Genomic DNA, 116392 nt, shown 5'->3' on the forward strand with positions numbered 1-116392 from the left:
AACGTCTGGGCTCTCAAAGGAGCAGCCTAGTTCTGGCAGGGAGGACAAACAGTCCTAGTCCCAAAGTATTTTTCACCATGTGTGTCCCATATCTGTCACCATCAGAGAGGGACTTTTCTGTCAGTGGAGCTGCCAGGTTTACAGCTGCTGAGGAGTGAGGGCTTTGAATCTGCCAAAAACTCCATCAATTGTTTGCATCAAGATAACCTGGATAACCAGAAATGGAAATAAACAACAGCAAAACAATAACTGAAAACCTCCCCCAAACATTCAAGTAGAGGGAAACTTTATTTTCCCACACTAGATTCCCTTTCATTCCCCCTGTCTGTTTTCCAGCATCATCTTTCCACCCTTAAAAATATCTAATTCAAGAGTAGGGGACAGAGTGGAAGAAATCAGTTCCACTTGGTAAAAGCCTGTGGATCATGCAGTTTTTTCTGCTTTCTGTCTTGCTGTCTCAAATGCAAAGCTTGTAACTTTTCTTCTGCTTTGAGCTCATGCCTCTGCGAGTGTTTGTGGTTACAGCTTCTATTTCTACATTGGCAAATTCTGACCTATTTTTTGTTTGTTTGTTTTGGTTTGGTTTTTTTTGTTTTTTTTTTTTTTTCCCCTGCAAGAAGAAATCTAACCCCAGCAGTGTCTAAAAACTCTTTAGACCTAGACTCTGACCACTGGCATCTGTTCAAGGCCTTTTCCTTGATTTGGGGACCGTGAAGGACAGATTTGCAGCACTCAGCGTCTTCTGGAAGCCTTGCCAGAAAGGAACGGAGCGTGAAAACGTGCCAGCAGCAGGAAAAGAAGCATCGTTGTCAAGCTGCAGCGGTAGCAAAATGCAGGAGGCTGGGCCAGCGGTGAAGACGCCAGATTTCAGCAGGGAGGAGCCAGGGCCAGCGCGGCGCTGGGGCTCGGGCGCTTGGCCTCAGTCGATGCGCTGGGCAGGCGGTGGCCTGCGGATGCGGGAGAGAGATAAATGAGGAGTCATAGCGAAGACGCATTTCCAGCCAAGGGGAAGGAGGAGGCCTCTCCGAAGGGAGCTGACGCTGGGGATTACTGGAGCAGAGAGCAGGGGGAGCCTCGCCGGTCTGGCTTCCACCCCGGGCCAGCGCTAACATCTGGGCACAGCTGTTTCCTGGAGCCCTTTCTACTGCTGCACGTCGGCTTGTTTTGCAGCAATGGAATCGAATGGCACTTTCCTCGCTTGCAACAGTAAGTCTGTAGAAATGTCCTTGCGTTTCAGCTGTCTTACCTTGTCCAAGAGCTTTATTTTTCCTCCTCTCTTCTCCCCCTCCTCTGCCTCCCTATTCTCTCATTTGGAAGTAATGCGGCATTTAGTCGGTGTTACAGAGAGATGACTGATTTTTCTCTGTTAATAGGGTTAGCTGTGTTGGTAGAAAGGGTTTCTTGGCTGGATAAGCGTCTGCAAGTCCAGAAAAGTTGATCCAAATCTCCTCCCCTTTATGGTGAAACTCAGGGTGGGACGGATGCTCAACTGAGTAAACTCTCTGGGCTCTGGTGAAGACAGCAGAGCCAGGATAAATCACCTAGGCTCAAGGTCTGCCCCTAAGACTCTTTAAATGTTAAGTACAAAATTAGTAATATTTCTAAAAAAGAAGAAATCCTCTCTGCCCTTCCAGCAAGTGAGAGTTAAGATTCAACTGGTACCAAGATTGGGAGGCATGTCTGACAGGGTAATGAAATATCCCTTATTCACTTGTCTGACTTATTAATATATTGCTTTGCTACCTCCTCACTGTATTTTACTTACTCTGATGAGCAGAAACAACTCAAGGCTGTAATAGCTACAGATTGAAAAGAGGATATTGTGATCCCATAGAAAATGGGAAAAGTCTACAGTGTTTGTTTTTAGTTCATGAGATAGGTGCTTTCTTACTATCAATGAGCTATAAACAAAAATAAACTAATAGAGCAATAAGTGATTGACCATAAACATAATCAGTTTAGCGTTATCAGAAGAAATGTGAAAAGATTCCCCCAGGCTCAAGAAATCTTCCCTCTTATTTTCCCAGATGCTCGAAATCTGACAGGAAGGTGAAACAGAGGTTAATGTTATACTTTTTGTAGGTATCTCATTCATTATACAACCACTGGGGAAAGAATGCTAAGAAATACATCTGGAACTATTAAAATATTTCCTATTCTGGCCTGTGGGTCATTTTCCAGTGAATATTATTTAGTCTTCTGGGGTTAGGAACCAAGAAGAATTCAGTGGCTGTTTGTTAATCTATTTTCTTGTCTCAAGCAGAAAAATACACAAGTGTTGAATGAGCTGAGCTTTTAAAAAAGTATTTACTGAAATTCTTTGACACATAACACACACAAGTGCCAAAGTCACTCCAAATGCCAGACTACTTAGACAAGAAAAGTTGCTCACATGTTGGTTTGTTAGCAGGATCAGAGTTGTGCTATGTAGTTTGTCAGAAATTTCTCAGATACTATGGTTTATAGATATGTTTTGCTATGGCTGTATGTTGAAACTCAGTTACTTTCTTTCAGTTTCTTTTTTTTCTAACATAGATACAACAACAGCTGTATTTACCATGTCAGAATTAATCACAGGCACATGGTTCAGTCTCAGTAAAATATCTGGCAGTCAATAGGAGACACCTGAGATATCTTCTGGTAGCAGAAGCGGGTATTACTGTAGATGAGAGTTTCTGAAAAGTTTGTATAGTTTTGTTTACTCTGCATTTGGATGGAGATCTGAGTCCTGGGAAGAAAACTGAGTATGTTCCCTTGTCCACAGAGCCAGAGTAGCTGCTGTGATTTAGTGGTCTGTGCCTTTTATTTTGAATGTGTTTAATTCATCTGGATGGGCTTCTTGTGGCTTATTTTATAAAAGGTCATCTACATTTAGTACGCAATGAATCTGCTAGACTCTGTGGGCTATTAATAATCTTTCTCTTGCCTCATGAAGTTAGTTTCTGAACTGGGAGCCCTTGTGTTCGCACAGATTATAGAACAGCTAATTTGTACTATGCCTTATTCTTATACACTGACTTTTCATCCAAGACACTGTGTACATTGTGCAGGGAATGCCACAGCCCCATTATGGGAATGCCCTCTGCTACAGCCCAGGGTGAGAATCAGCAGGGAAGGGTTAGTAAAATCCTACAAAACAGGCCATTTCCTTGTTTCTTTTGTCAGCTAGTCCTGATGGTTAACTTCGAGGTTTAAATTTCCAAATGAATCATCTCCACCTGCCCTTCTTAGCTGGGAGCACTGAGGAGGCTTCTTCTGGGCTTCAGCCTCTGTGGGTGGAGACAATGCTACTCGAGATGAGATGGGATCTGCTCTGAAGTAGCCAGTGACTTTGATCTCCTTTTCTACAAACAAAATGCTCCTAGCACAGCCCATTTGATGCAGGTTGTGCCTGATGTGTTACACGGGTTTTCTGAGCCACAGTGTTTCTAGTAGTGCAGGAGAATTTGCAATACTGATGCTTCTCAGTACGTTAAACATGCAGCTTGTCCCTTTTTCAGACAGAACAAGTAAAATTAATTTGGGATCTTTTTTTATTTTGACACAAAAGCTGCTAAATTTCCGATCTGAGCAATGTCTTTTAGTAAAACTAAAGCCTAGAGTTCGTTTTGAGATTGTTGTCAGTGTGCAAAGCCCCAACATCAGGCCCAAAACCAGATGAGTTGGGGCAAGAAAATGCTTGGGGGAAAATAGTTTTTAATGAGGAAATGAAAGATGAGGAAGAAGGAAATGCAGTCACTTGGAAAACTGCTGCAGGTAGCACAGATGAAAGGATACAGTCAACTACAGGGAAAAGCAAGAGGGAGAGGTGTGTGGGGAAGAGATGGTTTGTGCAAGATCCAGAAACTCAGCTGACTGGATAGGCAGCTCTGGGAGCCAAAGTTGTTGATGATTTGGGAGCAAAGTATAGTTTCATTTGCAGGGAAATCGAAATATATAAACAGATACTTATGAAGGAAAGGTGCAAATACTTGGTGATTTGATCATCCAGATGGGATTCAGCTGGCTAAATGTAGCTATCTGCAAGAAATTTTGGGCTTATAGGAATCTAGATGGGTGAATTGTACCCTGTCTTCTCCTGGCCCCTACAGTGCACTGTATATATCTAAACACTGTGAGACTAACCCTCAGCCCATGTGTCTCCCAGGTCCTTACTGTGGGTGGAGGGTCTCAGTCCCCACTCAGTCAAGCCCACCAGAATGGAAGGCTGCAGACCTTGCTCAAACACAGAGGTTTCTCTTTTTCTTTATGCAGGTAGAGAAGATTTTGCCACAGTTTCTTATAAACTGAGATACTTCCACACCTTAAATGAGCCAGTTTAGACAATGTGTGTGGGGAAATTCTCACACCTCAGGCTGCCCATCTCATGGGTACCTTTTAAAGCCCCGTATTGAGATACAGAATCACAGAATCATCTAGGTTGGAAAAGACCTTGAAGATCATCTAGTCCAATGCCTAACAACCCGTTCTGTAAAGAAATGCTTCCTAATATCCAGTCTAAACCTTCCCTGGAGTAACTTGAGGCCATTCCCTCTTGTCCTATCGCTTGTTACTTGGTTAAAGAGACTCATCCCCAGCTCTCTGCAACCTCCTTTCAGGGAGTTGTAGAGGGCGATGAGGTCTCCCCTCAGCCTCCTCTTCTCCAGACTAAACATCCCCAGTTCCCTCAGCCGCTCCTCGTACGACATGTGCTCCAGACCCTTCACCAGCTTCGTTGCCCTTCTCTGGACACGCTCGAGTAATTCAATGTCCTTTTTGTAGTGAGGGGCCCAAAACTGAACCCAGTAATCGAGGTGCAGCCTCACCAGTGCCGAGTACAGGGGTAAGATCACTTCCCTGTCCCTGCTGGCCACGCTATTTCTGATACAGGCCAGGATGCCATTGGCCTTCTTGGCCACCTGGGCACACTGCTGGCTCACAATAAGTCTCACCGGCTGTTTTTGGCTAAACTGAGAGAGTGCTGAAATTCCAGATATATCACTTAGGGGGGGGAAAAAGGGATTTTTTTCCTTAGTTTTGCGTAATTCAATTGTGCAATTTATTTACTGCACAAATTTTGCCCTGCTACAGAATGGTGAGAGTGACCTACAGTTTGTCTGTGGAAGAAATTTCAGCTCCTGAAGAAAATGTCAAGAAAAGCTGTTAAATGGCCTTTAAAAAATGAAGCTGGGACCCACCTACAATTGACTTTGGCTTTATGAAGAGAACATCTTCATCAGCATGTGCCCAGAAACATGACTTAGGAGTTAGGCAACTAAGCATGAGTGCTCCTGGCTGTTGGTCCTGGTCCTATCCATCAAGTTGATAGCTTTCTTTTCAATTACTTTCTTCCCACTCTTTTCATACCAACTACTTGAAAAGCTGTAATTTACTGCAAGCTAGTGTTTGTTTTAGTGCCTCTCACTCTGCAGCCAAAACTCTGTGTGCACTGTGATGGAGGGACCAGTGGAAGGACCGAACCAAACCTTCAGCCTGGTTTTGAGTTCCTGAGTGCAATGAACTTTAGTTGGGTGTTTTACCTGGATCTCATCAAGAGCACAGAACAGCTTTTGATGGGTCACAGCCAGTGCCATGCATAGATCCAAGTTCCCTTCAAGTGACCCAGACTGGCAGAAAGATTTATGAAGATTTTCACAAATAAAGGTCACAATTTAACTGTCTGTGAAATGTCTGAGCAGGCTGCCTGGCTTCGTCTATACAAACCAGGGCCAGGGCTCTGCACTGTTTAACTGCCAGCACATTCCCCAGCATGCTTTTGGTCCATAGCAAGCTAGAACGTAGCATGATGTGGGTGATGGCATGGGTCTGCAATCTTTCCCGGTAGGCAGTCTGGATACAGCCAGTCTGTTTTGGGAAAAGGTGGCTGGGCTGAGTGGACTTATCAGAGCAGAGCTGGAGAAGGGACCATTTCTCCTCCTGGAGACCTTGCAGAAAAGACCAGACAGCCAAAGGATACAGAGAGAGAATGGGGTTGAGAAATACTGGGCAGGGTGACAGCGCTGATCTCAGTGCACCAGAAACCTGCCCATCATGCAGCTTCTTGCCAGCATACCAGCAGAGGAAGGTTTTAGGCAGTGATTTGAAGGACAGCCACGACATGATACTTGGGGAGAACTCCTCCTATATGAAACTTTAAGGTCACCTTGCCCTGGCTCAGCAGGACCTCTCAAGCACCCTGGAAGGGAAATAGAATGGGCAAGAAAAGCCAATGTAATGAAGAGAAGGAGGTTTGCTGATGCTGCCACGGCCGTTGTGGAGAAGCCCATTCTCAGTGTTACCACAAGGTGGAACTTGGTACATACCACATGCACCGGAGATGCACCCACTGTCAACAGGCACCGGCATCTTTGGCCAGAGATACACCGGTACTTATGGTCTCAGCACCCCCTCCCTGGTCCCCACTCCCCTAGAGGGAACAAGAAGGGGAGCGCTGGTGTAGAGGAACTACTGACATTTTGTTTTGGTGCTGAGAAACTGGCTGTTCTCAAGCTCTGCTGTGCCAACAGCAAGGTCTGGTCCTCAGAGGATCTTAGGCATGACTGGGGAGAATAAAGCTGAGAGCAGTGAGTGGTGTCCTGGAGGTAGCAAGGACAGAGGAAAGAGTAAGATTTCGATGGGTGGGCTGTGAGAAGGCATGAATGAACTTGAAGAATGGACTCCAGAGGGAAAGGCAGGGCATGTGGGAGCCTGCAGATGTGGAAGGAGTCTTGCTGTCCTGTTTTTCTGGTAGGGTCTCAGGTAGAAATCACCTTGCCATTGCTGAGACCACACTGATCCCAGGCACAGGGCTGCTAAAGAGCTGATATAAAAGCCAGGTTGGATATAACCATGGAGTGATGGCAGATGACAAAAGGGGCCTCTGCAGAGACACTTCACAGGTAACATGAGTGATTTGTAAAAGCACTGGAGAAAACAACTAAATCCTCATCACTTGACAGGTTTTCTGCTTTTTCAAACAGCAGCTGCTGCCCAGTGCTGCAGCTGGTTGTGCTTATTTCCAAACAGCCGCTGCACTGACAATGCTCCTCATACTAGGTGTGCAAAAATAATCCTCAAACTTTATTTACTTTAAGGAACTTCAGTTTTTGAATGCTCCATCACCCTAATAAGTGATGAAGGTTGCCATGTTACAACAGACCAGTTGAACTACAGTTTTTCCAAACTCTCATTGATTCTGAGTTCACCTGGGTTGAATGGTCTCATGCCTTCTGAGGACTAGAAATATGTGGGGGCAGACGTTGCAGTTCATTAATGCACAGCAATACTCTGATTGTGCTATTACTCTTATTAAAATAATTCTATTGAATTTCACTGTGAGGGACCCTGGGAGGGAAGATGAAATTACAATGTTTCATCAAAGAATGGCATCATGTAAAATAAACCTAATTTTTTCTTCTTGGTAAAAAACAGAAAGCAAGGCACAACCTTCGGTCTCTTTAGTGGGAAAATCTCCCCTTAATGTGACATTTGTTATTCATTATGTAACTGCCATAGGCATTACTAGTCATAACAGAGTAATTTACATCATGTGCATGATGCAATGGGGAAGTGGTGAGGTCACCCCCAGCACGGGTATTTTCATTCCAGTCCTAAATTATCACAAGTCTGGGCAAATCAGCAGCTGAGTTCTGCCATGTCATTTGTGCCAGCGTGGTGTAAAGAGACTATGATCAGTAGTATTAGGGTTGCACCACTTTTGGTGTTGCCCAAACGTGGTGGTGATGGGAGAACAGGTCCAGCCCCAAAGAACTCAAAACCAACCTCCTTCTTCCTCCATGAATTGGTAATAGAGCTTTCTTAGCTTCTTTGTATAACGATGTGATGGAGATTAATTCATTCTGGAAAATTGTCTGAAGAGCAGCCTGTACATTAATAGTTTTCTCACATAGCTTGTTTCCTACCAGAATCTACAGCTTTTCTATCTCAAGTGCCTGTTTCCTGGATATTAAAGCACTTTGCGAACTTTGGGACCACGTTCTGACATCCTCGTTCACATTGATTTCCATTTGCTCCATGAGTAATCCAGCTGGAATCTATAGGATGATTAGCACAGCCGCAATCCTGGGCATGGGGACATGAACAACTTCACTCATGTGACTAGTGCCATTGATTTTGGTGGGATAGGTCATATGGGTAAAATTGCATGCTTGGGTGTTTGCAGGCTTCGGACCCAGTCAGGTGTTACCTGTGGTGAATAAGGGTTGGAGAATTTGTCCCTAAGCCATTTACAGGATCACTTCCTCCAGTACCGGCGTGTGACGCAGCATCGTGTAACATCAATAAGCAATGCTGTGTAACTCCTGGTGTTACACTTATCCATCAGGCTTCGTCTATGAGACGTGACATTGTCTTTAAATGACCTGAGGACCACAAGACATCCAGGACCATAAGACATCCAGATCTGTTGTTTCCCAAAGCAGAGCATTTCTGGCCCAATGATCTCATGTTAATTTTAAAAGCAAACTGATTTTAACTGCCTTACATATCTGAAGCCCTCACAACAGCGAAACTTGCACATTGCTGTTCTGGAGAAGTATCTAAACTCGGAGAATGCCAATCCTGTGTGCTGTGTGTGTGCAAACTTCAGGGATAAGTACAGTAAAATGTTCTCTGAGGGCCTGGAAAGCTCTGAGCAGTGGAATTAATGAGAAAATGAAGTAGAGGGGCTCTGTGTGCTCCCAAATTGATCCCTGTGGGACTGTGGCTGCTGCTGGACAGGACAGCTGGTGCACAGAAGCAAACTGTCTTGCTAAGGCAAGTACAGGAGATCACTCTCTTCCCCACTCCTTTAATTAGATCAATTCTCTCCAGTACAATGTGAAATATGGGAAGTGCTCAGAGACTGCTAGCTAATAAATATCATCTAGTCATTACATGATGGTGTCCACCTCCTCGCCAGGACAACAAAGATCCCAGCTCCCAGGGGAGTACTATAGAGATTATGGATCTGACATCCAGCCCCTGTTAAGTGCAGGGGGCTCAGAAAAGGCTGGAGGTGTTTCCTCAAACACCTACTAACTGCCTAGCTAACATGTTCAGCAATGTCCCATGCAGAAAATGCCTTTATTCCCCTTTGCTGTCTGTAGTTTGTAGTTGCTATGTATAAATAAGGTGGTATTAGTTGTACTGCTGTTCAAGGCCATGCAATGGCTCTGCCTTGTCTCCAGAGAGTTTCTTATATGTGGCATATGGCAGCGATTAATGACTCCGATCCTGTCCTTGTGCTGGTTCTCTGTGCTTATCTATGAGTGTTGGTAGGGCTTCCTTTAAAATGTGGAGAAAAAGGGGGAAGATGGCTGGATTACCAGACACCAGAAATAGAGAATATATTTCTAAACCCTGTGTTGAATATGATGGGGGGCTGGTGATGGAGAGCCTTCGATTAGGTCTCCAGCAGAAACGGTGACATGTGGTTTGCTGCCAGGTTTCTCAGGCATATGCTGGTTCTGCAGTAAGGGACATTCACCCTAGCTTGACTCCATCTCCCTACAGTATCTTCACCCTTGGCTTGCCTGCCAGGGCAGCGGCTAGCAAAGGCAATGACAAAAAACCCCTAGTCTGTAACAAGGTCTGTAAATTCACCTAGGATGGAACAGCTTAATAAGTACAGCTGCTGTATTTCACCACAGAAGAGGTCATGGCTAGGGAAGAGATGGATGGTAGTCCCAGCCATTGTCAGGATGGTGGGCAGGGGTCATGGGTTTCAGCAAAGGAAATTTATACTGGTCATAATGAACAAATTCTTCACTAAGAACATCTAAGCTCTCGAACAGGGATCTAGATTGGCTGCGGAGTCTCTGTCCTTAGACATATCCAAAACTCACCTGGACAAGGTTGTGAGCAGCCTGATCTACCTTTGAAGGTGACCCCACTGGTCACCTAGCCAGTGATTGAACTAGACAGCTCCACAGGTCCATTCCAACCTGAATTGTTCCCAGTTTCTGTGTAATCAGGGACTTGTTAAACCACCGATGGGGGCTTCGTCTTGTACCAGACTGCGGTATAAATTTGAATTACAAGAATAAACCTAGAGCTATGTAGAAACACAGGGTGACTCACCCACGTCATACAGGAAATCGGTGGCAGAGAAGGCACTCTCCAGGGTCTTAGGAAAACGCTCTTCTCTAGGTGGAAAATGAAGAGCATTAAAACACAGTTTCCGAGCAGTTTTTGGCCTGCGTCTGCCCTGGCTAAAAGGTGTTTTTAGCTTCCTCTTCGCAGCATGTCAGTGGCAAGAGCACGGAGCTCCTCTGCACCGAAGAGAAGGGTGGAGCCAAGCTCCCTCCGATCCAGGCGTTTGTGGGCAGGCTGAGCTGACAAGCCCTGGGCACTGATTAGGAGCCACAGGCAGTATCTGGGAGTCCTCCAGCCCCTGGAAATGATACATAAAAACCCACTGGCATATGGAACAAGTAGGAAAACTTGTTCCTTCTACCTGGGCAGCTGCCGGCAGGCACCTCGGTGTAATTTTGCGTCCAGTGTGTGCTGGTGAGCAAAGCAGGAGGAGAGACTTCCCACGGTCCCACCCCCAGCTGGACTCTGCCCTCCCCTGCCTTCCCCTGCCTGCGCTCTCCCGCTCCCTCCGCTCCCTCCTTGGAGCCCCGTTTGACACCGCGCACGCCGGAGGCTCCTGGATGAGCGGGGATCCCCGCAGGGGTGGCGTGGCCCCCCGTCCTTCCCGACGCCCGACGCCTCTCCGTGAGCGCCACGCTGGATCATGCAGTGCTTCCGAAGGCAGCCCAAGCGCAGCGTGTCCCAGGAAAACATCCTACGGGAGCAGAGCCGTCGAGTGGCCGCGTTAAACGGCATCAGGCTGGGTAAGGGACAAGTTGGCCAGATCCTCGGCACTTCCAGACGCTGGCAGCTGCTTCATTTCTGCCTCTTTTCTCTGTGCAGAGGCAGTGCCCCACCCTAAAGGCAACTCCAAGGTTATTTTTAAACTCCTGAGGTTTCTTTTCCTTTCCTTTGCCTGTAACCACCTGCCAGATGTGTAAACCACTTCGTTTGAGGCATCAAAGAAAGTGGGTCCTCTTTGGCAAAGGGTCGGTTTCCAAATCCCTTGCTGGGCTTTCTGAACTGTCGCTGATTGAGGGTGTTTGGGGAAGGCAGTGCCCTTTTCCTGCCTGATTTTACAACTTCTCCGTGGTATATTGCCAGTTACTGTAAGAGCCCAAGGAACCAGTCAGAAGTCTGCATTCATCAGATGAAAAGAAAGAGGAAACCCAGGGAGTTTCATAAGTTCTGTGTTTGGCTATGAACTCATTGCTGGTTCCTGGTCTCAGGAGAGACAGCCCAAGTGGATGCGAGTCCTGTGATTTCCGTGGCTTACAGAGGGCATGTGGGAATGGAAAATCACCATTTACCCACCTGATTTCTTTGGATTTTATCAGAAAGGGTTTCTGCCCTTTTAAACCGACAAACCTGAGTTCTGTCTGGTCTTAAACCAGGTGGGAGAGGGAGAGCAGGCAGGAGGAGGCTTGTTTTATAGCAGTTGTAATTATCGTGTTTATATCAGATCAGCAGATTTGTGAGTGAGCGATGCAGAAATATGGATTATCACTGTCTTCTATAGACTTCATTCTAACTTAGTGAACTCAAAGCCTGGCTTCTACCATGACAGCTATTGTTTTATTGCGTTTCCTGCTTGCTGTAAACTTGAGATGGCTAATACAAAGGTTAGCATATTTGATATCTTAGTGCCTAAGGCTTCATAGTCCAGTATATTAACTTCATGGTTATTGCAGTGCTGTGTGTGCTTGAGGCGCTCCTACCTTTGCCAAACATTATTTTCGCTCTGAACATTACTGCACACTAAATATATCCTGTGTAGAAAGTGTGTGATTGATATTTTGCGAGGAAGGGGGTCTGACCCTTGAAACGCACTCTGCAATTTTGCATGCCAAGTATGTATTTGGTATTTCACAGAGGATGCTAAGCAAGACACAGTCCTGCCACATGTTTCAGGCAGGATTTGGACATCTATGTCGGTGTGGTTATTGTGCTTCTCATGACTAGTGTTTTATATAGTTGGAAACCAATATCCTCATCCTGCTGCACAGTGTTTTTTAGTTTTTAAATGATGTATGTGTATGATGACTCTGGTTTCTTTCATACAAGTTTCCATTGCTGTGAGATGGAGCTCTGGACTGCAAGCCTCCTCAGCTCCATAGGGTTGTTAGGCAGAATTCCTCAGGAGCTGGTTCAGGCATAAAACCTGAAGTGAGGTTTCTGCTGGGAAAAGGTGTTTTTTTCTGGAAAGCAGTTCAAATGGCCAACGGAGAGTAATGTCCCACTGGCACGTCAGTGATGTGTTTGTGGTTCCTGTATCAGCAGATCAGAGCATCTTCTGCTCCACCTCTGGCCTAAGAAAATGCTGGTGCTTTGTAGACAGGAATAGAGAAGCTAAGTGACTCACCCAAGGTCATTTAAGGAGTCTGTAGCAGCGCTTGGACTGGGCATAAGAGTCAGGGACCAAAACGCTTGCCCTCTTTCCTGGCCAGTTTATCTGTGTGAGCTTGAATGGCTGCTAGACAGGCACAGAAGGTCTGAAGCAGTCTGTGCCCACCCGGTTAAGGGGATGCCCCTCCTTCCCCTGAGTCCACCGTTGGGTGGTTCAGTCAGTACCTGGGGTCACCACTGACAGAAGTCAGCTCTGGGTGACTGCTCTCTATCTGAAAGGCCTCCCACATCAAAGGACTGATGGAGCTGTTAGACATCCATGATTAGCCCTCTCGCCCTTTCCTGGCCAAACCTGCCGTCTCCTAGAGGCAAGCTTGTCTCCATCCCCTTCCTGGCTTCTCTCACTGCCCTCTGACTCACTCTCCCTGCCACCTTTGATCTTTGCCATGCTTTCACCACGCACCGTCCCTTTTCATCTTTCCCTCCTGCGCTTGCAAAGTGCAGTGGCCTCCTTTGCCAAGTCATTTAACGTGGCCTGGTCCTCGGGCACAGTGGCCAAGAATGAGTGGGAGGGCTGCTCCCAACCCATAGTTATACCTTCTGAGGGGAAAGGGGAGTTTTGACCAATGCTAATGCACTGACTGGGCTGTGCCAGTGAGCACGGTGAAGCTGAGCTCCAGCTGGGGTCTGACCTTTGTGGATCAAGCCTGGAGGAGAGGACTCTTCCCTTGACCACTGCCTATGCCCACCCAGGTTTGCCTCTATTACATTGGTGCAGCTCTGGGCTGTCTAGGTAGCATGGCATATTGTGCATGCTGCATGCGGTGTCTGTGTAGTGAAACATGCCCCAGTTAACAGGGATTTCTCATTACACGTTTATGCACATAGGCACCCAAAAGAATTGATGGTTTTCCTTCTTTTCCCCTCATGTCACCCGAGGATGGCATGTCCTCCTCCTAGTCCCATAACGATGCTTTACATGGTTGGGATCCGAAGAAAGAGAAGGAATGAGCCTGGGAGCCAGAACAGGACTGTAGGTGAATAGAGAGAAGGAAGAAGTGGTACTCCTCCAGGAACCTTGAGGAGTACCACAGAGATATTAGTGATGCCTAAGTATTTGCTATCTTCTCTGCACTTGGAAGATATTTGACTCAGAGGGGAGGCCTTAACACCACAACTCAGGAGACCAAGAACCTGTGAAGCTGTTGTGGTATCTGTCCTTCCTCTGGATGGTCTGGCCTCTTGGCAACCCCTGGGTATGCTTGAACCTCAACAAACCCAGGAGGGTGTCCCAGATCCCCTAGCTGTGGTCAATCTTTCGACCCTTCTGTGCTTTGCAGATGGCTTTTTTTCTTCTCCCCATGAGTTTCTTCCTGAAGTTTCTAGAGGAGGAAGCATTCAAATTCTCGTCTTGGGAACCTTCAGACCAGACATGAGCCAAGAGGCCCAGGGATGCTGTAGCATGGGAAGACACTTAATGAGATAGCTAATAGAATGTAGAGGAAAGAGAGGCCACAGCCACCTTTTCAGGATGTCCAGCTCCCACTGTGGCACTTTCAACTCTGGATGCTTCAGCCAGGCTCAGCTCTGGTCATGCTCCTTGGCATCTGCAAAACCAATAAAGCGGTGTGAGCTGCTCACTGAGTAGACAGTGAACACCCCTAATATTTATCTCTGATGGAGATCTCAGGCTTTCTTTGGCAACCTAAAATGCTCTCTTTAGGCCAATGTATCCTAGTTACAAACTGATGGTGCTACTTTTTGCTGCTGTCACCGTGACCCACCCTGGTGCTCTGCAGCACCTGGCACTTCGGTTTCCTGTATGAGTTGTCAGGAGTCTGGGGATTTGGCCACTTGGATGTCATGCTGCGTTTTGTTTTTCAAGCAGACCTGAAGTGATGCTTGGTAATTTATTGCTTTGCCCTGTTTAAAAAACAACAATTCAAGGCAGCTGTGTCTTCCAGGGAAGAACAAACCCAATGTCACAGGGGAATGGCACACTGCAATATAAATGTTATTGCATATATCAGTTAACTTGGATTTCTGCTTTGTGACATCCTGCGTTATGTTTACGTAGCATTGGGAAATTTCCCATGATGTGAGTGTCAGGTGGCTGCAAGTAGCCAAGTGGTTATCTGCATTGTCAAGGTAGATTTAGCAAAAATCCCACTGAGTTGAAGTGTGCTTGGTCAGTACTACAGAGTTAAATGCTGTTTCACCAGCTTTGAACCAGCCCTTCATGCAATGTCAGAGAGATGCAAGGTGCCTATTACAGAAAGCCCAGGATGTGTTTCTCATGTTTCACGCTCTCACCCTCCTCAGCCCACACGCTCCAGATCTGTAATTAATGGTTGGTTTGAGGGACAGATTCTCCAAGGTATTTAGGTATGTGGAAGTCATATACTGCTGAGACATTCAAAACCATGTAGAATGCCAAATCTATGTTTTCAAAGTCTCAGTAGATGCCTGTTGCCCCTTTAGATGTCTGAGTGCCTTCCTGAATCCAGACTAAGATGTGAAATCTGAACGTCCTGGAACCAGAAGTTCTTGTTATTATTACATGGCATTGTGGTGGCCTAGTAGGGTAAGAAAGATAAAGGTCCTCTAGGATACTAGCTGGGCAATGAGGAGAGCATGGTTGCTACCTTATTGCTACTTGTTGATGTGATGCTGCCTGTCACTAAACTTCTCTGTTTATGTCCTAAGCTTCATGATGCTGATCTTCAAAATTCCCATGTGGATAGGAGGGGACTGCTTGCCAGAGAAGGAACAGAGATATCTTTGTGTATTCCTGTTTCCACAAAGGAAACTTGTTGAAGAATAGATTTGAAATCGCTTGAAAGTTCTTGACAGTATTCCAATTACAAGTTATACAACTTTCTTTACTCTGCTTTTACTGCTTTGTTGTTGGTTTTGTTGTAGTTTTTGCATCCTAACATTAGACTATGTTTTCTGGGGAGCAGATATTTTATGTTTGTAAACTGCTAGAGAATTATAGTACAAAAGTCTTTGGACTCAATCTAAGAAATCTACAAGATTCCAGTCTCTTTTGTGAGCATAAAGTGTGAGCATAAAGTGTAGCATGGCAGATTTCTGGGTCTCTCTGCTCTGCTGTCTTCCCCAAACGTGGCTGCACTGCAGTGGTCTGTCTATGTCTGTGATTAGTGTCCTGTGGAAGGGATGACCCTATGAGCATCATTTCTTGAGCTGACTCTTATAACATTACCAGTACTGTTTCTCCACAGGCCTGAAAGATGACAAGGATCTGAAGTTTCTCCTGAAAGGCAGCCAGCTGCTAAAAGTGAAGTCAGGCTCTTGGAGAAAGGAGCGGTTTTATAAGCTCCAGGAAGACTGCAAAACCATATGGCAGGAATCGAAGAAGATGCTGAGGTCTCCGGAGTCACAGATCTGTAAGTAAAGTTTGCTTCATCATAGGCGTGGGGAGCACTGTGGGGCAGAAGTGCTTGGGGTGAAACAGGACCGATATGCTTGCAGCATGGAGGTAGGGCTTGGAGCAATGAGACCAGATCCTTCATACTCCTGTAACACCCAGACTAAGTGATGCTGTCAGCTCCGGAGACACTGGGAGGAATCTGCCGTGTCAGGAATGGCCACATTTCCCAAGTTCATGAGCTACTGCTTAAAATCATTGTGGGGTGGGCCGTACTGGTCTCAGCAGCCCTGCTTGGCTAGTTTCCTCCCCAGAGCAAGAGTTCAGGTTACTCATGTGCCCAAGCCTGAGTGCTTGGTCTGAGACATGGCTTGAGCATCTGCGGTGTGGTATGGTGCACTTGGGCTGTTGTCGTGGGCTCTGCCAGGACACTTCTTTTCTGCCTGTAGCCCTTGGGAAAGCTGGCCTTTAAGCCTCACAAGGGGACCACAGAGATGTGGAGATCCAAAGGCTAGCAGGAGATATCTCTGGGAAGGAAAACCTCATCCTTATCTTGGAAACTCTGCCCTATTGTAAAAAGTCCAGATATGACAGTCACCATTATATGGACACGAGGAAAACCATTCTGTGCCAGCATCACCCAGCTTGGGGCCATAATTGGAACCAAGAACCCAACTGTGCAGTCAAAATGGGATCAGGCAGGGTATACATATGTTTATATCTGTTTATATCTGTTTATATCTGTTTTTTCTTCTCATTTGGTATTTTTCTGACATATCTCCCTATCACTAATCATCACAGTCTTGTAAAGCCAGGTGGTAAATTAATAATGTGGAATATATTTTATGGCATGTTGAAATGTAGAACATGCTGCCCGTGTTATTGACACATTTTTTTTTGGTAACAAACACAATTAATTAAATGAAGGGTGGGTCTTCCAAATTACTTCCCTCCCACAAGCAGTGATAAGATTTTCCGTAGGAGGAGTAAGATAGCAGGTCAAAATACGATTGGTTTATAACCCTGATGGCCACACTCTTCTCACATGACCTTGGGCACCTCATTTAATCTCTTTGTCCATCCTTCTCCACACATTTCCTTTCTCTTCCTCTATCTAGCTGTAAAAGGCTTTGGACTGGGGGCTGTCCCTTACTGTGTGTTTGCATACCCAGCATGGCAGGGTCCTGAGCTCAGCTGGGCTGTTGAGGTACCAGTGCAATAACCCATGAGAACAACAACAAACGCAGAGGCCTTAGTGAATGTTTGCTCCCTAGGAATGCCTGCTCTGTTGAGCTCTGTCCCATATAAAAGCAGAGTCCTTTCCTAGGTAATATCTTGCTATAAAACAAAAAAGAATGTGAGTGGAGAAGAATGACTTTCAGAGCTTTCTTTCCTGTGCTCTGGGCCAGCAGTTTCCAAATTATCAGGGCTGAGATCCAGCAACAGTCCTGACCTCACCTGGTCCTCTGAAGTAAATGGAAGAGGGTCCTTGCGTTGTGGCTCCAGGGATCTTGACGTCTGCTTGGAGAAGTACTGGTCGAAGCCATTGCCTCTGTCGCTGGGGCAGTGGCATGGAGAGCTGGCGCAACTGTAAATTTTTTATATACTGAGCTGCAATAAGAGTCCTGCAGCGGGATCAGATCCTTTGAGCTGGGTGTTGGGCACAGGCTGGGAGTGTGTCTGTGTGGGTGTGGATTTACAACACTCAAGACACACTTTGCTAACTGGGCACAACCAATGTTGCCACACTGCTGGAGATAGAGACAGTGTCACTGCAGGAAGGAGAACTTGCTGTGCCCTAGGAGTGTCTTCAGTGCGAAGTGAAGATGGAGTAATGTTGCCTACTGATTCACAGCCACGTGTATGCTCCATAATGCCTCCATGCATGCACACCTTTCCCCAGAGAAAGATTCTCTTCTTTGTCATCAGGATAGCAGGAAGGGAGACAAGGCAGTTGAGGCAGAGCTTGTTCTTGCTACTCTGAAAAAGCAAGCTCTGGAAGGGCTCTGGCCTGGCTGGCTTTGCACCCATACACCCAGCTGGCTGCAGGAGCATTCCTGGTGGCCGAGTTGACCTACCAAGCATGCCAGGGCAGGCTGTCCTCCACACACTCCTGGGAGCATGTGAAGCTATGTCAGCAGTCATGGTGCAAGCTTTTGGGAGGGTTGGAGGGCCACCTCGGGGCTGCTTTCAACAGGTGCTGTGGATGCATCTGAACCTGGAAGTCAACAAGAGAGATGGGTACTGGACTGACACCTGCCCTGTCCCTAGCCCTGTCCCTAGCCTAACCCCAAGGACATCTGTTTTGCCATTCCTTCTATTCCCAAGTTTTCACAGTGACTGCTGGGTTTGAGTTTCTTTCTTGAGCTTTTAACTTCACCAGGCTGCTCTGGGTTTAGGTATAGAGAGGATTACCCCTGTCCTCTGATGGGCTCTATCACTATGGCTGCCTTCTCCTTTGGTCTAGTGTGCGAAGGTGGTCAAATCAGAGGAAGAGTGCAGGGTCATGATTTGATACTCAACATCAGGGATTTTAAGGCGAGTCTCTCTAGAGGGTCACCCTTCTTGTAACAGACAGTAACTTTGTGCTCCAGTACAAAGCCTTTCTAAAACTGCAGATAAGCTGCCTTTTTGAGGAAGGAAAAAGAATGAGCAGAATGGAAACTGGGAGGTTTTAGCAACAGGTCTAATCTTATCTGCAGCATTGCTAACAGCAAGCAGATGGAGGCACCTCAGAGGAGTGAAGTCTGGGTAGGGTAAGGGTTATGTTTTTGTTTGGACAGTTTCCTGTTATTCCTGTTACTGTTCTTATAATCATGCAGAAAAGCTATTTGTAAACCATTGTGTGGTGGTGTCTAGTAGATAAAACTGGGGACCGCCAAAGTTAGACAGAAGAATCTCAGATGCTTGAGGTTAAAAAAACCCAACATATCAGGGTTGTCACAGGCACAGATGTCATCTGGGTCGGATACATGGGGTACAACCAGTACCTTCCTCTGTTGTCTTTGTTTTAAACAACTGGAAATTTAGATTGGATGCTGTCCTCATAGCTGTATTACCCACAGGGCTTTTTGGGGGATAGGCTGCCATTTCAATATGGTTTCCATGCAGGTAGAACACAATCAATTTTTTCCTTATTATCCAGTATGTTCCATTTAGGCCCAAGCATCTTAAGTGGTCAGTTTTCCAACAAACATGTTATGCTCTATGTGCACTCTCTGGTTGGCTCCAGCAGAAACATAGGAGTGCTGAGCATGAAGGGCTGCACAAAAGCACCTTTAAAAATCCATTTCTCACCATAGCCTGCTACATCCTGTGTCTGAGCTGCATATCAGGCCCATAAAGACCTGCTGCTCTCTGTTATCTGAAATTATCTTATCTTCCTATCATGGGGTTACAGCGTTGGTCGATAAAGGAAGAGCAACTGATGTCACCTACCAGGACTTGTGGAAAGCATATGACACTGTCCCACATGACATCCTTGTCTCTAAATTGGAGAGACATGGATTTGATGGATGGACCACTCTGTGGATGATGAAGTGGCTGAATGGTCTCACTCAAAGAGTTGCAGTCAATGGCTCGATGTCCAAGTGGAGAGCAGTGACAAGTGATGTTCCTTAGGAGTTGGTGTTGGGACTGGCTTTGTTTAACATCTTTGTTGGTGACATGGACAGTGGGATTGAGTGCACCCTCAGCAAGTTTGCTGATGACACCAAGCTGTGTCATGTGGTCGACACGCTGGAGGGAAGGGATGGGCCATCCAGAGGAACCTGGACAGGCTTGAGAGGTGGGCCCGTGCAAATCTCATGAAGTTCAACAAGGCCAAATGCAAAATTCTGCCCATGGATCAGGGCAATCCCAAGCACAAATACAAGCTGGGCTATGAGTGCACTGAGAGCAGCCCTGTGGAGAGGGGCTTGGGGATATTAGTGGATGGAAAACTGACTATGAGCCAGCCATGTGCACTGACAGCCCAGAAAGCCAACCGTATCCTGGGCTGCCTCAATAGAAGTGTGGCCAGCAGGTTGAGGGAGGTGATTCTCCCCGTCTACTCCGCTCTCCTGAGACCCCACCTGCAGTGCTGCGTCCAGCTCTGGGGCCCCCAACATAAGAAGGACATGGACCTGCTCGAGCAGGTCCAGAGGAGGCCACAAAGATGATCAGGGGGCAGGAGCACCTCTGAGGACAGGCTGAGAGAGTTGGAGTTGTTCAGCCTGGAGAAGAGAAGGCTGCGGGGAGACCTTATAGTGGCCTTCCAGCACTTAAAGGGGGCTACAGGAAAGCTGGGGAGGGACTTTATACAAGGGCATGTAGTGATAGGATGAGGGGTAATGGCTTTAAACTGAAAGAGGGTAGATTTAGATTAGATAGAAGGAAGAAATTCTTCACTATGAGGGTGGTGAGACACTGAAACAGGTTGCCCAGTGAGGTTGTGGCTGTCCCCTCCCTGAAAGCGTTCAAGGCCAGGTTGGATGGGGCTTTGAGCAACCTGGTCTAGTGGAAGGTGTCCCTGCCCATGGCAGGGGGGTTGGAACTAGATGATCTTTAAGGTCCCTTCAACCCAAACCAGTCTATGATTCTATGAAATATTTTGTAGAGCCACAGTCAGGGTGGATGCTTCTTTGGCCCATGAGACTTTTACACATGGGACAGCTTTCTCCCTGGGCTGGGAAAACAAGGTTCAATTGGCAGGATTAACAGTTCTGGGGCAAAGAAAAGGTTTGTGCAAGGGAGCTGGTAAAAAGTTCCAGAGCCAGTTCACTCCTGAGTATCACTATGGTGGGAGGGAGGAGAGCCAAAGAGTGCAGAGAAACTTGTGTTGAAAGAGCAGCAACCTGTCAGTAACAGTCTTGTTTAGCTGTGGTCAAATATCAGGTCTCATCTATGTGAAAAAAAGAGCAAAAAGTCATGTGCTGTTTTCAGTGAAATCGATTTTTCAAAGTCTTTTCTTAAACCAGCTGAAATCCCTAGCATGAGCTCACTTAAGCCAGACTCAATCCCTTTAAAAACTCTCTGAACTTGGGGATTTGTAGGGATGGTTGAAAACTTTCCAGTGAAATATCCTTTTGGGTGTTTGGTGGAGAAACAGAATGTTCAAAGCCAGGAGGAAAAGACTGAATGGGTCATTCAGGTTTAGGGGTGCTACAGTGGAGCCCCAGAGAAACTGGTGCTTTGCTACCTCCTGCACCCTTTCTCTGCGGAGGCTCAGGAAGATGACGTTTCCCATGACAGCCATGAGTGAGCTTCACACACTACACCAAGGATGACTCACTGGGGGTGTGTCACTGAGTCACAAACTGTGTAGTCAAGAAAGAAGTTTAGGAGTTTTGGCTGAAATATTTAAATTTCTGACCAACAACTTTACTTAAAAACTACTGTTGTTGGTGTTTTTTTCTGTATTTTGGTTAAAATAATTAGTTTTGGGAGCAGTTTACAGAGGTGAGCTGAATTCAGTTGCACAACTGAATGTTGCAAGTGATGATTGTATTATTATTTAGTCATGAAATGGGTATTTTGATCTAGTGATTAATTATGCTCACTATTAAAAATGCACAGAAATTTTTTCCAGTTCCTCTGACTTCTAACCCAATTATAGGGTAATTTTGCATGGTTTAAACATAGTACAAAAGCTTTATGTTTATAGCCTACTACCAGTGTTCAGCATAAAACTTTTTCCTTCATTTTTGTGTTCCTGTGAAATTTAGGAACACCCTTAAAATGCCATGTGATGAACATACCATGCCATTTTTGTGGAAGTATGAAAAATTTTCTCCATTGAATTAATACCATGAACTTACTTGCAGAAAAACAGAAAGAATAAGATGTGCTTGCTGAAGTCAAGCAGTGAAATCTTTAAATTGTTCCTGATAAGTGCCTAAAGTCAACAGAAACTCTCCACAGCCTATATACACACAGCGGGCAGTTGACTGCACCAACACCTTCCTTCTGGAGCTGGTTAGGCAGTTTCTTTAGGAATCATTGCTTCACAGTCAGACATGTATTTGTCCCTGGAAAAAATATTTGCTGATGTGAATGTGTTATGCAAGGCGGCTGTCAGCTGTGAAAACAAAACCGTCTGTCTGTGGGTCTCATTAGTTTTTATCAAAATCACTCAACCCATAAAACAAGTCATTTCAAATGCAGAGCTGCTTGGTTTTTTTGATTTAAGTTTGAATCAGGCCACTGCATGCATTGCTGGGACAGTTTTCATCACAGGCAGTGTGCTGACAAATATTGACCTTATTCTCCATAGCATATGTTAAATGCAAAGACAGAAGTGTTGAGAGCCTTAGATCCAAATTTAGCAGCACTGTAATGGCAGGAGAAGTTGAAGAACTAGTTGCAGAAATAGTTTGCAGGGTCCTGGTTGTGATGTGTGGAAGGAATGTAAGTAGAGATTACTCTATTTACATCAACACCCCAAGCTGTGATGGGTAGACAGAAAGATTGGATGAAGACCTTCTATTAAAAGGCATTCCCAAACAACCTGTAAAATTACATGTGCATTATATCACTGGTTGTCAGCTGGTGACACACACCAGCAATGAGGGCAGACTGCTGTGCAGCAGATCTCAAATTAAAACAACGTGCTGAGCAAGTCGGTGGAGGGGGAAAGGAGAAGAGAATGGATGAGGAATCAGCAGGTGGGACCTGCAGTAATTCACGTACAGGAAGATGAGAGACCAATGTGGTCAGGGCTAAGAAGGCACAGCACAGTGGGGCTCATGCTAAACCCACCCTTGAATCATCATGTTAAAGCATCCCTTAACGATGAGGGTGATGGATAGCCTTTGGTGTTCCTGGGCCAGGGAGCTGAGAGTGCTCCACCTCCTGCTGATTACGAAGGTCCCAATCCCAACTGCGTTTGTCCATTAGCATCAGCCACCTATGGTGAAACTGAAATCAACTAAACTGTTTTTTCTGGGGTGAAACCAAAGAGAGAAGCAGCATGCAGAGCCAGTTTGCCCCATGTGCTCAGTGTGTTGTGAAATCCATGTAGTCTCGCTGCAGCCATCCTGGCTGGCAGGGCAGTCTGGGGTCAGGTAGCAGCTTTCATCTGTTCTTGACAAGATGCTAAGCCAGCCTGGATGAACTGCAGCTGGTGAAGGTCTGATCTCTCTGCAGACATGCACTATTGTGTGCAAAGACAGTGCAAGCTATTAACAGCTGAGTACATTTCTCATCTGCATTTCCTGACAGTAAACAGAAGTGACTGAAACAATTAGAGCGGGATGGAGTAATTCAATGTGACTGAATGCCACATTGCAGAGATCACTTGTTAATGACAGGGGGATAGGATAAGGAAAGGAAAAGATCTGAGGAGTATTTCCCCCAGACTGAAAAAACTGCCCCCCTCCCCTCATGGGTAACTCAAGGCCAGCTGTTTTGGCAGTGCCTCCAAGTGTCTAGACATTGACCCTCCTCTCCCTCTTTATCAGCAAAGGCACAAGGAAGTAAAAACACCTTTTGGTCCTTCTCCTCCACATGCTCAGTGATTTGCAGGAGATGTGGGTTCAGTTCCTCGTGTAAAGTTCTTGAGAAAATATCTCCTCTCTAAGGGCTGCCTGTCAACAGAAGGAAGGCAAATGGAGATTGCTCTATGCCTCTGTTCCTCCTTTCCCTGTTTTCTTTAGGATTACCAAAGTGTTTTACTGTCCATACTCCCAGCACAGTCCAGACATTTCACCTGAGGAGCATTGACTGGAGAAGAGATGGAGAAGACAGTGACCAGGGCTCATCTCTCAGACAAGTGCTCTGATCATTAGGCACCTTGTCAGGATTGTCCTTCTGGCTCCTCAACACTTGTATTTTTGGCTGCCCAATGGCTTATAGTGCACACATGGGACTCAGATGCACTCCTGACACCTGAAAGCTCTGGGGTTACAGCTTTTAGGATGATGGGGAGGTCGAATTTGTGTCCCTCTCCCTACTGCTTTCTGCAGGAATGGTTCTCGCACAGTGGCCATCTCCTCTCTACATGCACATAGAGCTGAAATCCTTGCACTGTGTTTGAGGGCACCTTGTGGAGGGTGGTCAGGCCAGCCCAGGTCCTGCTGGAGGCAGATGGGGACCCTTTTGTGCAGGGGCCACTTGAAGGAAGAAACTAACTTCTGGGCTATGGGGGAGCTTTTAGGTCAGGCAGAGGCACAAGTCAGTCTCTGCACCTGCTCAGCAAGGTTTTGTGGGTCACTGTTTTGGACTTGGGTACTTGCAGTCTGGCTACAAGCACATCAGTATGAATCAGCTTTTGTTTTCCTTTGAGAGGTGTTCCTTCTGCATGAGGAGATGAGCTTGCAAGTGTAACAGCAAACTCCCTGAAAGCCATGAAGAGAGAAATCCAAATCAGAAGAGACACCCAAATGATACATTTGGTTGCTTGAAAACATCATGGCTGTCAAAGCTGACCTCCTGCATCCTGCAGGCCTGACTCATACCTGCCTGCTAGTGTCATGGGTGAAACAGGAGAAGGGCACTGGGTTGAGAATTAGCAAGGGGGGAGGGGAGCACAAGGGCAGTATCCAGTGATGAAAATTGAAAGGAGGATTAAAAAGAAGGTTCTCAACATCTCCCTGAGACTAGTTCAGACAGGAATAATTTCACTGGTTCCAGGGAACCCTGCTGTATGTCCATGTCAGTGGGGAGCCTTCGGCTGTGGCACAGGCCAAGCAGCATCTGCAGTAGCCAGGAAGGCTGATGAGGATGTAACCTGTTCGACTCGATGTCTGGAGGCCAGGAAGGACTCAAGATTTCTTGTGTTGTGCTTCATGATTTGGGCTTTACACAAACCAGCTCTTCAGCAGGCATAAACACTCAGAAGTAGATGCAAACTTTCCAGATTCTCTTCTGTTTGTGGTTACCTCCCTGCTGTGGTGTGATGGGGAAGGAGCAGGGAGGTTGCAGGGATACATGATTGATGGATATTTTCTGTAAGTGTTCCTCTGCTGTGAAACCTCTCTGTCGCCCACTTATTTCTGATTTCTCCTTACAGATAGCTCATCTGAGCACACAGTTAGTTTGGGACTGCTAATACAGTACACTCGCTGTCTGGGAGCAGCTGATAATGTACTCATGCTGGGTTAAGATTTTCCAGAAAAGAGATAACATTTGCAGATGGCTTGGGCCGACTCCTTTGGCTTCAGCTTTTTTATTGATAGATGAAAGCAGTACACATGACCAAGCTATGGAAAGCTTTAAAAAGTGTACTCCCTTACCCTGCTTTTTCAACAGTTTCTGCATTGATAGTTTCTCTCCTTGTCTCTTGCATAACTACAGTAGACACCAATACTGTTCTTCAGCCTTCCTTGTACCTTTTCTGCACGAGGAACTCTGTGCCCTCTATCATTGTACCTCAAAGAGATCAGGGCAGCCCTTCCAGACGCAGGTTTTCAATCCTTTTTTCCTCCCACACAACTCTCTTTTCCAGTGGATTCACTTTGCCAGGTAATGGTTTCCAAAGAATCCATTCTAAATTTCCAATATTTAACATCAGATTTTCTAGTCTTGGAAACGCTAGGTTGTTGCCAACCCAAAGTTTAGGGATTGATTACACAAGCAGACTAGCTAGCCATTCTGAAGGGACAATAATTCTTATGAGCCAAGCAGTGGTGAGCAGTTGGCAGGTGATGAGGAACAACAGGATGATCCTTCCACTTGCACTGCCATAACCAGAAGAGACCAGGAGTGGAAGAGAATCACCTACTTATGGATGATCTCCATGGCACACGTCTGCATCTGAGATGCTCAGCCTGGACTTCTTTTCTGGTCAAGGGTTTACTTGGATTGAGGGTGTGATTTATCTTACCCTAAAGTTTTTGTCTAAATAGGACAGAACTTTTGTGTTCCAAAACCTTTTTTTTTCTTCCCACTGGCTCTAAAAGAAGCCTAACTTAACTTTAGACTTCTTGACCGAACTGAATCCATCCAAACATGGTAGCATCCTTTATATTAAGGGTGTAGTTCTACCCAAGGCATGGTCACTAGCATTTGCCCAATGTCCTAGTTAACAGGCAAAGTCAACAGCAAGACTCTCCATTAACAACCCAGCTGCAAGGGAATTGCAACCCTTTTCTTTCAAGGATAGTTTTAGTACTCAAAACCTTAAACTTTCACTCTATGTTAAATTGACCAGATAATGTATTTCCATAGCAGCCCATCTCAACCCAACATTTTCCTCCCCTCCCCTCTGACTGATCAACTGGTGGCCTTTACGAAGTGATAATAAAAGACCACACAAAGATAATTGCTCATAATTGTCAGGGAGTAGCTTTGCCAGCTCCAGGAAGGTCCTCATGATATGTACTTGTACAGGAACCAAACCAGCAAAGTGCTGTGGAAGATGTTTGACCACCCTAGCATGTGGTGAGAATTTAAAGCAGATGTTGAGTGTTGGTTTTGGAAAGTTACTGAGTTTCAAAGACTAAAGTTTTGGGTGGTTTTTGTTGGTTTTTTTTGTTTTGTTTTTGTTTTTTTTTGTTTTGTTTTGTTTTTTTTTTGTTTTTGTTTTTTTTTTCCCCAGCAGCTGAGCATTATCATGACTGCGCTGGGAAAAAAGAAAAGGTTTCAAACTCTGATGAGCATCTGATGAATTCTGGATGATGCCAGGTCAGCCATGCTAAAAATGTGCAGGGTGGATACTGAATTGTGTTTTTCTGCAGTGTTGACTTTGAGTCAACTGGGCCCTTTAATGGTGAAATTGCACCAATTTAAATGAAGGAGTGGATAAAATGGATGTTTAAAGGCAAATTTGTCCTATTCAGCTAAACGGTGGGGATGTTTTACACTTAGGTGATGCTTTTCAACAAAGCTCCTTCAAGATAAGCACAAATAAAATCGATCTCACATATCTGTGACACAGGAAATAATTTTTACCTGTAATTTACATTTTGAGGTAGAGGAGAAATTAAGCTTTTTTTTTTTTTTTTTTTCAAATTCCTGTGATTATATCTTATTTTTGGCATGTTTGTTATAGAAGATGGCTGAATATCTCTCAGGTGCGTTGCCTTTTCTATGTGTGCCCTGACATGGTACTTGTAGATGTTTGCAGAATGTTAATGTCTCCCACTCAAGAAAATGCAATGAGACTTTCTCAGTTATGGACTTCAACAGTTTGCAAACATTTTTGCCATTTATTGTTTGTAGGTGCCATCTGTACTTCAGTGTCAAGTTTCTCAGCAGTCAGATTGATTAAGCAGTTTCTGCCCTTTCCTTTCAGTCCTTTGTAGATGTATTAAGTGGCCCATGAAAGACAAAAAGAGGCTGTGCTGCTGCTGGGGCCTTGCCTGTTTTCAGCACAGTTTGAGGGCACCTGCATGCTCTCAGGGGCAAAGTAGGGCTGTCTCCGTTACTTACATTTGTTTAATAACATAGTCTCTTGAATGCACCGCTTTCTGGATTGCCTTGTGTGTGCATTTTGCAAACTTGGTGTGACTTCAGGGCTTATTTCCACCAGCTGAGTGGCAGAGATAGAAATGGGGAAGGATGGTCTTGAAAGCAGTGTTTTGCTTTCTTACAGCAAAGCAGATCAAGTCTACCCTTGACAGAGGTGAGAATGGGTGACATCAAACTGCTCTGAAGCTTTGGGTTTGCCTCCCCAGTTTGCACCAGTGTCACTGAGAAGACTATATGGGACTTTAAATTTTACCTTCTCACTTTTTTGCAAACTAAAGAATGACTACTTTGGTCCCTGGCCTCCTCTTACTGAAGTCACCTCTCATTTTCATATGAGATGATGCTCACAGGGAGACACAGCTCCCTCTCCTCACTCTCAGATGGGGACAGAGATCAAGTCAGGGATGCTCCAAGGACTGGAACCATAATCTTGGCAGTGATTTGTATCTCATAAGCATGATATCACAGTATGGCATCTAGTGCATATTCTGCTTCTTTGTTAAATAAAGAACATGGGGAAAGAGTTTTTCTTTTTAAAATTTCTTGCTCTTTCTGCTCCTTTTGGTTTGAGCTCTCTTTACTACCAAAGTTTGGGGAAGGGGGGAAAAGGAAGGGAATCCTCCAGAGGTTGCAGAAAAATGAGAAGGAGTAATTGCTTAATATCCCTCACCAAGTAGAGATAAGGCTAACTGAACCCCTGCTGACAGCAGGCTCTGCTTTCTTTCCACAGTCTCCATTGAAGATATTCGGGATGTGAGGTCAGGCCATAAAACAGAAGGTATGGAAAAATACGCCAAGGATGTCCCAGAGTATCGCTGCTTTTCCATCATTTTCAAAGACCAGCGGAAAAACCTGGACCTCATTGCGAGTTCAGAGGATGATGCCAACCACTGGATCTCTGGCCTTGGGAAAATCATAGCCCACAGCAACTCCATGAACCAGAAACAGAAACTCCAACAGTATCCTTTGCCTTATAAAGTGATTAATCACAAAGACGCACTTGTCTTTCTCTATGGGTGGAAGTAGTAGACTAACCCCCTTTTTTCCTATTGGCCCTGGGCACGGACTTTTCTCTCGCACTGATTTTGTACCCCGGCAAACTCCCTGGTTTTCAATGCTTTTTTTCCCTGTTTTACAGTGATTATAAGCAAGAGTGGATTCAGGCTTCACATAGCTCCTTAAGCAAAGAATTGCCTCTTTCAGGGAGCTCCAGATAAAACAATCATTATTTTTTGTATTCTTCAGGGGTCGGTTTCACTTGCATTGCAGTAAACTCCAAGACAAGCACTTCTTGGCAAGGCATGAAAAACCCATACTGTTTATCATGTTTCTCAGTAATACAAGGCGAGGGAACTGATTCTCTTCTTCTGACTGCCAAATTTAGTCCAGGGTAGCTCCACTGACTTTTGTGAAATTACTACTTATTTGCCTCAGCATAGGAGGAAGTTTTGCCCTGCAAGATTTTGCAATTGCTCTAGTGACATTGCAGACTTCAGAAAAGAAAAATAGCAGAACAGGTAAGGAGAGTGAATTAGTTGTGAAATTGAGAGTAAGTTATTGGGTGAAATCCTGGCTCTGCTGAATTTGCAAGGAATTTTCCCTGGGGCTGCATTTCGCTCAGTAAGTTGCTTTGCAATCATAGATCTCACATCCATATAAAAAGAGAGAATATCTCTGGGTGCAGTTTTTGATGGATTTTCTGAAGTCCCTGTGTGACTGAGGCCCTGACCGTGGCATATGAACCTGTTGGCCGATTTCACCCTGATTTGACAGAGCAGCAGCAGTCATAAAATACTAAGTTCCTTTAAGCTTCACAAAGATAGGCATCCAGGAATCAGAGAGGAAACCAGACAGTGTACTCAGTGAGAGAAGACTGTGTGAGCTTCATGCCTTTTTCAACATCAAAGCATCTGTGAGAGGAGGGGAGGTGTGAAATCCTCAGCTGGGAAAAATCACAAAGCTGGAGTCTGAGCCTGAGCAGGCACCAGGGACTCTTGCCCTCAGTCAAGACTTCACTCCATGTGCATTCCCTGCTGGGTAATAATGTACTGATGGTGAAGGAGATGGCACCTAAATGCTGAGCTTTCATCAGGCTTTACTCTTCTGCGGATTCTCTGAAGTCTAATAAGCACTTGCACAACCATAGTGCTGTTCGTTTAAAGGAATCGGACTCCATTATTTCTGATGTACATGGGATGCTGTGTTTATCATCTCGTGTACTATGAGTGGTTTTTTGGAAGGTTTTTCAAGCTCTAGGCTATAAGGTCATTCCTCAGCTGCATCAGCAGTCATGTGTTCACAGTGGTAGGGAGCAGTCCCTAGACAAGTTGAAATCTTGAAACTTTGGTGCTGTTGGAAATGTTGCACCCTGGCAGCTTTCTTGTTAAATGTGAAGGCTGCCCCCACCCCACAGTGTGTGGGGAAAATCTGGGCTACAGAAAGTTGTCCCTGGAGTGTGTCAAATTGAATATATTGCTGAAAAACTTCCCCATAAGAAGAGATGAGATTGCTAAGGGGAGAAAAATAACAATGACATTTGGAAGGGAAGAAAGCTGTAAATTTCCAGTGTGGAAAAGTGCCTCTTTGTCTTTGGAAAGCAGAATTAAAGCTAAATAGGGTGGGTAGGCAAGCTGTATTTCTGGAAGAGTAATTACTGTGCAGTGCTAGCTTCCAATCTGGGATTGTCTCAGGCCGTTTAACGTAACCTGGAATTATAGAACAGCATGATTTCTCATTTGAAATTTGATGATGTTTAATTAAAGCCTGGGATTTTAAATTTAGTCTGCCTTCACTGGGTTTGCTTGGCAACGTGGGCTTACTCAGATCTTCCTTAAACCTCAGAAGTGTTCTCCGCATCTGTGAGCACAGAAGGGGAAGAGTCAGTAAATGAGGAGAAGTGATGGGTCCCCTGTTTGTCCCCTATGACTGGAGAATTGCCTTGCAGTGTATCTTTTCCAGCCTCCAAAACCTTGCAAAGAAAGTAAGGAATGAGCAAGATTTTGAAAAAAAGTACTGAAAGCAAAAAACTTGCTAGTTTCAGATGGGGTTTATTCAGTTTTCTAAGATGATGGAGTTGCCTGTGGTAGGAAGGGACTCGATTTAGTGTCTTATGTGTCCTTTCCAGTCCTATATTCCTACAAAGATAAAACTACCACATGCTTGATGAGTACTTCTGATGTTCTTATATATACAGTATTGTATTATGAAGCCTCAGATTCAACCCTGCAACAAGCTGACATAGGTTATTTAGCAAATATTGCAGGTATGTGTGCAGGGAAGACTTTAGACCAGAAAATACAGGGGACTTTTCATTTGAGTAGTGTGGCACCGTCTCCTTCGATTCTGGGATTTATGTATGAGCTTTTCTTCTGGTTGGAAATCACTTACCAGAAGTTTTGCAGCGTTTCTGTTCAGAGTACAGTCATGGGATATCTGCCAAATAGTTTCAGTCATCTCTCTTTGGTTTCTAATAGAAAGCTGGTAACCCTGGAGCTGGCAGTCCTTTAAAAACAAGAGGCAGGAAGCAGGCCCTCTCCACATGTATACGGGAATGGGAACAGCTTTTTCCTAGTCCACCCAGGCCCAAATAGGTACATAAGGTCAAAGGAAGACCCACAACCAGGGCTGCAAAATGTTGTTTCGATCAGATGAGAATCATTTCAGTTGAAGTGCTTAGTTCATGCAGCTCCTCTAAGATCTCTCAAACCTGAAGGCATCCAGATGCATGAGGAGATTGGGTGTTTTGGGCACTGAACACTGCTGTTTGCTGAAACAACAAGCTGAGGTCCTAGTTGTCTGCAGTCTCCTTTTTCTCTCTTTGCTCCTTGCCCTTGCACCGAGAGGGCCCACTATGTGCCTATGCTCTTCATGGGCTCTCTGATTTCCCTCTTACGTTGTTCAGCCTCCCTGGAAGGGATATAACAGGAAAACATCCTCCATTCGCAGTCAGGACCCAGGCATATTCTTTTGCAAATGCATTTACTGCCCACATATTGCCTTCCAGAGTGATGTTAGATATGTGCATGACCTCTGGGTGCTCATGATCAGTGGAAATGACTGCAGACTTTTAAATAAAGGTGCTTTTTGCAGTGGTTAGAGCAGATTGGGCATTTTTAAAGGATTCTTTTAGAATGAGTTTGGAGCAATGCTTCCTATGCAAGACATGGAAGGTTAAATTTGGGGAGATCAAATTGTTACTTTGATCATTTTTCTAATGAAAAATAGGAGATTTTTCTGGATGACCTTCTTATTTAACAGTAAAGCAAAATAGAGAGAGTCAATTCCATGATGCAAAAAGCATGGGGTTTTTTGTTGTTCAAAACTACAAGGTATCTCAACTGTCTAACATTATTTTCCTAAGAGACTGAAAGAACATGGGAGACCCAGTTCAAATTAACTGGCATCACGTTAAGAAGCTTATTTTTTATAGTAATTACTCCAGATCCATAGGTATACTAAAGTTATTACAAACCAAGCTCTTATGAACTATTATCACAGTATGATACAGTAATAGATACTGTGCATTTCACAAGGGGAAGCCAAGACCCACAGAGTTGGGTTTGATTCTGCTTACAACAAAGTTCTTAAGACATATAGGTAGAAATCCATAAATAAATATGGAAGATTAAGATGAGTCAAAATATTAATGCTTCTTTTGGAGGATCTCTGTTCAGTGTTCACCTTGATATACTGAATATTGATCAAACCTGTAACAATGAGTTTACCAAGGTCCACCTTGGAGCTCTTTGCATCCTTCCTCTATCCCTTTTTAACAGTCTGGAGCAGAATGTACTTTCTATCATAAAAGAGAAATCAGTCTGTTTCTGGCTGTGGCCAGAAACTCCTACAGGGTAAAGAGATCTGATCCAGCCTTGGCCAGATGGTGAAAAGCTTCTCCTGGGTCACGATAGCTTGTATTACAGTGCATTTTGCTTCTGCTAAAGCACCATTTTGCTCTTTCAGAGCAGAAGGTGAGGTGATGTAAGCTGTTCAGTGGTAGCATGCTGATTTACAGCAGCTGGAGAGGTGGTTCAGAGTCTTTAGAAGAGATTTCTCCCCCACCATGGGTAGCAAAAGGGTGGTATTTAGGCTAGGCACTGACCTGGAAAGATTTCCTTACATCATCCTGCAGCTGGATTCACACTTGCTTGCGGAAAGCTGATAAAAACAAAGACAACAAAATGAGCTTGAAAGAGCTCAAGAACTTCCTGAAAGAAGTGAACATTGAAGTCGATGATTATCATGCCAAGAAGATTTTCCAGGTAATGAGAGCAAACAGATAAAGTATTTGCTGTTGGCTGAGGTCAAGGTCTCCCACAGCTTTCAGCTTTGGCTGGAGACCTAAGCTAAAGTGAACTAGCATCTTTTCTCATACCAAGGAAGGACTCTCAGTTTTCGGTGCTCAGTAGATTCCCACTAACAACTAAGTTAGGCCAGCACAATGCTTTTCATGAAGGTGTCTTAAAGCCTTTCTTTACCATTGATGCCCAATTTTGCCAGATTCAGAGAAGATGAGATGCAAACATGGATAATGTGAGAAAAAAGGAAAAGCAAAGTTCAAGTGCACTTTGAGTTCCAGGTGTTTCAGGAGTTCTGCATGCCACAACCACATGTCAATGCCTAAGTCTGGCTGAAATTGATTTGGTTACAATTATGAACCAGATTCTCACCTTCTCAGAGAAGGAGGTGCCAAGTGACTGGTGTAAACAAAAAGAAAGTGCAAATTAGGACCACCCACCCCCAGATTCATGATAGATATGTAATATTGCACCCAAGCCTGGACCAGTCTGGTTGATTTAATAGCCCAAGGCATATTTAATCTGGTCAGGAACATACGCTTTTAAATTCTCAAGATTTGACTTGCTGGCTCTGCCTATCAGAAGATAAGAAAGGGATGAAAATTTCTCAGTTGTTAAGCTTTTGGTTTCTCTCTGAAGAAACCTTCCTGCTGAGGTGAGATAAACCATCTGGCTAATTTCCAAACTTCCGTCCCGTCTGAAGCAGGATTTGAATTCATGGGTGGTCAGTTTCAGAAATGCTTTTTCTGATCAGTGGTAAACATGTGGGTGGTTTTGGGCACCAGACAGTAGTGCTGCTCCTTCCTGTATGCAGATAACAGCGAGGGTTGGCAAGATCTCACTAGGGCCTTCCCTCAGAGGAGGTACAAGTTTCCTATCCTTGCTTTACAGAGGTCTTTCTCTCTCTGGTAACTCTACAAGAACTGGGGGAAGCTCATCAGCAGATCTTAAAGAACTTCAGCTTGCAAAATCTTCCAGATGTACTGCCTGCTCTGGCTGGCATATCCTATTCTTTATTCCCTGCTCAGAAAGACCCTGGAAGAATAGCAATAAGGCTGGGATTCCTCTGACTGAGTTAGATGTCTCCAGTGCAGACATCTACAATGGAAGTAGTCACTAACACTTACACTTCCTTTGCAGTCTGTTTAGGTCAAGCCAATAATGGAGACTGGTGTGCGATTCACCTCATCCTAAAGGATACATATGTCACGTGAATCACTCCCTACATCTTCCAACATCAAACATCTGAAAAGACACACTTTTTTTTCAGAGGCGTAAGCTCCCCTTCATTCAATGAACCTCTTTTGCTATTGCAATAGTTACAAGGGAGCTCTAGGAGTGGGAAATTGGAAGTTCCATTCTCTTTTTGCTTAAGGACTCCAAGTAATTATTAAACCTTAATTCATCCCATCTAAATGCAGGCAGATAGTCGAAGTATCCTCATTAGACATGTAATTGTTATAACTTTCCTGTATAGCCACTGGAAAGAGAGGCTCTTTGGAGGTTAATTCATATCTCTTGTGGGCTGAATTGCCTCCAGGAAGAGCCTGTCTTGCTCCTAAAGCAATTACATTTTCAGTTTGCATACTACCTAAACTTAGATGGACTTAGAGACATTACAGCATATTAAAAGGATGATCTTTTCTGTCTTAGTGAGTTTTTCTTCATTTAGTCACAGGAAGGAAGGGCGATCAACGATTCAAGAGAGAGCTACAGGGCACGTTCTCACATTATTCTTGCTTTTCATCACATAACTCTGTGTCTACATCTAGGTTTTAGACACACCTGAGTAAGACATATGCAATGCAACCAGAAACTGAAAAGCTCCTCTAATTGCTCACTTCATTTCAACCTGAATATTCATTCTGGTGCATCAGCAAGGCTCTGACTTTTTCTGGTAGGCCAAGGTTCATTCAGGAACCATTCAAGGTTCATGATCTATACAAGTGAGGTAAAACACAGTATTCTGGGTTGAGATTTTCCTTCTAATTTGTAGCTCTTGTATTCCAAGCAGAAGGAGCTCGCTTTCATACAGTGTATCTGCTCTGTCCTGGAATATGACTATGATGCCAATACTACTGTCCCATTTCCATCACAACCTTTAATGGCCACTAATGAACAAAATTCCCAAGGCACATCAGTTATAATGCCAGTTTCCTAGAAGTAATATGTAATTTTCCCTGTTGTGTCTTAAAAAAAAGAACATCTGTCATTCATGGCATCCCTGCAGTTGGTTTCCCTCTTTATATTCCTTTTTTAGTTGCTAAGCATCATGCTCAGCTTAGACTGTGAGATCTGCCAAAGCCACAGCACAGGATCATACAGACATGGAAGGCAGTAAGGAAAAGACAGTTCCTGGACTGCTCAAACCTAATTTGAAGGTGTCTGTAGTACTGAACATTTCACAGATTGTCCCACCCCTGAGATGAGCCCATAGCTTTTACCCAGCAGAATCTGAAGTCAGGACAAGTTGAACTTTTTGCTATCGGTTCTGTTTGTGAAATGCTGTGCATCATGATCATTTTGTTTGGTTTTATATGTGCAACATAAACTGCTAGTGAAGGACTCCAGTGGAGTATTTGTAGGGGAATAAGTCCCTCATTATCATCTTGCTTGGGGCACTGCCAAAGCCACCGTGGCCATCACTGAGATCATTAGCAGAGTTAGGTTGAGATTAGTATGATGACTGGTTAAACTGAGACATGTATTTTGATCATAAAACTCAGGACAATAGCTCTATCTGTCATAAGAGATCAAAGACCAAAAGCAATTAAATTCCTCTGATTTGACAAGTTACCATCTGTCAGCTAAGTCATAGTAACTGACAGCAAGTTGTCCATCGTGAAGGTGAAATGAAATGCACCACAACCTCCTCTGAGTGGCTTGGAGCACACTTTTCATTCAAAGTTCAGGCCTGAAGAAGAAAGTTTTTAGGCCATGTCCTGCAGGGGTTTTGGTGCCCATGCCAAAAATGAGATTTTTCAGATTTACCTGAAATGTAAGATGTGAGTCAGCTGTGTGAGATGAGGATACTATTGTTAAGGGTCTGTTTGCTTGCTTTAGATATTGAGAGAGAGGAAATCATCACAATAACAAGGCATTAACTAGAAGTGGGTTAATTTCTGAAATTTGCAGGGAAAAACACTTGGAAGTGGTCTAATGCTCCCTGCCATAAGTGATTCCTCTGAGATAGGCTCTTGCTTTCCATTGCAGCGTGTTTTGCTCAACTCATATTTAATGTAGAGGTTTACAGCCCAGAAATGGCTGAAAAACAGTAGTTTACTTCTCCATGAAGAATTCTACTGGGACCAAACAACAAAATTCATATCAGGATTTGCCACAGAAAAATTGTAATTTCTATGAAAAATTGAACCAGGCAATATTTTAAATAAACTGGAAATTATTGTTGGAAAAGTTGTTGTCCTTCATGGAGACACTAACTTGTGTATCTTAAATTCCTAATCTTTGATGGTCAGTCAAGTCCTTGACTGTGGTGCTCTGTCAGAGCTGTTATGTAGTGGAGAAATTAAAACCACAGAGGAACATGGGGGCATGAAGAATTTGAATTACAGCTCATTGAGAAGCTGATATCTGATTTGAAATTGTGTGGACATTTTGTTACTTGGTGGTTTTTGAATGACAATGGAAAAGTTCCAAGTAAAGAGGGATTTTTTAATACTTAAACATGCACATGTTTAGCAGGATGTTTTTATCAGTTTTGATGCCATTTTTGCAACCAGCCCTACAACTAGCCTTGACAGTCTCTTGAGGCCTGAGCTCAAACCCCCTAAGATCAATGGGAAGACCCTTTTCACCTTACTTACTGTTTTTTAGGTCATGGTCTCTATTAATAGTTTAAGGTGTATTGAGTTAATTGTTTCCCTATATTCCCCCACCTCTTGAGATCCAGAAGTACACTTCTCTCGATCCTGGATTTGTACTTAGGTTGTTAGGAGCTGTCCTTTAAACTTATGGTTTGCACAGTACACAGTGCAGTGGAGCTCGAGGCCATCCCTGGTGCTTTTCAGCACACTGATAATATGAATAAATAATAATAATTGTAACTATTATATGACTGTTGGCCTTGTCAATGAGAACCATTGACCAAGTGCTTCTCATTCACTGGCCAGTAACTGTTTCCAATTATTTTGTGTTCTGCGTTGTGTAGCCCTGGTGCAGATTACGGCTGGCATATGCCAGAAGGAAAGAAGGTTTTCACTCCTTCTCCCCTCTACGTTTACAGCACTGTGACAAGTCCAAAACAGAGGCTCTCGAGGATGATGAGATAGAGGAATTTTACAAGATACTGACAGAGAGGAAGGAAATAGACAAGATCTTCCAAAAGTACTCAGATGCAGAAGGGTTCATGTCCTGCCAGAACCTGGTGAGGTTCCTCTATGAGACACAGCAAGAAGAAGATGCTGTTGTTGCTGCCCCTGCCTTAATTCAGAGATATGAGCCCAATGAAAGAGGTAGGTTAGAAACCCTGGCTGGTTTGGTTCAAAATGTTGCTTTCTTGATGAAGTGCTTTCATGTTGCTTTCTTCTGCAGCCATATGTGTCATTTTCTCCTCACAGCTGCTTCTAAAACACCAGTCTTCGAGGGGAACATTAGCAGATCTAGGAGAGGAGAACACAGGAGAGCCTGGGAAATATTTCTCTACAATTTTGGCTTGGGTACACTGAGAAGCTGGAGATGGGTTGATATAGACTTGGCTAAAGGGTGATGAAATTCCTGAGGGGAAAGGCTCTAATGGCTTATTAAAATATCAAGACCTCACGTGGCTTTGCAAGGTGAAGAATGTAGCAATATTTCTGTTCTCCAGAAGCGGGAATGGAGACATATGGTTTTGAATGGGGGCACCTGCAAAGCCATCGGTGATGAGATCTCTGAGTATAGAGGGCCAAGAAGGTGACAGCTGTTTAGGAGAGCAATCACAGAACCGTCTTTCTGCTCAGAAATTAAGTGAATTGTTAGTCTGGAACACCTTGGAGGACATGTTCAGGAAACGAACACAGGATCATAGACTGTTTTTGTACTATCCTGGTATACCTTTAGGAGAGGGACAAAGCTTTGCAGATGTCAGATTTGGGGATTAGACTGAGATCTAGCTCAGTCCCTCAAAATGGGGAGACCCCAATTTTTCCCCAAAATTGTGTTATTTTGCATTTACTCTTTGCAAGTCATGTATTCATTGGATAATCTAGACAGAATTTATCTGGCTATGTTTAGACATCTGACAATTTCTCTGTGTTGGTGTGAAGGAAGCTTAAAGTGCTCAGATGGAAATTTTTGTACTGTAGATCTCTAGAAACAGATGAGGTAAATGTTGTCTTTGACACTTTTAAGGTCTTATCAAAGACAATAATTGTTGTAAACAGCCATGCTCGTGAAAGGGTTTTAAAAGCATTTTCAGGCAGATGAAGCTGTCATCATCATCTGAACAGCATCAGTATCTTTACTATTAGCTGAATGCCTAGGGAGCACGTTTTGCCCCTGAGATCCTCTGGAGAGCAGCAGGCATCGTGGTGAAGATGATGGCACAACCTGGTGGTGTCAGATTTTCAGTATGGGGTTTCTGTCTATCTGGCAGCTAAGAGGGGTAACGCCATGACCAAAGATGGTTTCCTGATGTACCTGCTGTCCGATGATGGGAATATATTCAACTCCTCACACCGTAAAGTTTACCAGGACATGACTCAACCTCTCAGTCATTACTTGGTGTCATCCTCACACAATACCTATCTTATGGAAGACCAGCTCACAGGTCCAAGCAGCACAGAAGCCTATATCAGGTAATGTATGTGTGTGTGTATTTATGTGTGTGTTTATGTGTGTGTGAGAGGTTGACCTTTTTCTTATAGAAGACATAGGGTGCATCTATACTGCTAGATGCAAGGGGACCAAGAAGCAGTCTCCCACCCTGAGACCAGGTAATGTGGTCTGGCCCATGTTCACGTGTTTCTAAACCAGGTTGGCCACGCACAGCTTTTCATAGCACTTTGACCTGGGTCTCTGCTGAGCCCCATGTGGTGTCCACCTGACTGTAAGATGTGTAAATACTACATTTGGGTGTAGCTTAAAATATCTGCAATCATGTGGAGGTTGGATTGCAGCCCTCTAGCATGGTATTTTCAAAGCATGATACTGAGGGGATATGTTGTATTCCCCAGAATATGGCATGAGAGAGTGCAAGGAGTTTACAGGTGCAAATATTTCTGGGATAGAGCTGCAGGACTGTGTAGGTACTGGAAGGAGCCAAAATGATGTATACTGTTGTGATGTTTACAATCTGTATTGCCTTTTGGGAGTAGCCCCTGGCATTGACTATACCTACAACCATGCTGGGATTTATTTTGGAGAGACCTAGTTGGAGCGCTCCAAAAACAGGTGGGATGTGAACTAATGAAGCAGTGTGGGTAATCAGAAATCTTATGCCTGGTCCATCTTTAGCAGCTCAGATACTCCCACAGCATTCCTGGACAGAACAGTAGGTGTTGCCTACTTCTGCCTTTAACAACAATGCTGTTGGATGTCTCATGGCCAGATGTTTGCAGTGGCCTTTACTAACTTGCACAACCACCTTACATTGCTTCTGCTGTGACCTGTACTTTTAGCAAGTGAGACAGTGTTTCCTTATAAGCAAGCCAATGACTTCAATTCTGTCTTTGTTTATTACTTATCTGATTCTCAGGGAACAATGCCTGTCTAGAGTAACAAGCTTAAAAGAGCAGAGAGTGAAATCTGGCCCAAGGTGCTTTTCAGGAGCTGTTTGATTTCCTCTTACAGTACCTTAAAATTACAGAATTATGTTTTGGTTGTAAAAAAAAAAAAAAAAACCATGATTCTTATTGCAATGAGTTAAAGGAGTTGTGTTATCTGAAACATATAGGGAATTATTGTAAAAGAGACCAGATCACCTCCTAGACAGGTAAGTCTTTACAAGGGGAACCTTCATTTGAAAGTAAATTAAAATAAAGTATGGATATGTAGAGGTGGGAGTTTCAAGTGGAAATTCAGTCTGTAGGCTCAGTTTGGGAAACTGCCCCTCAGCAGTCTCCTCAGCTATGGTGGAGTTCCCACAGCTCCGTCTGACAGCTCTGAGGATTCATCTCTCATGTCTTATCAGATCTAGATGAAGAAGTCACATCATCCAGGCTTTGTGACCTGGCTTCTAAGGCTGACTGTCTTACTGTCTTTCTTCCGATGCAGCCAATCTTGATTTTCTCCTCACCATCTTTGGGAAAAGACTTGGGGAACAGTCATTAGTGTCCTTTCTCATCTGTCATTCACTGTCTTCTTTTTTGGATAATTCTTACCTTGGACTTTTACTACCTCCTTTCTCAAGTCCCACTGTCCTTTCCTTCCTCAACCTTGAGCTCTCTTTGCTGACTCTGAGTTCTCCTGACTCCATCCTTTCTCCATCAGCTTTCCTGTTTTTCCAAGATCCTCTTTTCTCCCTTGCTCCCTAAACTTCCCATCAGCCTTCCCAGGCAATACCTGTGGCTGATGCACCCTCATTTTGAGATGGAGCAGAAGGTTTAGAACCCAACCAGGTTCCTTCTTTGTTTCCAGAGCCCTCACCAAAGGCTGCCGCTGTGTGGAACTGGATTGCTGGGATGGCCCTAACTCGGAGCCCATCATTTATCATGGCTATACTCTCACCTCAAAGATCCTCTTCAGCGATGTCATTAAGGCCATCAAGAACTATGCTTTCAAAGTAAGGACAAGGGGCCTTCTAAGATTTCTCATACTGCACAATCCAAGAGTGATAGTAGGTCTCTGCCCTCCCAGCAGAGAGCATAAACAGTTGAACACTTCACTTTATCATTTCTCATGGGTACAAGGTGTGTCCTTCTGTCTGGGCATCCATGTTCTGCTTCCTGCAGGGATCCATTCCTGGGAGTTGCTGGACAGGCAGAGCACTATCTGAGGATGAGTTTGAATCTATACCAGCATGTGTTTTGGAGGGACTGATGCAAAGGACTGCTTCTATTCTGCTTTAAAAGGAATGAGCAGGTCTGGAGTCTTGTATGGCAGTGCTGGGCCAGCAGCCTTTAAAAAACCTTGGGTCTGTCCAGACTCACTGGGCTTTCTGCTGTTTTCCTTCAGTGCACTTGAGAGCTAGTATCAAGTTTCCTTTGGGGCTATAAAGCAGTGACAATGACAATGACTTCAGCACACAAAATAACTAGAGGGGGCCACAGGAAACCAGATCAGACCTATGCACGAATGGAGGAAGGAATTCATGTCACCTAAGGATTTGAGCAAACCCAGTGATTTCAAAGCCTCCCTTCCCAGTCCTTCCTCCAAGGTAGAAAGGTGTTCTGACCCACAGTGCAAGTCGAGAATGGAGGCACAGGGAGCCTCATCAAAGTGCTCCAGCGAGTCTGTGGGAGGCATCCTGGCTCAGCCTGGTGCCCTGTCCATTGGACCATCATCTCTGGAGGGCATCAGCAGAGGTCTGAGTAGCTACTGACTAGTTAAATTTGTCCATTTTTAACAAATGCTCATTTTAGCAGAATACTAGACCCTACTGTTGACACACTCATTTCCAGAGAAAACAGCACTGGGGTTTATATCAATTGCTATAGACTGGTGAAATTGCAGAGTTTGCTGATGATGTATGTTGCTGTGTTGCTCTAGACCTCGCCATACCCTGTCATCATCTCCCTGGAGAACCACTGCAGTGTCGACCAGCAGAAGGTCATGGCTCAGCACATGACAACGATCCTGCAGGACATGCTCTTGGTTGCCCCAGTCGATGGAAACAAATCCCAGTTCCCCTCCCCAGAGGTAAGCAAGACCTCTCTAGCAGTTTCTGCCTTCTGAGGGTGGGACAAGAGAGAGGTCTGTCTTCTTGCTGGATACCAAGTAGTGGACAATATGCCTGAGGACTGGTGAGAACTGCACTTGCTGAGGAACAGAGATTGTCTATGGACAGTGGTGGAATAAGAAATAGGAGTATCTAGAAGTAGCCTGTGCACATCAAGCACAAAATGTGCTGTTGCTCTTTGTTTGTTGTCTAAGGTCTCAGAGGAGACATCCCTGAAGGACTGAGGACATTCCTGGTCTGTTTACCAAGGCCAGAGAATGTCCTTGATCCCATGAGGAGGTTGCTTTTCTGGCTTGTCCCAGAGGAGCTGAAGCCTGAGGGTCTGTCTTGTGTCTGGTCCCCACAATCCGAAGCTGAATATGAACTTTTTCAGGCTTATTTTCTGAAGTACTGTTAGGTTGCTGCACATGAAGGAAAGATTAGTATCACAAGGAGCGGCTACAAGGTGTCTCAGTGTTTTTAATCCAGCATGACTAGACACTCCCTGATTTCATGTTAGGTGAGGTTTGCTCTGTGCTGAGGAATGTAGCATATGCTCCCCTCCTCCTTTAATGCTCTGCTGTGGAGATCCAAATGCTGATTAGGAAGTGATGAGGGCTGGAAGTACAGCTGTGATTGCTTGCCCCTCAAAACTGAAGGGCAAAACCAGTACAAGCAGCCTAAACCTGTATCAAGCATGAAGTGTCCTCCCACTAAGAGTGATCTGGGGTGCCCACTGAGAACGGTCTGGCGTGTTGGGGATGGAGATGCCGATGGAGGACAAGGGGATGCAGGAGGCTGCACAGAGATGCCCCTTTGATTCCCATGCATCAGGGCAGCTGTGAAGCTGGGAGCTGAGCTTGCACCCTTCAGGGGGAAGGAGTTATACAGCCTTCAGTAGTGGATCACCACTATGAAATCATTAGCTGACAATTAGAAAAAATTGGAAATGGTATCTTGATGTGAAAAAAAAAAAAAAAAACTTTCAAAACAGAAGCCAAAATGAAACATTCATCTGTTTCCACCCTTCGAGTTTGTGTTTTCCTTCTTTTTCTCTTAAGCGCTTTGCAGAAACAGACTTCTGTGTAGATAGCTGCAGTTCCCTTTAAATTGCATTTCTTTGCTGAATAAATCATTTGCATGCCTAGCCAGAGCTGGAAGGAGTTTGTGGGTGGGATAAAACTGGCAGTCAGCAGGGGAGAAAGGAGAGGAAAATGATCCACCCAAAATATCTTCTATATTTGTTCTCCCTCTCCCTTTTTCTCTTTTCCCTGACTTTCCCCTTTTGTTTGGGAGTGTCATGTCTTGCTTGATACAATGCCTAGCACAGAGGGAAGCTGATCTGGGTTGGTCCCTAAGCACTAGTGCAATAAATTGAGATGAATCATAATTTTTAATGCTGCTGCTTCAGCAGGATCTTTGCACTGGCACAGACAAGGTGCCTCCATTTAAGAAGTGACTCTCCCAGGGTGAGGATACACCCAGCATGGAGACAGGTCTCTGCAGGCTGTTACTGAGTTGGAAAAATCAAAGTCTTCAGTGTCACCTCCTGACTTGCTATTTATCCCCAGTACAGGGTCAGGAAAGCTGCTGATGGCTTTTCAAAACACTGACTTGTGACCAGGGGAATGATATGAAGAAAGAAAGGAGAAACACCAGGGAAAGAAATGTGTGATGTGTGTGTAAGGGAATGACCCCAGCTTCCCAGAGATGTTTTTGCCATTTCTGTGCTTGTCTAACCTCCTGCTCTGATTGCCCTGATGGACACGTGGCCCCAGCTGGAACAAAACAACCCAGATCTTAATGAATGGATTTGGGCTGATATGCTCCATTGGAGGGACTGATCCATTTCGTTTAAAGGGAGAAAAATTGCCAATGTAGCAAAAACTATCTTTTCCCCACTGGTAATTTTCCTCTGCCTACCTGCTATGTGAGCTATGACAGTGCAAAGGCTGAACTTCTGATTTTTCTTTTGGTGGAAAATACATTGAAGCTGAAATATTAAGGAAAAAAAAAAATCCAAACCAGAAACCTGTTGGATTTTCCACTTCCTTGTGAAGGTGACATGGGGAAACCCAGGACAATGTAGTATTTTTTATATTAGAAAAAGGGTCTGTCACTGGGAAGAGGGCTGAAAGGCTGTAAATGAAAACAGGCGAAGCATTGCTACAGATTGTGTTAGCAGGGCAGTGTCAGTAATTAAAGAAAGATTGACACAGTTTAGATGCATGCTAATGATTCATACCACAGCCCAGGGCAGGCATCTAATTTGTTAGGCTCCACTCAGGAACAGTGTTGGGCTACACAGAGCATCTAAATATCTCCCTCAAGCTGCTGGTTTTAGGTCCCAATAGTAAATTAAAGGCCTGTAAGATGAAAGGCCCTTCTGCCCCATCCCTGATCTGCACAGAGGTCTGTCAGGGACCCCTCCCCCAATCCCTGCATCCCAGCTAGAAATGCTGCAAAAATCCAGCCCTGGAGTGAGACTAAAACAGCTGTGTCCTGCTTTAACCCCAGCCAGCAACTAAGCACCACACAGCTGCTCACTCACTCCCACCGGGTGAGATGGGAGAGAGAATGGAAGGGCAAAAGTGAGAAAACTCGTAGGTTGAGATAAAGACAGTTTAATAGGTAAAGAAAAAGCCACACACGCAAGCAAAGCAAAACAAGGAATTCATTCACCACTTTCCATTGGCAAGCAGGTGCTCAGGAAAGCAGGGCTCCATCATGCGTAGTGGTGACTTGGGAAGACAAAAGCCATCACACTGAATGTCCCTCCCTTCCTTCCTTCTTCCTTCTTCCCTCAGCTTTATATGCTGAGCATGTCACCATACGATATGGTATATCCCTTTGGTCAGTTGGGGTCAGCTGTCCCAGCTGTGTCCCCTCCCAAATCCTTGTGCACCCTCAGCCTCCTCACTGGCGAAGTGGGGTGAGAAGCAGAAAAGGCCTTGACTCTGTGTAAGCACTGCTCAACAATAACGAAAACATCTCTGTACTGTCAATGCTGTTTTCAGCACAAACCCAAAAACATACCCCCATACTAGCTACTATGAAGAAAATTAACTCTATCCCAGCTGAAACCAGGACAAAATGCCAACATTGCATGCTACTGTTCAGTGTATCAGGCATATCTGAAATGCTTCCAACTCTTTGTTCCTGGACTTCCTTGTTTACAACAACAGTGGCTTTGGGCTTAACAGACTTGTCTTGGTGGGTGACCCTTAGGAACATGAGCCCCCCTAGCTGGGAGGCCCAGTGCAGTGGCAGGGGCCTCTGTCATCCCACACCTCCACTGTCCCACCAGCTGTCCCACCAGTCACATCCATTGCTGTGTCCAGTGCTCCCATTCAACATCACTTTGAGTCATGCAGCTCAGGAACCACTTCTAGAATAGCAGTGGCAATACAGAGCTCAGCACAACTGATCTGAATAGCAGAGTGGCTGACCTGCTCGGCCCTGTGTTTGCAAGGCAGCAAACGCCTCTAGATTTGGTACAGCTAAGTCCAGACCAGGTTCAGTCACAGGTCTTTTAGGTCAGCAATGGACCCCAGGAACTGTCTGCCCAGGATTATTACTTTTGCACCATACGCTTAGCATGAATGTGGCTTCAAGTCCTTCTGCCTCATGCCTAACTGCACATCTAAGTGTTTCTCCCCCATTAGCCCAGCCTGTGACAGTCTTGTCTGCAGTGCAGCTTCTTGGCTGGAGTTCTTGAGCTGAGTTTCCCTCAAATCCTTCCCTCCTTTGATAATGTGTTTCTTCCCCTTTTCTGGAGACTCTCTTCATCCTCTGGTGCCACTCATTTCTAAACCCTGCAACACTTCCGATTACAACTAGCCTGAAAGACATACACAGATGGAGATGTGATATGAATTAGTGCATCTGGTCTGCACATCTCCTCATGAATGTGAACATGTTATTCCTCGCAGCTTCTTGGAAGTCTGGGAAGATGGATATCTTCATCCTGAGAGTGCAGTGCAAGCTGGCAGCACTCTGACCCTGTATATCCATGTATGTGAACACTTCACTTAAGGCTCCTTTTGAGAAATAGTTAATAGAACCAGGGAAGTTGGAGGTGTGTTTACCTAAACAGACAAGAAGAATCACACCCTGGGAATGTTTAGTTCTCTCTGTTGACTCTAAAGGAGGTGTTGAAGGTATAGAACGTTTGATGAGGTGGATCGCTTTACAAATCTTCCACTCCAACTGAGAACAAAACTGGAAATCAGACCTTGCCATGGCTTTCAGGTTGCTATTAGGGGCAGGAAACTTTCAGGTAGGATAAATATGTGTTTGCGAATCTTTTAGAATCCTCTGCTCTTTACAGCTTTGCTCCTTCTGATAAAATCAACAGTGCTTTCATTTAAGATGGTTGCCATGTCCCAATTCAGAGACCCAAAGGAAGCAAAGCTGTGTGTCAGAACTATTTCACTTGAAGAGCTGAGCTTGTTCAGCATGCAGTAGAAAAGGTGGGAGAGTAGGGGAGCTCCATTTGTGGAGAACTAAGGCAATGCGATTTACAGGGCACATGAGGAAGGCAAAGAGTTGTATCTATTCCACAGCCACTCCACTATATGTTCTCAGTGGAGTCCAGTGTCCCTGTAGCCTTTCCTTAGGTTTTATTCAACCTTGGGCTTGTGACAGGCCGTTGGAATAGCTTTATGGTCTACTTGGAGAATATTTATTGAGTATTTCAGCTAATGCTTCTTCCTAAGACAATGGATCTGCTCAACAGAGCTGAACTGATGAGCTGAGTGTCTTTCGCCTTAGGCTAGAAATACTTAATATCACATGAAGGGGAACCAACAGAGATGGAACAAGTGCATGTGTATGTTTGTGTCTGTGGGTATCAACTTATTTAAAACCTTATTAAAGAAGATAAGCACTCAAATTTAGGACTTTGCTTCCTAGCACCTATATTAAATGAAGGAAGACAACGTTTGGGACTGGCAGCTTCTGCAGGGTGGATTCAGTGCAATGCTAGTATAGAATAGCACTTTCTGCAGAAAATGGAGATAAAAATGCTCTGTTTTGGGGTGAATCTCACCCTTCATTGTGGACCAATAAGCTAATGCATCTCCTCTGGAGTTAGGTGGCACATGGGCTGCTCTCCCTTGTAGGCACGGTGGACGTTACCTGCATAGGGGGATACTAAAACTGTGCGATGCAACAGGACTCCAGAAAGGAGCCAGCTTGTAATTTCAAGGCCAATGGGGACCACCATAACTGCACTGTGGAGAGCCTTGTACAACACAGTGTGGGCTGACCGGTGTCCCTGTGCCCATGGGGAGCATCTGCAGCATATCCAGGGTTTCCCAGAGTTACCACAGTCTAGACAGGATAACAGCAGCACCAAAGACCCACTGCTGGCAGCCCTGGTATGGGGTGTGGTGAGGAGACAAGGTGGAGGCCATGTTGCTGTGTCCTCAATGCTAATGCTATTCAGCCATGTAGGATGGGTCTGTGCTAGAAATTCCACCTCCAACTTGCTGGACAAGCTGTCTCGAACTGGAGAAGCTTAAAAAGGGCTAGTAGCCCTACTGGTAATTAAGAATCAAGCAATCTGCCTAGTTCTCTACTGTTGAGCTGTGAGATGAGGTGGTAACATTTCTTATAGGATGTTAGAAAGCAGAGGTAGATAATATATTATATAGCAGGATGCTATCTGCAGCCTGTGAAGGACAAGAGGGGCTTCTCTGAGCCCCTCTTCACTGTTCGCAGTGCAATCCCTCCAGGCCTGTCCATTCAACGTCTTGACTGGAGCCTAATAACTCACACAGAACTGGATTTCACCTGCTTCTGGTGAGTATTGTGGAAGAACAGTGAAGAGCTGGATGTTGAGGCAGTAAGGTGGGAAGAGACATGGGAGCAGCAGACTGACAGTGAGCTGACTCATCTCCCAGCCAGGGATGTGAAGAAGCAGGTCACAGCTCTGCCTGGAAGAGGGCTGAGGGCCTGGGAGGACGGAGGATGATCTAGGGATGAGGAGGAGGATACTGCTATGCTCTGACTGCTCCTTTGGGCCTTTTATGCCCTGTAACTGGTACATTCCTTCCAGCTGCCTTTGTGTAGCTTTTGAGTGACAGAGAAAGTGACCCAATGTAAACAGATCATTTGTGGTAGCTGAAGAAATATGCTCTTGGCTGCTGCCTCAGGTGCCAGGGTCAAATTTCAGCTCAAATCAAGCTTCATCCACAGCTTAGCCGGGTGGTGAGAAGTTGGGCTGGTGTCTGTAAAGAAGTGATGCAATTTGTTTGCATCCACAAAGAGGCAATTGTGTTCTTTGAAAATGTCTGCGTTGCTTTATAAAAGATCCTTGGTTTTCCACAGTTCTGTCATTTGAGAGTGGTGGGGTTTGTTGCTTTTGCAGTTGTGGAAAGGGCAAATATAGGGTGTCGCTGAGAAAAGGGGAACATGCTATGCAGACTGAGGGGTTGTACTGGCTAATTCCAAAATGGCATTTTTCTGGAATAACTAGCACCCTCCAAAGCCATGAGTTCTGAATGCATCCAGGTAGCAGCAAATCTCCCACTAACTTCACTGGAAGCTGCAGGGTCTAGGGGTGCTCCTGATTTCAAGGCATAACACTTAGAGATTGCACCCAGGCAAGTCACCCTTCTCAGTACTGCTCCCTGCTGCCACAATTGCTGCTGCCTGGTTTGGGTTCAAAGTCAGTGCTCTCCAGGCTTCAGCCTTCCTCCCACAGTCAGATCTTGCACAAGAGATACATCAGTGGTATGATGGTCTGTGAACAACCATGTGCTGTTGGTGTGTTCCTTCCCCTGAGGGCTTTATGTGGACTTTAAAAGAGGATGGAGAGAATTGATTCAGCACAAGAAATGTGCTCCTTGGATTAGCTGAGCAGCCAGCTGTGTTACGTTGGCACATGCTGCTGCTTATGATCAGTGTTGTATGATGGTAGCAGTCACAGAAGCTCTTTTCAGAGGAGGAGGTATCTTTGGGAAGGGTCTGGGATCTCTTCCTTAGGCTGTCAGCACCCTAAGGTTTCACCTGCAAGATCCCTTACTTATTAAAACCCCATGTCTGCTATGCACGAGGCACCTGTCCAGAACTTAATCGACCTTTCTCCCCATTAAAATGTCTAGTGGAGCAGAGGGCTGCACTGCTTCAGTCCCTGCATGGATTTCGTACCGTTTCCCAAGTTGTGCACGTGTTTATAATCATATATTGCAGAGACTGGGGTAGATTAAATAATAGGGCTACACAGAGGGGCAGAAACAGTGCTGCGAACAGCTTCCATGAGCCCTGACCTCCAGGCTTGGCCTTGTTTGCTGAACCACATTCAGTTTTGAAAAAAATAGTATATTTTTACTGCCTGTAACAGCACAACAGTTTAAGTTGTCTAGTTGAGGGGATAGTCAGCTCTGTATCAGTGGGGAGTCAGTGGCCTATCTGGGTTTTTCAGACTCATGGTTTGTGGTCTCAGAGGCTGGCCAGAGACAGGGCAAGGCCTCAGTGGAAAAACGGACTTATTTTTACCTGTATCTATGGATGATAATCAGTGACTGATGCAACTCTAAAAGGCCCTGGCCCTGGTTGCAGCGGAGGAACTATTATATCCTTGTTCCTTCCGGGTGGGCTAGAACCTTTTCTAATCACCAGCTATTTTGTCCACTTTTCTTTGTGCAGCAATTGAAAGGGAAGATCCTTGTGAAGGGCAAGAAGCTCAGCAGGCAGGAGGACCCCACCGGAACAAATGGGAACAACAACCTGGAGGCTGAGGATGTCTCTGATGAAGATGAAGCAGCTGAAATCGAAGATGAATCTGTAAAGTCCGAGATACAGCAGAAGGGGAAGGTAAGTAAAAGAAGTAACTGAGTCCCGAAAAGGGGCAGACCTGGAGAGGCAGAAAAGCTATAAACAAGATCTTTGCCTACTGCGGAAGGCTCTGAAGTCCTGCATCAGGAAATCCCATCTTGTTAGCCTATCCAATGACTCATGCTGGGAAACCACTTTCTAGGTGGGTTTTGTACCATGCCTAAAAAAACCCAAACCCAAAGCAATTAAAATATACTTTCAATATGTTCCCAGCTAAGACAGATTTCAGTGTGGTTTCAGCTACCTAGCTGGGGGTATGTAAGGGTGAATTGTTGAAATCGCTGGAGCTAAGGATCCTGGTCCTTGCTCAGCTTAATGACCTCTGCCCCAAGCATGGAGATCTTGCAAAGCCAGCCAAGCATGAAGGTTGGCTTCTTTCCTTAAAATGAAGATGGAGGACCCTGCAGCTGGGACGGACCATGCAGCATTTATGGAAACAGTTCCATGTTCAATCTACTTTTGTCTGATTTCCAGAAATCTATTTGTCATGGGACCATCATGACTTTGTTTATTACCAGAGACTGGTGCTTTTCTAGTCACATTTTGGGACATACCTGCACCCTCACTGGCCACGTTTTTCTCACCTGGAGGAAGGAGGAAGGGAAGAGATATGGATCTGTGGGGAAGGGGTGGCCAGTTACCAAAGCAATAGGGATGACTATTTCTGGGAGGAAAAGGCTGGCCTTTACACCAGCGATTTGCTCCCTCATGTGCGGACATTCATTTTTCCAGACTGCAGGTCATTGTGAAGGCCATATCCCTTACAGGCCAGGTTCACAGGTGATATAAACACATTCAGTCTGACTGATGGCAAAGCTGACTGACATTGCCTTTGGGTCTGGTCTGATCTATGCTTCCCCTTGCTGACTTGCTCAGTCTTTGAGGGTCTTATTTCCTTCTCTGAACTGTAGTCAATAATGTGTATAATTTTAAAGTCTGTCGTTTTCTTTTCTTGCCTCTGATGGGAGCTGGTGGCTCTCACTTGACCCTTGCACCAATGAATGTGGCTGTGGAGTAGGACGCATCAAAGCATTGTGAGAACTTTCTAGTTCAAGCGAAAAAAGCCCAAGATCTGTGCAGTCCAAAACATTCTTCCCTTCCCCTTATTTCCAGTTTGCATGCTTGGGACCAGGACAGTATGGAAAACTCATTACTAAGGCTCTGTTGTAAAGTTTAGCAACTGGAGACAGCCACTGATGCTGAAATACAAGTAGTCATGCAGAGAGCAGCAGAAAGGGTATCCCACCAACAAAGAGAGAATCCATTTGGAGAACATCCTGCAACAAGGGTGCTGGGACAGCAAAGCATCTGTTGTGTGAAATCCTCTCTTAGCTCAACAATACGGGCTGATTGGGTTGGTTGCTGCTGTGTTTGTAGCCCTAATCAGTTGTAAGTTGTGATAGACAAGATGAAATACTCACATAGTAACATGCAAATAAACGGAGAAGCAGGAATGGCCCAGATGAAATGAAATATTCTTGGTAGTAACACTTGGGAAGTCAGTGATACCATTGGACAGGCCAGGATGGGCCTGAGAGGGCAGTGGTGCTCTGAGAGGAGGGATTAGCACTCTCCATGCAGGACAAGGGACATGGTAAGGGCAGCCTGCCCCTTTTCCACCCTCCCTCTGCATAGGAGTGCCACTGAGTGTTGATAGTGACACATCCTTTTCATGTGAAGATGGTGGAAAGAAGAAGCCCCAGGGGTCCTATACAAACCATGATTATTACTTTTGAGTATGACAGTAGAAACTCCCCACAAACCTCTTGTTCTGCTTTTAGAGTGACACCTTGAAGCTGGCCAAGGAACTGTCAGACACAGTTGTCTACTGCAAGAGTGTCCATTTCAATGGCTTTGAGAACCCCAGCCATCCTCGGGCTTTCTACGAAATGTCATCGTTCACGGAGAGCAAAGCTCTGAAACTAGCCCAGGAGTCTGGTATGTATGTTCTGCCCTAGCAAAAGGCCATCCTCTGTCCCAGTCCCTCATAAAGGGACAGCTAGTGGTGGTTAAGCACGAGGAAAAGGCACCCTGGAAGGCGTGGGTTATGATCTGTTTGGTCATGCATGTCACTGAGAAATAGTGGGAATAACTTAATATCATAGAGGCTGTCCAAGGAGGTAATTTTATACAGTTAGTTCCCATTCAGCCAGACTTGATAGGAGGAGGAATAGCATATACAGCAGCATCAAGAAGACATAAAAGTAGCCCCCATCATTGAAAGAGCCATTTTCTTTTTTTTTTCTGTAGGAACCAGTTTTATTCATCATAACATCAGGCACCTGAGCCGGATCTACCCTGCAGGCTGGAGGACAGATTCTTCCAACTACAACCCCATCGACTTATGGAACGTCGGCTGCCAGATCGGTGGGTGCAACTGGGAGGTTAGAGAGGGTCAACCTGGCTTCAACTGAGGTAGATGTGAGATCTCAAGCCATTTGCAGGCAGAGAGGCTCAGTGATCACTGGGAGAGATCAGCTCTTCAGCCACTGCTCAGTAAACCATTTTCTGGTCCACCTCAAAACTGAGAGCCTTTCCTGCACATTAGTGTGCACATCCCTGCAATTTCACTGGAAGCAGAATTATTGCCATTAACAAAGGAGGAAGGAGCCACGAATTACAGTCACTTACTGAAATGTGTGCTGAAATCGCTGGCAGAAATATAAGCCAAACTCAGCTGTATTCAGCCCTAGAGCAAGGCCATAACCATAAGGGCCAAGCCATGGCCTGAGCTGTTCCCTGTACTCAAAGCAGTGCATCATACCTACTCCCAGGACATTGAGGCCCCTGATGGTATATTGATGTCTCAGAGATTTGATGAAAATGGGGATCCCAGAGCCTGTTAAGTGCAGCTCCCAGTAAACCCAGCATACTGCAGTTATCAAAGTCTTGCTTGCAGGTGGAAAAACAGCAGAGTGCCTTAAAAGGCTTTTGGTCTTCAAGTATTACAGGGTATGTAGGAGCAGGATGAATTGCTCTCTGTCCTAGAGCTGTCTTAGAAGTTGCTGAAGAGGTCACCCTTGAGAAATCAATGGAGTACTGAGGAGGCGCTGGGGTCCATGTGCTCTCCCTGTGTGGTATTAGTGAGACTATTCACGGAGGCTGCTTCCAGATTTGACATTAATGCTTTTAAAAAGATAGTGGCAAATCGGAAATAATAAAAGAAATCTGCCTGGTGTTAGGACACCAGTGAGGCTTGATCTATTTTTGGCAGGAGACAATAAAGAGATGATTTGATCACAGCTTCTGTACTCCTACATGAGGAGTTCAGACAGTGAAGAGCTTTCTAGTCTAACCAGAGGCATCAATGCCTCTCAGGATGGCAAATGAAAATAGGCATATCTGGGCTGGAAAGGAGGTTTTATAATGAGGCTAAGTAGCCAGAGAAACAATCTGAGAAGGATTTGCTGTCTTCACTGCAGGAGATAACTCCTTCAGCATAGAAATGAATAGGTTTATCTAAAAGATGCAGTTGCTTGATCAGGTGACATAAATTCAATGCAGGACACTTTTTGATCCCATGGAAGGTAGGAGGACAAATGAGATGGTTGTAATAGCTCCTTCTGTCTCTAACATCTCTGATTGCAAGAAATCCTCAGGGGTAGCAGGCTGTGAGGGTCAGTTTATCACCGCTCTTTGAGTCATGGAAAAGGCAATGTTTATGTCCATGAAGTACAATTTCTTGTGAACAGAATTAGTGTAAAAATATTCCTGTTGATTTATCTGAAAGAGACTGAATTTATTTATTTGTGTTGCAGTTGCCCTAAATTTCCAGACAGCAGGCACAGAAATGGATGTCTACCAGGGTCGGTTCCAGGACAATGGGTTTTCTGGGTACGTCTTAAAGCCGGAATTCCTCCGGGATGAGCAAACCAAATTCAATCCAAAATCCATCACAGAAGGAACATGGGGGACAAAGAAGAAGCTTCTGCTTAAAGTAAGAATAGAAGTCAGAAAATGTCTCAGTAGCATCCACCTTCAGGGGGGGCTTGTAGGTTGTACCTTCTCCTTCTCCTGGTCCCACCTGGGCAATGTTATCTTAACCCTACTCATTTCCCACCTCCAGGGTCTCTGCTCCAGTCTTCCATGGGCTCTCATCCTCCAGGGACTTACATGTTTAATGTTTGGCAATATGAGAGGTTAATGACAATGTTCACTGTCGTTACAGAAACATACAGGCAGACATGCAGTCAAGTCCCCACTGTTGTTTCCAAGTATCATCTGGTCACTGTGGGGACAGTTAGAAATGTTGCCTGCCCTTTAGCCAGCTGGCTGGGCTGGCACAATGTTCATTAGGTGCTTTGGCTCATGACAACTTCCTCTGAAGGATGTCACAACACTGGCTCTGAAAGACCAGCACCAGCTTGTCACAGCATGTCCTGCATGCCTGGAAAGGAGAGGGAAGTTTGCCAGGGAGCTCCCTCTCCTAATGATATCCTGACCTCTTCCTCTGTTTCTTCCACAGATCATCTCTGGTCAGCAGCTGCCCAAGGTGAACAAAAGCAAAAACTCCATTGTTGATCCTAAGGTAACGGTAGAGATCCATGGTGTCCAACAGGACAACAACAAGAAGCAGACGAAAGTAATTGAAAACAATGGTAAGGGGTTTTCTTTCTTTTTACTGCCCCCATGGGGCAGTAACCCTTTCATTTCCTGTAGCAAAGTGTTCCTTGCCAAGACTGCTGCCCTGTGGCCAGACCTGCCGAGGTGCACCCCAGCCTGCCCACACTAAGCAGGTACATGAGGTGCTGTTGGCCTACTTCAGTGCAGGGACCCTGGTTATAGACTGCTGGTGGCATGAACTAGCCCCACAAATTGATGTCCCTAGGGAGAATTACTGTCAGGGGTTCTTCTCTCTCTTCTCTCTCTAAGATGTTTGGAGACAGAAATTCCCTGCAAAACAACATCAGCCATATCATATGAGTTGTTCTGAGGCTGCCTGCCAAATTTACAGAGCTAGAGCTTTGGGAGTGCTCTTTACCTCCATGCAGTTGGACTTGACCTGGGATGCATGCGTCCCCACCAAGATCTTCCCAGAGAAGGCTTCTTGTGAGGCTGGTTTTATCCTGAAAGTGTCACAAACCCACAAAAGATTGAGGTTGCAAGGGACTTCAGAGGTGTCTGTTCCAGACCGTGGCCAAAGCAGGACGGTACTCAATGTTAACTGAAGTTGCTCAGGGTATTGCCCAGATGAATTTTGAGTATCTCAAAAGATGGAGATTCCCCAAACTGTCTGGGGTATCTCAAGTGATCCAGTCTTTGACTGACCTCATGATAAAATAAGATATCCCTATTCTTAACCAGAAATTCCTCTGTTTCAGTTTGTGTCCATTACGCATCAAGCTTTTGCTGTGCACCTCTGAGAAGAGTCTGGCTCTATCTTTATAAAGAGGTAGTGATAACGCCCTTAGCCATCTCCAGGTTGAATAGGTCAACCTCTCTCAGCCTGTTCTCATATGTAACATAGTCTGTGCAAAAGGAGAACATTTCTTGTAGCTCAGAGCCTCCTCACCAGGCAGGGACACTGCATCTGCTCATCCTCTTGGCCAAAGTGGCACTGATGCTAAATTAATGCACATCACAGCAACATTACAGGTGAGGGATGAAAGCCATAAGCCCCCATCTCCAAAGAGCCAGGCTCAAGCCTTACCCAGTACTGACCTCAGAGATCTCACAGACATTTCACCTCCTTGTGGAACATTTCTCATTGGTCAGACATGGATGTGATTTCCCTCTGTGCTGTGAGGGTCTGAATATTGTGGTCTTCTGAGTCTACAGAGGGCAAGTTCAGCCTGCTCTCCTGTGGGATTAACGAGGCAGTAAGAGTCTGAGAAATCAGTCCTCACTCTCCCGGTGACAAACAAACAAACACACACACATACACACACACACCCCCCACTTTTCTTTGTGGAGTAAGAGCCAAGCGCTAGAAAGCCAGTGCATAGTTTCCTCCTTGCTAACAATGTTTCCCCTTTCCTCTTTCCTCTTTGAGTAAATCTGGCCTGGCTCCTAAAGCTCACAGTCATTTCTGTCACCTACAGTTTTTATAATGTCTCGAGTGAAAGCTGTGTAGGGAACGTTTCAGACTTGCCAGGCCTGTTCCTCAGGACTGCTCAGCACACCCAGCTCTGAGGCTAGCCTTTGGCTGGCTGGAGTAATACTGGACCGATACTGGAGTGATGCTGGAGGGGTGCTGGAGGGAGTGTTGCCCAATGGAAAGTGAATCAAACAATGAAAACATCAATACTGGAAAGGGGCAGCTGCAGAGCAGCATTTCATTGGCTGAGGTTTCAGATATGTGATCATACTTCAGCAGCTCACCTGGTTTGATGTTGTACAGTTGAACTTGATGATCTTAAGGGGTCTTTTCCAACCTAAATGGTTCTATGATTTTGTGATTCTGTGTTGGTGGAACTGAAGGGCACAGAACAGGTCACAGCGGTGCAGTGGTGGAGCCCAAGAAGCTGTGGGAACCTCCTGTTTCAGCAGCTCTGAGCATCTCACTATGGCTCTGAGATGGGTTGAAAATCCCCCACAGATGTCAGTACAGTGAAACCTGCTGTCCTAGGGCTGATGACTCCCTCAACTTTCATGACTTCTGCTCCCATGGGATCAGCAACACTAGTTTTTTTCCCAAAGATGAAGGGGGTCAGGAGCAGATGTGTGTTATTGGAACAGTCCAGTTGATTTAATCCTATGAAAGTCCAAATAAATTGCACCAACCCAGAACAGATATTTTTGTATGGCACTGTCCACAGGCCCATCTCAGCACATTCAGGACCAGCTGAAAGATCCCTGCCTCCTGCTGAACTGTCCACAGACCCTCCATGACCAGGAGGCTTGAGCTGACATTGTGCTGTCTTTGGGCTTCTGCTCTGCACAGGCTGGACTGATGACAGCAGAGTTTCAAACAGGATGTCCTCTCCTGTTTGTTTCTTGGGAGTGGTTTATTGAAACTGCAGAGAGCACCCGCCGTGACTTGGAGAGAGAGCACTGAGCTCTCTCTTCATCTCTCATCTGATGTGACAGTCTGGGTTTTCTTTGCTTTGTGAGTCCAGTTCAGAAGATCCTTATCCACAACAGAAGTGGGACTAGTCTGGCTGTCTCAGACACTGCCCTTATATAGGCAGACATAAAACATTTTTTCCACAGACTTGATGACGCTTTTTGTAATCAGATGCTCCTCATTAACCTTTTTTGCAGACAGGGAAACTGAGGCACAGAGTGATGACAGGTGGATGTACCTCGAGCACTCAGTGAGGCTTAAGTTCCCCAGAAGGCTGTAACAACACAAAGGCACGGATCTCCTCTCTGCTCTCCCCTGGTTTAGGGTTGTTAAAATTTGTATCCGGTCCAATGGCAACCAATATACATGTATCAGCCAGCGAGAGCCTGTGGAGCAGAGCTGAGTTCACCTCCCTCCTGCTCCTCGCTGCCCTCTGGGAGTGTGGTACCGAGGTCTGCGGTGAGCAGCCTAAGCTGAAGGTTTTATTAATACCAGGTAGCAAATCAGTGTCAGAGCTGGGACCAATGGTCTCAGCACCTCCTGAGACCTTTTGCCTGGGTCAGATTAGGTTGGCAGTCAGGCAAATTCTTCATCCCTTTCCAAGCATCCCTGCCCTCCATCCTTATCTGCCAACATATGATTTCCATCCTTGCTTGTGAGCAACTCTTACCTCCTTCCTTGTTTGTGAGCAGCTCTGACCTCCATCCTTGTCTATGTTGCCCAGGCTTTAACCCGAAATGGGATGAAGAGTTTACATTTGACATAGAGATCCCTGCACTTGCCCTGGTCCGGTTTGTGGTGGAAGACTTTGACATGTCGACCAAGAACGACTTCATTGGGCAGTATACCCTTCCCTTCACTAGTCTGAAGCAAGGTAAGGCCCTGCTCCCTGTTCCTCACAACCACTGAGCCCTCTGGGAAGCTTCAGTGTCCTAGATGAGTGCTCCAGATCCATCACAGCTCGGGTCAGAACAGGTCCTCTCTGTGGGGTATGGGCAAGATGATAAAAGGTTTATTGGGCAGCTGTCTCTGGGGAAGGGATCCCCTTGTCACCAGTGGTCTTGGGCATGATACGTTACCGATGCTGAAAGCCACCCCTCTCAGACCTGTTCTGTACAGTACTGGGAGCCAAACGCTCTGAGACAGGGAGATGTTTTTACAGGGTCTTGGCAAATGTTAGCAAATATTTTTCCAACTGGACTAATGGCCACTTTCCATCTGTGTCTCTGCTTCCAGGTTACCGCCACATCCATCTCCTAACCAAGAATGGAGACCCGTACTCTTCCTCCACCCTCTTTGTGTACATCGATATCCAGGACTGTGATTAGCAGCTCAGCTCTTTCAGGGCACAGTGAACCTCGTTACAGACCTAGAAGGAACTCAGCGTGCAAAGTCTGCCAATGTCAGGGTTCCGTCAAATTCCCAGTGCCTTCTCTGGAGCAGCACACAGTGCTCCACCGGACCCTGATGTGAAAGAGCCATCGACCTTCTCCACTTTGCATGCTGGAAACATCCCAGTGCTGCTGTTGAGATTAATCCTTTTGTACCTGTTTGACCAATCCAGCTGTGTTTTTAGTTCACTTTATTTAGTGTGATTTTTTAATTTTGCTTTTAGCGAGAGGATAGGGACTCCTTTTTAGCAAAGTACAGCTCTTGGGTTGGGTTCAGTTAGACATCTGGACAAAACACCCAACATCTGTGCAAGAAAATTCCACCCCACCACTGAAATCAGTGGTTGGATACCAGGTGACTTCTTGCAACTTCAGATGTCAGCCACCTTTCACCATACGAAGCCTTAAATGGGGACACAATTCTCTTTTCTGTTACAGATTAAAAAAGAAAGCTGCACTACAAAGGCCCATGCTATATAACTCGACTTTCCTTTTGTATTATAATAAAAAATACATGAACACTACTCTGCCTGTGTGCCTGGCTCTCAGCCAGGTTGCTTTGCATTCAAAGCCTGGCTCTCATCCTGTGAAGGAGAAAGAACCTGCCGAAAGGCAGATTTCCCTCTAACCCAAAGTGGAACCCACTCAAAGGGGCCTCAGAGAATGTCTTTTGCCGATGACAGTGGAAATACGCTCAACTGACAGTAGGGGTTTTTTTTAATGCAGTAAAACTTCCTTGTTTTTATAGAAAAAACGTCATTTTTTTAACACAGAGGAACTGGCAGTAGAAACCGTTGTAAATGTTAGCCTGGTCCCAGTTGCACTGTAGAGGTAACCTAGCACAAATAGACAAGAGTGTTTTGAACAGCAACCCAGTATTTATGGCAACAAGTGATTTTTCTTCAAGTACAACTACAGAGTTAAGGGAATATTGTTGAAATAAAATAATATATATTTTGGAAGTGCTAACTATGTTGCTAACAATATCTTAGACTATTAAAAGTAAAAAAAAAATATGGAAAAGTCCAATTACTTGTCATTATTTGCCTCTTATTTGAATGCAACATACATGAAGTTGGAGATAGACCTGCTTAATTTCTTAAAGCTATCAGTCTTTTGGGGGTTTTTCATGCCTGGCGATGGAGAGGATGGGCTGCTACCAAAGAGGTTAATGTCCCTTTAAGCATATTCCAGTCCACTCACTCCCCCACTTATTTTTAATGAGTCCAAAATAGCCTGGATTTAGTGATCCTTGGGCCCACTGCAAAACTGGGTTTCACTTAGTCCGACCTGGAATTTGTTATGCTTCAATAATCTCTGCTGGACACATTGATTTTTTTCCTCTTCACTACAATATTGCGTGATGTTGTAAACCATTGCCAGATTAAATGTGAACTATATCCACTACTTGAAGGCTCATATTGAATTAACAACCAGTGGTTGAAAGAGACAGAGAGTGGCAGAGGCCACTGAGGCAGAACAGGGTGTCCTGCAGTGACATGGGCTGTCTCTCAGCTCACCTCTGGGATGGGGCATATTGTATCAGGAGATGCATTTGAAGGGTGAGGCTGGAGCATCCCTGACTCCACCTGAGTTCAGTCCGTGCTCCCAGGATGTTCTGAGCATTTTGTTTTAAGGAGCCATGGGATGAAAAGCATGAGCGAAGGGTACCCAGGACTGCAGGGAGCTTGCACCACGCGACCTGAGAGCAGACATGACCAGCAGCGTTCCTGCCCCTTTGCTCGTGTCAGCACCAGCGCTTGTGAGCGATCGGAGCAGCCCACTGAATTGACTGAGAACAAATTATTTGCGGCTTTGGTATTGCAGGGTTAGGTTTCAGTTGGATTATTGGGCTAAACCAGCCCTCACCTGCCTGCTGTGGCCAGCACTAGAGAGATGGGGGACAGGGAGCGGAGGGAGATGTGGGGGCAGGACCACACTATCCAGGGCCAGGGTGGGTTTAGATGGACTACACAGAGAGGCGGGGGTATCCTCTGTCTGTTGTGCACTTAAATAAAGGTAGGCTAGGTCTGTGGGAAGAGACAACATACCTCCTCAGGTAGGCACAGTTAAGGGAAAACTACTGGAGCCAGGTGGGAAAGTAGCTGAGATGGAGATGGGATGGACCAGAGCATGATGGACAGTGCTGCAAGGTCTCCTCTCTCCCCAGGGAAAGGGACACAGTCCCTGCCATTATGGAGTGACCCCATCTCTGAGCAGATTAGGAAGTGTTGGAGACCCAGGCTAGGGAAGAGCTCTGGTGAAAAGAGCAGCAGAAACGGGACATGGCTCACCAGATACCACAGCAAAAGCAGCAAGCGGCATGAAAGTGAGGATGTCGATGAGAATCTTTCCTTTAGAAACTGGAGGCAGAGAGTAAAACCAACTCTACCCATGAGAAGAGGAGAGCAGCAGCAGCTTCCAACAGGCCCAGGTATCAGGAGAATCTGTTATCTGTAAAATCCCATGCTGGTTTCCGAGTCCTGGCAGGAGCACTCCACTCGTGTGTTGGTGAGCATCGTGGCAGCAGGATTTAAAGCGATTTGTAGCAAACCAGCCTAATGTCACTAATCCGACTGTATTTCCCCTGGTCTCCATTTGATTGCATGATGCTCCTTAGGCCCACAGTCAGGGCTGATAGGTGGCATTGCTGCACTTTACTGAGGAGCACGTGCAATTTGTTAATTTGGGAGCTGGCAGAAGCATGCCGCAGCGGGGTGATGCAAATATTGAAATATTGTTGCTTCCACCAGTGGCAATAGAGGCTGAAACAGGGATAATGTGCACCGATTGTATCTAGTGTGAACACAACAGGAGCAATCATGCAGGTAATTTGGCTGATTTGTGTCTCTGCTTGACTCTTACCTTATTCTGCACGAGGGATTTCAATGGGTTTTGGGCTGGATCCTCAAGCAGAAATAGGACAAAGTGGTGGCAGGAGCATGAAGGCAATGATGGGGTTGTGGCTTATTTAAAGTAGCTGTCAATTCTTAAACACAGAGATCTGTGCAGAAGACCCCATTGCTTGGAGGTTCCTGCCTCCAGCCCAGGCAGCTAGCAACACTTCACCACTACTGCATGGTCCTGGGTGTTGTGTGAGAGCTCTTTACTCCTCAGCCATCAGCCACCTGCAGCTCCTCAGCTCCATCCCCACAACCCTGAAGCAGGAGTGGGCAGTCAGGCAACTGCTGAATGGCCAAGTACCCACCATGGGCAATGAGGGGGCTTCAGAAGCAGGGTACGTGGGCATGGGGAAACAAATGGTCCTGGCTATGTGGTGTTTGGGAACAGAGGGGGCCCCACCTTCTCAGTTTGTTCTTTTCAAAAAAATCCCAAATCCCATTAAAGACCAGGTGTTTGAAGGATCTGTGGCCCTGCAGAGCTTTTCCCTACTGCTGTTCTATCCCACACGCTGATCAAGGACACTTACAGTGCTGCTGCTGGCTGTTTATTTGGAATCACTGATCAGGTTGGAAATGGAGTAAAGCTGCAAAATGACATCTTCTGCATTTTTAAACATATGTGTTTCTTCCTTTAGTTACAGTTGTATCCCTTAATCACTGATTGCTCACATTTTCCCCCGCCCTCCCCAGTCAGACTGAGCTCGCAGTGTGGAATGAGTGCGCTCAGGCCCACGGACATCACAGGGATGGAGCCCTGATAAAACCTTCAGTGGGACACACTCTGCCTCAGGTCATACCAAAGCCCTTCTGGCTTCCTCAAGCCTCTGGTCTGTGGGCAGGTGAACTCTTGAGTTCACCCAGTCATGCTCAGAAAGGCCGGGTGAGATCAGAGATGTTGTCTGAACGAGAAAGAAGTAGACAGTCTTTTCTGGCAGTCAAAATCAACAGCTGTTTCTAGCCCTTAGTCTCATCATCCTCTTGAAATAGATCAGCTAATAAATATGTTCTCAGTAAGTGGTTTGGTTTTTTTCTCAAGCCAGGTTCTCATTTGTTTAATCTGCACTGGGCTACATATGTTAGTCTACAAATGATTTTTGCTGTTCTTTGGTGAGTAGTTCTTCTGCAAGGTGAGAAGGGGCAGAACTGGCTGGTGCTTCTCCATGGGTTACCCCATGACACATCTGGCTACTCCATTACCTTTTCTCTGAACTCAAGGCTTCCCCCTCTGTCTTCCTAGGGCTTCTCCCTACCCAGAATTTACATAGCAGCTGCAACTGGCCTTTGTCTTGCCTGATTTTAAACTTCTGCAAATGAAGGAAGATCATGACCTTGTGCACATGGCAATTTTCAACAGGGAAAGGAAAGAAGAGGCTACAATACAGTTGTGTAACACACACTTGTCTTCATGGCTATCAGCAATAAAGTGTCAAAAAGAGGCGAAAACATCCTGCAAAGTCATTCCTGCAGAAGGAATGTTCCTGCCTCCTTAGGTTCAGGGTTTGCAGGGAGAAAGGAGCTGTTCCCTGAACAGTGGCTGCTGGAATAACTGCATTGGAGCTTGGCCTGACGGTGTTGGGCTGGGTTCATTGAGCAAATGTCTGTACTTCTTCCCTGCAACTCCTAAGAGAGCAAGGGTTGGTCCCAGAGTCACTGGATGCTGGATGGCTCCTGCAATCTCAGAAGAGTCCACATTGCTTCTTCTCGTTCTGCTGCTTCCATTTGGGCATCTGGTAGAACTCATCCTTGGACTTCCCAAAGATATCGTGGAAATCAGCATCGGAGAGGTAGTACTGCAGTGGGACGAGAGAGCAAGGAAAAGTCAGATTTGGCTTCCATTGCCACACCTCCATTGCCTGTGTCCCTTCCTCACTGTGCCAGTGCTGACCCCTGACGCCAGGCCAACAGCTCCTGTCCTGCTGCCTGTCCTCATGGTGGGAAGTGGAACATCCCAGCAACTGTTCCTCATCCTGTTTCCCAAAGCACCAGGGGAATAAAAGACCACCAGCCCAAAGGGATGCCCTGGTTTTGAGGGGTTATCATGCTCTGTCTGGAATTTGGTCCCTGCTAATCGTATTGAGACCAGAACAATTAATGGTGCATTGGAGAAGTTCTGATGGCCAAGTTTTTTGGTGGTTTCTTAGGTAGTGATTCTCAGTGAAAGCATCTCCCCCTCGCTCAGTTCCCCCCACAATATTCCACTGGAAATGTTCACTCCTGTTGTTGGAAAGGCAGAAAATTTTGTAGATAGTGGGCTCCTCAGTGATACTGAGAAAGACCTTGAGGGAAATGGAGGTTGAGTTTTTCCTGGCATTTTGGGTAGAAGAATATACTCGTACAGGCCAGCTGAAATAGAGCCATTAGCACACTGGCATTGCTGCAGGGCAGAGCTGCTGGCCCAGCTGTGGATCAGCTCTCTGGCTGTGGGTGTTGGCTTTTGCCAGGAGATCTGCTGGGACAAGACATTGGTCAAACATGGGTTGTAGAGAGTAGAGGGCATCAGCCCCCTGTGTTCCTCTCATTGGCTTGTTTGGACCAAGCTACAGATGTTGCCAAGATCCTTGAACTAATCAGAAATCTGAGATGTGGCATTCCTCCCTGTCCCTGGCTGGGATTTGCTGAAATGCAAGCTTTCTGACAAAAAGAAAAAAAAAAAAATCCCTTCTGGAAGGAGTTTCAAATGAAAACAAACACCCACAGCCCAAGCAAAATGCAAATCCCAGCTTCACTTTCAGCTGTGTCACCTTGTCTCACAGGAACTGTACTTTTGATTCTCTGTCCCTCCAAGGACAGAGGTTGGGTGGCAGAATTAAACAACTCTAACAGAAGAAAATAGTTTGAAAGTTAACTATTAAAAATTAATTTTTCTTCCCCCCTCAAAAAAAAAAGGAAATATATCAAGTAGGGTAAAACTACCACAATTTCCTCTCACATGAAGCTCCCGCATTTTGACAAGACCTATGTGTCCAGCTAGTATCTCCTTGAGCCTGAAGCAGAACTTGGTAGTCTAAAGCACTAGTGCACTTAGCCAGTAACTAAGTTCCAGGTTAAGCTACAAAGGCATCAAACCAGCAATGCTGTCACCTCTTTTTTAGTGGGATCCACGCCTTCTGGAAGTTCATCCACCGTCTTGTTCATCAGCACCTCTCGAGAGTAAATTCCACCACCATTAGGCACCCAGGAAGGGCTGCTGCTGCTGTTGTAGTTGCTGCTATTGCTGTAGCTGTTACTGTCACTGTGGTTAAAGTGTGATTTATACTCAGGGGAAGCACTTGTCATACTTGAACCAGCCAAGTTGGTCATGCTGAGGGTTCTCTTGTTCAGGCTGATGTTGTTAAGATCCTGCCAGATGGAGGAAAACAGGTCAAGACAAGAAGCTCTGGCAGAGCAAGTTGGGGGTTATCCCAGGACCTTGCTCTCTGTTGGGGTTGGGGGGACTGTTTCTGGCACAAACTATCTGTTGGTCTGTTGCTCCAAAGCAGCAACGAGAAAGTTCAAACTAAAATGTTAGTCCAGCACCTCCATCAATGTTACATCTTGATTTAGGCCTGCTAAAAGCACAGCACTGATGAAAGCCCTTAGAAATAACTGAAGATACTTACAGTAGTCTCATTCTTCTCAAGATAACAGCAGGGGAAGGTGCATGTGGGAGGACAGAAGGTGAGATTAGATATCTACCATGTCTAAAACTTCTAGATTACCTGCACAGCCCTCCCTGATATGCCATCTCTCCTCGCTCAAAGCCCCTGCCACCTCCTTCCAGCCTTCCTCCTGCCCCTGTCCAGGGCAGAACTGATTCTGTGTGACAATCATGTTTGGGACTGTTGGGACCTAGTTTCCTCTGTGCTTTGTAGGATCTCCCATTGGGCTATGCCCTTCTTGACCAGGGGACACTGGTCTGGGGTCTCAGGGGCCCCACCACCGCAAACTACTCATACAACACTTAACTGCACACTCTTATAGTGGCACACACTTTTATTTGCATGTGTAGTTTAGAAAGTAGCTGGCCAACTTCCTGCTCACAGATGCCTCTGCACCGGACTGGAAAAGGCCCAGGAGATCTGTGTATATTTATGGGCTATTAATCACATCTCCCTCTGCTTTCCACAGAGGAGCACAGCTCTGATCCTGACAGCCTGAGGTCCCCATGCCTGCTCGGATCATTATGTCCTCTCTTTCATGGGAACAGGCTGGGAGATACGGTGGTGTTTCAACCAAGATGTTTCCCACCCATACGGTCAAAAAGCAACTCACCACTTTGATCTCGGATATTGCTGACACATCTCCTAAGCTGTTCTTCATCTCCTCGTAGGACTTGCCATCCTAAACGTAAAGAGAATTGTCAGAAACATGGGCCACCTTTAATTAGCATATGCTCCTGTTCTCTAATGTGGTCAGGAGTTCATATGAATTTTAAAGCCCAGAGGTGCCCAGTGGTGCCTCCTGCAAATTCCAGCTCCTGGAATCAGGAGACTGCTAGAATCTGAGCTTTCACTTGAAAACAAAGAAACAAATGGACTTCAGCCTTTGCACCTGTACAATAACAGGTGAAAACAGGAAGTTGAAAGACTTCAGAGAGCAGAAGGCAAATAAAGCTAAAACATATTTACTGCTGGATTTAAATCTTTTAAATCTTAAATGAATCTTGCAATGTATGAAAATTTGGGATAAAATAATATTCCCTGATTCATTTAGCTGAAGCAACAGATTTTTCAAAGCCTCAGTCCCTGAATTCTTGTAATTTGGTGCCATGTATTACCAGCTACCTCTTATTTCCTAAAAAAGGAATATACTAGATATATTGGCAAAGCCAAAGACTGTGTTTTCCTAAGCAGCCAGGAGATGTCAGTTCTTAACAGAATCATCCAACAAAGTTCTCCAACAAGAACAAACAACATAAACACATGGACCGCAGAGCAAACAGATTCAGACCCAAAACTGAGCAGTGAACACACACACCAGATGTTTCTGGGATGTCAACAGTTTGGATTGCTTGTCTGTAGTTGCTGAAGCTGCCTACAGGGGATATTTTTAGAGGCACATATTTTATGAGCTGTATCCTTGTTTTTCAGCAGTTCCTCAGAAAAAAACAACTTTTGACCTTTATTCTAAGCATCAACAGTGTTTTAAGGGTCAGTGCTCTTGGAGTTGCTATCTTATCTGTCCAAATCCAGCTGTCAGGACAAGCTCTCCACTACCACACCAGTTGCAAAGAAAGATGAAGCAAACCCAGCTACAGGAAATAAAATATCTTTGTATGAGATATCCTGCAGTGTGAATTCCCCTTCACCCCATTGCCCCGGCTGTCCCACCTGCAGGTTCCAGCATGGGACTTCACTCACAGCCCTTTGGACAACCAGAAGACAGGATTGTTTGTGAACCAGCTGAACACTGATGTTCATAGAAACAAAACAGGAGAGAGAAGGACAATCTCACTGGGGAAGGCTCTGGGAATACACCACCTGGGAGCTGAGCTTTTCCCAACTGCCCATCATCTTTTCTTTATTTTTTTTTTTTTAAATTTAAATCGTGCACACCAGTGCCATCGGGTGGTAGGAATTGAGGTGTACAGTCTGGCAGCATTGCTTCCACCTGGCTGTTTGCTATGAACTGATAGTCTGGGTCTATTAACCACCAAAACTCCTCCAGGATTGTCCTTTATTCCCAAAATACTCTGTGCTGCAGCACCAAGCCCCCAGGCTGCCTGGACCTGCTGGTGCATGGTGTGCATGGAGTTAAGTGCATCACTCCTTCCTTGCTCCAACCATGCTGTGCACAACCAGGGTTGGAGACCGGGTTCTGATAGCACATGGTGGGGCCTTGTGCACTGGCCACACAAGAAAAGCTCTGCTCTGCATTATGCTCCTGAGGTGATTTGAAGCCTGTGTGTTTGAAAGAGGAAAGAAAGGACTTCTCTCTTTCCCAGGCAACTCCTGGGGCAGGTTTCCATTTCTGTATAACGAAGAGCTGGTACTTGTAAATCAGCTTTAGAGAAGAAGGCTTGTATGTAGGGACCAAGGGTGACCTTGCCCCTGGGCTCTGATGGGTAGTCTGAAAGTCTGAACACAAGACCTGTCTGCTTGCATCTTTCCCTTAAAGCTGGGTCGTAAGTTTTTCTCTGTGGCTGGAATTTGGGAAATGAACATTTTATTTCCAAATTTCTTTATGATGTGGGGTGCTTGTGTTTTCACTCTGAACTTGATTTTACTACTAGCGGCCCCAAACCATTTTTTGGCTGAAATCACAAACCTGATCTGGAATCTAACCTTTTTAAAAATAAAAATGTGTCTATTGTGAATTCAAGCATGTGTACTTATATTTGCAAAAGGCTCAGCTTCACCAAACAGGTACTTTTTGCTGGCAATGGAGTGGAAGCTGCTCAGTTAGCACCAGGAAGCCATGAAGCTCAGGACACGTCATAGCAAGGTTTCATTCCATGCACCACAGAGGGTATGTTCACTGACAGTAACACACTTTAAGCACCGCTGAGCACGTGTGCACACCACAGGGCTTTTCCAGCAACTTACACTCCATTTGTAGGGGTCCCAAGCATTGAACCATCCTGTGAAGTTGAGGGGTTCATAACCCTGCTTCACCAGTATTATTGGAGTTGCCAAGTCTCTCCCTGCCGGATGGGTCTTGAGATACTCCTTAGCTGAGGCAATTGACTCAGTCCTCTCATATGTGTTGGAGGCTTTGCCAACCCAGAGGAAAATCTGCAAGGAGAGAAAGTGTTGAAGATCAGTGAGTAGTTAGGACCTGTGCAGACACAGCTGTTTGTTCTCCCCTGCCAGCTGGAGCAGAGATAAGACTAGAAATGTTGTTTCCCAATAGTCCCCTGGGATTTTGATCCCAGGTTTACTCCCAGCCAAGAAAGATTTTGCTTTTGAGATAGGCATAAATATTTCAGGAAACAGCTCTTGTACATTTCAAGGTAGCTAAATTCAGTCCTTGCATGGGCCAAGATTCCAATGGCCTCAGAAAGCAAACCCCCCAAGACAGTTTCTGATAGCCTAGAGCAAGTCATCAGCATTGGTGCTGGGAAATGAGGGGGAAGGTTTTTGAGTGCCACCCCCTTGTATGGGCTGGCAAAGACTGGAGCAGGTCCAGCTCTTCTCACCTTGGAGCAAGGCATGGACCAGGTATCTCAGTTTCGTCCTCTCTGAAACAGGACTAACAATACTACCTTGCTCACATGTTTTGTACCTCGGTGAGAAGGACTGGACATATGCCTGACCAAGCATCATGAAGGGTTTAGGGATGGGACAGAAGGCATACTGCTCTTGGTTTCATTGAATGATGGATTCAAACCAATTAAGCCATAACTTGTTTGAAAATATGTCTGGGAAGAAGGGAAGGGGGAGTCTGTGCTGACCTCTTCCCATGTGTCTAGCAGCATGACATCATCTTCATCCAAGTCTTCCTGGCAGAAGCCCACCACCTCTGTCATGATGAATCGACCTGTCTGGTTGGAGCACTCAAAGAGGCGAGGCTGATAGTGTGTGATCTGCTCTTGAAACCTTCCTCATGCAAGGCAGGGAAAGAAAAAACAAGATAGAAACCCTTTCCTTGTGGTTTACTGCAGGGCCCTGCTGCTACTTGTCATGACCTTGATGAAAGAGGTGGCATCATGGCAATGCTCATCTGAGGGCCTGAAATATCAGGTCTCAGGGGATTCTCGGACCATTTTAACGATTTTTAAAGGTAATTTTTTCTCCATCCAAAAAGGGCAAAGCAGAACACTTCTGTCACTGTGGAGATGAACCTGATGTCAGGTGAAAGACACATCAGATCACTTGGTTGCAAAGGAACTCATTACCTGCCCAGAGAGCTGGAGAAATCCAGGTTGTTCAAAAGCAGATTCAGTTTAATGAATATTCTGGGGCTGCCCATAAAGCTAATAATGGCTGGAAATGGAGCATGCGGTTCATGTAGCCCTTATGACAAGATAAGGGATGGAATTACTGTGGGGAAAGGAGGATGTAGCACACCCTTGTCTGCAGGGTTTGGATCTGCAGCTCCTACTTCACAGAAGGCCTGACCCAAAACCTAGCGAAGAGACATCTTGGTGTGGTTTCTGACCAAGCTCTTGGTGATATTCTGACCTCGTGCTCCTTTTACTGAGGACGCAGTGTCAAAGTGCTTAATCACCTTCCTGCGGAGTTTTGATCCCTTGCTTAGCATTGCCTGGCCAAGCTCAGAGGAACAAGCGGGTCACTATTACCTCTTTTCACTGGCGTAAGGTGCTTTGCCTCCCAAGGCTTCCCAGAACTCTGCTGGCTCTTGTCCTTCCAAAATGGTGTGCTTGTCCCCTTTGGAAACAATGTCAGCTACCATTTTTGCCATCTCCCTCTCATCTCCGCTGCACCCCTGTGTTCAGGAGATAAGATTGAGGTGAAGTAAGAGCAGACTGGCAAAACTTATCTGTGGGCAAAAGCTGGCTTGGTTCTACCCTCCCCTGGAGAGTTTTAGCTCTGCGTGAATGCTTTCAAGGGTCCCATCTGATCTGGTAACTCAGAATCCATTTCTAGTCCTTGAAGGGACATTCAGCGCAGCCGATGGCATCTAGAGCAAAACTCATAATCATAGAATGGTTTGGGTTAGAAGGGACCTTTACAGATCATCCAGTCCAACCTCTGCCATGGGCAGGGACATCTTTCACTAGATCAGGTTGCTCACAGTCCCATCCGACCTGACCTTGAACACCTGAAGTGACTGGGCATCTGCAACTCATCTGAGCAACTCTTCTTTGGTTTAATCTACCATCTCATCCTGAAACACATGACTGAAACAGGATAAATGAATATGTGCTAATCCTGGCTAATTTCTTACAGCTGGAGAACCTGGGGTGCTTTATTCAGTTGAAAACTGTATGAACATCTAAAATGATGTGAGGTGAACCCCACTTCTGTAGAGAGAGGCCTGTGTTACTCCTGATACTCCACAGATGGAGCCTTCTAGATGCACCTTCCTCCATTGAAATTAATGCATTGAAATGAAATTAATACCCAAAAATCCTCCACAGCTCAGTGGAGGGAGGAGACTCAAGCCACACCTCAGCAATTTCGGCTCCCTTTGGCTGCCTCCCCTGGACTCACTGCAGTCTCACCTTCCCACACCACAGGTAGCAGACTTGGCTGGTTGTCAGCAGGAAGACATCATTGGAGTTGAGCGAGGAGGCCCGGGGCGGCACTTCTGTGGCCTTTGTGTTCATCTCGTCCGTGCCTCTCACCTGGAAGAGGCGGATCGCTGGCTCGGGTGTGTTTTTCTGAGTCCGGCTTGTGCCACCCTGCAAGGAAACAGAGGGAAGGATGGTACTGGGAGGTGAGGAGGGCACACAAATCCAGGGTGCAACTGGTTTGAGGAATAAGGTTCTTGGGGTCACAACCTTCCATGCTGCTGCAACGGTGGACAATGGTCCTGCATAGGACAGGTGAGAAAATCCCAATACCTTCTGGTTCCAAGTCAGAATAAAAATCACATTGTAACTTTCACGTTTCTCTTTGGTTATTCTGAGTCTCGACCAGCTCACATCAAATTCAGTGTGAGCAGATTTTAGTGTCTGCAAAGCATTTGCCACTGGGCAAGACAGCTGTACTCAGATTTCCAGCTGCACACAGATTAGCTGAACATCTGCCATAGCAGTTGTATGGTGAGACCAACACTGAGACTGAGGGCAAACCCCCTCTTCCCCAGCCATTTACAATGTCTCCACCACAGATGTTGGCGGCCAAAGCAGTGAGTGAAGTGGGTTAGTAGCAAATGTGCTAATATAATTCAGGCAGGAACAATTCAAATCATGTAACTGTAGGATATTTTGGAGGACCCTCTCTAGATAATGGTATCTGTAATTTACAGGACTAGTGTCTTACCGTATTACTGCAAAATATTTTGGAATTGAACTGGAAAGAACATCACACATTAACACCGGAGCTCAGGGGTGGACAGCTGAGTCTGGGTCAGTCCAGGACTGTGTTCACACATACAGTGTTCAGACTACCTGGGAAGTAGTAGAAATGTTCCACCACTTCCCTCTGCCAGCCCATGCCATCCTGGCAGGCTCCTTTCCTGAATATCGGGCCATTTTCCTGGACTATTTCTATTACAACTGTCAGGCCTTCGTTGGTGCTTGCACCTTCCATTGTCCACGTGCACAAAGCCACATTACCTCGTAAATGACCAGCTTGCCCTTGAAGATCGCCAGGAAGTGTGTGGGCTCCTTGCCCATTGTCACGCGCACCTGCACAGCCTCGTCCCCATACTTTTTGTCCAGCTCGATGGCATTGAGGGCACAGGCAGTGATTTCATCCACAGAGGCATGGCGACCCTGGGGAAGAAAGAGATGCCATGTGCAATGTGATGAGGTGAAGGGTATAAAGTTCTGCACAATGTAACATCTTGCCCATCACAAGCCCCTGTGAGATCAAGAGTTAAAACTACCAGATATTTAAATATCACTTTCATTCTGGTTTGGGAGACTTTAGTATTTCATTTTCAAAGCTTCTTTCTGCATTCCAGGGGAGGTAAATATACTTCAAGAAGGAAAGCAGAGATATTCGTATACTCATATGACTCCAGGAGCTGAGGCTTTAAGGCATGATCTGAAAGACTGCAAAATTTGACCTCAGCACTGTAAGCCCCATAATCCTTCACTATTTCTCCCTGACATTGCTGGCTCTCTGTCTGATGCCAGCCTGGTCTCAGAGCGCCCACGCTGTCTACAAAGCACAGCTTGGGATATTTGCAATGGACAACTGATGAGCAAAGGGCTTGTGAGTTCTTCTGGATGTCTGGGTTGGGATTATTGCATGTAATTCCTTTCTTCACTTTCAGGCTCCCAGCAGACACTGCACAGTCCCTTCTGCATTGGTTTGACCTACCTGCCACATGTAGAGGACATAGTGAGGTCTGCCTGATCTCAGGTAGGTGTACAGGACCAGGTAGCAATCACCCCCATAGAACTGCCCATATGTCTTGGGATTCACTGGCTGCATTTGCAAGTCCTCAATCCTCCACACCTAGTGAAAGAAACAGTGAGCAGCAGTGGAGTCAGCATGAAGACAGAGTGCAGCCCCTTTGCCAGCAGATCACTGAATCAGGTCTTCAGTTGGAAAGATAACCCTTCTTCTCTCCCCCAGATGCCAGCCTATGTTCCCCCAGCTTGATTAGGTGCTTGCTGACAAAGTCAGGTCTCTCCAGTTACATGTGCCATTAATGGACTTTTGGCAGTGGGTGGGCCTCAAGGAGGAGCAGCCTCCAGGTCTCTGTCAGCCTCACAGCCCTATCTTTCCCCCACAGTTCTATCTTTCATGGGAGGCCACAAGAACAGGAGAGGGGCCTCTGCTCTGTGCAAACATGGGCGATATGGACCTAGCTGGGAGAGAGTGTGAGAAGGGATTTGACCGTATCAGTCTCATGACCCATGCACAGAGCAGGAGAGGGGTCAGCTTGGTGACTGCTTTGCTCCATGGGCCATGGGATGGAGGAGAAATGCCCCTGAGCTACTGTAGCTGCTACATTAGAGTTTGCAAGCAGTTTGCTCCAGCTGCAGCTGTGCTTCCTTGGGGAGGGTATGTGGGCACATCCTCACAGCTCCATACAGCTGCTGTGTGTGAAAAGCAGAGATGTTTGGAAACACTCTGGTAACTGCATCATCTGTCAGTGAAAGGAGCTCTCTCACCTCTATCTCCCCGGAGGCATCATCTACCATTCTCTGCTCAGCAGCTAGCTCCGGTCTGGCATGGAGCTGAGTTGTGTCAAACTTCACCTGCTCCACCTTGGCTGCATGCACCAGCAGAATAAAAACAAGAACCCAATGAATGCACAATAACATACAAATCCTCCGCATCACCCTCACACACACACACATCATACACGCGAGAAAAACCTGGTCCGCAGTTGCAAGAAACCAGTCTTGTCACCAGTAAGCCAATGTTGATTTTGGAATATGCAAGAGCTCACACACTCCAGTGTTGATCTGTTACAGGCTGGCAACTGGCCATATAGTACATTCCAGTGAGGACTGGCTGGAAAAAATATTAGTCGTCTCCTGACTGAAAATTCATAATTGTTTTCTGAATCTATATGTATTTCCCTCCTTTTAGAATGTCACTTTCAGAAATAAAATGGCTACATTTCTCCAGCTCATGATAAAGAGAGAGAGTATTTATGGACAGCACGGACAGAGACATGGGTGGAGAGAAAAGAGAGAACTTGCAAGGGAAAGAGATTTGCAGCTCTCAAGCTATTATTCATAGAGACATTCAGCATCTCTGTCACTATCACATCATTCATCAACAAGATTTCTCTCTTCAGTATTGTTTACTCTTTGGGGTTAATGCATTGTAATATTCACTTCACCAGCATGATAAATTGAGGCATCATTTACACCCGGTGTAAATACAGAATAATTCCATTGACGTCAGGAGGGTCTTGGGTGGATGCCAGTGTAAACCAAAGCAGAATGTTGTCCAACACTTCCTTATCAGGTTCAGCATTTACATGATTCAGAATTCAGGAACTGAACAACATTCACATCCTTTGCATCTACTGAGGAAGGTGTAAAATACATGAGAAGAAAGTGCACTAGGTTTTCAAGATACTAAAGGCAGGAGACAGTTAATGTGAATGACATTCCCTCAGTTGTTGCTTAGCACAGGTAGGAAAGCCAAATCCAGGACAAACATGCTCACCAATTTTGCCAGTAGTATAGACTTTGCCCAGTCCTTGTGTTTCATTCTTTTCTGTCCACCTCTGGAAGAGCTGTTTAAACATGGCTGACTCTGCTCCATCATTGATCACTTCAATGTTGGTGGATGAAGGATAGCCTTTGGCTTGGATAAAACCCTAGTGGGTTGTAAAAGGACATTAGTGGGGACACACCAAACTTTTTACAGACATGAGAAGAGAGATGTGGACCTGAACCAGCCCAAAGAATTAACATCCCCCACTGAACACAGTGGCATGACCAAGGGCAGGATTCACCCCAAGACTTGCATTCAGACTTGTAAACAGAAGCGTCTACAAGCTCTCACTGTAGTATTCATGTTTATTAGGGGACTGAACCCTACCCCTAGAGGCTGGTCACCTGGATCACATCCTAAACTTAATCTCTACGTGGCACCTTAGTCTTGAAGAAAATCTCACTCAATGGGTCTAATAAAAAGCCTATCTCAGCTCCATAGATGGCTTCTTTTGATGGATCTAGGAGTGGAGGGAGCAGTGATGGGGCATGCCTATGACCCAAGAGCCCAGTTCGGTTCTTTACTTTTCTCCAAACTTTTTGTCCCTCTCTAAAGCAGGGAGACTGTCCTCCCTGTAGCATGATAGAGAGTGTGCATGCCAGGGTAGTGAAGGGATGGAGGCAGCTAAGTAACCCAGAGCATGATGCGTGTTCTGAAGAGACTAAACTCTTACAAATCTCCATTTTTTTTTCTTATTTTTTTTTCAAAAACCCAATTATTTCTTTGCAATAGAGCCACTATTGAGTTAAAAGACTACTTCAACAGAAGTGCTTGATACAGTATGAGAGGGAAGAAAATTATCTGTGTTCTGCCACAATGCCAAAGTCATTGCTCAGTTTTTGGGAACCGCTCTCGTGTTTATCTCGGCAGGCTCCAGGATGATCTGGAGGTACAATGCTGACAGCCGTAGTTCAGGGAAGGAGCCTGATTGTGGGCTTCTGAGCATTCATCTTCTGCTGTAAATACTGCAGCCACACACTACCCCCAGGGAAAAGCAGAGCAGATGGTCTTCCCATCCCTCCCACCTGCCACACTGAAAGAAAGAGATATCTTTTGTTCTACATGTGTAGCTCAGGGCCAGAATTTGCAGAGCAGATTGCCTACTAAAAAGCATTCGAGTTAAGCTTTTGAAAGGAGCATGGAGGACTTCGAGGTAAGTTCTGAGGCAAAGTTTGTCTAAGCTTTTCTTCTCCAAGACAATAGTGCAATTGGTATTGAAGCTGGGTGTCTCTAGTTAAGACCTTACTGAAGGTGAAGCCACTGAAGTTCAGTACCTCCTAGTAAGATCTCATTGAAGATGAGACTGTTTATGGTCTTCACATAAGTGAATAGATGAATTAAAAGCTAAGTTCCCTTGTAGCATTCACTTCAACATGCCAACTTGTAAAAAACCTACCAAATGCCTTACTCACTCAGGCTCCCTTGAGGCTAATTTTTGAAAGGAAGTGTTGAGGCATGCTCTGCCAGAAAATAACTTCATGGCAGCTCATCTGGAGGAGCAACATAGGTGCCAGGGCACTATGCTGGTGTGCTCTACCTTAACATGAGCCCTGGTCTTGCCTCAGGTTAGCCAACCTGATTTAATAGCAGTTAATAACACATCTCTTTCTTCCCAGTGGAAGAGCGCTGTATCATCTTCAAATTCACATGCAGAACCTGGGCCCAGACCCACTGGTGTTGTGAAAAAGACTTGTTGCCTGTAATGGACCTGCAGTTGAGGCCTGTAGCACCTACATAAAAGGTCTGTCTTTTACAGAGAGCCTGAGTAATTGAGTTCCTCACTGACTTGCCCAAGGTGTTACTCTTGGTTGAGAACACAAGAGATGCCTTTCCGGGTCAAAGCAGTGGTCTGTGCTGCCTGGGACAGTGACATTAAGAGATGCTATTTAGTAAGCACATATGAGCTTGGTGACTGTCTTCAGTGTGATCCCTTCACTCTCCCCAGCATCCACAATACTGGGTCATAGATGTTAGAGAGGATATTAGAGCCCCTTTAATATCTGTTTATGGACCTGTTGACCATGAATTTGTCTAATCCCATCTTGACCTTGCTGATACTCTCTGCCTCCACCATCTCTTGAATCAACAAATTCTAGAAGTCCCCCATTTACTGTGTAACAAAGTATTTTCTTTTTTACTTTCTTTTCTTTAATGAATTTCTTCTCAGTTTTAGAGGCAGGTCTTAGTTCTAGTGCAATTTGGTGACTAACAATTTTGTCATCACGCCTCCCTTAGACGTTTAACTTCTCTCTCTGTTATTACACAGGCCAGCTCCTCAAGACCTACACTTAATTGTAATTAGTGGTCAGATCTAGATTAGCACTTAGTTAACCTCCCACAACATTGTTTGCACTATATTACAACTCACCACAGCTCGAGTGAAGGCTGCTTTTTTCTCTTCCAGGCTGGAGGCTTTTCCTCTCCAGACATAAATCTTAAAACCACCTTGGTCTAAAATGTAGCAGTCCTGAGATAAAACAGAAAAAACAGATGTAAAAAGTTCTGCACAGGCAAAGGTTCTCATTTGTAGCCTACTCAGGTTGGATCCTTCTTGAAGATTTAGATTAGATGTAGATCTAAATAATTTCCTTACAGAGCTCTAACCCTGGTGCAACCATTAGCAGAGGCAACAGAGGATGGATTTACTGTGGTTCATAAATGAACTACAAATACCATCAATGCTACAGTGCAGGGGTTCATGGGTACACTGACTTTGTGAGCTGCCCTTTAATGAGTTAAGATATGTATTTTTCTTAGGCATTGCTCAAAACTGGTCATTACCATCTCATGAGAGATGTTCCCAAACCAAGAGAAACACCAGCTCCAAAATGCTCCAGAATTGTATGCTGAAATATCATCCTCAGCCTGCTGTGCTTCAGCACTGCTGATGGTGGTGCTCATTTATGCAAAATCTGCTACCAAAGGAGCAGGAAAAGTCCAAGTTAGACATTTTCTGCATGTGTCCCCAATCTGGAGCTAAAAGTGTTGCATCGTTGTGAACACAGCAGGATCCTGAACCCAAAGGGGATGAGATGGTTGCCAAGCAGCCTGTTTCCACTGCAGAGAGCTGGTGATCCATACTGACAAACCAGTGTGTGACCAAAGACCTCTTGTTTTTCAAACTGAACTTTGACAAGACAAGCAAAAGCTTCATACGCCTGTAAAAGGAGACTGGGATTTAACAAGGCTGATACCAGGGTGGATAAGGGAGCTGGAGCCTTGGAGCACAACACTTTTGGAATAGGCTGGTTTGCACTGCAGAGAATTAAGGATGAGCAATTCTCTGCCAAATTTTAGCCAGAAGGATATTAGGAAGGCCTCTGTTTTCTGAAAGCCTTTTGGACAGAGGGTCTGTAAGGGATCTCCTTCCAGGGTGGGTCACTGAGACCAGCCACTTGCTACAGCAGGAAAACATCTTCATGATTTTGTAAGCAGAGTATTTATTTGCTCTGAATTCTGCAGATGGAGGACTATCCCCGAGCATAAGGTATTAAGAAGCCTTATTTCCATCTGGAATTTATTTCTGGCCTGCAGCTCTCCTTGACTCTGATTGCCAAGCTAATATCATCCTTGGCTGAGAGGGTCAATTTGCCATCTCTCATTAGAGCAGCTTCAATGCACCACCTACCTCTGGCCACTGAGGTTGTAGTAGGGCTAAACTGTTCTGTTTTCAGAGGACACCTGATAAACCTGAATGATGGAAGGGCTGATAATTTTCAGAAAACACGGTATCCCATTGAAACAGATACTCAGCTGACAATAAAGCAAGCCACAGCATCCTTTTCTCTCTGTAAGGGCTGATGGCTTTCTCTCACCTCATGCTGGAGCAGATCCTGCGTCAGGGGCCGGGTGGCTATCTCCTGTACCACCAGGTCATTGTCCTTCTCATAAACACTGAAAGACAGAGTCACCGAGCAGTCAGGCTTCACAGAGCTCGCCATGAGTAAGGATAGGGTTTGGAGCCCATCCCTGGACTTACTGGTAGAGCCGGACATTTGCTTTCTGCAGCTCATCTGCTTTCTCATCCGGGATGGCGTCTCGGAGTTCCCTGTGCCTCTCACCCAGCACCATCTTCATGATCTGCATGAGGTCTGGGGAGTCTTTCTCATTGTCAATGATGCCGATTTGGGCGCGGCCGCCTCTTTCGCTGTCCCTGATGCTGCGAGCCAGTGCAAGACCCTGTACAAGGATCAGCAGGGGGTAAGTCCTGATCCAGACAACAAATTCAGCATGACTCAGACCTAAGACAATGACTGAGCACCAATAGTCCAAGCCAGATTACCACAGCTCTCTGAAGCTTCTAGTGTCCTCCTAATCTAGCTATTAAAAAGGGAATGTGTCTATAATGCCTGCTTATTAACTAACTGAGGAAAATATTGCTTATTACAGTCACTCCTGGGGCTTGCTCCTGCAGGGCACAGGCATGTGGTAGCCACAACAGGTGTTGCCTCTGCGTGACTGTACATAAGCAGGTCCAATGATCTTGTAAAATGGTCTGGGAGAGATAAGCACGCATGCTGAGGACAATGAGGCTGGATGATGCAGAGCTGCAGGACCCTGGGTGCCCCATGGTGACATTTTACATTAAATGATTTGAGTATTCAAAAAAGTGGATGTTTTCTGTAAAAAAGGCAGTATGAAATGCCAAGCAACTAATTAGGCTGAAATCTACATTTTCCATTGCGTTATTTTTTTCCATGACTCTTACCGCAATAGCTTTGAAAGGGGCCCCTCTTTGTTAGACTGAGGAAATGACCTGCTTGATTGCCAGGCCTGAGATGAACCATGGCCTGTTCTTCACAGCAGCCATCCCCCTACCTGGTACCCCTCTTCTTTGTCCTGATGGTTTCTTTGTCTCTTCTCCACTCTCCATTGGATCTTCACCTCTAGCCATTGTTCCTGGAAAATTGCCTTCCCTGTGAAGCTTCCCCCTCTCCTAGCTCATCAGGTGACACCATGTGAAGAGCAGACTGCCTGCCTTTTAATGTGTATAATGACTGGCTATGAGTTTGACCACCAACTTTGCTGATGACCCATTGATATATCTTGCTTTATTATACCTCTGTATCTCAGTTTCTTTATCAGTAAAATAAGGATAATGACCCCTCCCTTTACAAAGTGCCTTAAGAACTATGGATTTGACCTATCAACACCTGGGTTATGTATTCCTACTTGTCTCATACCAACCAAGCTGGAATTCCCTGTGATGCTGTAAAAAAAAATTAAAATTCATCTACCCCTGCGGTAGTTACTACAGCTAAACCTACTGGTGTTGTTGACTTTTTAGTTCTATGATATCATGCAAACTATAGGGCACAGAGCGATGGAGATGGACCTCCCCAGAAAGAGCTGGGTGCCTTCCTGGAGCCACAGCTCCAGAACACAGTGATGTGCCCATGGTTGCCTGTGAAAGACAGACTGAGGTCAGATCTGAACTGGACCAAAGCACTTCCCTGGGCATCTGGTACCAGCAGATGGGCAAGGAGAAGATTTACCATGATTTTCTCTGCTCATCTCTGTGTTGTTGGTTTTACTGAGATTTTCACTGTACAAACATTGAGTGCTGTTTCTCTATTTTTTTTTCCTGGCATCAAAAAATACTGCTAGTAAACTAAGTGGCTTTTGCCTTTACTCACCCTGGATCTCTCAGCAATGCTGCAGTTGGGTCCATTCCACTGAATCAGCACTTTCCCGAGGTCCAGCAAGAAAACATCACCCTTATTGAAACTGTCCCAGGAAAGTGCTACCTGTCACAAGGAAATGAAAGCATTTGGCAAACTGGGGAAGACAACAAGAGCTGCAGGAGACAAGTCACAGCCATTGCAACCTTGCCTTTAGAGATGTAACAACTGGTCTGCAATGACATGCTCGTTTTTCTAGCACTCAGCTATTCACCGAGCCCAATGGCTTCTCTCATGATAATATCAAACCCCCAAGTGAGGTCTTGAAAACTGTCCTGTAGTAGGGGTCCTTGAGCAGAGATGAGCTATATAGCAGGAAAACCTGGTCAAAAATAGGTGTAGGAGGAGAGGCAAGGAGAAATGATCCATAAGGAGAGAGGGCTCTTCTTCTTACCTCTGTGGCTGACACATGCTTCTTCCCCTTGACATGAAGAAGACGCTTGATGTTGTACATATTGGTCTCCACATGCTTAAATCCTGAAGCCACTCCTCCCTTCTTGTAGCTGTTGCATAGCAGGGAATAAATAGTTAGAGCTGATTAGAAAATACCTTCCTCCCCTCCATCCTCTGACGACAAAAAATCTAGAGCCAATATAATCTCAAAGGGCTAGAAATGGAATGTCAAATGCTGCATTGCCTCACTCTACTGTTCATGGTCCCTGGTCAGACTATGACTACTCGTGGTATCCATCCACCTGTTATAGGTGTTGTGTTGCTGTTGTGCATCTTGGGAGAAGGTGTACAGATGAACAGGTGGGTCAGGGATGGCAATGGAAATATAACACTGATCAAACTGAAGATCCCATCAACCATGGCAGTGACATCGCAGGAATTAAATATCATATAAAAATTCAATTAAAAAATGAAACAGATTTTGCTAAAATTTGGTTTTCTTCAAAATAGTTATTCTATTAAAAGTAGCTTAGATGATAGGAAATTGTTGCTATATGTAGAACAAAATGCTATCGTAAACAGGTACAGGACACTGTCTTTCTCACAGATTTAATCTACTAATTTTGTTCTTCTATCCTTGAACACACACTTTGCAAGAGCCACTGTTAGCACTTTATTGACTCACTGCATGATGCCATCTCCTCCTTTACATGCAACTTTGCAAGGAAGACACAATCATATCATGAGAGGACACATTACCCCAAGGAAGTCCCAGAGCCCTTCTACTGGTTTTTGGACAAAGCTAACCCACTTCCACATATCCTAGACAATTTTAGAAAACAGATCCAGTGTTCCTATTACAGTAATGATTGACATAATGTAATTGCCATTTATGGGGAAAAAGAGGCAATTACTGAGAGTCTCATAGATTTTGCCACGTGGGTAATATATGTATTTTATCATAGCTTGGAAGAGTTTGGCAAACGTGGTCAGGTGTGTGAGTGATTCACAGTACTTTTAGACGTCCACAGAAGGATGCTCTGGTGATTAGTCCACCTGCTAAGATGTGGAAAGGGCCTGCTTTAATTTCTCATTCTGCCTCAGACTTCCTGCTTGACCTTAGGGATGTGGTTTAGACCAAGACGAAGTCTAGCTCATACTGATTGCAGAGGCAGATATGTTTCCAAATAGACTTCTAAACCCACACGTTTCTGAAGGCCTGAACTTTAGTACTTCATTGCCCCTTACTCCTCTTTAAGATGAGGATAAAAGCACTTCTGTCTCACAAAAGTCCTGAGGAAACTCATGAGAGGTTGTAGAGATGTGTAATACAGAGGTATCAAAACCTAGACTAGGCTAGAGGGTATTAACCAAGGATGAGTTTTCATCTGAGTTTTCTTCAGCTGTTTAAAAGCAAGGCACTTAGGCTGTTTATTGCCAGTGAAGGTCCTCCTGGAGGACAGCTGTTGAAGTCACCTTCCAAAGACCCCAAAGGGAGCAAAGACCACAGGATTGGATTAAACAGTATCTTCTAGATGGCAGAAGTTCAGAGTCAAACTTTCCTTCCACTACAGGACTACAGGACTACTACTCCCAGTGTGAGCCAAAACAGCACTTCTCTTCGAAGTGCCCTGAATGGGCATATTAATCTAAAGTGTGTGGAGGAGAGGAAGGAATACCCTAGGGTGAACAAAAGGGAGGTTAAGATGCAATTATAGCAAACATCTGTGAAAATGATCAGTGGAACAGAATGACATGGTTCCAGACTCAGTGCTTACAACACATTTTTTCAAAATAGGAAATGATAATACTGAATTTTGACCAACTTCAGTGCCAATCCATATTGTTCAGATTTGTGAAATGTTGATAGTTCTGAGATGTAGAGAAGCAGAGGGAAACCCAGGGACCATGTCCCACCTCATTGCAGGGTATTTTATGCTACTCACATAATGCCATTGCGGAAATAGCTTTGGAAGGTCTCAGACTCATGTCCCTGCACTTCCCGGTGCTGCACAGGGTTCCCCCTGAGCGCATTGTCCATCTGGGTGACGTACAGGGCTGCAGCACCTTGTTCATCCTGAGATGAATCTTTGCCAATCCAGTAATGCAAATCCACAGTGGAGCCGCGAGAGGTTCTTTTGGTCTGGAAGAGGCGGGAAAGGCGAGTCAGGATGAAGACACAGCCCATATGTGTGTTTCAAACAATATCACTGGCCAGGAAGACCTGTCAAAACCAAGTGACCATGGAGCCCTTTCCCAGGGCCTTTCCCAGTTCTGCCTTTTTCCTGGGCAAGCGGAGAAAGGACGGAGCCTTAGGATGCTCCCTGGGAGCTCAGCCTGGAGCCAGGGACCTGATTTGGGAAAGCATTTATGTGGCTTATGTACATATTGCACCGAAGCATGTTTGTGTCTTACGTGCTTTTATAACTCTCATTATCAAAGAAAACAGCACATGTGCAATTACAAAAATTAATGTGTTCAACCTGTCCTACTTTTGTAGAGTTTGATATTAAAACTTAAAGGAGACTAGGGAAGTGATTGTCCCCCTGTATTAGGCACTTGGTGAGGCTGCACCTCGAATACTGTGTTCAGTTTTGGGCTCCTCACTACAAGAAAGACATTGAGGTGCTGGAGCGTGTCCAGAGAAAAGCAATGTAGCTGGTGAAGGTTCTAGAGCACGTGTCTTAAGAGGAGCAGCTGAGGGAACTGGGGTTGTTTAGCCTGGAGAAAAGGAGGCTCAGGGAGACCTCATCGCCCTCTACAACTACCAGAAAGGAGGTTGTAGCGAGGTGGGTATCAGTCTCTTCTCCCAAGTAACAACTGATAGGACAAGAGGAAATGGCCTCAAGTTGTGCCAGAGGAGGTTTAGATGGATATTAGGAGAAATTTCTTCACGAAGGAGTGGTCAAGCACTGGAACAGGCTGTCCAGGGAAGTGGTTGAGTCACCATCCCTGGAGGTATTTAAAAGATGTGTAAATGTGGCACTTAGGGACATGCTTTAGTGGCGGACTTGGAATTGCTAGGTTAATGGTTGGACTTGATAATTTTAGAGGTCTTTTCCAACCTAAATGACTCTATGATTCACAGATCACCTTTTTAAAGGCAATATACACTGCTATTTATTTGCCTGGAGATACTATCCTTTCTTTCCTGTTCTCTTATATCACACCACGTAGTAACACAAACCGCCTCTGAATTCCTGCTGACTTGCAAAACAGACATAACTCCAAATGGAGCTGAGCCTGCATGTGCATGCTGTGATTCATCTTATTAGAGAAAAACCCAATAGCCTAGAAAGATGAGGTAAGCGATCTGAAAACAGGTGTGCTTATTGTTATGTGAGTTGTGCTAGTTATTTTTCAGCACCTACTGTGTTAAATCCTATCACGGACACCTGGGAAAGGTAATAAAAGCTCATTTTATAAACTGGATTTGACACTAAGCTCTATTTATTTGCTTTCTGCAGTGATACCACAGAGAAACACACTACAAGAACTTGAATAAACTACAGCTCAGTTCCTCTAGGCACAGCTAATTAATTTGTTGTAAAATCGCTCAATTTAATACACTGTTATTGAAGATGATCAAAGTCCCATTGTCCTGTGGACTATCTTTTTTTGGAGAGCCTCCAGTCAAGATGCAGAATGCAAAGATGAGAGATGAGTATTTTCATCCTCCTGTCTGCAGGGGGAAAGGAGAGCTGTGGTCTGATTAAGGGCTTTCCTACCTGGGGAAGCTATTGCAACATAAGCTGAGCTTGTGAGCATCAAAAATCTATACTGATATCTATAGTCAGCTCCTTGCAAGGACACTCACATGCTCTAAGCATGTCTTTGGGTAGCTGCTACCAAAATGATCCAACACTCAAAAGGTAGCATAAAGGCATGTGCGTGGTGAATTAGATCAGGAGACTCATTCTGCATTGTTACCCCAGCCTGCATTCCTAGTCTGACATATTGTGGATGTGCCTTTGGTTCTTGTGGGATAGTGGAGTCTTTGCTATCTCTTGACTGACAGATGTTTGCAGGAGGGACACTCAGACCCAGGAAGTGGGAAATGCTTCTGGTTTCCACCATATGGACTTTGCTTGATGCAATGGGGTTTGGATTGCTCTAAGCAGATGAAGAGATTTGGAAGGAAGTCTGGGAGTTGAGTGCAACACTTTATCCTCCCACAGAGCTTCAGGAACACAAGGTACTTTGCACAGCCCATATAATAGAGTTGGGTCTCAGAACTTCCTCATGCTTCTGGCTAGCCTGGGTTCAGTTGGTTGCAAGCAGGTCTGGACCAAATTTGGGAGGGACAGATGAAGTGTCCTAATGGGGACATGAGAAGGGCTGTAGAACCTCTCTGCTGCTTGTGTGACACAGAGTAGGTGGCACACATCCATAACCCACATCATCTGCTGAAAATGAGACCCTCCAGTCAGACAACTCTCACACCCCCCAGAAGACTCCCATAAGCCATGCAAATGTGGGCTTTGATTTAGTTTGCCAGGAATGTACTGGCCATTTTGCCATGTCTGGACATAACTCAGTTGATTAGAAGATAAATAACTTTAATGAATTAATAAATTAATGGTTCCTCTGGACTTCTGATTTACTAAACACACAGTGTTGTTGCAACAGCCCCATTGAATTCAGGTGCGTGATTAGATGGTGAACGCACATGCACAACCACTTTTACCCATAGTGCTGCTCTCACAAGTGAGGGTACCTAGGATCCAAGTCAGAGCTAAACAAAAAGGGTTGAACCAGTTGCCTACCAAAGAGACCAATGTTTGCTAGCCTTACTTACATGCAGAATTATGTAACAGTCTCCTTCAAAAAAAGTCCCATAAGCCTTTTCAGGTACAGGAACCATCTTCATATTCTGTAAGGAAATGAGTGTTCGGGTCATTGGTAGAACTTCAGAGCCAGAAGGTGATTTACATGAAACAGGACAGCTGGTGTGCACGAAACACTATGGTGACAATCAGGGTTTGGAGAAGGAAGAATCAGGGCTGTGCTTGTGAGCTGGGAAAAGCTACTTCTGGAGGAAATCCCAAAAGTACTAAAGGGGTGAGAAGAGTCAATTGATAATGCTGTTTAGACAGATTGACAAGTATTTCTCAGTCTCCTTGCCCTTCTGCAACCCTGTAGGTCTAGAGCAAGAAGACCTGGAGGTCAGGCTGAAGTGCTCCAGAGCTTGCATTTGTAGGGAATTTCCCAGGAGAGTGAGCACATCTCATCCTAGGTTTAGTTTTGGGGCATTGTTTTTACTCAGTACCCATTAAGTTCAAGGATAGCTTTCAGAGCTTTGTTAGGATAACCACTTTGCCAGGAATTCACAGCAACTAGCAGTGCTTAGAAAAGACAGACTTGAGGACACTGATGTGTCCCTCACCCCTCCAGACCCTAATGGCACACTTCATCTGGTACAAGTGCACAATTAACCAGCAATGCCTGCCCAGTGTAGGTGCCTGGATGTGTCACCCACCAGTACACGTGCAGCTCCTGGGTTTCCTGGAATTAGAGACATACATTCTTCTGGTGGCCTGACTTGTTTCCCAGCATACCAGCTTGACCGTTGTGAACTGACACATCTCTAATTACAGATTCTCTGGGAAGAAGCTTAGTACAGTGCTTTGGAGAGAAATGGAAAGGCAAAGACCCTGTGATATTTGGAACACAGCTGGGACCTGTAGAGTGCCACCACCACTTGGAGACAGGTGCTGGAGCCCCTTCCCACTGCTCCCCTGAGAGGACTCTGCACCTCAGTCTATGCCTCCTCTCATTGCAAGGGAATGTTGTTGGTGAATTTGGCCAGAAAAATTGAGCAGAATTGAGCACACAGCCTGGATCCAATCCTAAACCAAATACCACCTCAAGCAGAAGGTGACCTTGCAGGATGCAGTATTCCTCCTTGCAGTGACCCATTGATCAGAGTAGGAAAGACAAGGATGAAGTGCAAATAGACTCCATGGGATCCCTTTGCTGCAAAAATGGGTGCCTTCCCCATGGCAGCTGCTGGTATGGACTATGGTTACCTATGCATAACCACTCTTCTTGGTGAAACAGGGAATTAAGTTAGGGTGAGCTAAAGCAGCCTTGCATTGGTTCCTGAAGAGGGTGAGAAAGCCTCCAGTGCTGGAGGAACAGCTTCAGTCCCACCACATTCATGTTTCCTTAGTCAATATTATCCCTGTTTTACAGAGCAGGAAACCAAAGAAATAACATGTTGAAAGTTGCATAGGCAGATATTGGGTCTCTTGTTTGCCACTGTATCTTATCTATAAGACCCTCTTTTCCCACCCAGATTACTTCAAGAATATCTCTTTCTTGAAACATATGCACACACACATGTGCAGAGGACATATGCCATCATTGCCTCTTGTCATACCTCTATGCCCCATATCTGCAGTCCCAGCTTTCTTTCAATAGTTGGGAGATTCATGTCACCGTCTGTCATCCTTCAGTCTGAACTAGAAGGGAAAAGAGGAAGAAAAAACAGAATAACTATATAATTAGATACAACAGTAAGTGTGCTAGTCATGCTGGGTTCCTTTTACCGTCAGTGGAGATTTAATACAGAAAATCCACACCTTGAAGTGTCTCTATCTCTCTGATGATTATAAAGAAAGCACACCTGCAGTTATCAACGACTAGGTGGGATGAACCCCCATTCCCAGGCTATCCATGCTCATGGGGGTTCAAACAAAGTGTGGGATCACAGCCTAGAAAAGACTGGATAGGATACCGTTGTTCTGGTGTGGGATTAATTTTCCCTTGTTTGAATAGGTGGAAAGGATTCACCATGGTGTTGGATCTGACATCAGTACTACTTTGTTCCCACCATGGCATGAGGGGTGGCAGAGACAACAGTGGGCCTCCAGGAGACACATGCCCTCCTGGAGGTCCCTAGGCTCTTCTGCCTGTGTGGGGAAGAGGTAGGTTTCAGGTATCAGTTGTCCACTCAAAGGTGTCTGGGGACATCTGAGATGGTTTAGGTATCTCCAGCTGCCTCTCTGATGGGTGAAGGTCTCTCATCTATTCTCTATCATATCTACCAGCTGTGAAAAAAAAAAGAGGACTACCCTTATCTATGCTCCCTGTTCCTACTGCTTGGATAGCTGAAGGTTTGCTCAAGAACCAATTTCTGAACCCAGCTTGTTTAGGGCAACCTCCTGAAGCAAATCAAACCCCAAATGAACGTAAATGAAAACACTGGGTTATATCCTAGCAGAGCTGGTTGGCCTGTGGGGCATGGCAGGTGCCTCCCGAGGAGCTCTGATCTACTGCAGTGGTCACGGGATGGATTGTGTTTGTGTAGGGGCAAGACCCATATCAGCCTTTCCCATATGAGTCAATCCTGCTCACAAATCAAGGCCCAGCTTCAAGAGAAAAGACGGCTCACTGATTTCTGTGTTTTGCATTCATTTGTTTGCCAGCTCACTCCTCTGATTTGCATTTGCTCATGACAGACCGAACAATTGTACTACGTTAAAAACAACAGCAACATGATTGACTGCATTTTCTTCTCTGTCTCTGGACTGGTTGTAGGCCATGGCCTCTCCTGCACTCCTCTGCTCAGCTGTAGGAAACTGCCTACGAGAAGGAACGGTGCCACGGCTGCCTCAACTCGGCAAAACAACTGAGCCATGATAAGATGAAAAATAAAAAAAGCTATTGTATAAAGCCATGGAACAAGATTCTTCTGAAGGAGGAAAAGAAAAAAGACAGATGATCCCTTGCCAGAAAGCGTGTTTATTGCTCGTGTTATGAGAGCATGGTGAGACACGCTGCACTTGTCACCATAAAGTCAGAAGAAGAGATGATCCTTCTCCTGAGTTTGCACACTGAGTAAGAGCACTAAAATTGCTTTTCTAGGCAGGACCATGGGTCCATCCAGATCTCCCACAGCCCAGAGATGCCAGATCCTGGTTTCTTGCACAGCCAGTAGAGCTGCAGGTACCTCCAGGGGTGTTTTGAGCACAGCCCCAAACACCTCAGGCACCCACAGTCTGGCAGCACTCGGTAGCAGGAGTCAGATATGCTCACTCCTTCCTGAACACAGGTATATCTGAAGGACTGTGGAAGACTGAGTCCAGAGGCCAGAGCCTCATGTACCTACCAGGAATGCATTCGGCAACCTTCACATCCCTCTCAGGTCCTCCAGATAGCTTCCAGACAAGAAGACAAACAGCAAAGAGGAAAAAAGACATTTTTCATCTCAATTCCCAGAAAGGTAATTGAGACCCACACAGATTAAAAGCCAGATCCAGAAAGATATTTCAGCATCTACAGAGGAGCTAGACACTTTTCTGAATGGGTTCCTGACTCATCTACTGTGAAGTCAAGGGTTTTCAGGAACTGAAGCCAAAAACATGATTCCAGTTCAGATCTTTAACAAAAGACCTTTTAATATGGCATTTGAAAGGTCCCTATCTAAGAAAAATCCAATGAAGCCTACTTCCCTCAGCTATTTTTTAGATTTATTTAGGGTTTTTCCTTCCAGCATCAAAACAGGAACAACCTGAAAACAAAGCCAGTAAAGATGTTTACATGTGAGGGAGTATTCAGGGGGGTGAAGTTTTTTAGCAATACTGACTCTGCTCCCTGTGGAAGGCAGCAGGCATCTTGTTCGCCTGCTAACAGCAAAGGAAACCGGCAGCTGGCCAGCTGTGAGACACAGCTGGCTCCCTGCTTCTCCCAGTATCCCAGCCTCTCCCATCAGAAAAGTTAACCCAAAGGATGCTGAGATTCCTCTGAGCGCAGACAGACGTGTTGAACAAAACCCTCTGAAAGCCAGCAATGCTCTACCAATTCCCACCCAAACCTCTTTGACCCAAAATGGGGATCTTGGATCTCCTCCACTCCTGGGGCTCCTTTCTGTATCTGAAACCTGCCCATACAGTGCTGGTCCCCACTTTTCTGGGAAATGCTCTCCCTCCCTTCCTCCTTAGTCATTAAGCTGGTGGGGGGGAGTGTGAAGCACAGACAATGTTGGCTGTTTCTTTGGACTTTCCAGCTTCTGGTGGCCAAGTTAGAAATAATAGGAATATAACTTATATAATCAGACAGCTCATTTCATTAATGATTTAATGTGGGTTTTAAATCAGATGACCCTGCCCAGACACAAAATCCAGTATTTATGGAGTAAAAACTTCCCATCTGTGCTGAAACCAGGAAGAGCAGAAACTTTTCTAATTTAAAAAGACGAAAAAGGGATGTCAAGAGGCTTGGGTTCGCTGTGGGGTTTGAACAGAGATGTCCGGGTCAGTTCCTATCTCACTCAAACCAGTTTTGCCCAGTGCTAGGTGAAATGCAAATTGGCAAGAGCATGAGTCAACAGCCTCTGGGGCAGGAATTCACTGGAAAAAAAAAAAAAACGGTTACAGGGATGGACATTTGGTTCCTTGTACACAGACATAGCTTTACCTCTGAAAGGGGAAGAGAGGCACTAAAGCAGTTGTAGTTCCCCCCTTTTCCTCCACATTAGTAACATGCAACTACCCAATTTCCACCTCCAGGGTCAGCAACCCTATTTCTGCCATTTCCAGGGACTCTCACAACCATGGAAAGAGAAGACAAGTTCACACCATGAGCATAGGCTGAGAGGTGGCCACTGTGTGGCAAAGACAAATGCTGGCTTGGAGCTGCTCTGCTGGGTCATCACCACTTCATTAAGATGCTATAAATTAAACTGCAAAGAGCAAACGCTGCTCTTGGGTGAGGCCAGAGGACCTGGAAACCAAATGTCAGTGGCTGGCATCTTGGCTGGATGTCACAGTAGGAAAAACCTGGAGCCTCCAGAGCTAATAGTAGAGCCTTCCCTAACACAATCTAGGTAAGAAAGCTGGTGGGCGAGGTCAGATGGGTCTCTGTTACACCCACTCCCCTTCACGCACTGCCAAAATCAGAGCAATACTCCTGTTTCTTAAATATGATTCCCATCCCCTTTCCAACCAGCACAGTGTGGGGAAAAGCTTTGACTTCATGAAAAACTAGATGACTAATTAAGTGTCAAGGTCACTCCCAAGATTGGTTAATGAATAACAGTTGGGGTGGAAGTGCCAGCAATCACTACTTCATTTTGGTCAACCTGGTACATGTTGGGAAAGCAGACCTAGCAGGACATTTCTTCAGGCAGACGCAGGCTGTTTGGGTGCGGAGGGAAAATAAGGACTGAGAAGAGGCATAGGAGATCATTTCAAACTCCTGAAGTACGTTCTGAATTAAGCCCGATTTGGCTTGTCTGGGTTTTGGCGGCACACTTACTGGGCTGTAGTCACGGTAATAAAAAAAAAAACAGTGAAATGACTAATGCTCTGTACAGCTTTGGGAAAATAGGAAGCAGCTGTGGCTCTAGCCTTTCCAGGCTGAAAGGCCTAATTATTGGGAATACTTGGACTGGCATTAGATGAGGTAAACCAGGGCTTTTGAATTGCTTTCATTGTCTCCATTATAGTTGGGCATCTGGGCCCAAGTAGGTGCCATTTTTTGTTTGCACAGAGGACAGCAGTTAACCCTTGTTTTGCCTAGAGGAATGAAATTCAATGTTGAGTTACCTTGTGTGGGTCATCCACTACCGCTCAGGACCATTGTTTTGAACAGTGACTGTTCCTAGTGAGTGACTGTCCACAATACAGCACTCAACCAGTATAAACTGTCTTTTATTTTCCTGTTGCAAGAGGAGAAAAAGTGGTTTTCCGCTCACATGGAAATTATAGGTAGGGAGGTCCAGCAATGAGGCTTGTCTTCTCGCTCATGTTGTCACACACTCAGTCACATGACATCCTCCTTCAATTTTTTTGGCAGGAAGGCAAAGTTTGCATAGGTGAGAGCACCTGTGACATACATGTCCATATGCATATGTGTGTGATGGTGACAGCTCCTATCCTCTTGCGCAATCACAGGAAGGGTTGCAATCAGAGAAGCTGAATCGCATTACCTATGTTGGATGTGCTGGGACGTGGTGATAAGGCAGGGAATGGGAGATATGTTTTGGAGGGTGGCAAAAGAGGAAAAAGTGTAACTCGGCTCACCCTACTCCTCTAAGTCCTGTGAGGTCCAGGTTCAGAAGCTCAATGTGGCTGGTGTGCCAAGGAGAGGGCTCTGCACAGACGCACCCAGCTGACCACAGAGAACACTTTGGCCTTCTTGGAAAGAGCTGTTGCCTGGCAGCTAAAATTACGTAAAACAGGCCTTGAAATAAGATGCTATTTCTGATCATGGTGGGCAATTAAATATTGGAACAGCTTATTAGGGAAGCTGGCAGGCTTGTCTTTACTTAATGTCTTTGAAATGAGATGGCTAAATGGCCAGGATGTGCTCTCTGGGCTCGGCTCCTTGGGGTCTGTGGCCACAAGTCACTGTTCAGGTGCTGCACTTCAGCAAGTTCCCATCAGTTTGGCATTAAGGCAATAGAATGGATTGACCCACATGTTCAGCCACCTCCACCAGTCAGAAAAGATCCCCTATCCATGCTACCAAATCATCTGGGTGGATCGTGAAAGGGGTTGAAGGGCTTTTTTAGTCTTCTCTTAAGTAGAGATGGATCAAAACCTGGGATGGGGCATCGGACAGGATGAACTAAGATTGTGAAGAAGCTTCTTGCTCATCTTCTCAGGGTCAGTGGCTCCGGAGCTAAGAAGGGACTTCACTGTGTTCAGATGGGCAGGTTTTCCCTTTTTCCATGAATGGCTGCCAGGGATCACCAGACCATGTCTCGTCCAAGCAGCTACCTGCCATCACAGTCAACCGGAATTTTCTGTTCTTTGCTCATGGGGCAAGGGCTGGGATGCTGAGGACTGAGATGCTAAAGTCTGTTCAGGGTTAATGTGAGTGAAGATTTAAGAGCCTGGGATGAAGAGGAGAACCACTGAGATGATTTTATGCTAATGATGGCCTCTCAATCTGGTAGTGCTCTATACCGCAGGAGAGATTTGAATTCCCCATTCACTAAATTCAAAGGATGCATAAACCTGGATCCATCTAGCCAAGTAATTTCTCAGTTCTGCAAGAGCAATAACCAGTTTTCCCTGTCTGACAAAAGCTGACCAGTCTCCCCAGGACCCAGTTGATGTGTCTCTTGAAACCTGGAAATTTACCCCATCCCCAACCACCATCCCAGGCATTACCAAGAAGTAGCCCTTCAGTTTAGTGTGTCTTCTTATAATCTGTGCCTTCACCCCTATCCCTTTCTGGCATCTCTGACTTAGTAGCTTATACACAGTCTTTCCCAGAAACACACTGGTGCTGTGAGCCTTTACCTTTCAGCTCCTTGTGAGCCACATGCAGATGGGCTTTGCACTAATTCTCCAATCCTACCATTGATCCTTACTTAAAAACAAGGAGCACAAGAAAATACTAGGTTACTGGGAAATAACCACCTTCCCAGTTGCAACAGCCCTCAATCTGTATCTCATCTGTCTCTTCAAATTCCTCAGAGGACATCTGATTTAGAAGGGCAGGCAACTCATGATTTATCTCCTCTGACTTTGACTAGTCCCTGCAGCCACCTCATTTCCACCTGCCGTAAATTCTAGCTCAACACTTTGCTCCATCCAGAAAATCTTGCTCATCTCTCCACACCTCTCTTTATGACCTCCTTTGTCCTATTTATTTCACTGCTGGTAGCTTTCCAGCAGTCTGATCTCCAAGCAGATGGTCTTGGGAAACTGATTTGTAGGAGCAGATTTTTCCCAAACTGTTGCCATTTCTGAACCCTCCCTCTAAAATTTTAACAACTGACTATTTGTCCTGGGAACGGTAGAGCTGTATTGTCCCAGAAAACTTCTCAACAACGTAAGAACAATGTACTGACAATTAAATCAGAAAGCCTTAACACGAGCCACAACTCCCAAGTCATGCAGTCTGAGTTTCCACATTCATCATGCTGGATGCAGAGCCTAGTGCTCAGCAGTGACTGGTGCTGGAAAAGGGAGAGCAAACTGGCTGAACGTGGAGGCTGGCAGTCCTTGCCTTGGTGTCCTATAAAGAAGGTGAGAGCACACATGCAGCTCTTGACTAACTGTTTTCCTGGGAAGTCCTTCTTCCCCAGGCTGTCTTTGAAAGCAGCAGGCTCTCCCAGGCAGGTAGCATCTCTGAAGGGTGAGGGCAGCCCTATTAGACTCAAAAAGCTTTCAGAAGCAGCAGCAGAGTCTGAGCTGCAGTAACTTCCCCCTGAGATCAGTCTCAGTGACCAATAACACTTTCAGTGCAAACCCACCTCCCTCTGAAGATCTGTGAGAAAAAAAAACAGTGGCACAAGAAGCTGTTAAAAGTCTTCTGCATGCAAGCACCTTGCAGCAGCATTGCCCCTGGCATGGTGCCAGGTGCATTATTTTCAAATAATACAATGCAGCTTGGTGCACACCTACTTCAGAGGTATCCATTCCACCTCTGGCTTCTCTTTGTGAGGTTATTGAGTACAGAGCCACCCCAAGGGAATGGTGAGCATGTAGCTTGCCAATTCATTATGAACAAATCTCTCCTTTCTTTCAGCTCATTCTCCCCTGGTGAAAGGGAGAGATCACTGGCTCTGGACCAGCTCTGCACCCGAAGACAGGGCTTCGTGCCACAGTGAAGGCAGGAGTGCACACAGAAGGAAAACAAAGCTGAAGCCATTTTAATTCCTCTTCCTGGTTTCCAGAGAAGTGGTTCAGGTTAGAAATGATCTCACAAACTAACCTCTAATTACTCACCACCTCTAAGAAAAAAGTTACAATCCTCTCCCACATCAGCATTTTAACAGAGTATTATTTAATCTAATGACTGCAGGCAAGTAAAACTAGAGCTGAGACATCAGGGAGGAGAGCATGTGTGTTTGGTCACCTGTGCAAGAGCCTCCTGAGCCCTGGGGAGCATTGGCACTTCAAAAGCTTATGGGAAGGGAGAGACCCTCGAAGGAAGGCACTTTCCCAGCTGAAACTGAGGAAAGACCACTGCTTCCTATGCAGGGTTAAAAGAGCCTGTAGGAAGGATAGCAGAGAGTGTTAGAGGCTGGGATTCATGCACCCTCACTTGGATGTCTTAGTTTTAGGTGCTTAAGTCTGAGGAGGACTCTCCCTGGGTGGTTCCCCGCATCCTGACATTGGGTCTAGGGCAAATCTGGTGACTCTCGGTCAGGAGGGACTTACTGTCCCCTTGGCCTATGTGGTAACCCCCCAGGTGGAGAGCCCAGCTTGGCACGCTGCACATCACCTCTCTGAGTGTGGTTGCTCAGTACTTTCCACCGTACACCGAGACCCTGCTTGCCAGATCTGTCAGCATGAACTGAGCCAAATACCACAAACAAACTGCAGTTAAACCCAAGCACCAGTGCCCACCTGGCTCATCCTTCTCAAAAAACAAGTCTAAGAGTTATGATTTTTGCTACTGCATATGACAGTTTTATATTTATTGTATGAACATGAAAGTATATATGTGTATACATGTATGTGTACAAGATAAAGAGCAGGTTTTCCCTGGTGCACAGTTTAACTAGTGCAGTTGAATAAGCCCTTGCTATCAGGACCTTATTTGATGGTGGTAGAGCAGGGGTGCTGGTCTGGGTCCACTCAGACCAGCTAGACAACCAGGTCCCAGAGCATTGACTTCCCAGTGGAAAGCAGCAAGGTTAACAGTAACTATCAAAAGGAAGGGACTGTTCCAGTTTTGCTCCAGTTCAGGTCTGCAAGCGTCACATCAAACTTGGGAAGAGAAACCCAGAAATTCTGGAAAAAAACAGGTTTACATTTCAGATTGCAATTGAAATGACCTGGACCTAAGCGTGGTGCTCCATAGGTGACTGCATTTCCATCACTGGCCTGACAAGATGCAACCGATATATTCAAGGGGAAGGTTTGCTTCTCAAGCTCCAAGGGAAAGCTCACCCTTTGTGTATGTTGGATGACACACCTTTGCTGAAAGACACCTAACTTGTGTCAAAGCAAGCAGGTACCAACCAACCTAACCCAGGCTTCCACATTTAAGGATGGGGTGAGATACCTTATATGAGTTTTAAGGTCTTTGAAACAGAGCCAGACCTTCATGGGATCTTCTGTCAAGGGAACACCAGCGACACCCACCTTTTTGGTACCAGTCACCTCTACTGGCATTATCCTCTAGGCTTGCACGAAACCAGAGGGACATTCAGCACCACATACATACATGGTGTGTTTATCAGTTTCATCCAGCTCTTGCAACCCAGGGTGGACTGCGAGGTCACACTTGGTCCTCCTGTGGGTGCCACTTTGTTTCCACATGCGTCTCCTCACTTTAAGCAACTGGCCCTTGAGGAACACCACCCCACCCTCAAGACACCCATGGTTGTGTCTCCTTCCTGAGATGGCTTTTGGTGGTTGTTCTCTGTTGTGGTAGGAAAGGGGTCCAGGGAGACAATGGGGCAAATTGAGATAGGGTGGATTACTGGGAACGAGGGGCAGACGAACATGGGATGTAACTTTGCCCCTGTGGATGGATGGTGCTGGTGCTTCATGATTTTGTGAGCTAAACCCTGTGCTGCCCAGCCCTGGGGGCTCCTGCATGCCTGAGCATAGCTCTCCGCTGACACAGCACAGCAAAGAGCAAAGCCCTAGCGCATGGGACCATGCGTCTGGCATTTGCTTGGCATAAAAAGTGAAACCCAGCCCACGCAGGATCATAACACACAAATGCAAGAAAAGCATGTAGTCCCCTCTTGGCAGAAATGAAGGTCAGCTTTGAGAGAGTAGCACATCAACTGCATAAAGCCAAATGAATAAAACATCCCTGCAAATAATGAAAACAGCTTTAGAAAGAGTCATTCACCCGAGACTGCCTTTTGCACCCAGAGCTGCCAATGGGAGTTTTGTCCGAGCACAGAGAAGGGAACCAGGCACCTGAAAGACTGGGATGGGTGGGATTTGCTCAGACCCAGACAGCTATTTCATAGACAGCAACAAAATACAGTGATTCAGTCTCTAGCACCCTCCCAAAGGAAAGGTGGGTATCTTGATAGCCTCTATCACCTAAAAAAAAGAATATGCTTTCTAACCTTGCCTGTTTCTTACCTTATTCAGCTGTTTTGTAAGAGTTGTTCTAAACAAAGGGCCAGACAGAAACCTATTCTTTCATCCTAGGACATGGCAACAGAACATTTTTAGGAAGGAGAGGTCGGCTGCTCTGAATAGCTCATTCCACAGGAACTGCCCAGGACGGAGCTCAACCATGCAATTTAGCATCCCCTATGTCTCATGTCTTTGACGTGGATATAAGGTAATAACAAGTTCCACTGTTACTCTACCCAGCACTACCTCAGATAAGCATGAATAGGCTCAAAGACAGATAACAAATGGTAGGATTTCTGTTTCAAGCAGAGGTCCTTGGAAATCAAGGTAACTGAATCAAATACACATCATCCGATGTTGGAAATTAACATTACAGCTCACAGGACTTTTTGGACTGAAGGATGCCAAAGACTCAGTGACAATATTCACCTCTTACTGCATTCTTTTTACACCCAGAATGAGTGGAAATATAGTGGAAATGTATAATCATCCAGGATAAATCATAATTAGGCCCATTTCCAGGGTTGTATTATGTGGAGAGGGAGAGCATGAGAAAAGAAGTTTTAATGAGTCGTAGGCGCATGTATCCCTTTGTGACTGTACGATTTGTTTCTCTGAGGGGCCAACAGAAGCTGAAGAATATATGTGAATAAACAAAGAGCTGGAGCAGAGATATTTTGGGTGTGGTGTGTCCACACTGAAGTCCTTCCCTGTGCAGTTGGACATTTCATACATAGAAAGCCCAACCTGTTGATTTGTGTCAGTCCAGAGTGAATTTCAGAAGGCTGCCAAAGAGCCTATCCCCTGTGACAAAGGAGGGACCTTGAGGAGGGTGGTGGCGGCAGCACGTGTGTTCCCCAGGGGTGGGCAAAATGCAGCTGGGCCAGGTAGCACAAATGTATCACAAAGGCTTTCAGTGTGCCCCGAGCTCCCCTTCACTGCACAGGGCATTTCAGGGCTCTGCTTCCAAGTGGGTTACCAGGTATCTAGCTCTATTAAAATTGAGGGAAGGCTTTTGGTCCAGCAGGAGGTGCCCAGCACAGGGCAGAGCCCCAGCATCTTCCAAGCATGGGGCAGGTGTCTGAACCAGTCTCTTCCTCAGCTGGGGACAAGCAACCGCAACATGGGTGGTGCTGGAGGAGCAGGCTGCAGGACAGATCTGGTCTGAAGTCATGGAGTCCATGGTGCATCTCCTCTGTGTCACATGTCCCACACCTCCCTGGGGGGTCCAGAGCAGAAAAGGTGACAACCTCCAATGCTTAAAGTTCAGAAAAACTTGCACAGCTCCATGGAAAAGATCAGGAGACACTGTCAGCATCTTCAGCATCCCTGGCCATTCAAGATCAGGGGTCTACTGTCTCAACTCAATGAAGAGCCCCAGGATACAGGGGAAGGCAGGAGACCAGGGTGACACCAACAGTGGCCATGGCACGAAACCTTTGCTCCCAGCTGGAAGACCTTGGCAACTGTTGCAACAAAGTCCTGCCTAGGAAATAACATCACGAGGGCTACATGTCTGCTGGTGGGAAGCGAGCCCGAGGAGGAAAAGGGCAGCCTGTTCATACAGGGAGGAGGAGGAGGAGAGTGGGAGGGGAGGCTCACCTGAGTCTGCTAGGAGGAAGGCAAGGGAAGATGGTCAGGGCTTTCCTGATCTGCACTGCACTGGCTAGTGCCTGTCCTTGCATTTGCTTCCACCTGGCATCTCAGCCAGCGCTGCAGGGAATGGTAAAACACTGCCGAAAAGGAAGGCCGGTGCTCTGTGATTGTCTAATCTCTATTTTGCAGACTCTAATCTGCCCATTTAGCAGCCGTGTGTAAAGAGCACCTGGATGATTCACCGTCTAAGTGCTGCTCTGGTGGGGCCAGTTTGCTTCGGCTGTTCTAACATTTGCTTACATCTGTGCTAGGGTAGCCTTGAATAAGCGCGAACCTCCCACAGATGCTAATTCATATCGGTTCTCCTTTGTGTTAAATATTTATGTTCCTAATAGGCACGCCTAAGAAAAATACTGGCAAGTAAGCCTGCAGCTCAACTCCATTACAACTCAATTTTATCTCAGTGTAATTTGCATCTCAAATGAACAGGGCGAGAAAACACTCTGTACTTATAGAGCAAAACAGTCCAGCAGTTCAGCCATTAGCAGATCTATTGATCAGACTACAAGACCTATCGATGAGAACTTCCACGACTTTTTGTTGTTGCCTGGACTCATAACCCCGTCTCAAAGGCTGACAAGCTTTAAGCAAATCCCCATGACAGCAAATCATGAAACAAACCAGGCCAACTCAAAACGCCATTAACTGCTCGTTGCGTGAAATCAAAGCCAGTCTGTACAGAGAGCTAAACGAAAAGCATGTGTTCTCAAAGCTGATACATAGCCCGGACGGGTTCTCGGTGAGCTGAGATAGCTGCTTCTTCCAACCCCAAACGGTGCTAATCAGGATGGGCTCATTGTTTTCAGTAAAGCCACCCTGGCTTACACCAGGTGAGCAATTTAAAAAAAAAAAAAAATCTATTAGTTTATTTTGTTTGTTTCTTACTATCCCACAGAACAAAAGTTATTAAATAGTTCTGGCCTTTAGAAATAAAACTAAGAGGGGTGCAAGGAAGCTGCTTACCTTGCTGGAAAGCCTGTGGTGTCCTTGCAAGTCTCCCTTCTCCACCAAGCCCAGCGCCTTCTCTCCTCTTTGGTGAGCTAGTTTCAAGGCACTTTGTTTGCTGTTCTGCTACCTTGTCAGCTCCGGAACAGCAGTGTTCGGTAATTCAATCCTCTACTTAACCGCAGAGACACTCCTACTCAGAGATCACACCCATTCCCAGACTCACAGAGGGACAAAGAGGGAGCCGGTATGAGAGAGTTTCAACCAACTCTCTGCATCAAATATCCACCAGCTCTGCATTCACAGAGCAATAATGATTAAGTGCTGCTTTAATTAGAAACCTGTTTTGTCCAGATTTAAAAGGGCAAGGGAGGATTTGTTCCCCCCTTCTTTCTGTCTCTGCTGGACAAAGCAAGGTGCAGTGCTGCTCGGTGCCACATTAATGCTTGGGCCCAAGAGTCCCAGCTCCAGTCCCTGGCTCTGACTGTCCCGAATTTTGGCACAGTTGGTCCAAGGGAAGAGGGGCTTGGGGCAGACAGCCTGCTCTTTGTGAGGCCGAGCTGGGTCTCCCTGTACTTGCAGGCTGGAGCCCTGGGTGTATTGCAGCCTAGGGTGATGGGGAGCAGGGGTGAGGATTGCTGTCAAGATTACTGGCTGAAATGGGGACGTAACAGAGCATTGGAGTGTGAAACCGGGCTGCCCCCCCAGAAGAAAAGTAATGATAAACCAGAAAAGCCCAGCGAAGCTGGCACTGTTTGCTGTAGCCCCCTTCTGCAGCAGAAAGCTGTCTGTGGATACTCATTATAATATTGTAGCTTATCGTTAAGAAAAAACTATCTGTGAAAGGTGGCTGTAGTATGCAGCCACTCCCTCTGAAAGTTGCCTTGATGCCACTGGCTGTGGATAACGTGAAGACAAACCATCTTCTCTCATTCCCAGCTGCTCCTGCCTGGCATCTTCATGGTGCTGCTCGCTGCCAGTGGAGAGAACATCCCTTGCTGGAGAGGGGTGGAGGCACCACTTCTTACCTTGTTGTCAGCTGGCGTCTCTGAGGGACGCAGGACTGTGTCCGGCTGTGTTTTGAATATCTCCAAGGATGGAGAATACACAGTGTCTCTGGACTGGGAACCATCTAAGTCCTTCCCTTCCTACACATCAAGCTTCTCTTGTCATTTCCTTAATTTTTTAGATTAACCCCCACAAACTGAAAATAGATACGGATCAGCTCAGCAGTTAAACCAGGTGTCAGAATAGGTTTAAACCAAGAGTTTTCACAGATCTTGTTCACTGACCACTCTTAGACCTAAGGGACCTGTAATGTGAAGAGCACCCAGAATACCTGTGACATTAGCTACAGACTGGTGTATCACTAATCACAGATAGTTGCAAATCAGGGTGTGGGTTGAACCTGTTCATTCAGCCTGGGTGTGCCCATATCTGAGAGGAACACTTCAGAGATCTTAATTTCATTGTTGAAAATGCAAAACTGACTCTTAGCAAGCAATTTATCCCTTAATGCCAGCAGGCTACAGCTCATAAAACCTGTAACAGTCTTTGCCTTTCATTTTTCATTCTTTTCACTTCATCATGCTAAGTGTTTTCCTCTGTTGCAGTAACCATGTTTTGTATCTTCCTCCAGTCCACAGAAGATGGGGACCTGTGACAGGGCCTGCTTTTATCTTTGGAGTCAACCCCAAGCCCACTGCTGGCCCAGCGGTGAGGGTCATACATCAGCAGCTCTGGTGGGAGGCGTTAGAAGATGGGGTAAGGACATCTGGAGGTCTCAGAGGATCAGCACCAAAATCCATTGCACTCCAGTTCTGCTTTTGCCACATGAAGTCATTATCCCCAGCATCAAGGGTTTAATTAATATCTGCTGTGTGTCTGGGTCCTTTTCAGTGCTGGTACATGCTGATGTAAACTACCCAGTTTCCATGGCTGCAGCTACTTGAATTTGAGCTCCGGGATGAAGCATGTCATTCCTATACCCACAGCTTTGGTAATGCACATCAGGCTCATGCACAGGTGATGTCTGAGCTGCCTGTCTCCACTCCTTTCCATCGCCACAGTGAAAAAGTAGTAAATAATCCTGGGGAGCTTTTAAGGAGCCCAAATCTGTAGAAATATATGTAAAGCAGTTTAGAACAGTCAATGCCGAGGGAAAAGAATATGTTTGTCATAAAACATGGGTTCATTTAGTGCTGAGCTGTAGGCACTTTTACTTCCTGCTAATTCTGGTCATGCCATGGGGTTATAGAGCAGAAAACATTATTTCCAAGCAGTTTAACTCAGTGCTGGTGGAAAACAGAATAGCCTGACTTTCATAACTGAAGCATGATCTGAGAAGTTCCTGTTCCAGCTATTTTTCTTATACGTATGACCTGATGGACTCATATTCTGGTCTTAAGCCTTGACTTGGTATTCCCAGAGCTCAAAGAACTTGTGGTTTAATTTATTTGCATGCATACAGATAGCAGATGAGGCTGTTTTCAGTGTCCCAGTGCAAGCCTAAGACACTGAAGACATTGTCACAGACTGATGCTGGGGTAAATCAGAAGCTGCTGGGAGGAAGACTCTGCTGAAGTGCAAAAGCAAGGTTTGGCAGTGTAATGGCCCACATCTACCTCAGCGATCTCACATGCCTGTGGACAAGGTTAACATTGTGCATGGGGAAACAGGCTCTGCCAAGGAAGTATTTGCAAAATGACAGGTTGCAAAGGTATTTCCACCCTGCTTTCGGGTATGGTGCTCCAGGAGGAAGAGGGAAGGGCTAAACCCTGCAGATGAGGTAACACAGCAGGGTTTGGAAAAGCAAGGGAAGGAGACCAAAAAACCCCGCAAGCTGCTCAAGACACCAGTGCAAAGACCCATCGCTACTTATTTGAGGTTAAATGTCCTGACTTGTAGCAGACAAAGCATTGCATGAATTTCTGAGAATGTTTCAGAAGAGCTTTCCCTGAGCCACAACCAAAGCATGTGACATTTTACTACACATTCTTCATGTAGCCTTGCTTATGCATTTCTCTGCCCTACAAAATCATCCAAAGTCAAATCTACATAGTGCCTCTTATAGGCAGATCCCTACAGATCTGATGATAGAGGAGGACTGGGCTATAATTTATTGCTCTCTCATCTGCTGTGCTCCTGGATATGGGTCAAAAGATGAGAAAGCAACACATATGCATGTGTATCAACCATAATATATGCAAGGACCTCACTTGTTGGGGCTAATATTTTGCTGAAGGAAAAGATCCCCCCAAGAAGTACATCTCAGCCAGCCATGGCATCTAAGCAAGGCAGGGATGACTGGCAGCTGTAAGAACCTAAGCACCAGCCTCAGGATTTGGCCCAGCTGCCTGCAAGGGGAGTTTTGATGCGGGAAAGTGAACACAGCTTTGCTCTTTGGCCTGGCAGGCTCAGACCGGTGGAGGTCGGAGCTTTGTGTGGATACCGTTTCATAGGGCAGTGCTCTGTGAGCACCAGCTGACCAGGCAGCACAGACCTGCCTCTGACAGGTAAGTGGGCTGGTTAATGGTTAACAGCAGCAAATGGAAATGTCTTGGGACGGGGGAAGGTGCCTGGGCACTGGGGTGAGGAGTGCTCCTGTGCTGCAGTGCCACGGTGCAAGGCTGTGCCACACTGATGGAGACACAATCGTCTTAAGCTGCAGGGAGTCGTAATCCTCCTCTGGTCAGCTTGTGTCAGTCAATGGCTCTCAGCACACAGAGAAGCCTTGATCCTGCAAACAAGCCCTTTCAGTACAGCTCTTAGGCAATGCTGTGCATGGAGCTGTGTGAACGGTGGATCCTGCGCAGGCAGGAGTAGGACAGGCCAAATTCTCTTCTCCTGATTCAGAAAAAAAGAATGGCCTTGGCAAGCCAAGGACACAAGGGTAGATGTTGATTTTGGGCAGGAAGAGCTTTGGCGAGAGGTCTAGAGATGCAGTTTGCCTTCCTGCAGCTAACAGCTTGCAGCAGGTTAAGACAGGAGCAGTATCTCTGGCACAGGGGTTACAACGTTAAGATGGAAGAAACCCGCACCTGTTGCTCCAATTTACTGCTTGGCAATCTTAATGCAAAACCCATTTTAAGCCAGCTGTGCTGGGCTGTGAACTGGGGATATGGGGCTCATTTCCTCAGGCTTATGGGAAAAAGTACCCCCCTGCAAAAGAAAAGTAGAGAGGGCCAGAGATGATAACATCTTGTAGCTTGACAGCAAGGTCTTCCAGTGCTTCTGGTCAATCTTGAACATCTCTTCTACATCTACTCCTAAAATGTCTATAACCCATCCTTGAAGGTGGGAGGTACAACTCTAAGTCTCTGCTAGCAAGGAGAAATACCTCAGTGAACATAACTGCACTGATTATAATGATGAGATATAGCAACACTGATGGAAATGGCCATACCATGCCAGACCTCCTGTGGTCTTTCTGCATGAGCTCTGTCTGCTGCTGAAGGCTCTGCAGAGTGATATACTGCAGTGTGTTTTCTTTTCCAAAATTACATTTGGGGGAATGCGGGGGAAAATCCTCAGGGAGGGTGTTTTTTCCAGACTCCCACTGGTGAATGACTCCTGCCTTGGAGAAAAGAGCTATTGTCACCTTTCAGGAGGTTAATCTGCAACTCTCCCGGGCCCAGGGTCAGCTGGGGAGGTGGCAATATCCGGAGGCAGCTGGCTGTGCCTGTGTGCACTGCGGGTGTGGGTTCCTCTGCACCTCTCTCCGTTTGCTCTTGCCTGCCGCTGCCAAGAAATAGCAGGTGCACTGAGAAAACAGGATAGCTGAGGTGGGACCGTGACATGGCATGGGTAAACAGCAGCCCTGGCTGCCTTCCAGATGGAGGAGGAATGTGGCATAGGGGCCCCAGTTTGGATCTGGATGTATTCTGACCGTTGTTTTAGCTGGGGAGACTTCCAGAAGGATCTGAATCCCTCAGACCCATCACCTCAAGGCCTCAGTTAAATCCTACTCCTAATGCTGATGCCAGAGTTTGAGCATCTGATGTTCTTCAGGTTATCGCCTGACTAACTGCTAGGATGAATGAGGTCTGGCCTAGAAAAGCTTAGATTTGCTACTACTTCAGAAAAATATCCTGCTTTTCCAGAATGCTAAAAAGCTTTAGGGAAGTACTTGATGGCAATGAAGACTCAGCAGGACTTGGCCCTTAAGGTAAAGAGATGAAGAGTCTAATGGGATGAGCTGTAAAGCAACATGGTGGACTTCACAGAGTGTACCACGTGGGAAAAACATGCAGGAAAACAAAAGTATTGTGTTTTTGTTCCTGAGCATTTTTGTCATTTTTACATAGGCCACAACCAGTTGAGCTGAGGATCAGCTGCTGATTACTGTTACTAAATTACAATCCTCTTCTGAGATCTTAAATCCTGATTCAGCCCTTTGCAAAGCAAATGTAGATGATTTACAGACTTAATCCCAGGGTAAGGGAACGTGGGAGCCTCGCACTGAGATGTTTACCTGTCTCATGTCTGTCTTAAGATGGTAGCAGGGATTATCGCTTGCTGTTATAGGGATGATACCAGGGAGGGAGCACAGGATACAGATAAGCCTTCCCAACCAGTATCACTGCAGGAACTAGGTAGTAAAGACAAGAACAAACCCAGACCACCCAAACACCAGCCTGGCAACTTGGTAATGAAGACCAGCTCCTCCTGAGCATACTGTCGCCACCCTGTCCTCAGTCGTCAGCCATGGTACGGAGAAGAGGTTTCCCCTAGGTAGAGCAGCATGTCTACCTTGAAGAGGACGACAGTGAAGAGAGGAAGACAGAAAGCAGAGAGGATCTGTAAAAACAAACATCCCTACAAACGGGGTGGTTTTGCAATTTGCTGCACGGATAGTTTAGGAGTTTCACAAATCCTCAGGGGCTCTCTCTCAGCCCTAATGAAAACCTTATGAAACCCAGCAAATTCCAGCACGCTTTGGTCAGGGTCATCAAGCAGAGCCTCTGCGATTTCCAGCATCAGCTGAATCTGGCAGAAAGGAGACATTTCGCAGCAAAGGCTGCACAGGCAGGGGAGGCTCAGCTGTGCCAGCACTGGTTAATGGGTGTGCGAGCCTGGCAAAGGTTATCCCGTGGCAGCCCTTGGGCAATGGAGGAGTAACTCTCTTGTGCCATGGTGGTGACACCCCCTGAGGTCCAGGCTCCTTGGGACTCTCCTTTCATGTGAATCACACCGCAAGCGAGATGAGCGATTAATGTCTTGTTCTCACGTGGGAGTTGAAGTGAATGGAAGTTATTTATGCCTTTTTGACAAGATTATATGAGATGTCCACACAAGAACCAGAAAATTGACTCAGTTCCCCAACAGCTCCCCCACCTTGCAGGAGATGTGACCTGGGTTTTTCTCCTGTGGGGTACAAGACCAGTCCTTTAGCACTTGGTGAAGCCAACTAATCCCAATAGTTTTAATGTGGGTTAGGATTGCTGGATGCTGAAGGGTGTAGTTGCAGGACATGCTGGCTTTACTGGCGAAGGCTTCTGGAGCTCTCACCCTCACTGTTTATTTTTTTTTTAGCATTCAGGCAGAGGAGCACTTTTCACAATTATGGGAAACCTGATTGCTCACATTGGTGACCATACAAAATAACTCCACCCTCCCTTGCAAACTTAATTTTTAACCTGTCTCATTTCAGTGACCTGGCTGCACGTGTGACTGCAGAAAGTCATTCTCTCCTGAGGGCTGGGGGATGAAATGCTGAAGCCCTGCCCTGTTGCCAACACACGTCAGCCTCCCCCATGAAATTAGTGTCGTAGCAGCTGCCAGTCTGTGGTGCCCAGACATGGAGAGTGTAGGGGATATCCATGTACCGTGTCTGACGGGAACTGTGCCCTGGGAGAGGATATGGATTTTTCTTGGGAACTTTTGAGTTTGTTCCCCAAGTCTTTGTCCCAAATAGAGAAAAAATTTCCCCAGGACAGGTAGTCTGGTAGCTGAGCTGTTTACCAGCTCCTGTTGTTCACATCTGCTAAACAGAGCAAATGAATTTCAAATCTTAGGAGCCAAAGGGGTGCAAGGACAAACCATACACGCTGTGGAGTCCGGGGACCTGTAGGCAGAGCCAAGATCATGCCTACTGGGCTCAGGGGACAGCAGGTAGCCAGGCACTGGGGCCAGCCAGGCAGCGAGCTATTGTTTGCAGGAATTCAGCCCTGCCTGTGCCAACCAGGAAGGAGCAAGAAAAATTAATCACCCTAAAGGTTGAGAAATTGTCACCCTGCTACATGTTGCCCCTCCCTGTTTTCCACTGTGCCCAAAGGGTGCAGAGCACCATCCATGCCTGATGTGGGTGATTGGTCCATTACCCCCACACATCAGACATTGGTCACGTCACACTGCTGAAAGGAGCTCTAATATCTCTGCTGTGAGCATGAGAAAGGCACTGATACTCATCACAGCCTCAGTTCAGCTGATGAATGAAGATCAGGCACTTTGCTGGGTGCTGTATGCACTTCCCCATGTGACCTATGGCCTTCTGCACATCATCTCCACCTACTTCTTGTAGACCGGCCCAAGGATCACACTTAAGAGATCACATGTAGGTTGGGCTGAATCCAGTTGGGTTAATTAGGACCCACAGAACTTCTCTGAGAATGGACGATGAAGTGCTATTTGGGGGAAAAAACTTATTTGTTATTAGATACGTTTCAATGATTGAAGAATTCATGCAGCCACTTTTTAGGCAACACCACAGTCTAGAGAGTTAAGTTGCCTTGTCAGAAATTATCTTCAGAAAGTCAAAGCCAGAGCTGAAACCCAGGTCTCTTGTATTCCTTGTACTACCCACTGGGCCTTACATCCTACCATGTTGCATTTGGATTTAAAATCTGGCTACAAGTTTGGGTGCCAACAAGCAAGGGTGTCCCCCAGCTGCCATCAAGCTCTGCATGAGAGGCTGGTGAGGAACGGTGGTGCTCCTCAGAACCCTCTCATTTTCAGGAAAAACCTTGCCCTGAGGCTGATACACCCGTTTCCTCCCAAAAGCCATTTGGTGGTTAATCAGTGCAATCACCGAAGCTGCCCGCCGTTAACGGGTCAGAGCAATGACGTGGTCAAGGACCTCACTGAGCCAAGAGTCTTTTCTTGGGTAGTTCTGGTTACCGTATTTGAACACTAAACAAGAAACCTGCATTACTTCCGCATGGGACGGGACTCACAGAATCACAGAATCATCTACATTGGAAGAGACCTTGAAGATCACCTAGTCCAACCATTAACCTACCACTGACCGTTCCCAACTACACCATATCCTTCAGCACTATGTCAACCCGACTCTTAGACACCTCCAGGGATGGGGACTCCACCACCTCCCTGGGCAGCCCATTCCAACACCTAACAACCCGTTCTGTAAAGAAATGCTTCCTAATATCCAGTCTAAACCTTCCCTGGCACAATTTGAGGCCATTACCTCTTGTCCTATCGCTTGTTACTTTGTTAAAGAGACTCATCCCCAGCTCTCTGCAACCTCCTTTCAGGTAGTTGTAGAGGGCGATGAGGTCTCCCCTCAGCCTCCTCTTCTCCAGACTAAACAACCCCAGTTCCCTCAGCCGCTCCTCGTACGACATGTGCTCCAGACCCTTCACCAGCTTCGTTGCCCTTCTCTGGACACGCTCGAGTAATTCATTGTCCTTTTTGTAGTGAGGGGCCCAAAACTGAACACAGGAATCGAGGTGTGGCCTCACCAGTGCCGAGTACAGGGGTAAGATCACTTCCCTGTCCCTGCTGGCCACGCTATTTCTGATACAGGCCAGGATGCCATTGGCCTTCTTGGCCACCTGGGCACACTGCTGGCTCCTGTTCAGCCGGCTGTCAATCAACACCCCCAGGTCCCTCTCTGACTGGCAGCTCTCCAGCCACTCCTCCCCAAGCCTGTAGCACTGCTGGGGGTTGTTGTGGCCCAAGTGCAGCACCCGGCATTTGGCCTTATTGAAACTCCCACAGTTGGCCTTAGCCCATCACTCCAGCCTGTCCAGATCTCTCTGCAGAGCCTCCCTACCCTCGAGCCGATCAACACTCCCACCCAACTTGGTGTCATCTGCAAACTTACTGAGGGTGCACTCAATCCCCTCGTCTAGATCATCAATAAAGATGTTAAACAGGAGTGGCCCCAAAACCGAGCCCTGAGGGACACCACTCGTGACCGGCCGCCAACTGGATTTAACTCCGTTCACCACAACTCTTTGGGCCCGGCCATCCAGCCAGTTTTTTACCCAGCGAAGTGGGTAAGACTCCCAGCAAAGACTCTTTCTACTACAAGCAAGAGGTTGTACTTGTGGCATCCTTGTGCCACTCCCCAACAGAAAGTGGCCAGTTCAGTGTTTCTCCTTCTTATGTTTCCTAGCTTTCCTGAACAACAGCCCACATAAATAGCCCGTCCTGCAAAAGGCAGTATTTGCTTAGCAATTTTTGGCACAGAGGGAAACCATCAGAAGTCACAGAACTGCCTCCCTTACACCCAGGGCTTGGCTTATTTGGATTAAACAGATTACTCAACAGAGTGAATGGACACCAGCACTACCTGTAGGCATCCGCACAACACAATGAGCAATTTAATTTCCTACCAAAACTGCTTGAAGACAAACAATAACGAGATGCCTGGGACTTCTCTGTGCACGTGATGGAATCAATGTGCACTCATGCACGGGCTTCTGGCCATGTTTGCATGGGTTTTGCCTCGCCTGGAGTCAGAAGCATCACTCCCTTTGCAAACAAGGAGGAGGAGGAGGGTGATACCAGCCTCGAAGGAGGCTCACCAGCCTTGGGAGGAGGAAGGGGCAGGGCACTCACACCTCGAGCAGGAAGTGAATCCTGGCAGATCTGCTGCTCTCACCTTCAGTTTTAGGATGTTTTCTCTTCCCAGCGAGGATCTGGATGATTACAGGACTTGACTCCTCTTTGCTCAAAGAAGTACTGGGGAGGACTTTTCCAGACCACATTCCTTCCACACAGAAATCCAGCTCCAGAAGAGCGTTTTGGGAGAGGACTACAAACGATGCCTCCAGGGTTGCATTCCTGGGCTGGTGGATGAATAATTTTCCAGTCCCACAAGGGAAAAGCCCATCTCTAATGCACTGAAGGCCAGAAACTGGTCAAGGAAGGGGATTTGAACAGGATGGACGAGTTTCCAAGTTTCAGGCAGTGGCGTGAAGCCGAAGTAGAGCAGTTAGTACTGAGCAATGTGCGTGTTTGCACATCTCTGCTGGTCGTGGCAGCTGCAGCCTTTGCTTCCTCAGTGGGAAGCTGCGTGCAGCACAGGGATTGCTGCTTGGATAACTTCCCTGGGGAGCAAAGGACCTGCCATTTTAAAAGGACTGCACTTTACACATAGGAAGTGCCTGGTCCAGAGTTGCTTTTTTTGCATGAATGGCTGACAAATTAGAGATTTCTCAAGAACATTTTCCACTTCACTCAGAAAGTGGTGATTATTCAATAAAAACCCACACCCCAGTTCTCAGTCATTTCAGCCAAACTCCAAAGCACTTCAAATCTCTGATGATGCAGGCTTGAAGCTATTTCCTTACATTCTCTTTCTCCTCTCCTAAACCCTCCTTCCCAGCTGGATTACACTTGCCAAAGGCTTCTCTAATGCTGCTTCACTGGGGTGCTTTGCACCTCACGCTCCCTGAAAGCAAATCAGCAGCAGATAAGCATCCTGCCTGGCCACTGGGAGCTTTCATAACACTTGCTTTTGAAGATGAGTCCAGATGCATTCATGCCAGAAAATCCCAGCTGCAGATGTGTACCTACAGAAATGCACGGTGCCTTGTGGTCCCAGAGATGCTGGGGTGGTCAAGGGAAAGAGGTATCACCTACAGCATGGTGATGGTGGCTTGGTGTATGATCTGTTCGTCTAGATGAGGAGTGTCCCCACTTATACAAGGGAAATATGAAGTGTGAAGGATTCTGAAGAGGCCACACAGCTCATGAGTGGCCATGTTTGGAGTCTGCAGACTCGTACACTGCTGGAGTCCGGTGGTTGGATTTGTTGTTCAAGTTCACAGCTCCTCCAGGTATCCTGCCAGGGGAGGGGAGGGGAGGGGAGGGGAGGGGAGGGGAGGGGAGGGGAGGGGAGGGGAGGGGAGGGGAGGGGAGGGGAGGGGAGGGGAGGGGAGGGGAGGGGAGGGGAGGAGAGGGGAGGAGAGGGGAGGAGAGGAGAGGAGAGGAGAGGAGAGGAGAGGAGAGGAGAGGAGAGGAGAGGAGAGGAGAGGAGAGGAGAGGAGAGGAGAGGAGAGGAGAGGAGAGGAGAGGAGAGGAGAGGAGAGGAGAGGAGAGGAGAGGAGAGGAGAGGAGAGGAGAGGAGAGGAGAGGAGAGGAGAGGAGAGGAGAGGAGAGGAGAGGAGAGGAGAGGAGAGGAGAGGAGAGGAGAGGAGAGGAGAGGAGAGGAGAGGAGAGGAGAGGAGAGGAGGAGAGGGAGTTGGAAGGGACCCACAACAATCATCTGGTCCAACTGCATCATGCGTCCTTGTAGCTAGGATGCAGCTATATGGTAGTCCTAATACATTGCTGAAGTCTTCTTTTTTTGTTGAAAAATAAGCCGTCTTCAAGACATGACACAAATCTGACACCCTGCTGAAAACCAGACATTTATCCTGACAACAACCTTCTCTCTCTTCTAGAAGAACCTCTGTGTGCTGCTTCCCTATGGGCCATGCTTTCCATACCCTCCCTTCCGGCGGCTCTGCCAGCCCACTTTATCTGTAATTTCTGCCATAGAGCACACTGGCGCTGACCACAGTTCCAATCAAGGACTCTGGCATCCAGCAGAGCAGGAGCAATTACTTCACAGATTTTACATAACTCTCCTTTTGAATATATTTCTTGAATGAGATTTTTTTTGTTTTCTCTTTGGCAATGGCTTGTTTTTTTAAATTTGTGGTTGTTTTTTCTTCTGAAGCATGGCGTAAGTGATCCAGACCTTGTCATCCACTGTACCTCCCTGCTCTCTTTCTGCAGCAAGTCCCCCTACAATGCAGTCTTCTGGTCTCTATTCATATATTCAATCTGTTGGATTTATCATGCAGGAAGATCTCCCTGCTCACTTCTCTGATTTTAATCATCATGGTGAAAACTCACCTCTACTCCTCATGGTGTTTGAACTACAGATTGCTTCTCCAAGGCTTCAGAGACCCATCACCTACACTGCTTCCCTGGTTCAGCTGGGAGACCATCAGTCAGGTGTGACTGTATCCACAGCCCCATTGACAACAATGTAATTTTGCATGGAGCTTCCCTAAAATAACAGTGGTGTTTAAAATAGCGCTTGTTTTTTATCTCCCTCTAGCATGATAATTCGACTCACTTAAGGCAGTAACCAAACCCACACAGGAAAAGGTTCTCCCTGGGGGGAACTGCATTAAGAAATGATCTTTGAAAAGCCCCACCAAGCCTACCGAGCTTAAGTAGATGTCTTTGAGACAAGAGGGTCTTTCCATGGGGCTTTGGGCATGACTAAAGCAATTTTTGCTCAGATTTCCTGTAAGCAATGTGCTTTGGATCAGGGTGGGGGAGCTGAAGGATGAGCAAAGCTACATTACATACCCTGGACAGGCAACTAATGGAGACGAACACCACCTGGAGCAGGTAAGAGCAGGAAAAACACTGGTCTCAAGAGGATACGACTCTCTGGCCATTGCTACCCAATGATTTGGGCTGACCTGTGATGAGGGAGACTTCTCCCATGACTGTTTTTCCCAGTAAAAAGCATCTGATGTTATTTTTCCTGATCTTGCATGTTTTCCGACTCAGACAGTGAGCGTTTTGTTGAAGTGCTTTGAAGTTGCTGCCTCTGTTGTAGATCTGAAGGCAGCTCCAGTACCTGAGATCTTGTGCTTCCCATCCTCCCACCTACCTTAGCCTGATTAAAATCATTCTCCCCTCCTGCCTTGTCACTTGCATTTTTAAACAGACCATCAGGATAAGCTCTGAACAGACATTTAGGAAAGCAGGACTGTGCCTTCACAGAATTCATAGGCTTGGATTTGGACCATTTAGAAATTGGCATCTCTCTCCACTTCTTTTCCTTGAATAGTGGTTTAGGTGAGCTGCAACTTAAAATTGAATGGTCAGAGGCCAAACAAAGCTCACTGCTACTGTAGCAGCCTTTGTTTTCCCATATCTGCGTTTCTTTCATTACAGTAGTGCAGCTTATTTATAACAGCCCTTGGACTAGCTCTTGAGGTTGTTAGCAGATAAAAGTAATTAGGCTATAGTTGCTGCTCACTTAAGGAAAAAATGGGAAATAATAATCACAGAACTGTTTTGAACTTTGAAAGTGCTATTAAAGAATTTGACATTTTTTCATTGCTCTACAGCTGTCCATAAAACAAGAGAGGTGAACAGAAAGTTTGTAGGAATAGACAACTTTGCAGTTTGTTTTGATAAAAGATTGGCATTTAAAAAGGTAACTTGGAGCACTTTCATCCAGCTCTAATTGCCATCATTACAGAAGCACCAGCTTTCCAGAGCATAGAGTACAGCAGTGGGAGGTCACAGCACAGAAAATCCTGCTCCACGTCACACTGTTCCTGGCAGGGTTTTCTCAGCAGTGCCATGGCAGGTGGGATTTCTTCTTCTACAGTGAAACCTCTGACGTCCCAGAACGAAGTTAGAAGTCTCTGGGAACAAACATACATCCCCCCTCCACCAAAATGACCTGCTAGTGCTCATCACACACTTGTTAATCCTCTTCTTTTGCAAGAGAGATGGTTCCCTACAGCAAGTTTCACCTTAACTATTGTATTGATCAAGATGACTTTATAAGCTATAGCCAATGCTCAACCGTGACCTGAGTTTACTCCAGATGTTGTGCTGCTGTTCCAGATTGCCAGCTTTTGCTGAAAATAATTCATCAAGAGCAAGCCCCTACCATGAGGCAAGAGATGGGAGGTTTGTGAAGCCTGGTGGACAGGCCACCTCGAGGTGATGTGCTGTGCCTGGAGTCAATACCTGTGGGGAAGCAGAGACCGGAGATGGTTTGTGGTTTTATACCAGGATGCAAAGAATTTATTTTGATCAATGAACCCAAGTTGTTCTAGCACTTGGCTGTTGCATGAGCACAGTCTGGGTGACTCAGACTTAGATCCAAACCAAAGCTGATGCAATGGCAGGATACAGACACACAAACAAGATTAGGCTTTTCAGAATACTCTTCCCTCTTCAGTCCTTCATTACCAAGGCACAGGCCACTGCATTGGATGTGGTTTCTTGTAGACAGTCTGGCCCCACACCACAGCAAACATCACAGGGGCTGAGGAAGTGTGCCACAGAGCCGAGAGGGTGATGCTACCCTATGGAGATGGAGAAGGGTTGCCTATGGTTGGAAATGTCCTATGGTTTGGGCTGCACTCCTGTATGGACCAGTAAAACAAACATGCCTCAGTCTAGTAAAGGCTGACAGTATTTCATCACCAACAGCCCATGCAGCTGTGAGTACCTGGGTGGTGAGCTTGTGGACTCACAAGGTACTGGAAGGGACAACGTTGTGAACCACGGGGTGGGACATAGAGGACCCAGAGCCCCTGTCCGAGCTCTGCCACAGGTCACCTATGTGATCTGGGATGGCGTCTCCTCTTCCCTCCTACATCTTCACTTCCCATCTGTAAAATGGGTACATTGCCCCTCAATGGAGTGCTCCCTCTTCCACCACCATGTTTCTTACAAAGGTGCTGAGGAACATGAAATGGTGACTAGTTTCTTCTGCTTTGAAGGCAGAGAGACATGTAAACCACTCTGATTTCTCGACCCGCTGACTGTCTCGGCAGCTAACCTGTGTTTCACTTCCCTCTGGGTTAAATTTCATCAGATCCTGAACCGCTTCATTTGCTGGAACACTTCTATACATTTATCAAACCACTCATCTTGCTGGAGGATGAGCTGCCATTCTCTTTAATTACAGAGGTTCATAACGATCCAGTTCCTGCTTCACTAATATCATGCAATAGTTCTCAAGGGATATCTGCTCTAAAGCTGAAAAAGATATTAGGGAAGGCAACACACTATTATGAATAATTAGTGACTCTGCTTCAACAGTTCTGTCTCCAGGATGAAGCTGATACCCATTTCGTTGGTGAGATCCCTAAAAATGGGTGAGAGCACACAAAACCAGTGCCTGTGCAATCCAGCCTGTCAGAGAGCACATCAAAGTCATTATTTTAAAAACATACTAAGAAAACATCAGAGCTGACAACCTGGCTACGAAGAAGTTAAAAGAAGAACTTGATTTGCTGTAAAGTTGAAATTTAGAAAATCTAAAGCAGCCAGAAAAACTGGTTCCCTTTGCTGCCTGCAGCTGACTCACGACAGGCAGACGAAAAGCATTTAGCTCTGGGCTCCCAAAGCATGGATATTCAGGAGAGCCAGGGTGATAGGGAATCAAATGAGACGAGGCTGCGGTCTTTACAGAAGGTATAAGAAAACATACTATTTGTAGATTTTTTTTTACCTATTGGATGATGGGAACTCAGATAATTTCCTTCCTTTCCATCTGAGTGAAGCTGAGAAGCGCCTGTGCCCCAACAGCATCCAAGCAACTGAAATGATTCAAGGAGAAACAGGATCTTGGAGAGATCAGAGCCACATTTAATATCAAGTCATTAACTGAAGCCTGACCTTTTCCCTGGCATATCACTATAAAGGTTGGGAGACGCCTCTCAAGAAATTTTTCTCCTTTTAATTTAAATTCTCTGTATTGGTTGGGTTACATTAATCGAGTTGCACCTTCATTCTGCATCTCATGGGGAATATCTATTTGCAGATAATCTGATTTTTGGAGCACAGAGAATGTCTTTGTTTCGCTAACAGAGATGCAGGCATTATTTGTAGTAGTGTCCCCTTAGCTCCAGCACCCCAGGGCCCCTTGTGTTTGGAGGCTGCCCATGACAGGTAAAGCTGTCACCTAGAAAAGCCAGGAATTTGGCCCAGGCATGGATCCCAGCCTGGAATTTAACTTTCAAGGCAGCCTTCGCATCACCACGGGAAGGCAGGAAAACCTGCAGTGCTTATTTAAATCCACAAGAACAACCTTTTTCACTCTTTGTAGGGGCAGGTTATATTAATAAAAACACTGATTAGAGGCTAGAGCTGCATCTTGTTGAAGTATCTGGATGGCTGTAAGAGGATGAATTAACCTTCATCTTAAACACAAGTGATTCACTCCATGGTGCATCATGTTCCCAGTGAAACCAAAAGGAGTTTGCTTCTCCCATATGCATCTAAAAACACCCATCAGCATCTTTTGGCCCCATGTTCTCTCATTGGTGAACGCTCATCTTCCCTTCTATAATGTTGTTTCTCTAATCAAATGGCAACATGTGCAAAATAAAAATACACTGACTGAATGAGAAGAGCCATTTTGCTCCCCAGAATTAACAAGGAGCAGGATTGCAAGGCATTTAGCGTGACCTCAAATCCAGACGTTGGGAGAATAAAACAACCATCACTCAGGGAAATCTGTTCATTTCTCTAAAAGAAGGGGCAAAAGAGGGGGGACCGAGCCAGAAGCAAATAGTGAGTACAAGATAAGCTGGAGGGCTCGTAGGAGAGCTGGGGGTGATAGCCTGGTTGGATGAAGCCTCATCTGCTGATGGAGCTGCAGAGCTCTCCTTCACCAGGACAGGTGTCCACCTCATTCCTGGGGATGGCCAGCCACGAGGTGGAAGACAACACATGGGAATTATCGAATCAAAGAACAGCCCAGGTTGGAAGGGACCTTGAAAGATTACCTAGTCTGACCTTTCATGGGAAGAGGAGCCTGGATGAGGCTATCTAGTACCCTGTCCAGTCGCATCTTGAAAACCTCCAGTGATGGGGACTCCACCACATCCCTGGGGAGGTTGTTCCAGTGATTGATTGTGTTCACATTGTAAAAAAACCAGTATCCAGCGATACAGTGCTCTCACTGTAAAAAATTTCTATCTTGACATAAGAAAGAACCTCTCCCGGTGCAACTTGTACCCATTGCCCCTTGTCTTCTCCATGACTCCTTGTGAAGAGACAGCCTCTGTCCTCTTTGTAGCTACCTTCTAAGTACTGGAATGCTGTGATGAGGTCCACCCTGAGCCCTCTCTTCTCCAGAAAGGAAAGACCTAACTCCTTCAGTCTTCCCTCACAGGGCAGGTTCTCCAGGTGGGAAGGAGCATGCAACTGAAAATGCAATGAGAGCAGAAAGCCAGAGAGATGGGCTGCCGGGGAGGCTTACAGGCTGCAAAATCAACCTTCTCACAGCAAGTAAGAGCGTGTCTGGCACGTGAAACCAGACAATGCACTAACTACTAGGGAGATGCAGCCCTGCACGTGTGGTTCATTCCCCAGCAGACGCTGTCTTTCTGGCCTGAACTCAAACCCTCCCATCGCTCCTCACCCCCGCGCGCTGGCTCAGGTCTCGGCTGCGCTGTGGGCATCGCATCGTGCACGGCTCAGCACACACGTGTCAGCGGGGAAGCGGAAGAGGCACAGGGATCGATGCCTTGTTACACACCTGCCAGCTTGGCACTGGATTTCTTTCTTCTTTTCTCCCCCTCCTGGAGACTTAACATTTGTATATAGTTCTCGTGAAGTACTTCAGTCAAATCCCAAACAATTGTTGCTTTTAAAAAAAAAAAGAAAAAGGTTAGCAGCACAAATTTTGGAGGAAAAAAGGTTTAGCGCACTAGGGAAGGTGTAACAACTATTTTGAGAAATACTGATTTCTCTCTTTTTCATGCGTTGATCACATGATTTTGCATTTTCATGGAAGAAAAAAATAATCAGTAACTAAAATGATCATGAATGTTTACCTACCCTGTATTCAGTTGTGGAGCCACCAGTTCCTTTTGCAAAGGAAACTCAGCATTCATTGGGCAAATGAAAAAACTGCCTCTGAAATACTAAAAGAGATTTTTAATTGAAGAAAGACGTTACCTGTGGACCTGTAGAGTGCAACCCTGGCAGGAGATTCAGATACCAAAGTTGTGGTGATGCTTTTACTTGAGATAATGCCCTTTAAATTTTCTTTACGGTGCCTTTAAAAGCCAATGCTGCACAGCTGCACCATCTCGTGGTGTGACCAAGCCTTGCATGGCCCAAGCCTTTAAAACCCTCTCCATTTTCATGAAACTTTGATCACGGATGTATAAAAGCCAAGTGCACTCACTGCCAGACCATGCCACAGCTTGGCCTGCCACAGTCTAGTGCCACAAAGTCACCCCAGATCTCCTCTAGCTCCCATCCTTTCTGCCTACTCACAATCCTCTCTGGGATGCAATAGTCCAACCATTTTCCAATTGCAACCATCACTATCCCAAATACTTGCCTGTATCCCTCCAGTTATTATTTCAAGATCTATTCAGCAGATTAGAGATCAGGCCAGTGAGCTATTATTCATCTGAACCTGCCTTAACTGAATTACTAAGATGTGTTACAGAGGATTCAGATGAGATCAAGGCTCCTCTCGCTATTTAGAGTAAATATTAAAAGGGAAGTTAAGAGCTGTGATACAGAGCCAAGGGCAGGACCTGTGCGTGCTCAGTCTTAGCCCTAC

General features: G+C 45.9%; 2 protein-coding genes across 3 annotated transcripts; one reads left to right on the forward strand and one right to left on the reverse strand.

Annotated features, from left to right (window-relative positions):
• The first annotated feature begins 400 nt into the window (after nucleotides 1-400).
• PLCD1 (phospholipase C delta 1) lies at nucleotides 401-58936 on the forward strand. 2 transcript variants are annotated; one of them, XM_074869464.1, is made up of 15 exons: nucleotides 401-1206; nucleotides 15645-15809; nucleotides 27909-28137; nucleotides 32310-32439; nucleotides 36719-36947; nucleotides 38069-38270; nucleotides 40051-40195; nucleotides 41122-41271; nucleotides 48944-49111; nucleotides 50914-51070; nucleotides 51383-51499; nucleotides 52891-53069; nucleotides 53598-53730; nucleotides 56863-57012; nucleotides 57375-58936. In XM_074869464.1, the coding sequence occupies exons 1-15, from the start codon at nucleotides 1173-1175 to the stop codon at nucleotides 57464-57466; spliced, it is 2280 nt and encodes a 759-aa protein (XP_074725565.1). In that variant the 5' UTR covers nucleotides 401-1172; the 3' UTR covers nucleotides 57467-58936. The 2 variants fall into 2 exon arrangements, with proteins under 2 accessions (XP_074725565.1, XP_074725560.1); XM_074869459.1 differs by lacking the exon at nucleotides 401-1206 and adding an exon at nucleotides 10600-10817.
• Nucleotides 58937-60961: 2025 nt separating this feature from the next.
• Nucleotides 60962-98014, reverse strand: VILL (villin like). Its single transcript, XM_074869510.1, has 20 exons — nucleotides 97879-98014; nucleotides 85629-85710; nucleotides 84045-84119; nucleotides 81193-81389; nucleotides 79248-79356; nucleotides 78809-78919; nucleotides 77152-77351; nucleotides 76988-77066; nucleotides 75541-75639; nucleotides 73122-73275; nucleotides 72110-72210; nucleotides 71310-71447; nucleotides 70598-70756; nucleotides 69539-69718; nucleotides 68654-68799; nucleotides 67805-67949; nucleotides 66957-67145; nucleotides 64684-64752; nucleotides 63514-63771; nucleotides 60962-62222 (listed from the first exon to the last, which is right to left on the reverse strand). The coding sequence occupies exons 2-20, from the start codon at nucleotides 85695-85697 to the stop codon at nucleotides 62109-62111; spliced, it is 2592 nt and encodes an 863-aa protein (XP_074725611.1). The 5' UTR covers nucleotides 85698-85710; nucleotides 97879-98014; the 3' UTR covers nucleotides 60962-62108.
• Between the last annotated feature and the right edge of the window lie 18378 nt (nucleotides 98015-116392).

Source organism: Strix uralensis, chromosome 1, assembly GCF_047716275.1.
Source record: "Strix uralensis isolate ZFMK-TIS-50842 chromosome 1, bStrUra1, whole genome shotgun sequence".
In the NCBI taxonomy this organism is placed as follows: domain Eukaryota; kingdom Metazoa; phylum Chordata; class Aves; order Strigiformes; family Strigidae; genus Strix; species Strix uralensis.

What these genes read in the sequence shown, in the direction of transcription:
- PLCD1 (XM_074869459.1), top strand. Translation starts at nt 10,718, where the DNA reads ATGCAGTGCTTCCGAAGGCAGCCCAAGCGCAGCGTGTCCCAGGAAAAC. An exon ending in AGCACAGAAGCCTATATCAG is followed by an intron (nt 38,271 to 40,050) that starts GTAATGTATGTG and finishes CTTTGTTTCCAG; the next exon opens with AGCCCTCACCAAAGGCTGCC. An exon ending in CTTCACTAGTCTGAAGCAAG is followed by an intron (nt 57,013 to 57,374) that starts GTAAGGCCCTGC and finishes CTCTGCTTCCAG; the next exon opens with GTTACCGCCACATCCATCTC.
- VILL (XM_074869510.1), bottom strand. Translation starts at nt 85,697, where the DNA reads ATGACAGACGGTGACATGAATCTCCCAACTATTGAAAGAAAGCTGGGA. An exon ending in GCAAGCTGGTCATTTACGAG is followed by an intron (nt 69,719 to 70,597) that starts GTAATGTGGCTT and finishes GTTTCCTTGCAG; the next exon opens with GGTGGCACAAGCCGGACTCA. An exon ending in TGCTAGACACATGGGAAGAG is followed by an intron (nt 67,146 to 67,804) that starts GTCAGCACAGAC and finishes CTCTCCTTGCAG; the next exon opens with ATTTTCCTCTGGGTTGGCAA.